This window comes from Podarcis muralis, chromosome 3, assembly GCF_964188315.1.
Source record: "Podarcis muralis chromosome 3, rPodMur119.hap1.1, whole genome shotgun sequence".
In the NCBI taxonomy this organism is placed as follows: domain Eukaryota; kingdom Metazoa; phylum Chordata; class Lepidosauria; order Squamata; family Lacertidae; genus Podarcis; species Podarcis muralis.
Window position 1 is genome coordinate 26,769,779 of NC_135657.1, and position 129,310 is coordinate 26,899,088.

The 129,310-nt window shown below is 44.4% G+C and overlaps 1 protein-coding gene across 2 annotated transcripts; it reads right to left on the reverse strand.

Moving 5' to 3' along the window:
* Positions 1 to 1,765: 1,765 nt before the first annotated feature.
* PTPN14 (protein tyrosine phosphatase non-receptor type 14) lies at positions 1,766 to 119,951 on the reverse strand. Of its 2 annotated transcripts, none has more exons than XM_028724654.2 (19): positions 119,154 to 119,951; positions 74,322 to 74,621; positions 70,955 to 71,124; positions 48,946 to 49,043; positions 45,118 to 45,185; positions 41,179 to 41,249; positions 39,450 to 39,537; positions 38,388 to 38,476; positions 37,241 to 37,328; positions 34,958 to 35,040; positions 32,701 to 32,758; positions 32,053 to 32,131; positions 28,698 to 30,178; positions 25,848 to 25,991; positions 24,052 to 24,270; positions 19,704 to 19,832; positions 16,887 to 17,118; positions 14,322 to 14,485; positions 1,766 to 9,542 (listed from the first exon to the last, which is right to left on the reverse strand). In XM_028724654.2, the coding sequence occupies exons 2-19, from the start codon at positions 74,493 to 74,495 to the stop codon at positions 9,414 to 9,416; spliced, it is 3,564 nt and encodes a 1,187-aa protein (XP_028580487.2). In that variant the 5' UTR covers positions 74,496 to 74,621; positions 119,154 to 119,951; the 3' UTR covers positions 1,766 to 9,413. The 2 variants fall into 2 exon arrangements, with proteins under 2 accessions (XP_028580487.2, XP_028580486.2); XM_028724653.2 differs by having other exon boundaries at positions 74,322 to 74,624.
* Positions 119,952 to 129,310: the final 9,359 nt, after the last annotated feature.

Below are 129,310 nucleotides of genomic sequence, written 5' to 3' on the forward strand. Positions count from 1 at the left end.
CATATGCCCAGGTGCATGTGCTTAGGATTTCAGCTTTGTTGTTTATGTCTGTTGTATACACACGGCCATGTGTAGTGGTTTTGGATAGGCATGAGGCTCTGTATTTCCCCCTCCTCCCTTAAGAAGGTGTTCCTCTTCTGCAGAAAGCAAGCATTATGATGACGTGCAACAAGATACACCCTAAGGTGCACATGTTTGTCCAGGGCCCTCCACTGAGCAGCTGAAGCTCCACATACAGGATGTGTGTGGAACGGGTCCATGTGGAAGTTAAATGGTTAGATCTGCCCTATTTGTGCTCCTGAGTAGCAGTATTTAGTGCACAGAGGCAGCACCGACCAACTGCATGCTGTGGACAGAAGTACTGCCCAGGCTTTCCCTCCTCTCTGAAGGTAGTGCCATAAACTCTCACACTTCAAAATATAAGGACCAACAGTTGGAAGCTAACACTTAACAAGTCCATAGAAGGCCCTGAAGCACATGTTTTTACAGGAAATGAAATTAGTCAGTGAAACATAATTTCCAAGCAGATGGGCCATGTCTTGATACTTTCAGATAGCAGAGTTTTAATCAAATTCTTGCTATGGCTGGGATGCAGCAGTTGATGAAAATCTTTCTGTGAATCGGATTGCTGCTAGCGGATGGGACAGTGTTGCCAAACTCCAAACAAAGGGTGCTAACAGTGCAGTTCTAAAATGGAAGGCAATTGGAACTAACTCGAGTAATGGCTGTACCTTAGGCACACATGCAAAGGAAAAGCAATAGGATCATCTATTTACTTGCTACCCTTTGCTATCTCATCACATCAAGATGTCTGCTAGATAAGAGAGTAGAATTGCTATCAGGGATCAATATACACACTGCTGGATGGCACAGTTAGAGGAGGGTGTCTTTTTATTTTGGACTTATTTTACAGCCTTGTGATGCTCCTGGGATGCCTTGAGACTAGTCACTACTACCATTGTGTGTGAACTGGGAAATAGCATGTGAGCTAAGGACTTTGTGTGCAGGTCACACAGAATGAAGTTGCAAAGGCACTTTGCGTCTTTTAATATTCTAGTAGATAAGCTTAGCAGCCATGGGCTCTTCCCCCACCCATCCTCTGAACATACATCCTACAAACATACAAGCATCACTTACCTCCCAGCATGCAAATTTATTGTTCAAAATTCACTGCACTCATTTATCATCCTGCAAGCACTGTGGCATTGCGGTGTAACCTGGGTAATATTGCCTAATCCAGGGGTCAGCAAAGTTTTTCAGCAGGGGGCCGGTCCACTGTCCCTCAGACCTTGTGGGGGCCGGACTATATTTTGGAAAAAAATAATAATGAATGAATTCCTATGCCCCACAAATAACCCAGAGATGCATTTTAAATAAAAGGACACATTCTACTCATGTAAAAACATGCTGATTCCCAGACCGTCCGCGGGCTGGATTGAGAAGGTGATTGGGCCCGATCCGGCCCCCAGGCCTTAGTTTGCCTACCCATGGCCTATTCCATCAAGAATGTTGGGAGATACATGGCCTTGCTTTGCACCAAAGTATCAGACCAGGCATTTAAATGGACATCATTCCCCGTCACTGAGAAAATGCTGTAACACATCCCTTCTTTCACAGGTGCATGGCAACCCTCCCATATTTTGCAGTCATATATTATGCTGGCTGGTGGAGATGGACACAGATCTACTCTATAATGAGGGAAGTTACAATGTTCAATAAATATATCCCATCCGTTGTCTTCAAATCAATAATATGACCACTAGAATTTTGAGGGCAGAAAGTTTTATTGCATAATATGAAGGCTAAGCATAGTCTCTTACAAAACAAAAGCTTGAGGCAAAACTTTCTTTCGCTGCAAAAGGCAGGTATTTACACAAAGGTAGTGTAAGGAGTAAAAAAAAATATTGCAATTATTAATGCTGAAGAAAACTTTATAAAAACAGGAAGGAAAAGGAAAAAAAGTGCAAAAATACTGTCAAAAGTCAATCGGTTCCATACAAAACAAAACCGACAAGCATAAGCTTATGTTCTGATATGAATATACATTAGGGTACAAAATAGCATGCATGCATAGATTTCTTTTATTTAAAAACAGACTTTCAATAGTACAAAAAGGTGTCTGGCAGTCATACCGGATTAATGGAGATAAAAATAGTTGAACTCAATTGTTTACAAAATTTATACATACAGAAGAACGTAAGTCTTTCTCATAATGGCTCCGGACTCAACAAAGAAAATCCCTGGTGATACACAAAAATACTGCAGTAAAACCAGACTAACAACAATCCAGTGATGTAAAATTGATTTAGTGTGTTAGTCTGTATAACACAAGTCAGATATGATTATACAGGTGCAATACAGAAATAATGCACATGCAACCGTTCTGTAAAACAGATACTCCTGTTTACACAAAGAGAGAGAACGTTCCCATCAGAGGTGATCCCAACAGGCTAATTTTAGTTCCTTGCAGCTTCTATTTCTTTTTTTATTAATGCCTTTAAAGGCAGCAGCAGATAGCAGCAGAAAAACAAGAGTTTTAGAAGAACAGGGGCTGCGATGAATTAATTTCCAGGTGTTATGTTTTGAGGGAAGGAGGGAATTTAGATTCTGAAACTGTTAATGGAACCAGGGTTCATAAAAAGTGTTTCTTATTTTATCTTCTGTGCGTGCCCTACCATGGCATTTAAGCCACTTTGCAAAAATCTGCAGCATACAACTATAAAAACATCTGTAAGGCAGGCAACAAAAGCGGTTAAATACAGATAGGTAAGCCACGACCAGTCTAAAAAATTCAACCAACTGCCATTGGTCCTCTTCAGATGTTATTGCCCTCAGATGCAACATAGGTAGAGAGGAGTTGCAGAGACATGGCCTAAGCCAGGGGTCAGCAAACTTTTCAGCTGGGGGCCAGTCCACTGTCCCTCAGACCTTGTGGGGGGCCAGACTATATTTGGGGGGGATATGAACAAACTCCTATGCCCCACAAATAACCCAGAGATGCATTTTAAATAAAAGGACACATTCTACTCATGTAAAAACATGCTGATTCCTGGACCGTCCACGGGCTGGACTGAGAAGGCGATTGGGCCAGATCCGGCCCCTGGGCCTTAGTTTGCCTACCCATGGCCTTCTCCTGGGGCAGTGAAACACCTCCCAGCACCTTGTGTGATCTTCCAAGGTTCTCAAATGCTCTGGGAGCCTCTGCAGATACACAAGGCTCCATGATGCAGAAGTTCACATAAAGCTAGGATGTACAAGGGAGATTTCACCTGGTACCGGAAGATAGCAATGATGATGCCTGGAATATGTCCCTGAGCAGTGCTTCCGTAATCTGGGGACAACCAGATAAAAAGGCCCCCATCTACAATAGCTACCCATTCAACATTAGAAAGCAGGAATGTTCATAAAATAGGAACCAAATATCTATGTTTCTGAGAAGGTTCATATGGAAGAAGAATGTTCTTACAGTGCACCTAGTGGAGGAAGCCAGAGGAGGCCTTTTCAGGAAGATTTTAAACTGTGAGGAGATCCATATAAAAGAAAGCAATGCTTCAATAATTTAGGGCTTAAGAGGCCGTCACCAGCACTTTGCTTTGGGCCAGGAAAACAACATAGGTGTTTCAGCATCAGCATCATAAGCTCACTATGGTTTTGCTCGACGTCTGGACTAGCTGTAATCCCCAATAATAATATGACAGGTGTGACAGTTGTGACCTAGATATCACTAAAGCAAGAATCATCATGGCCAGTTTGGATTTGCCCAGGGAAGGGCATAAAACTACTGCTGCCATCTTACACACGCTTAAACTGTCAACAAGTGTCAGGGGCTCAGGAGCAGAGGCGCAGGGGAGAGAGGAAATGGAGAGCGAAGGGGAAGAATCTGAGGGCAGCGGAGGGCAGAATGACAGTGACCCGAGAGATTCCATGAGCCTCTCCAGTGAATCAGAAGATTCCCAGAAGGGAGCGCCGATGGCCAGGGCAAGGGGGTCCCAGGGAGGACACACCAGAAGCAGGGGGCCAGCGGAGACTCCCAGAGCAGTAGCTGGAAATCAGGGCCAGCTTCCCCACCGGAGCGTAGTGGGGGGGAAGAGTCTCATAGGTCAGAGTCAGCCTCTCCTCCGGCAAGCAGCGACAGAAGCAGTATAACGGTCAGAAGGAAGGTGGCAGGCTGGGCGCGCGCGCCAAGTTCAAATGTACAGGCGTGCGGGACAGCAGAAAGCCCGGATTGGGAACCAGGTCCTAAAGCCCGCCAGAGGGAGGGGGAAGACTCGGGGGAGTCAGCGTCAGAAGAGTCCAGAAAGGGGAAAACCCCAGCGGACAGGCGGACCCAGAGGAAAAGGGAACAGAGGAAGAGGTGGAGCAAGGCTAGGGTCTTAAACTGGTGTCTGGGGGGAGGAGACTCAGATGGAGCTTCGACGGTCTAGAGTTTCAGACGTAGGGCTGCGCGCCACGGCTGTAAAACCAATAATGAACTTCAATAAAGACTTTTGTATATAAAGTATATATACTTTGTATATTTGTATATACTTTGTATACTTTGTATATACTTTGTATATACTTTGTATATTTGTATATATACTGGCGTTGGTCCTCTGTGAGCTAGGACCTGAGGCAGCTCTGACAACAAGATTCTCTTAAATCTTTAATAAAAATACATTTTAAAAAACCCAAGACTCTCCTAAAAGTTAACGAAGTACTGGTCATCCAACAAAGCCAGAAAGGTCATGGAGTTTGGGTGCACAGGTCAAATGTCAGGCAGGGCGATTTAGTAAAGCATTAATTTTCTGCAGAGATGGGGTTCCTATAAACATCACTTTTCTTTGTATGCAGATACCTGGTTAATAACAGTTTATATTAATCTCCCAAGTTAAATGAACCCTTGGGACACAACCCAGCTTCCTCAACAAATCTTGCTTCTTTCAGCAAATGGGTCCCTCACAGGACCCATTCTTGAATAGGCATGTGGTTTTTCAGCTAACTTTATCTGGATTACGGACTACTGAGCAGAGACTTGTGTTAATAAAAGAAAAAAAGCCAAAGGGCTGCATAATAAAACTATGGCAAAGTCATGGAAAGCAACTCTCTTAAAAGTCCTGCTCTCATTTATTCTGGGGCAAATTCATTCCCAAACTTGAATGCGATCTGAGAAGGAACTTGGGTTTTGAGAAAGCACTTCATTGAAATCACAACCTTAAGTTTTACTTTGGTCAAGTGACCCTACTAAAACCGGGGGGGGGGGGGGGAGAGAACGGACGACACCAGTATTGATATACTGGGGAGTGTTATAATTAAGGGTAGAGAGGAATAACTGAAGTTATGCAAGGATCTCTTGTTTTGAGTAAGATGTTAAGAAAGTTGTCAAGGTCAAATGTACTGTGAAAAATCACACTAAATTTAACAGGCGTTTTAATTTAAAAAGAAGGAAAGTCACTTTCAACACCATCAGCCATTTTAGGAATAGCATGAAAATTGTTGCTTATTATGTTAGCAACTATTTGGCTCGCTGGTGAGCATAGTTCGCTCATTGCAGGAGGCTTTCCCTTGTAATTTTGTGTGCAAGATGTGTGCACTGTGACAAAAAGCCTTGGCGGCTTTGCATCGACTTCTCCCTTTTAGCATCCATTATGCCTGCTTATTAAATATGGCTCTTTTTTTGTTTGCGCACTTCCAGAAAAGCCAAGAATATACCCATTCCAACCCAGATCTCGTCGTAATCAGACCTCAGAGTGGTTGATTTCCCCCATCTTACTCCCTACCTGTCAGGCCAAATGGAGCAATGGGACTTGACAGCTCTGGGTTCAAACTTAATTCATCATTAGGAAATTATTCAAAAAGCTATAATGAGATAACTAATTTAATACACTTTGCTTCAAGGTTTATTCCTTGGCCGGCTTCCCAGATACAAAGCGTCTCTGTGCAATTATCATGCAGATGCCACTAAAAGACTTTAAATGGTTGCAGCTAATTTAACAAGAGATATGTTGGCATCGGCAAGGAGATGCTGGACTGAAAATTGAAGTTAACTAAGGAAGCAGCAGAATTTCTAAAGGTGCATCAGCAAGAGGCTTTCCCTGTGCTTTCTTCACTTAATCATTTTGGGGGCAACTTGAAGTATCTCAATGTGGTCTACCATTTCATTAGGAGGTATAAAGTCTGATTGATTCGTCAATTAAAAACATCACTTTCAGGGAGAAATCCTAAGCTCCCAAGAAGGGCAGTTGGGAGTCCCACTGGAAACTGTGCCTCTCTGCAATCTGAAATGGAAGTCTGTGGCTACAGGCCTCCTGTCACTGAATGAATGTCATGGGTGGCACTGAAATGTCATTGGTGTCTCAAGGGTGAAAGGGTTAAAAAGTAGGTCACATCAGTGGCAGATCCGGATCTAGTAGATTCAAAGCCCCGTCATTGCCGAAATTGGCCCCCAGAATTGGAGCATGGGGGAAGGGAGAGAGACTACACGAACGGAGTTATTTTCCCTCCCACTGGATTTCCATGGGATTAAAATAACAAAAACCTTTCATTTCTTCCAATGGAAGAGGAAAAGCCTAACAAATAAAAAGTGGGTGGGGGAGAACAATGGAACTCCCTCCATGATGTATTCCTCCACCTCCCTCCATAGATTTGCTCTAAAGGTCAAAGTGTGCAGCTTGATTATGTACCAGTACTTATAAAAGGGTACAGATAGGAAGCCATCACCATCTTAAAATACCCATTTCTCCTTTTCTCTTACACAGAAGAGAATGCCTGTTCTAAGATGAGCTCTGCTATGATGTTTGTGTCCATTACCTAAACATAAAGGGAACTCCTTTCTAATGCTCTTTGCTTTAGAAATTGAGGGCTGGCTTCAGCTAATCAGCGGTTCTCAACCTGTGGATCCCCAGATGTTGTTGGAGTACAACTCCCATCTTCCCTGACCACTGGTCATGCTGGCTAGGAATGATGGGAGTTGTAGTCCAACAACATCTGGGTACCCACAGGTTGAGAAACACTGAGCTAAGTAGAACCCAGCACAATGAGTTCTGTAGTGCAATTGGACTCCCCGCCCCGCCCCCCATTCTTTGTCCTCCCCACACAACACCCCTCATGCCTTCCCACATCTGCTTGGGAAGACTGGGAGAACCCCCAGTGATGGCAGAGGAGAAGGGAGATTTAATACAGTAATGTCTGAACTGGCGGAACTGTCACCTTTGCGCAACATCGAGTTCCACCCAGTGTTTTTTATTCACACTCAACAAATGAAATTAAAATGCATACGACTGGTTAAATGAATAAAAACTGGGATTTGTCCCTGCTTTCTTTTGTTACATCCAATGTTGCTCTTGGGGAAGAAGGGTACCAGCTGCCTGCCAACCTCAGCAATAGCTGCTTAAGCACTATTGCCTGAAATTGACGGCATGCAAAGAAACAAACAAACAGAAGGCCAAAGAACAACTGACAGAACATCATCATTGAAGGAGGGGCCATGCACAGCTTAGAAGTGGAAAGCACCTTCTTCCTGCAAACAATTCCATGGCCAATCATCAGGTTTCCCAGTTGAATGGCCATCGGACAGCCACTGCCAGTCTAGACTAGGAGGGCACAGGTCTGACTCAAAATACAAGGCAGCTTCTGATGTTCGAAAGTATTTCTTTACCATAAAAATGTACTCCAGGAATCAGAGAGTGGATATTTATGGTACCCACGAGGTCTGTTGAAATGAGTGGGAGCTGTGAAATCTCTTGGGCCTGCACAGAAGAACTTCCCAGTGGCTGGTTCCCTGAACAAGGCCTGAGCAGGCTTCCAACTTTCTTTTGTACTAGAACTCTGATGTCCACTAAGGGGAGAAAAAAGTGGGAAGACAAAGACTAAGAATTAAAGAGAAGGGAGCCTCTGAGCATGTGCTCAGCCAAGGAATTTGTGATCATTACCAGAATTAAATCCACATACTGTTTTCACACAAAATCAGTTCTGGTTTCAATCCCAAATGTTCCATAAACTCACTGATAGGGCTGGGTGGGGGTGGATTTTGCCCTGTCTGCATTTTTTTAAGCAAACAAACCCCATTCTCATTTTCCGGGGACAAAGGCGTGGAATGGAAAATCATCACTCTTCAGGTTTTGCACTTTCCCAAATTTTGCTGCACGCTAAAGTACCAAAAATGTGTCTGTTTAAAAAAGAGAAATCTGCATTTTACAGTAAAATATATTTAGAAACCCGTACATTTCTTCTGCGATAAGATATGCAGTTAAATACACATTTAGAATACGTATTTAGATTTGTATTTAAATACGAGTTTTCGTACAGAGTTTTACTTTTCTTAAAAAAAAAAAAAAATCAGATTTAATGTGAAAACAAGGCGGAATGTGACTGATAGCCAAAACATGTGTGCAAACTGACACACAACCAGAAACAGGACCAGGTGATCCATTTCTACTCACAAGATCCTTTGCTCGGTCAAGTGAAATCGTTTTCCTGAGCCAGGATTCAATTCCATTTATGGGAGAAAAAGGAAGTGAAGTGCGTCTGGGGTGTTAGAGGATAATGTCAATGACAGATTCTATTTAAACCATTTGAGCTTTTTTTTGTGGCTACACATACAGAAGTATTGCTTTCAACCATCACCAAGACATTATGAGCATTCCTGCCCAATGCTGCTCACCTGGATGTTAAGAGTTGACTGGAAAACCAGGCTGTTTCCCTGTAAAAAGCTGCATGCATCATCACACAGAGCAACATCTGTTTTAGGCGCATCTGATATGTGTGCGACTGCACACACACGCATCCCACTGAACGCAGAAGAGACTCGAAAACATCACAATAATGTCACAAAAGAGGGCAGAATCAGGTGGGGGCTGAATGGGGTGTTTGCAGCCTTTTCAATGGTGTTTCAAAATACATGATTTCATTTATATGTGCGGTGCGTTGGAACGTAACCCCTGCGTAAATTGGGAGTTGCCTGTATAGAAAAAGATACTTGCTTTTCGATTCGGACAAAATCCATTATTTTTTAATGTGAGTCACCTCTTCTATGCCCTGAAAATAGGTTGCATCCCTCCAAATTGAAGAATAAAAACAGCCTCCCAGGTCGTACGGAAACGCAAAAGTCGAGAGAACGCTGTCAGATAGGAACTGTCAGGTTGTAAAAAGAAGGTCAGCCATATGAAATGTGTTTCCATAATTCCAAAGTCATAACGTGTTTCACAAATTAAGAACATTCACACATCATTGCGAGGAAAAATAATAATAATAAATTATCTCGTATAAAATAATTTGTAGGAAGAACAAGGTCTCCCTACTGTCAATTTTGCGTATTCGTCACAAAATACTGCCAAAAGAACACGCCCCGCCCCCCACAACAACATGGAGGGAGAGATTCTCAGCAAGATCCAGAAGGCTGCATGTATGGGGAAACAGCTGGGTCTCTTCTGAGGCTGTTAAATGAGTCTAGAGTTTTGAAGGAAGAGGATGAGGACTTGATAGACAAATTTATACTGAGCGATGGTTTGGATCATGAACATCCTTTGCTCCCTCAGGTGTTGCAGCATCACTGGAACATCCACTCTCTGCAAAATCGAAGGAATATAAATATGTAAAAATATGTACATGTACAAATATAAATATGTTTAAAAAAAAAGTGACGTGGGAGAAACCGTGAAGCCGGCCATCGCTTCCCTCATGATTCCTGCCGCCCCTGTTGCTCCGTACATTAAAATAGCAAATGTTAATAACATGTTAAAGGTAAGTAAAAGATGTATCCGTTTTAGAACCCTAAAGCAGCAGAGGTTGCCAGGACATCACCCCGTTTGCTTCTACATAGTTCCATCCTTATTTCAGACATCGTGATATATCAGTATAGAGCTATGTTTAGCTGGTGATAGATCACGATGTTGAAAACCAGACATCGCCCAGCCCTTCTCAGTAGCTATCAAAACTGGTACGGTGAATGAAATTGCAGAAAACAGAGTGGAGATAGATAAGATGGCAAAATTAGAGCAAACTGCAGATGGAGCGGCCATTAAAAGCATTTATTATCGTCTTCATATGAGAAAAAGAGAACAGTAATGACTTCCTAGAAAAGAGGTTGGGAAATCAAAGGACATCTGTCACTGAGCAACAGCCAGCTCTTTCTTCCAGGCCGCAAGCTCCTCACCTGAGAGAATTGCTCGCTCTGCATCAATGGCTCAACAGTCTCCCCTCACTCACCTAGTCACTACAGTCATTAGGGGACTGGGGAATCTCTCGACCCACCAGCCAGGCTTTTCCCGCCTTTGTAGAATTAGTACACTTCTCACCTCATCACTTTATCTCACCAATGGCCTTCTTCAACTCTGCCATTACCTTTTTGACTGGAAGAGTCACCCTGTTAGAATTTCACTCCTCTGTTGCTGGATGTGATTGTTACATCACATGTCAGTGTTTACTTTCTAGGCTTGGAAAGTGTGAGAACGGAAGTCAGTCTTATCTCTCTTCCGCTGTACTGTACTATTGTAGTTTTCTTTCTCTCTCTCTCTCTCTCTTGGAGAAGAAGTGAGAGAACGCCATGATTGCTTTGTCTTGTATATAAGGTAAAGGTAAAGGGACCCCTGACCATTAGGTCCAGTTGTGGCCAACTCTGGGGTTGTGGCGCTCATCTCGCTTTACTGGCCAAGGGAGCCGGCGTACAGCTTCCGGGTCATGTGGCCAGCATGACTAAGCCGCTTCTGGCGAACCAGAGCAGCACAGGGAAATGCCGTTTACCTTCCTGCCAGAGCGGTACCTATTTATCTACTTGCACTTTGACACATTTTCAAACTGCTAGGTTGGCAGGAGCAGGGACTGAGCAATGGGAGCTCACTCCGTCATGGGGATTCGAACTGCCGACCTTCTGATCCGCAAGTCCTAGGCAACCTACAGTGCCCCCCGCGTCCCTTGTCCTGTATATTTTGCTTAATAAATCACTTAGAATGCTACACTCATGCTCCACGGTTGTTTCTGCTAATTGAGTGTGCACATGTCTTCAGACATGTGTAGCTGGTGCGCACTGGGACTGATTTGTGATCGTCCCGGGCTGCGCTTCATAAGGAAGACGCCCAGAGAGGTCTGTCTCATTCCGGGGGCTGCGTGTGCCCCCCAGGCGTGTTCCGACAACCCTGAGAACAAATGCCTTCTGTCCTTTCCCTCTAAACTAACCTCAGATTTCACACCAGTTTCATTCACCAAACCACATTCCTTTCCAGTGTACAGACAACCTCATTTCTGAAACTTCCCTTTCCACACAAAAAGCGGCTTTCCTAAGCTGGTTCCCTACAGATGTTTGTGGACTGCAGACTCCCATCAGCCCCAGCCGGCTTGGAGTTTGTGATCCAAAACATCTGGAGGAAACCAGGTTGGGGAAGACTGGCACAGACCATGCCAATGTGGCAAGAGCCTCTTTAGCTCCCTTGCCACGGAAATAAGAGGACTTTCTTTTGATTTCATGCAGGCCGCTCTGGGAGCCTTTCTGGCTGAAGAGCGAGGTACAAATGCTCTAAATAAATAATTGCATCATGCATCACAGGGCTTGTTCAAAAGATGCACTTTGGGAAGTTCTCAAGCTGGTAGTAATCTCCGCTCCTCATGCATTCCTCTCCCTCGCCGTGAGGAGAAAGACCATACAGAGAGCCCTTCTCGATTAGGCCAAAGGCCCATCAAGACCAGCAGTGACCAACCAGATGCCTATGGAAATCTGCAAGTAGGATTCTGAGGCAACAGCACTCTCCCCGTCTGTGATTCCTAGCAACCAATATTCAGAGGCATAGTGCCTCTACAATGGAAGGGGAACACAACCATCGTGGCCAGTAGCCACTCAGCCTTATCTTCCATGAATTAATCATCTGGCCTGTACTAGATTTTGGGGGGTCAGCAGTTCCCCAGCTACCCAAAGAAGCTGATGAAACTAGCATTATACTGAGGCAGACAGCTGGCTAGAACTGTCTGTTGCTCTCCAAAGGCCTCAGGCAGAGATCGTGCCCAGCACTGCCACCATGACCTGGTGTTTCAGCTACAGTGAAATCACAACAGTCTAGGACAAGAAAGAGCGTATCCTTAGCGGCTGCACCCAGATTATGGAACACCTTGCCCTGTGAAGGTTGCTAGCTCCTTCCCTCACTCATTTTTGCCAGTAATATTGATTTATACAGCTTTTATATAAGTTTGCAATCTGCTCATGTATCGTTCATGAGCTATATATTTACAATAAAGCAAAAGCATTGTACGGTTTAATAATAATAATAATAATAATAATAATAATAATAATAATAATAATAATAAATTTTATTTATATCCCGCCCTCCCCAGCCTTAGCCGGGCTCAGGGCGGCTAACAACAATAAAACAGTACAAAAGTACAACATAAACAACACTCTAAAATCATTCATTCTAAAATTAATTAATTAAAGCCACTGGCAGCCATTGGGCCAGAGCTCCGCGAAGATTGCCGAAGGAGGGAGTCAGGCTGTGCCCTTGCCAAAGGCCTGGTGGAACAGCTCTGTCTTGCAGGCCCTGCGGAAAGATGTCAAGTCCCGCAGGGCCCTGGTCTCTTGTGACAGAGTGTTCCACCAGATCGGAGCCACAGCCGAAAAGGCCCTGGCTCTCGTTGAGGCCAGCCTAACTTCTCTGTGGCCTGGGACCTTCAAGATGTTTTTATTTGAAGACCGTAAGTTTCTCTGTGGGGCATACCAGGAGAGGCGGTCCCATAGGTACGAGGGTCCTAAGCCGTATTAATATTGTTCTGGTATTTATCATTCCAAGGCATTGCAAACAAGAGACCCTCTTTCTATAAACTTACTTGGTTCTTCTGTAACATGTTTGGTCATTATTACGATGGTTTGTATTTTAATCAAGCTAATCTGCCAATCCTGGGGTGCCATTCTATTTCCAGTTCTTTGCAATACTTATTTTTGCAGCTGTCAATAACTGAAAGCCTTTTTATTCTAGCAGGCATTTATTTTATGAGATAGACAATGTTCAATCAATCAATCAATGTTTATTATGGCGAATGGTCAGCAATAGAGGCAGACAATGTTCTTAGGGTGTTTGGTTTAAACCGCCACCTGGTCTTTCGGTTTCTCTGGAATTGTTTTGTATTGTTTTCAGGAATGGCAATTTTTCATGTAGTTAGCTGCCCTGAGTAGTGTCTTTTAGGTTAGGAGGCTGGGATATAAAAAATTAAATAAAGGAAAATTTAAATAAAGGAGATCTTGTTACATGGACTAATGTACTAATGAGGGCAATTATTATTATTTCTTTTTAAAATAGTACAGTCCAGTTCATGTATTACTTTCTCCCTGAAAAGAATGAGAGTGGGGTACACATACCCAAGTCTAGAACCAGGTAGACAGCACCAACCAGAATGCAAAGCCCGAATAGGACCACATTGACCAGGTTTCCTGATGGAGCAATCCATTTGAGGCACCTCATTCAGGCAGATGCAGGTTAAGAATGCCAGCTCTCTATTCTGAAATTTGCTATACTTGCACACTCTTACTAAAGAATGCTGCTGTGCAGAATCTGATAAACAGCTCATGATCTAATTGCTTTGCTAAGCCAGTTAGAACTTAGCTTTGCCTAGGCATGGGAGCAGGGAATGCAGACCAGTTGGGACTTGCACAGCCCAACCCAATAACTGAGCATCTGCCATATTTCTCTTTCCCCTGCTACCTGATGCAAAAACAAATCAGTTGCTACATCCTTGTTTTCCAAGTCAAGATCACTTAACGTTTAGCGATCTGGGAGAAATATTTCATACGTCATGGCATACTTATTGCAACTCTCTAAATGAAAACATTTTCTTTTTTGCACTCAGTATTGCAAAAATGTGTTTTTCATTTTGCCAGCCCATATCCGATTACCTTGGTTGGCCATTTTGTTCCTGAAAAAAGTACCTTAAAGGGAGGGGGTGGGTGGGTGTGTAGAGGAAGCAGCACTAAGAGCGCAGTTCTTACTTGAAAGAAAGGAATGAACCTTGCTTACCAGTCTTAGGGTCAGGTTATAAAACCTATCTAAAGGGAATCCCATAATAGTTTGGAAAGGTGTTGTGAACGGACGTTTTGCTTACCTTAAGCTTTGCAAAGAACTGTCAACAGACTACTTCTTGCACCGCTCCATTTTTTCACAACACCTGACAACCACTTTGGGCATCTGCTGAAGCAATTTGCAAAAGCTTCCGCCAGGCTTTTGGGTGTTTGTTGAGACTTAACCTGGTTAACCCTCTGGAATTTGTGGACCTCCTCCCCACATACTTTCACGTTTTGCAGCAGGGCTTGCAGGAACACACCTGTATTTAAGCAAGAAGAGGCCCGCCTTCCGAAAGACACGTTTGCTCACCTCGTTGTGCTCCAAGCAGCCAATCATGAGCTCCGTCAAAATGACGACCCCCGTCCTCCCCACGCCGGCGCTGCAGTGAACTACAATTGGGGGGTTGCAGTTGTTGCTGCTGTCCAGGACACTGTTGGTGTGGCGTCGCACAGATTGGATCTCTTCCAAGTAGGCTGCGTGGCAAGAATAAAACAGAAATCGAATTCCTGAAATGCTACCCAGCTTCACATGGAGGAGCAAGCTTCCTTTTAAATTATGATCATTTACCATTCTTAGAAGACACTAATTATTTGGCCTCTGGACAGCAAACAGCACTGAGTTAAGCAAGAAGCAGCAGGGTGTCAATTACTACTTGGGACTTCGGTCCTTTAAATTAAACAGGTCTTTTTTAAAAAAGAAAAAATAACACACACACTCTCTTTCCCCCTCTGCAAATCCCCAAGTCCCTTAAGCAGATGACTGTAGACATTACTTACAGCAGTTCCTGCTATTAACAGGCTGGGATCAGAACAGCAGCAAGGTCCCCTTGAAACAAATGCCTGTCAGAGCCAGTATCTAATGGGCAGGGAGCATCCATCTGGCCCTCTCCTTACCTTGCAGAATGTCTCTGAATTTCAAACATGCCTGCTGACTCTCTCTCTCTCTCAAGCAGGCCTGTTTCATGCACAAATTTCCCTACACAGAGAAAGCCCCGTGTAGGGTAACAAAGAAGGAAAGAAAACAGTTGCCTTGTGTGGTAACAGATAGTCCTCTTAACACGGGTTATATGTCACTGAAAGTCACCCAAAAAAACCCCCCTTAGTTAAGTAGACATAGGAAAGGTGTGTGGTGAGCTTACCAGCTTCATGGCTAATACTATCACCCTCCACAAGTGGCAGCCTGAAGATGGAATCTGCATTACAAGAGGCTCCCTGCTGCAGTCATCCTTCAATTTGTGGAAGCCAACCAGGGTGTGAGTGTGTGTGACAGAGCTAGCATGCTCAGCCCCATTAATCCCACCACTAACTCACATGCTTACTAAACACAGACGTATTTAGGAGTGAAGAGGGCTACTGTCTTTAACCAAACCTAAAGGCTCTGTGGTCTACATGAACCCAACCTTTAAAGAAGAGACATGTTGCGTCCAAGGTTCATCAGCTAAGAGCAGGGCCTCTATAGTGGTGGCACCTGCCCCTTGGAACGCACTCCCAACGAACATCAGGCGGGTACCTACAGTATTAGCATTCATGGGCCTGCTCATTTATCTGCCACCCATGTTTTCCCTGATGGGGGCTCTGCCTATGTTTATGTATTAATATGATCTACTCATTTGTGATGCATTGTGTGCTTGTTTCACGAACGTAATTTTGCTGTCGTTTTCATGCTGTTCATCGTCACTATCGTTTCCCCCCAAATTCTGATGATTTTCAAAGTTTGCAAATAAATGCAGGGGTGCCATCAGAGTCTTTGTTGTAACGGCATAAGGAAAAGACATTTGTGCAACCATCACACATTTTTAATTTTATTTTAGGGATTTAGGCAAAGTCTGAGTGCTGGCACAATCTAGTTTCTTTTCTTCTTAAAATGAGCAACAGCTCTTGGGCATGATGATTCCCATCTATGTTAGCTGGTAATCCTGGAGATGCCAGGGAATCAATCTGGGGTCTTCTGCATGCAAAGCACATCCTCTTCAACTGAGCAATGGCCTCCTCCTCTGCTCAATAAACACTTTACTCGCAAGGCCACCTTAAGCATGGGCCAATGGGCCATCATCTCAATCCCCATTCCATGGAGTGATCTGCAAGCAGCTTCTGCTGCCATAAACTCCAGGAATTTCACACAGCCTCTAGGCTGGCACATGGGGATATGCAACCCCCAGATTAGACTCAGCCGACTCCAGCTGCTGATCCCTAGCATTCATGCTTTTCTCCTGCCCTAGTAGTGTCAAGGGAAACGAGGCAAAACCCTGGCAAAGTGGAACTCCTACACAAGGCCTAGACACAATTCCACAACAAAGCTATTGACACAGTTGAGAAAATATTTCCCTCCCTTTTTGTTATTAATAGTTTTTCACATATTCTTTTTAACATACAGTTCCACTTTCGGTCCCTCTCCTCAGCCAGCACATATCCAAATATAATAATAACCAGGCAGAGGGCCTTCTCAGTAGTGGCGCCCGCCCTGTGGAACGCCCTCCCATCAGATGTTGAGGAAATAAACAACTATCTGACTTTCAGAAGATATCTGAAGACAGCCCTGCTTAGGGAAGTTTTAAATGTTTGATATTTTATCATATTATTATTATTATTATTCTGTTGGGTGGGATATAAATAAATAATTATATTATTAATCTTCCCTACAACTAAAGCTCAACAAATAAATGTCAGTATCATTATGTGGCATATATATAAATACACACACACACACACCATATATATGTATATATATGTGTGCACATATGTGTGTGTGCATCAGCAAATAGTTCTAAGGACCCACTCCAGTATTTAATTCAACTTCACTGATGTCCTCACTCAAAACAAAAAGAAAGCACCCACATTTCAAACACACACACACACACACACACACACAACTTACAGAGAAAGCCTTGTTCTTCTGGGCAACCGTGATCCGGCCAGTCGGTGTACTGCAAATGCCACACCGTTTTCTCCTGCCCTAGCAGAAGGTGCTTGACCTTGAGACCCGTCGTGGCATAGCAACCCGAATCGGTGCGGAATTTGGTGGTCACCTTGAACTTCCCGTAAGTGGCTGAGCTGTGCTTGGAGCCGAGTTTCGGCCAGTAGCGATGGCTCTTGGCTCTTCCTCTTTCCTGTCCCACAGCAAAAGGAAGGAGAAGCAAAAAAAAATCAGCACGGTCCTGTTCTTACAGCCACAAACCACAGTGAACAATGGGTACGCCTAAAAATCAAGTACAGTGCCAGTGTCGTTTAAAGCAAGGGTGGGAAAACTTCAGGAACGCAGGCCAGCTGTGGTCCTCCAGGCCTCAAAACTCTACCTAGGCCTCACCCATCTCTAGCCTTTCATCACCCCCCAGGTGTTTTGCCTGGCTGGAATGTGTCCTTGAAAGTTTTGGCTCAGCAGTCTCCAGTTGCTGATCCCTAGCATAAATGCTTTCCTCCTACCCCAGAAGCTGCTGTAGGGTCAAGGGAAACTGGGCAAAACCCTGGCAAAGTGTAACTTCTACGCAAACTGACCCCTTCTCCCTCAGGGAGCCATGATAAAGCTGGCGCCACCAACCAGTGAAGACTTCACAGCTACAGAACAAGTGAAGTCAGTATTACATACCCTTAGGCACACCTGTATGGACTGTACATGCCGCAAGCAAAATCTGAAGACCCATGTAAAGGAATTAAGAGAATGGCTCGAAATAATTGTTCACAGTCCCAAAATGTGCGTTGAGACTAATAACGGCACAACAACATGCAGCCTCAAACGATGCTGTGTGCTCCAGACAAAGCATTTCTAGTGTGTGTTTACAGCACTGCACAGAAAATATCACAGATGCGCTTCGTTGTGGGGGATAACAACAAACCCAAAGTTCAAGCAACCACCTCAGGGCATCATGTTATAGTTTCCCAGAAAATAGCCGAGTGAGGACATCAGAGGAAAATGGGGAGCGGGCAAGGGACTGATCCTATTTGACTGTTTCCCCATGAACATCTCCCTTGCCTCCGTGCATCCTGGGGTTCCAGGAGTGCCCTCTTATCACGGAGTGTGCATTCATACTGCAATTACTGTCTGCAAATTTCCAGCGTCTCAGGACAGTGGAGATTCCTCGTTGTTTCCAAGCTTCATAAAAGCCATAATATGAATGCATGCATATAATCAGAGTTCAGGTCATAAGACAACCCCGTTGCCTGCCGCCGCTTAGAAAGAGGCTTTCTCTGTGGTCAGATTACTCTGTAACTGTGCATTTAATGGACTCTTGCTCCCCCTTCTGAACAGCTGATAGTGCTAAATGTTTAAAATGGGGGAAATCGGGCCACACTATTTAAACAGAACAGCTGTTCCTGTGTCCCTGTAAAGGCAGCAGAGTTCTGAACAGGATGCAGGGCTGGTTACTTGTGTGTGCCAGGTTTATAGCACAACATACAGTTGTGGGATTACAACAGAAATAACTGTTTTGCTTGGCATGGGAATAAAGGCGACTTTTTTTCTCTCTTTTTACTGGATGCTTTGACTGGAACAACAACTTCTGATGTATTCGCAGCTGATAAGGATGCGAGTAATGCAGAGGTGGCCTTGGATGGGTTGAGAATATCATTCTTCTCAAATAAGGGCAGCTTTGTGTTCTCAGAATCCACTGCTTTGTTTGGCATGCAGCAATCTTCTAATGGAGCTAAACTTCCATCATTACACTGTGCGGCCCGCTAGACTGATACAAACAAAGTTGTAAGGGGTTGAGTCATCCCAGGCAAAGGTTCAAAGGAAGTTTGAAAAACAAAACAGCAAACAGGAGAGCAAAAGGACCGGCAGAGAGAAGCAGATTGTCATGGAGAGCACTTCCTAAATCTTCAAAACATGCACGCAACTATTTGAACCTCCCCTAGCGTACACAAGATAAAACATGGTCCAATCTCAAGAGTGGCTCTCGCTCTTATCCTCTAGCACAGGACAAGCTGATCAAAGGGTAGAGAGCAAGCCCACAGAGGCCCAAGGAATGCATGCTCTCAGGTCTGAACTAGGACTGGGTGGGGAAGAGAAAATGCAAGCAAACAAAACATCTCTGAATGTACTGCCTATATCTGCAGTGTTGGTCGACTTGAGGTCGGTGGCAGGCCTACTTGGATGAATGCCATTCCAAGAGGTTTTCTGAGGGGACAGCACCAGGACTTTGTGGCCGTGATGGTGCAGTGAGCAACTCCCCACCCCCCAGTGGTGGACTTTGGGGCCTCAAATTTCAGTGGCACCCTGTGCAACGTCAAATTCTCCCCCAACTTCCAATCTACACCACACTTGTGGTGCCCCTGCAGCACCCCAAGGCTTCACTCCCAGTGCCACCAAACCGGTCATGCTCCCCTAAATCCACCTCTGCCCCTCTTCTCCCCCACTTCCAGGCCCGAAGATGGGCCACCAAATTGTGCTGTTCCATCCAAGTATCAGATGCTAGTAACTAAAATGGGGAATGTGTATCACCATCATATTGTGAACCTCACCACACCTTCTGATTGGACACATTTTATAAAAGATATAACGCTGGGACAGACGGAAATCTGCCTTCGTCCACATTCATGCCATATATGTAAACTGCTACGACAGCAACAGTCATGGCTTCCCCCAAAGTTTGTTAAGGTTGTTAGGAGGCCCCTATACACCTTACAGAGGTACAATTTGCAGAGTTCCCTGTGAAGAGGACTCTGGAGATTTGTTAGCATGCAACCACATATTACATACCTCCTCCGCTGTCACCATGGCTATCACATTCACCCCTTCTTCCCACACCATTTGCCAGAAATCATGGCATGTTTGTGGCAAAGGTCCTTGTGTGGCTATGTAGTGCCATTCTTCTCCGCCCACTGTAACCTGAGGTAGAGAGAGAGAAAGAAAGAACAATAGATTACTATAAAATTCATGCCACAGTTGAGCATCTTCACCTCTCTCTCTCTGCATAGCAACTGTGCATAGTTAGAGAAGGGCCTTAGCTCACTGGTAGAGCTTCTGCTTTGCACGCATGAAGTCCAAGGTTCAGTCCTTGAATCCCTGACATCCTCAGGTTGGACTGGTTCAAGACCCTGGAAAATAGCTGCCAGGACACTGGTAAACCTTACTGATGGACCAACGGTCTGACTCAGTACCAGACACCTTCCTATGCTCTTCGTCATGAGCTCATAAAGGTCCGTGCTTAACAGCCACCTTAACCCACTCATCTATCCTTGCTGCTGTTACAGCAACATGGAATTTTCTTACATGCACAAAACATGACCCTCTATTTATATTTTGGCTTTAGGACCTGGTTGGCTTAGCTTCAGAAGGCAATGTTGGAAACAAGGAAGCAACAGAAAATGACCAGGGCTATGGAGGAAAAACAACAGTCAATGCAGCGTTCAGAATCCCTTTCCATCCCTCCTTTTTCCAGATGAAATACCCACAAAACACCCATTCTACAAATTTGCAGGGTGGCGGGGTAGAGGGGAGGAACCTGAATCAGAAGAAGCAGGTCTGCCTCTGGCACATGACGACGACGACGACGATGATAACAACAACAACAATTTATATGCCGCTCACCCAACTGAGTTGCCCCAGACACTCCGGGGCACTCTGGAAGGCTTCCAACAAATTGAAACATTAAATACAGTAAAACATCCCACATTAACAACTTCCCTATACAGGGCTGTCTTCTAAAAGTCAGATAGTTGTTTATTGCCTTGACATCTGATGGGAGGGAGTTCCACAGGGTGGGCAACGAGAGAGCTGCCAGAAGGTGATTGGAACTGGACCTTAGTGTCTGGGATGAATGATGGGGGTAGAGACGCTCCTTCAGGTATACAGGGCCAAAGCCATTTAGCGCCACCCCAAGATTCAAGGCCTACATAAACATGCTCCTAAGGTGAGCACATCATTATATGGTGTTTGTGTGTGAGAGAGATAGACATGTTTATTTCATCTGAGGTGAGAAACACCAAAGGCTGTTGAAAAACTAGTTAAGAATGATCCCAACAATTTCAGTGAGATTCAGAATCTGGACATAGGAACGTAAGTAGAGCCCTCCATGACCAGGCCAAAGGCCCATCTAGACTAACATCCTGTTCTCATTGTGGACAACCAGATGCCTATGGGAAGCCCACATGCAGGAACTGAGTTCAATGACACTTTCTCCACTTGCAATTTCCAGCAACTGGTATCCAGAAGCATAGCGTGTCTATATTCCAGCAGCTCAAAAGTAAAGAGAAAGTTGTTTGCTGATGTGGAGATATGAGCGCACCCACTGAAAACAGATTTCTTCTTTTTTTAGCATACACAGACTGAAGGCATGTTCATCTTGACAGCCAGGATCAAAGCAAAAAGGGAAAGGCAGACAACCCTACGGAAGATTGCAAGCTTGGGTCTAGCAGTGTAGGAGTCTGGGGCAAGATCTTATCGCAATGTTACGGGAGTTTTGCTCTGCCTGCTCCGCCGTGGTCCAACCGCCCAGCCTGCTGGCACAAGGCATGGAGAAAAAACCCATAAATAGTCCAGAGGGAGTGCACAGCCTGGAACATGGCAGCACTCTGCGGATATTAAAAATTGATAACTGGGTGAAAAACACTCGCTGCGTGGCAGAGGTAAAAATCTGCAGATGCAATTTCACCTTTTGAGCAAAAGAACATCTGCTTGGCTTCTGCAACAGGCCCTTGGAAGAGGGGGAGGGGGGAAGTGCTGGCAGCACACAGGGTTGTATACTACTAAGCATCAGCACATGTCGCTACATGCGCTACAGAACAATGTGGGTACGTCCGAGGCTGACACACAAGATGAAATATGAACTCTTAAAGCTGGCTGGGGAGAATTCTTTCTGGGCCCCTGCCACCTGATGGAGCAAAATTATGCTCTCAGAAATGATTTGTCCTCCCCCCCACCTCAAATGGATGGGGGGGGGGGCGGGAATTCAGATTCCGTAATCAGTCATCCAAGCTGAGGTAGGTTGTGCCAAAAACACACAGTATCTGCTACCCACCAGATCTTTTGGCAGAAATCTGACAGGGTTCTGGTTTTAGAGAGGTGTTTTGACTCAACAAGGGCTTAGCGTTGTAAATTTATGACCAAACCAAGCTTGGAACTTGGTACGGATGACTTGCAGCCAAGATATGCTCATAATTTAATACTGTTTTGACCAACGCAGAAAATGTTCATAAAAGCAGATCCGTTTCAAGTTTTGTCAAATCACCCTTGACCATTCGGCCTGCTGGCCGAGGCTGGTGAGAGTTAAGAGTCCCAACAGCATCTGCAGGGCCACAGATTCCTCACTCCTGATGCAAAGAGGTTTGCTTCCAGAGCCACTCTCCTATAGGCCGTACAATTAAAGCGTATTTAAAGCACATTTCCGTCTCCCCTAAGAATTCTAGGAAGTGGAGTTTATCCCTCTCAGTGCTACAACTCACAGCAAATTAACCAACTGTAGTTCTCAGGTTTCTTTGATAAATGTACGGTGTGTACGGTAAAAGTAAAGGAAGCGGGTGGCACTGTGGTCTAAACCACTGAGTCTCTTGGGCTTGCCGATCAGAAGGCTGGCGGTTCGAATCCGTGTGATGGGGTGGGCTCCCGTTGCTCTGTCCCAGCTTCTGCCAACCTAGCAGTTTGAAAGCATACCAGTGCAAGTAGATGGTGTGTACACAGGCACAGTGGTTAAGAGTCCTGGATGTGGACAGGAGAGACCCAGATGCAAATCCCCACGCAGCCATCAAGCTTACTGTATAACCCTGGGCCAGACACTCCCTCTCTACGTAACCTACCTTGCAGGGTAATTAGGATAAAACAGAAGGGAGAAGGGTCACGAATGCCACCCAAATCTACCTTCCTTTCACAGATTGTTCAGCTTTTCCAAATTCAGGGTACAGAACGTAGGGGCGGCATAGGGCCAGGGTCTGAGAAGCAGCAGAGTTCAAAGCAAGGTTCAGCAATGGACTGAGGATGGCACAGATTTTCCTTTGCAGACAGCACCTAGGCTAGAACCCAGGGTGCCTTACTGGGCTCAAGGCAAAAGTCTTTACAGAACCTGCAGCACTCGCACAGCTTTCCAGCCTGTTTTTAACTTTTGTTCCAAGACACTCAGAGTAGCAGGAATGAATAACTGATAATACCTGCACTGGTGGAATCTGGGCAACACACAAATCTATTTGTACCAGGCATTTTTGTGCATGCTCTGAGTGAATTGTGAAAACCACAATCCACACTGAGGTTTTTTTCCCACCCTTACCAGACTCACAAAGTGTCCTCAAGGAAGCCTGCTGTCTTCGCTTACAAAAGAGGGACATAACAATGTGATCCTACTTATGTTTGCTCAGGGCCACTGGGAGGCTGCCATTCAGAAGAACATTATGGCAAGCTGGAGATCAACCTGGCCCTATTCCCTGGTCACGGAGGGAGAAGCTGCACTTGGCTTCAGCTGACAGTTGCCCCAGGACTGCACAGCTGAAGGGCAGCACACCCTCGCCCCTGGCTTTGACCTTGGGACTGAAGGATCCTGGATCCAGGAAGAACAGTATGGCAATGGGAGACTAACGTGGCCGCATTCATCAGCCAAAGAACAGAGCTTGCTTCCCCCTACCTTCCCTGCCAGAAATAACACTGGTGAACTGGTGCTCCGAGTTTGCTTTTTTCCTCCTCCCTCCCAAGTCCCTTTTCCCTTTGTGCTGTTGCCTCTACATTGTAAGCCTGAGGGAAGGGACTGCCTTATTAATGATTGCTTTCAGTTGCTTTGTGTGGCTGAAGAGAAGGGTAAAAAGGAAAGAAAAAAGGAAAAAAGCCTTGTGTCAGCCCAAGCTGAGTCACGGAATAAGGTTATTCTGAGGACAAAGAAAGGTTAAGGCGGGGGAGGCACTATTCATGTTAAAAAAAATGTTTAACAAATTATAATTATTACAATCCCGTGACGACAGGCATGGATTGTATATAGGTTAATTGAGGCTGAGAAGAGTGTCTGGGGACTGGCCAGCCCGGTAAGTTCACATCCCAGCACAGTTCACATCTGAACTCTGGCCTCCCAAGTTCAAGCCCAGCTTTCCTACCCACAAAGGCAGTTTCTTTCCGTCCCCCCAGTCTTTACCTTTATGTGTGAGGCGTTGATGTAGCCCGTGTTGTTTTCTTTGGTTGGGACGAGCTCCACACGGTTCTCCTCATACGGAATAACTTCTCGGACACGGTTACGCTCGGAGTTCTCTGGAAGCGTCGCTGTGGTAAAGACCCCGTCTGCCTTCCTCTTTGGAATCTGCTCATACTCAGTGAACACCATCCCCTCTTCTAGTTTCCTCCTCAGGATTTTGCACTATTTTCAATTTAAAACAAAAACACCAAAGAGGACATTCTATTCAAAAGTGATTCCTCATATAAAATAAAGCGCAAACAGATGCTTCAGGTTGCGCACCGTGCCAAACCCGGAAATACCAGAACAGGTTACTTCCGGGTTTTGGCGCTTGCGCATGTGCAAAAGCGCTAAATCGCACTTTGAGCATGCGTAGAAGCACCGAATTGTGACCCGCACGTGCGCAGACGCGGTGCTGCGGGTTGCAAACGCTGCGGGTTGCAAACATGCCTCCCGCACAGATCACATTCGCAACCCAAGCACCCACTGTACTGCAGTTGCTTGCCTTTCAATGATGAGATAAATCATCCGAGGAGCCCCCCCAAAGAATGCTAAGGGTCATCTATTTCCTCCATCTTGCCTGCATTAAACTCTCTACCAGAGTTACGTTCTCTACAGGGTGGGGTGGGGAGGTATTTTACAGATGACATCATAATCCAAAACTCCTGATAATCTATCCCACCTGTTTCACATAGAAGACAGTTGGGAAGAAGTAGACACTTGAGGCCAAAGGACCATTCAAAGAACGAAGAGGTGAAATCAATAATCACCCCATCCCCAATTACTTTCTCTGACTGTAACATGGGGGAGGAGTGGAACCATTTAAAAAACCCTTTCATTTCCCTGGGGATGAAAAAAAAAATTTGCATGGTCCACCAGATCAAAATATGGTGAGAGGTCTTGGAAGACCAGCAGGGCCTAACTGGCTGTGTTGATCTTTAGATGGAAATAGTCTGCAAAGGCTAGAGTCTCAGTCTTACAATGTAAGGACCTTTGGTCATGGAAACAGCCTCGATGAACACCACTATACATTTCAAGCACGTCCGATATCAGCGTGATCACACACAAATGTGCCACACCTGGAAGTGACTCAAAAATGTCACAGAAAAGAGGGGAACAGGGCGGAGCAGGGTGTTTTCAGGTTTTTCCAATTGTGTTTCAAATACACGCAATTTCACTTGAACACGCGGTGCCTTGGAACGTAACCCCTGCATAAATTGGGAGTTGCCTGTTTAAATTTCAAGGGAAATGATAGCGCTGAGTGAAAGTCTGTGAAGCCATGGTGCACATTTGCACACATGGGTGCGTCCATACTGTGTAAGTGAGAAAACAAAACCACTAACCCACTAACAAGCACTGTGGGTGTGCTGATAACAGCTGCCTAAGTCAGTCTGCATTTATTTTACTTTTATCCTACAGAAACATGCTTATGGGACAACAAATGTCTACAGGTGTGTACATTTCATTTATTCCAATACCCTTCGGTGCTTATGGAGACTTCTGTGGGCAAAATACTCTTCTGTTGTGAGGCAGAGGTTTTGTACAAGGGCTCATGGCTGAGGCAAAATTTGCATGAGCCAGATCTGGCCCCAATTACATGCATCCTCATGTTACACCAGCAGTCTTATGCACAGTCGTGATTTCTGCAGCCGTGTGCTAACCGGGGCATTGCAATACATCACCTGGTTTTTAATACTTCAGAAGCCGTTGCCGACAGAAACCAAAATGGCGGCCCTTTGTTTTGCTAGTCCTATTCTTACCCGCTCATCCATTGGCACCTTGACTGCTTCATCCTGGCTGTCCTCAGGCACTGGAACTCGAGCGACTGAGAGACCGTTGAGCGCTGCCAACATCAAGGGCCTCTTCTGGGCCTCCAGGCCTGCCATCTTCTGTTTCTCTAGATACTTTTGGCAAGAAAAGGCATGCTTTCATCTCGGGGTGATTAGAAATAATGCCAGCAGAATGTTGGAATGCCTTTTTAATCTCCCACAAAATCTACAACTCCGGCCGAGGAGTGCAGATGACGGCCATTAGCAGAGCAAATCCAAATGCGTCTCCTAAACTTCCTATTATTTCCCCGGGGGGCCTGTTCCTACATGAGTGCAGAGCTTTAATTTCAAAGGAACAGTCCCACGATACAGGGGACCTGCTATCAAAAACAGGCGTCTCTCTCTCCCTCCCTCCCGCCCCCCTTGCGTGCTGTGCGTGTCTGTGTAAATGTTAGGCACAGAGTGAGCCGCATCAAGCAAGCCAAACAAACCACAAAGATGATACATAAGCCCAGACTGGTGGCGGATTTTTAAACAGCATTGTTACATTGAAATTAGTACAATGGGCTCTGTTGAGCATAAAGTGAATAAATACGGATCCAACGCCCACCCCACCTCCAATTCAAGAAAAGGCCAATTGGAAATGCTCCGTTGCCACCAGGTAGAGGTGTTGTGGAAGGGAGCAAAATTGTGACATGTAAAACGAGAACGTTTCAAAGCTCTAAAATGAGTTAAATTATTCTTTTGTGTGTGCGTTTTCCCCTGCCTCTAAATTTACTTCCAAATGTGGGTTCAACATTCAGAAGCACCATCAATTCTCCTAAAACTATGGGCAAACAAAGCACTTTCTCGACCTACATTTTAATTGTTGTGTTTTAAACAGGACTGTTTTACTGCATATTTTAATTATGTTTTTTTGTAATAAAAAAAAACCAACACGCTTGTGCAACTGGTTTTTATACTTGTAAACCACTTAGAAGCTGGTTTCAGCATTTAGCAGCTTATTAATTTATTATTCTTAAGAAAAATAACAAATTGTTAATTTTCACTGCCTTCCCTCTGAATGGACTCTTCTGTGACCTTTTGAATGGCAAGGGTCACTGCCAATTGGGGAGCACCCAGTGGTGGCTCCACCCATAGTGTGTCCTCTGCCAATCACAGCCCCTTAGATGGTTGATATTGGGGGAAGGCGCTCTTCTCGGCTCTGCAATCGCTCAGTGGGGCTAAGGAATAGCTGCAAGCCAAATCCAGGTGTTTCCAGGAAAGCTGCTCTTACGGCACTCCCCAAGCCTTATCGCCTCATCATCCTCTGTAGTTGGCAGGAGCATATAACTTGGGTGTTTCCAGAACTGTAAGAGGCAATGCATTTCTGTCTAGTTGCTTCTGGCTGACCTGGAAACTGCATAAACTAAGGAATTATGCTCTTGGGAGTGGCTGTGGAAGAAAACCTTGCCCTAAAATGAATTAATATTCTTCAGTGTGGGTAGCTTTTGATTGTGAGGGGGAAGAGAGAGAGATTGGAAGTGAGATAATGGCTTCAGCTATTTTGTATTTTTGCCTGTACTTGATGAAAGAGTCCAGGTCTCCCTTCTGCTCCAGCCTCTCATTCAGGACAATGGAGTGTGTTAGGTTGAAATAAAGAGGAGTTAAAAAGTTCTTCAGGGTGGTTGAATCTTTGTTTGCAAAGCCTCCTTACAAAATTACTTGTTCTGCCTTTAACTGTATTTGACAGAGGCTGAGTTCAGCTGTAAACTGAGCCCATGGTTTGTTTTAATAGCTAGTTTAATACTTCTTTCAATGAACCATCATTTAAACTAACTATAGTTTGTCCTTGTTTGATACAATGGTAAGTTCTGGTCAGTGAAAAACTGTAAAGGTGCTTCTATTTCCTCCTTGCAGTTGTGTATAGAGAAGAGAGGAGAGGAGGAACATGCAAGCCCAAGGTCCACGTCTGCTCATTCACATAATACTGAACTATAGTTTAGCATCACTCCAGAAACAGGACCAGTGGCTTGGAGCCGACAAACCTGGATCAAGAACCACAGTTTGAAGCTGGTTTGCAAACAAATAATTTGTGCTAATTCTGGTTTGTTGTTGAATTCACAGACTACTGACAAACCACAGCTAGGACCTCAAGAGGTTTCTGCACCATGGAGCTGGGAGTTAACTGATGAAACTGAGTTCTGGGTGGGTGGGAAATGAAAAGCATGCAGGCTCCATGGTGAAAAGCAACCAAGCAGCTCCAAACCATGGCTGCCTATTGTATATTTGGAACCTCAAACTATGGTGTAGCTTAATTATGGCTGGCACGCTGGCACAGTGCCTGAATCTGAGTCATTACATGTGAAGCTCTTATACCTTAGAGGCATGATTAGGAGCATTGAACCCAACAAGAAAAAGGTATGCAACAGAGTCAAATGCCGTGAACAGCACTTTGAGAATCTCAGCACCATTCTTTAAATTAAGTTTCTAGCCAGTATGATTACAATCTCAACTTTTACGAAAGCTACATTCTTGATCTGACTTCTTGACAGCCAACACGATTAAAGAACGGCATTGACTTTACCTCTCCTTTTAAGACTGTCTAGTTCAGTGTTTCCCAAACTTGGGTCCCCAGCTGTTTTTGGACTACAATTCCCATCATCCCTGACCACTGGTCCTGCTAGCTAGGGATGATGGGAGTTGTAGTCCAAAACCAGCTGGAGACCCAACTTTGGGAAACACTGGTCTAGTTTTTCAATGGCTCTGCAAAAAAATTTTTTTGCAAAAAAATCTATTGTAGCAGTTCAATTCAGAGATTCCACCCCACCCCACCTGTGTGCTAATTGAAAATATGCTTACCCTCATCTCTCTTTCTATGATACTGTCTTCAATCGAAAACATTTCCGACACAGGCCTCTCCTTCACTGGCTCTTTCTTGACTCTTTCCTTTACACTTGTGAGGTCCGGTTCGGAGATGGATGGGCCGAGCGAGGACCCATTGACTGACGCCTGATCAGTCCGAGATATGCTGATGGCTTTCGCAGGACCGGACCTGACAGCCCTGGCTCGAGAGGCAGCCAGCAAAACGTTCGCCTGCTCATTGCTCAGGGCCCCGTTGCTGACGCTTTTCCTGGGGCCCGGATACTCAGGGGGAGGTTTGTTTGGTATCCTAGCCAAGGCGGCCTGCAGCTGAGCGCTGTACTCCACGTTTTCATGGAGCGCCGCCATGGAAGGCACCGATTCCGAAGCTTCTTCGTCCTCTTCGCTTTCGCTGCTGTGTATCAGCATTGTGGCGTCTGAGAAGGTCTTCTTGTGGTGGTAGTGAGGGAGCTGCTGGACCTCGTGAGCCCTGGGCCCCACTTCCTCCTGCTGCACCTGCTCGCGCAACGTGTTCCTGCGTGGCAGGGGGGCGTTGAGGCTCTTCAAAGCCATCGCTTCTATGCCGCGCACCATGTTGCTGATCACTTCCAGGCTGTGGCGCTTGTTGACGGCCGCGTGGTGCTTGACCGCCATAAGGGGCTCACTAACTTCCTGGAGAGACTGGTGAACCACCGGAGAGCTGTCCTCTTGGAAAGTCTTTACCAGGAGCTGCACCTTGCGAGTGACCAGATCGGGGCTGCTGCCGCTGACATACTTGTGGCGGTGACTCGCGAGGTCGGGTGTGCTGGTGGCAGGACGGGGGCGCGGATACGGCGGCGGGGGCCTGAAAAGGTAGTTCTTTAATATGTGCGCTGTGCCGCACCTCTGGTTGTTGGGGACTTGCATGTTGGCCAGTTCCGGGGTGCTGACGGTGTGGGAAATGGAACTGGCCGCTGCTTTCGTCTGCGCAGCGTTGATGGGGTTCACTTGCTCAGATGGCGTGGCGTGTTTTTTGTAAGTGCCCTGAGGCCCGTACGTAATGGCGTAAGGAGGCCTCTCCCGGATCTCCGGTTGACTGTACACAAGGTCTTTGGGTTGGTTGTACGCATGGGTGTTCCCAATGTTGAGGTTCCTCAAGGACTGGCTCTGGCTGTCCGGGTGGACAACCCCCCTCTTCATCTGCCTCATGACCGTCTCGTAGTCTGGCGTCGGCCTATAGGAAGGCACGATAATCGCGCTGTGCCTATGGCTGGGGATGTAGTCCGCTCTCATTATGTCGCTCCCAGGGATGCTGAGGTTGGAGGACACCGGAGAAGCCTGGATGAAGTTCTGCGAGTGGTTGAGAGAGTTCATGCTCTGGGCGCTGCACACGCTGCCGTTGGGAACGTTGCCGTTCAAGTAGCTGAAGTCCATCGCGCACCTGTCCAAGCTGCTCTGAGATCTACAGTAAAACATATCTTCGTTTCCGTGAAAAATGCTGTCTGTGGGCAGGAGAAAGCGAGAAACGAACAAGAAACATCATGAGCAAACAGGCTAAGGACAGTGGAGTAAGAGATGAGAATGTAAGGCGGGTTTTTTGGTAGCCTGCAAACAGGAATGCAATTCCCAGCAAGTGGTATTCAGAGGCATATTGGGTCTGACAGTGGAGGCAGAACATTGCCATCATGGCACGTAGGAGAGGTAAAGGTAAAGGGACCCCTGACCATTAGGTCCAGTCGTGACCGACTCTGGGGTTGCGGTGCTCATCTCGCTTTATTGGCCAAGGGAGCCAGCGTACAGCTTCCGGGTCATGTGGCCAGCATGACTAAGCCGCTTCTGGCGAACCAGAGCAGCGCACGGAAACGCCGTTTACCTTCCCGCTGGAGCAATACCTATTTATCTACTTGCAATTTGTGCTTTCAAACTGCTAGGTTGGCAGGAGCTGGGACCGAACAACGGGAGCTCACCCCGTGGTGGGGATTCGAAACGCCGACCTTCTGATCAGCAAGTCCTAGGCTCTGTGGTTTAACCCACAGCGCCACCTGCGTCCCTTAAGTAGGAGAGAGGGCCTTCCAAAACTCTGATGACGACATCGCCGTCATGCCTGCACAAACCGGGTCTCCCCACTGCTAGCTATGGAAGGGGAAAGGAGCCCAAGGCACTCGTGGAGCCGGCCATAGTCAGGAAGAATGTGACCAGCAGGGATAGAGCTACGAATCACTTCCTCTTCCATTAAGAAAATGCCAGTGCTGTCACAAGCCAGCACACTCTTGCAGGCAAATGATTCCTAATGTGCACACGGATTGCCCATCCCTGCAAAACACAGGGAGACATCCCTCCCAACACAGGAGACTTTCTATAGGCACATCTCCCTAGATGTGTGAAGCAAACTGTCTCACCTCCACCACCACCACCACCTTGTTCATGTAAACAGGAAGCCTGCTTGCTTATCTTAACGCACATGGCGCTGGTACTTAGCCATATTACTGTAAGACTGAGTGTAGTGAAATTTGTTGGTGGGGAGAGGATGCAAAACAGAACAAACACTCTTTTCCGAAATCAGCAAAACAGTGGGGTAGAATTAGAAGCTCTCGGCCTCTAGAGCAAGCAAAAATGACAGGGCAGAAATAGTAATGATCAGGGATGGTCTCTCCTCTAATCCACCCTCTCCCGCCAGACCCCTGCCATTTAAAAATACACTCCTGTTTGAAAGGTGTGGTATTTTCCCCCCTGACCATTAAGCCAAAGCTTGGTGGGATAGCACATACTGCTTAAACAGGGGGCCATTTCAGCACAGTAGCCAAGAGATTCAACTACTAACCAGGAGGTCTCTGGTTTCAATCTCACACCTGCCACAAGCCAAGTTGTTGGCCTTAGAACAGACATGGGGAACTTTTGGCCCTCCAGATGTTGCTGAACTACAACTCCCAGCAGCCCCTGGGAGCATGGCTGATGGCCAGGGATGGCAGGGGATGTAGTTTGGAGCAATATTTGGAGAGCCAAGGGTTCTCCACACCAGCCTTATGGCAAGGCACTGTCTCTTGTCCTCATCTCTTTCTTGCAGATGTGTAACCATATTGTCCTGCCCTGTGGTTTTATTACGCAGGTAAGTGAGATCAAGTTTGTGAAGTGCTTTGAAAAATCTAGGCAGGCTATACGTGAACAAGTGGGATCTGTAACAAAATGTTGCAGCGTGGAATGCTTCTGTTTAAGGTTCCAGACACTCTTCCCCCCCCTTCCACGTTCCATTCCTTCTTCTCTCTACTCCCAGAAGCAGCCTGTCAGCATGACCAGCGCTTGACGACTTAATAGCCCTACCAATGTATTATTTACTATTGCTGTTGTTGTTTTTAGTCATAATATTTGTGATAAATACCTTGTGAATTGTGAGTTTCCGTGTAGTGCTCTCCACACTGGAGGTGCATAGGTGGCATAATAAATGGGTGTTGCCTTGGCTAAAATGCAAAAAGAAAAGAAAATTGCAATTTGACACAGAGTTATAGGAAACAGTCTTCTCATGAATCAGAATTCTTGGTCCAGCTAGGTCAATATTGTCTACCCTGACTGGTTTCAGGTTTCAGGTTTCAGGCAGGGATACTCTCCAAGCCATACCTGGAGCTGCCAGTGTCTGTACCTGGGGCATAGCTCAACCACTGAGCTATGGCCCTTCCCCAAATATTCACATTCCCCCCCCCCCAAAGAAAACATTTAATGACAGGAGTCTTGTACTGACTTTTCAAGTACTTTTTCCACAAAACACTGCTATGCTATAACTATACTATAGATCAGGCGCAGGCAAACTCGGCCCCCCAGATGTTTTGGGACTACAACTCCCATCATCCCTGACCACTGGTCCTGTTAGCTAGGGATGATGGGAGTTGTAGTCCCAAAACATCTGGAGGGCCGAGTTTGCCTATGCCTGCTATAGATTTCTGTAGTTATAAAAAGAGCTCTAGATTTCTCTTCCCACCCCCCCTTCCTTGGTGCTTGTTGTTTAGCTTGTCACTTATCCCAATATATTTACCAAGGATGATCGACTCCAGGTGGGCCGCCGCCTAATAGGAGGAGGGGAATTTGATTGTCTGTGGGAGGGAAAAAAATGAAGGGGGGATGTTTTAAATAAACGTCATTTTGAATAAGAATGTACACATCATACTGTTATCGTCTGGTGTTTTGTATGCGTGGTATTGGGGAGAATCTCGAAAGAGGGACCCCAGAAATATGTCCTATGACAGGAATTCTGAATAAATGATATTGGCAAAATACCAGCTAGGTGAAAGGCCTAAATGAGAGCCAGTGGTAAGCCAGTGGTAAGCTTAGGATATGTAAAAAAAAAAATTGTCCTCAAAATGCAAGGAGTGGAGGAGTGAAAGGGAAAGAACTAAAGCAATTTGAGACTGGGAACACAAGACAGATCAACGTGGTTTAGGCAAGGAAGAAAACAAGAATCTGGGAGCAAGCAAGTCACTCAAGAGGCAATGCACACACACAAGCCAAGAGAGGAAATATTAAATAAGTGCTGGGCATGATGCTAGCATAGCAGGATGCATGGCGGGAAAACTTAAGGAGAAATCATGATAGAATGGAGGAAGAGAGCAAATGAAAGAAAAAAGCATTCACAAGACAGAGCAGGAGTAAAGTGCTTACGTGTAGAGAAGAAAGGCGGAATTTCTCCTCTTACAGTTTCTGATCTGGTGAACGACGTTATGTGCAATTAGAAAATAAGACAGACAAGAAGAAATGCGAACAACAGAGCCATTTTCAAAAAAGCACAGACTAGAGGGGGGAAAGGTTTTCGGCTAGGAATCACAGGCCTCAAATAGTCTTCTAAGAGAATGATTAAACCCGTGTCTTATTTTATTGATTTTTGAAGGCATCGCCCATGCCTTAGGCAAGGCTGCAAAGGCAGTCAACCACAACCAAAATGGAAATACAGCATAAAACACAACAAAACTAGAAAAAGATGAGAGATACAAAATAATATAACCTGGCAACCGAAGCAGAAGCAGGGCAAAGCCATCTTGCAGCCACCATGAACATTTATAAATGGGAATAGAAGGGGCATGGAACGGCAGCCCAGAGAACATTCTCTGTGGCAACTCCTAAATTGTGGCCCACAGAGGCCCATCTAGCAACATCGTTATATGGAGTCCATTGACTGGCACCTTCTTTGCCTATTTTAGGCACGAGGCAAACATTTTCCTTTTCGCTTGGGCTTTTCGGTCCTTAGCATGAAGGCTTTTAAAGTATTTGTGCCCTCTTTTGGTGATGCATGATCTGCCAGACCTGTCTTTTAGGTTTTCATTTATAGGGTTTATTGCAAAAGGTGTTACTATTTCTGCTGAGTTTGCACATTGCTCTGAGTTATTTTTATAAGTACAGTGGTACCTCGAGTTAAGAACTTAATTCGTTCTGGAGGTCTGTTCTTAATCTGAAACTGTTCTTAACCTGAAGCACCACTTTAGCTAATGAGGCCTCCCATTGTCACCACTGCACGATTTCTGTTCTCATCCTGAAGCAAAGTTCTTAACCCGAGGTAATATTTCTGGGTTAGCGTATGTAACCTGAAGCGAGGTACCACTGTAACTAAATAATAATAGCAATAATAATAGCTTAGCTTGGTTTTATAAACTGTTTTCCTTCCTTTAATTGTATGATTGTATGGCTACAAACAACCCTGGGTGACACTTGGAGATCTGCACATTGTCACAATGCATTCCTAATTATAAGATTATAATTATATTTTCTTTCTTATATTATAATTATAAGATTATTGTATAATCTTAGAAGGTTGGATAATCTTAGTAGGGCCATGGCTGTGACAACCACAAAGGGGTCCCTGCACTTCTGAGTATGGCACTAGACCACTGGCAGCCTGTGCTACTGCCCACTTCTGGCCGGACGTTCATCTATCAGAGGTGATGTAGCTGCATCTGATATGGCAGATCCTGCACCTAGGAGAGAGTTGGTCTTCACAGCTTCCCAAGGTCCTTTTTAATTCTCCCATTGCAACCAGTGTGTTTCGGATTGCAGCTACCCTTTCATCCTAAATTGAGCCTCTAAGTTTACAATCGAGAAAGCAAGCATCGTTTATGCAGGCCTTATCTTGGATTTCTGAACTAGAGGAATGTTTCCCTTTGCTGTGTTTCTGCAGGTGAGGGTGAGGGAGAAGGCAGGTGGGGAACAAATAATAAAAATGGCCTCCAAAAGCCTAAACCGAAATGAGGTCGCTTCACATTTCACGAGCAGAAGCCAGAACTGGAAAAGGGGAAAGTACTCACTCTGTGCAGATGTTGTTTTGCTTGTAAAACTTGTGCTTTGCAGCAAACAGCCGTGAAATATACTTGGCATTTTCAAGGTCGTCCTTTAAAAAGTTGAAAGGGTGGAGGGGGCAGGGAGGCAAGGGAATGCAGGAAAAACACTTAATTACACTGTGACTAGCGTAGCAAAGGGTTATGTAACGGTGAACGCGCTCCTCTGAAATATTCAGTAGGAATAATACTTTGCTCAGAAACACACATGCAGAAATGCCAGCATCCAAGTCCCCATATCATAGGGATGCTGGTGCTAATTCAATAGAGATGCTAATACAAACTAGTCACACCATTGGGGACCAGAGGAGAGAAGTCCAATGGTGAAATGGTGCTATGACAAGTGTCAAACCTAAGGCTTCAAGCCCTGTTTACTGGAAGCATCTGGCTTGACATGGTGCAAAGCAAGAGGCTGAGCTACAGCCACCAATGGTTTGATCCAGCAAGGCTTTTCTCGTAAGAAATCAAATGGAGTTTCTTTTAAAAGACCAATATCTGATTTAAAAGGTAAAGGTACCCCTGACCATTAGGTCCAGTTGCGGATGACTCTGGGGTTGCACGCTCAACTCGCTCTATAGGCCGAGGGAGCCGGCATTTGTGGCCAGCATGACTAAGCCGCTTCTGGCGAACCAGAGCAGCGCAGGGAAACTCTGTTTACCTTCCTGCCGGAGTGGTACCTATTTATCTACTTGCACTTGACGTGGTTTTGAACTGCTAGGTGGGCAGGAGCTGGGACCAAACAACAGGAGCTCACCCCATTGAGGGGATTCGAACCGCCGACCTTCTGATCGGCAAGCCCTAGGCTCTGTGGTTTAGACCACAGTGCCATCCGCGTCCTTAATATCTGATTTACAGGAGGTTAAAGAAAAGCATCAGGGTACAGCAATGAAGCCCATCCTATGACGTTCCCAAGGCATTTGGCTGCCCACTGGTAAAAATAAAATTAAAAAAATGGACTAGATGGATTCTGGACTCAGCCTGCAAGGCAGTTCTTTTGTTGCGACAAAACTGGGTAATACTGGTGGCTAACAATTAGGGCTGTGTACAGCTCCCCTGACCCAATCCAGAACCCTAGATTATTATTATAATTTATTAAATTTGTTTACCGTCCTTCATCTGACAATCACAAGGCAGTTTCCAATATGAAAACACAAAAATACAAACCATAATCACAAATAAAAACAACCTCCCTTGCCCCCCAGTTTAAAAGGCCATAGATCAAGTTGAACTACCTTGGTTTGGCCCCAAATCAATCCATGGCTGGAGCTTATGTTTAATTATGGTTGGGAGGAGGGGTGGAGGAAGAAGAAGCAGAGACTCCCTCTGAACAGAGAGCAGGAAGGTTCAAGCCTGCTGGGTGCTTCTTTGCAATCACCTTCCGTATGGGAAAGATACTTGCAAAAGTAGCACAGCCCGCAGGATCAAATCCTCTACTCATCAGCTGGTGAGCGGAGGATTCAATCTGTTTTGCCGACACGTTCCCTTTTGAGAACACACCAGTGAAGCAGACCCCTGCAGTTTTGCCATCTGATGTTCTGCTTCCTGACAGCCTCGGATCCCTCTGGGTAGCCTGACTTGATCCAAGGCTGTCTCAACCTAACTTTGCCCAAGCCCTGTGCCGGCCAGGCTTGAGCCTAATCCAGTGCACAGCCCTACTAACAACCTCAGTTATCATTCACTGCAATCCCTTTCCAAGCTCCCGGAGTGGGGTTGATCTCACGGAAGTTAAAATAGCACCCTGGGAAATCATCTGTAAGAATCCATCACACTTAAAATGCATTGCAACTCATTACCAAACTTAAAACCATGGAGAGACCTGGTCTGAACAAAGACATTGGATTTTTATCTCATTATACATGACAAAGCCATTTTTCACCTTCTCACCCCTTGCTTTTTCCTGTAAGACCTATTGCAGTCGTTAAGAGTCGTCAACAGGCTCATCACAGGTATCTGCCAATCACCCATTCCCACTACCCATCTGAGTAATACCCCTCCCCACCTTCTCACTATATAGAAGGATCTGGCAACTTCTGTTTCAGTGTATCTGAAGAAGTGTGCATGCACACGAAAGCTCATACCAAGAACTAACTTAGTTGGTCTTTAAGGTGCTACTGGAAGGATTTTTTTTTCGTTTTGATTATGGCAGACCAACACGGCTACCTATCTGTAACTTAAAATGTATACAATGAAGATCCTGTGGTTGGAAGGGGAAAAAAATAACCCTTAAGGCTGATCTTTTAATGCTTTGCTTACGGTATGAAAGAGCACAGTTTCTTCTTTGTTGAGCAGTTCCACAGCAATGGAAGACTTGTTGTGTGTTATATTCCCGATATCATTCCACCTGCGGAGAAGCAAGTTTGCTGAAACAGACATGCCACTGCCAAACAGCCAGAGTTGTCATGATTCTTTCAGTACAAGGAGAATGTTCAGTAACTGTTTGGCTCAATCAAGCCTCTCCCTGCTTTTAGCCTGTGAAAATTATTATCAATGACCTGGCTGCATGTACAGAGTAATCACCTAAGAAGCAAATGTAAATGTGTCTTTGCCTCCAACCAAATCATGTTAATGGTTCTGCAGATGCTATGCAGCCAGTGTGGTAAAGTGTTTAGTATGTGGGATGAGGACCTTAGGAGACCAGGGTTCAAGTCCTCATCAGCCACGAAGCTTCCCTTGTAACCCTGACCTGACTACCTCATAGGAGAGCGAGAATCACCTGTACTCCCTTGAACTCTTTGGAGGAAACATAGTATATAAATGCAACAATGAATAAATAGATAAAATAAAACACCTTGTTTTAGGAGGGGAAACAGCTGAAACACAAACGGATGTGTTGCGTTTATCACTTTGGAAAAAAATAATAACCTCCTTTTTTTGTGCAAACTCATGGCCTATAACGAAATACAAACAGGGCTGTATCCAACCCTGCTGTTCTGCTAGAGCAGCGAATTAGTCCCACTTAGAGCAAAAAAGAAATATGAGCAGCTCTCAGCCATCACCAAAGGTTTCCCCATATATATTTCAAGGTAACAAAAAAGAACATATAGAAGGAGCTAGTTGGTGTCATCAAAGGAGGACATTCCATAATATCTGTGCCACAACTGAAATGGCCCTATGCAGGACCTCAGTTTATGAAGGCTCCAGAACAGAACCTCAAACTAGGTTTGAGAGCCTCTGGAACAGTGTGGGAGGTAGTACTGGGAACAGGAGCCAGGCAGAGGAACTGGCAAAAGAAATCCTCCCTCTCCATTTCAGTGGAATCTCTTTTGTCAGTGGGATCCCATCATTGGATTAAACTGAATAAAACTGGGTTGGATCCGGTTTTCACCCATCCAGCCAAGTTGATGGAAATCAAGCTAGCTTTGGATCAGTCAGACACAAAGTTTCCTGATCATGTTTTTACCTGTAGATCACTGTGGGCCTTCCCATTCTGTTCTTGACAAAAATCCCCATGCAGTAGATTCCAAGCTGCATGTCATTTCCTTGATTGTCCTACATGAATGATAATAAAAAAAATGTAAATGTTCAAATTTTAATTATACCAAACCTTGAAATCAGCAGCAATCACAATATAAAGAAAAAAAGGAGAGGAAAACCCAACCCCCAACAAAATCTTATTTCTTATCTAGATGCCTTTTGCATCAGATATTTCGGGCTGAACAAACCTCCCATGAGAAGATCTGCCCTGCTGACGGAATGGACATATATCGCGTATCAAGATTGAATCCACAAGGCCGCTTGCTCCTTTCATATAAAATATTCCAAAGGAATATCACCAGAGGTACAATGGAGCAATATCAGAAGCAAGGACCTCACTGTGCCTCAGGACAAAGCACAATTTGAATAACTTCTAATTGCGTTTTTCTCTGGATCCACCAAAGAAGTGTGGAGTTAGCTCTTACAGCAATGCTTACTGCGCCCTCTCCAATTTGTGTTTATCTCACTTTGGTGCTTACCAAACACTACAAAAGAGAATGGATTAGAGAATTGATTTGCCGCAGCGCAGAACTTTAAACCTTTGATTTCTGTCAGTTGTCCAAAAGGCTCGACATGGAATGCTGCATCAATTTCTGGTTTCCGGTGCAAAAATCAGTAACTTTGATGCAGGCTGTCACAAGATTCAGAACACAAGAGAGGAGCCAAATTGTTTATTTCCTTCTGTCCCTTCGGGCGAAACAGACAGTTGTCCAGATTCTTCAAATCAGCTGAAGCTGAGACAAGGGCAGATCTTAAGCTGAGATGTGCCTTAGGGTAGAAATCAGATTGCCCCTGGCAGATAAAGCTACAGAATACCTCCACAAACAATGAATGGGTGGGGGGTGGAGCGGGTGGAGGCTGACTTTGAAAGCTAAAAACTCCAATGTTTTGACTTATTCTGCAAGCTGGTTGCAAGCTGTTCAGGACGTTTCATATTTTCCTAATACAATAAAAGGCCTCAGTTGGAAATTAAGTCGGAGTTCCTTACCTTCACAGGGAAGCTTTCCTGCCCAAACCCATCTAGGCGTTCTACTTCACTGATGTATAGGAATTCCGCATCCGCTGCAGAGATGCCACTGTAAATCGAGTTAAGAGAAAGACGGGTCAGGATTGCCCAGAGGACCAAAGATTCTAGGTTGAACCCTTGGAATTTGCTAACTTAGAATTATATAGAGGTATTCAACACGTAGAAGGCTAGTTTTGTGTCCTCCATATGCTCTTGAACTACATTGCCCATCATCCCTGACCATTTGCCATGCTGGGCGGGGTGGGATCCTATGAGAGTTGGAGTCCAGCGACATCAGGAGAATGAAGAAGAAGTTTGGATTTGATATCCTGCTTTATCACTACCCGAAGGAGTCTCTAAGCGGCTAACAATCTCCTTTTCCCTTACTCCCCCACAACAAACACTCTGTGAGGTGAGTGGGGCTGAGAGACTTCAGAGAAGTGTGACTGGCCCAAGGTCACCCAGCAGCTGCAAGTGGAAGAGCAGAGACGCGAACCCGGTTCACCAGATTACGAGTCCACTGCTCTTAACCACTACACCACACTGACTCTCACGCTGAATGGTACATTGGGTGCCCTTGATCTAGGACAATGATAACATTCAAAGGCCAAAATAGTTTGGGCAACCCTCCTGTCCCCCAAGCTTAAACCTAGGCTATCCAGATCTCATCAAAAACAGTCTGAAGCTGAAAATGAGCAAAGCCAAAGGAAATTTTATAGTCATGCAAAAATGTATACCACCTAGTCATTATCTGTTGCTAGTATTGGCTTTTGACTGGAATTAAGCTATTCTCTCTCAACCTTAGCGCCCGCTGTCAATAATAATAATAATAATAATAATAATAATAATAATAATAATAATAATACATTTTTTATTTATACCCCACGCTTCCCGGTTCAGAAAACCGGGCTCAGGGCGGCTAACAACAAATTTAAAACACTTAATTGATGCAACAAAAAACAGCAGAAAATACGGTATAAAACGTGAATATCAATAAATTCAGAATTCAAAAATCAATTTAGGGGCGAAATCCATCCAATAAACATTAGATGATCAGCAGGGCTAGCTGGCTAAATTAGTCCTATTTGGGCCAGCGAGGAGATCAGGGGAGAATTAGCTGTGGGATCCCAGAGTGGGTAATCTTCATAAAAAGAGGAGGGGGAGGGAAGGAAGGGGAATAAAAGATCAGGCTAAGTTCAAATTGAAAGCCAAGCGGAATAGCTCTGTCTTACAGGCCCTGTGGAAGGAAGTTAAATCCTTCCCCAGCCTTCACTACAGGCACAAGTGCATTCCGATGCATGTGCAGCTTCACGGTGCTCAAAAATAATTAGCAAGCACGATTTCCTGTATGTAATCATCAAATCATGCTTCCCCACCCACCTGACAGTGGCCACCCAAATGCTTCTGGGAAACTTACAAGGCAGGCTTGAAAGCAACAGCGTTTCCTCTGTTGATTATCCCCAGCATCTCCTCATCAGAAGTCCACGGCCTTTGAACTTGCCAGCGCCATTTTGTTACAATGGTCGATAGGCAAGGAGCCACCCTTTCCCTAAGAGATGTCATTCCAGGCCATATCAAAGCCATTGGCCAAAGCAGAAACACAGGTTGCAGGAAATAGCACAGCAGGCTAAACCTACTCCAGAAACAAGTTGATGAAGAAGAAAGGCATGCTGCCTTCTCTGAGCAACACACTGGCATTTTGGGGTCTCACCTGTGTTTTGTGTGCACCTTGGCTACTTTGTCAGTCAGCTCCTTCAGGGAGGCTTCGTCTTGGATCCAGTCCTAGAGAGATGTAAACAAAACAATGATCAAGGAGTTGGAGCAACTTCCCTAGAGGCAAAGGTTGCCATATTCAGTGCTTTATTCATTTAGAAAAAAGTTGAGTAAGTGGTAACATGACACAGGTGTGTACAGTTATGCATTGTGTAAAGAAAGTGGGCAAAGGCATTGTCTTCCCTCTCGTATAGCAATATAATGTTATAGATTTGGGTGAACCACCACCATCCCGAACCCTAGAAACCCTGCATTCTGAGGTGGTAGAGTCCTTGCAGGACTACGACATCATTCTCTTGTAGATGAAAGCTCAACTTGGAAGCTGCCCAGCACGCAGCCTACAAACCATCTGGTATAACAGAAACTAATGAGCAAAAGAAAGAAAGAAAAAGTGCTTACAGAGCAAACACTTTCATAGAACCCATCCAAGCAAACCATTCGTTTTGCAAGAAAGGGTACAGGTAATTAAACTGGCCCATTAAGAACACAGGAAGCTGCACACAATTCCATGCTCTCCCAGGTTTCAGATATTCTTCTTTCCTAGTTCTATTTGGAAACACTGGAAATGGAACATGGGACTTAAGAGCATAACAAGAGCCCTGCTGGATCAGGCCAAAGACCCCTCTAGTCTAACGTCCTGTTCTCACAGTGGCCAACCAGGAAGCTATGGGAAGCCCAAGCTCAGGACATGAGCACAGCAGTAATATTTCCACTTGGGATTCCCAGCATACTGCCTCTGACAGAGGAGGGAGAACACAACCATTGTGGCTAGTAGCCAATGACAGACTTATCCTTCTTTTGCATGCAAACCTATCTTTACCACTGAGCCTCAGATCTTCATCAGAGAGGGGGATTCCTCTCCAATATAGACACAATCTCCCTTTCAAATGAAATATACCCTAGGGGTATTCTATTGCACAGAAAAACATAAAATAATACTGAGGAAAAAACAGCTTATTAGCTCCAAAAGGGAATCGCTAAGAAACTCTAAGGAAAATAATGCAGGAAAGAAGAGCTATGTTTATTTCTGCGACGTACTTAGGGTTTTGAGATCAAAAGCTTTGCTGCCGGTTCTGTTTTTAAAAAATATGCAATCCAATACATTTGTGATCTCAACAGTTAGGGGGAGAAAGATGTCTACATTGTAAACACAGTTTGCGTGTGGCACGGGTTATCTTTTAAAATCATCCGGTGCAATAGTACAAAATGGAATCTGCTCATAATTTCAAAGTTGAAAAGAAAAAGAAAAAAAGAAAAAAAGCCATCAAACTCTGAGTGATTATTTTGGAATGCCTCAAGGCTGTGTGTATGTATACTTAAGCAAACTGCCTTAGTCCTTGCTCACTGGGGGCCTCCCCGTAATATTTGTTCCTGACACTGAAAAATGTGAAAGCGGTAGCGTGCTAATGAAAAATGGCATGCTACGTGCCTGTACACAGCTGCACACCTGCAAGGCGTTCTGTGTACATAACTTTGTTCTTTTCACCGCTGAAGAAATGCCATTTGACACATATTGTAGCTGCACAAGATCAAACACAGTCCGAAGGCAGCAACCTTTCACCGGTTCTCAAGTTTGCTATTCCCCCTCCCCCTCCCCACTCGCAAAAAACACCTCACCCGCCAGCAAAGTCTTTGGTCCATTGACTATGCCGTTAATAAGGGCTTACTATTAGCCAATTAAGTAAACTATCCCATGCGGACACCTAACTCTTTCCAGTGGGTGGACACCGTTAAAAAGCCAGGCAGGATGAAGGTACCAATTACAGCGTCGAGTTTGGATGTGGGAAACCTTCCTTCAAATATCCAGTTAGCTATTACATTGAACGACAGATTACACGTGCTCATAGCACTATTTTAGCTTCCCAGTACTCCCGCAAAGTAGACTTATGTATGCGTAACTCAGAGTAATGAGATGAAGCTGCCTGCCAAGTGTGTGAACAAAAGAAGGGCCCTGCAGGATCAGGCCAAAGGCCCATCTAGTACACAATGCTGTTTCCACAGTGGTCAGTCAGGTGCATATGGGAGGCTGACAAGCAGGACATGAGCACAACATCGTTCTCCTGATCGTGAGCCCCAGCAACTGTTACCTATGAGGCATACTGCGTCTGATACTGGAGGTAATAGGACCATTAGCAGCTACTGACAACCTTATCCTTCATGAATTTGTCTAATCCCCCTTTAAAGTTGGCCATTGGTACATCCCGGGGAAGCAGATTTCTGGATCCATTTCAATTGGGGTTTAGGCCCAGTTTTGGCACAGAAACTGCTTTGGTTGCCCTATATGATGACCTCTGTTGAGCGAGAGACAAGGGAAACATGTCCCTGTTAATTCTTCTTGGCCTCTCAGCGGCTTTCAATACCATCAACCATGGTATCCTTCTGGAGCGACTGTCCAAACTAGGGGTGGGTGACGCTGCTTTGAGGTGGTTCCAGTCTTACTTGGATGGTCGTTCCCAGAGGGTTTTGCTTGGGGAATGCTTTTCAGCCTCATGGCACTGTCAATTTGGGGTTCTGCAGGGCTCAATCCTATCCCCCATGTTGTTTAATATCTACATGAAACTGCTGGGTGGGGTTATTCGGAGGTTCGGGGTACGTTGTCAGCAGCATGCTGATGGCACTCTGCTTTACTCTACTATTTCTACTTTACATCTGCAGGTGAGGCAGTGGAAGTACTGGACCAGTGTCTTGTCTCAGTAATGGACTGGATGAGAGCCAACAAACTGAAACTCAATCCAGATAAGACTGAAGCACTAGGGTGGTTCCCTAGACTGGATGGGGTTACACTTCCTCTGAAGGAGCAGGTTTGTAGCTTGCGGGTACTCCTAGATCAGGGGTCAGCAAACTTACCGCGCCTTGGGCCAGTGTCTCCAGCGCTGAGCGCGCAGTAGGCCGGAGGCTGGGGGAGCGTGTGCCCATACGCGTGCGCACACGCTATTTCCGCCACACTTCTGGGTCGAAGGAACACCGGAAATAGCTTGTGCGCATGTGCACGGGCCTCCTCCGACCTGGATGTACAATGGAAATAACGCTTGTGCATGTGCACAAGCTATTTCCAGCACCCCTCCGACCCGGAAGTGGGCAGCCACGCAGCGCAGCGCTGGTAAGAGCAGGCGGCGGGGGTCGCCAAAGGCCAGATAAATGAGTCCCTCAGGCCTTATCTGGCCTGCGGGCCTTAGTTTGAGGACCCCTGTCCTAGATCCTTTGCTGTCACTCCAGTATATGAAGTGAAAGGTCAGTTTTTGCTCCTTCTCAGTTGTGTCCCGGGAAGGCCCACTTGACCAGGGAGGAGGCAGTGACTGGTGTACGTGTGCGGGCATGGCTTGGGAGGTAGGGTTTCTGGAAGGGATGGGGTTTTTAGGCTTTTGTGGGAAGTGGCCATCAATATATAGCAAGCCCTCAACTTAGATGGATCTAAGTTGGATGGATCTTAGATGGATCCAGGGATCACACCTAAAGACAAAATTGTATATAGTCAAAAAAAAAATGGGTGCAACAGTGGGTGGGATTGCCAAAGTCTTTCCCTCCAGATGCCAGCCCCATTTCCATTTTTATTTAATTTGCCAAGTGTGTAAAGTTGAATGCGCACAAATTAAACGTGCATCAATTGCGAGCTTACTATATTCCAAGGTAGAAAGAGACAACAAGCACTTTACTCCACTGACTTCTTGAAATTTGCTGAAGGTCACGGCGGATCACTTAACGAGCAGAGCTTAGGTGGCCATTTGTCATGTCAGCTTTAGTTGAGATCCCTGCCTCGCTGGTGGTTGCATTAGATAGCCGTCAGGTTCCCTTCCAACTTTACAATTCTATTATTCTATGAAGCAGGAAAAGCCTACATGCAAAAGGTGAAATGAAAGATCCAGGTTTATGAACTCACCATAGGAAACAATACATATTCCCGGAGAAAATCATGAGATGCAAATTGATGGAAGTCTCCAAAATCAGCTGGAGAGGAAAGAGGGAGAGAAAATTAACCCACAAACCACATTAGCTCAGCGCTCCCTGCACATGAAACTCTCAATCTTGAACAGATACAAAAATGTTTAACATGCAGCGAACTGGGATGTCCAATGCAAATATGAGAGCATGGTGTCAAATCTGTGACTTAGAGGGAAAAATCCAATACTCGCTACCAAAGGAAAGACCTTTTCTCACCAAAGGATATTTTATTCTTTTAGTAAAAAACCACCCTTATTTAACTTAAACACAAATTGCTTGATTCCTCCCAATTAAACCCTGCCATGGAATCCATTTGGATGAAAAAGAGTTTAAAACTATTTTAAACAAACTAAAACAAAACATGCATACATGCACACAGGACCAAAAATGTTCTGATTTCATCACTTATATTTCTAAAATGTTGCAAAAAGGAACAGCTTGGGTGTGTTTCCCAATTAGGATGATGTCATCCTCTTGATCTCAGATCAACAGATCACAGATTTGAGGTAAGGTTTATGGATTATTTTATACCTGGCTTCCATCTTCATGAGTGTACCCCCCTCACCTCTCTTTCTCTTACCGTCACACATACACACAGAGAGACACCCCCATATTTGTGACCCACCAAGCCAAACACAGTTAATCAGGAGCTTGATAATCTTCCAGATCATTATATCTTAGAACACATACTATAAATGGGGCTTGCTAAACCACTTGCAGGTTGATGAGACAAATATGATGGTCTGTGTTCAGCTTATGGCAAATCTCTTCAGGTCACTATGATAGTATGCAAGCCGTCTCTTGCCCTACTCTGAAAAATGGGACGCGGGTGGTGCTGTGGTCTAAATCACTGAGCCTCTTGGGCTTGCCAATCAGAAGGCCAGTGGTTCAAATCCATGTGATGGGATGAGCTCCAAATGCTCTGTCCCAGCTTCTGCCAACCTGGCAGTTTGAAAGCATAACAGTGCAAGTAGATAAATAGGTACTGCTGTGGTGGGAAGGTAAATGGCGTTTCTGTGCGCTCTGGCACTTGTTACGGTGTTCCGTTGCGCCAGAAGCAGTTTAGTCATGCTGGGCCCATGACCTGGAAAGCTGTCTGTGGACAAGCACTAGCTCCCTCTGCCTGAAAGTGAGATGAGCGCCGCAACCCCATGGTTGCCTTTGACTGGACTTAACTGTCCAGGGGTCATTTACCTTTACCCTTTACCTACTCTGAAAAACAATTAAGTTTTCTGAGCATTTCTGTTGAGAAGCTGGCAATGGAAGATTCAATGCCTATCCTTTTCTAAGGAGGAGATATTTAGTTGTTGGTCTTAATAAGTTCCTTCGCAAAATGGGGACAGACAATTCAAGTGGCTGTGGAAAAGAGAACATGCATTTTTAGACTTCCTTTTTTGAAGTCTCCAGCCCTTCTAGGCAAGATGGATGAAAATCCTGCCCGTAAGTCAAAGTTGCCAGGTGAACTCTAGCAGAAATGTTTTTTCTGTAACATCTCGAAGGTTGCAGAATTCTTTTTCTCATTATTTCTAGCAGTTTCGATATCTTTTTAGGAACTTGTGCACAAACTTTTCTTCCAGTCATGAGGCACTGTAGGGCACTGGATTTTAAATTCTGGTTGTGGGTTGCTCTACATATGTGCTTACTCCGTTAGGGATGGGAGTGACTGACGGCTTTTTATGTATTCAGCACATAACATCATGCAAATAACTGTATTCATTTTTCAGATGTTTTGGAATCGGGAGAATGAGGGTAGAAGTATTTCCTGAAGGCTATAATACTGTCTGTAAAAGACTCTCCCACCTACACCGCTTCATTTTAACAGAGAGAAATATTGCCCAAGAGCTCTTGCTTTCTTTTATTTGAATCAGATCAAACACTGCTGAAAAGGTTCTCAAGATGCTGGAAATTCCCCTCGTAAATTACACTAGTCAAATATTCTTGCAAAGCCTTCAAGACAATTTCATATGATTACTGGGTGCCAAAAATGCTGTTTCATTTCATTTCACATTATAAATGTGTGTTTACTTCTAAACTAGAGAACACAAGCAGATAAGAAACTGTGCATGTAACTCTTTTTATTTTTTTAAAAATCTGCACACAAACTTTTTAAAACACACACACACACACACACACACACACACACACCCCTAAATGAAGCAGGGGGGAAACCTGTAGGGATTCCCTATGTCACTTTTCAATCAAGGACAATGGTGGGGACAGGGGAAAACTGTAACTGATTGTATGTTTGTTCCTATATTTTAATTTTTTTAAAAAAAGGTTATGCAGAAAATGAACAATGTGAGCACATAAGGCTTTCTGAATGCCTACAACACTGGAACAATAAAATACATTCTATCTCAGTCCACAGTAAAGCTTTTGGAGCTATGCCCTGAGAAAAAACTGGCTTAGTTTGGCTGTAATGAGAAACAATGATTTTCTATTATGAGAATGAGCTGTGGTGAACCTTGGTGTCATGCAGTCATCCTCGCATCTCCTCCCTTCCATTTCTGATTTTTAAACTAACCACAGTTTCCAATTATGTCCTAACTGTGGCTTGTTCAGACTATGATTAATGAGAACAAGTCAGAATCTGGAACCACTTTGATCCTGGTTGGCTATCATTAAAATCACAGATTAAACAAACCAGTTTCCCGAGTCAGACATCTTGGGGAACTCTGGTTAGTTTAAAACAGGGGTGCCTAACCTGTGGTCCTCCAGATGTTGCTGGACTCTAACACCCATCAGCCTCAGCCAACAGGGTCAATAGCCAGGAATGATGGGGTTTCTAATCTAACAACATCTGGAGGGCCACAACTTGGCCAATCATCGTGTAAAACTACTACTCTCCATCCCTGGGTTATGAAACAGAAAAGGGGAAAGAGGAAGCAGTACCATGGTTTACCCACTAAAAGAACTAAACTACTGTTAGCTAGTCACAATCTACAACAGTAGCTGCAGGGTAGAGGGGGTGGATAAGGCCCAAGGGACTTGTTTATCCGACCCCTGCCACCGCCCGCTCTTACCGGCACGGCACAGCGCAGGGACCCACTTCTGGGTCAGAGGAGCACCAGAAATAGCTTGTGTGCATGCGCATGGGCCTCCTCCGACCCGGATGTGCACAGGAAATAGCGTTTGCATGTGCGTATGGGCGCGTGCTCCCCTGCCCTCCAGCCCACCGTGCGATCATCGCTCAAGACAGTGGCCCGAGGCAAGGAAAGCTTTAGAACCCTGGCCTAAGAGCATCAGATGAGGAAGCAAGAGTTAAGGGTTCAAGGCCTGTTCCTAACATGATTTCCCCCTCTGTTTCAACATTTGTTCACTCTCGATATTTCCAGTGTAACTTCCAGCTAATCGGGATGGGCAGCTACATAATGAGAAAGAGACAGACAGACAGACAGACAGACAGAGAAATACAGTGGCTAGAACGTTAAACTGCTCTTCCTAATTTAAATTATGTGTTTCCATCTCATGCAATAGTCCTGGGAATCTCCACCATAGGAAATGTAGCGAAATAAATTTCTAACACTTACAGTTATGCCAGGAATTATTTCTTGGGGGCTGAATTCCATACATATACTATTTCCAAATTATAAAGTGGCACTTTTAAAAATGTCAGTCAGTGGCTGTCATCTGAAATATTTTGAATCAAGCCAGCTACCACGACGAGCAGGTGGCCACATCTAGTCTACAGTAACTGGAACTTATTCCTGTTGCAGTCAAATAAACAGATAATAAGAGAAAGAGTGAGCAGGTGAGTTTGCCGTACCTTGAACCGCCAAGGCAGCTAACTTGATCCCATGTTCCCGTGAAGATCGCAATCGTCCATCAAGAACATCTTTTTTTACCTGCAGGTAATACTGATACCTGTAAACAAGAGATACAGCAAAATGAAACCAACAGTATCTACACTTGGGATTCCCCTCACCCCACCCCGAAAGAACATAGAGATTGCTGGGCAATTACATTTATACCCAGATGGTTATACCTACATGGTTTGTTGTGCATTTGAACCAGAGGGCGAGTGCTTCAGCATGGAAGAGAAATGCCTATTCTAAATTCCAGGATTCTCAACTGCATGCAGAGCCTACATAGCAGACTCCATGTTTCTGCAAGCTCCCTTGTGGTCAATGGGACTTACTCTTGCCTTTTCCTGCTGTGATATATCAAAATCCAACCAACACAGTGCTCCTCCAGATAAAGTCATACCTCGGGTTAAAGTAGCTTCGGGTTGAGCATTTTCAGATTGCGCTTCATGGCGACCCGGAATTTACAGAACGCGTTCCTTCCGGGTTTCGCCACTCACGCATGCACAGATGCTCAAAATGATGTCATGTGCATGCGCGGAAGTGGCGAATTGCGACCCGCGCATGCACAGACGCGGGTTGCGTTCTGCTCTGGATGCAAACGGGGCTGCGGAACGGATCCCGTTCGCATCCAGAGGTATCACTGTAGTCTGCTTAATAAGCATTCATCCTGATTTGCTTTCACAAAGGCTTGTGTGGAGGTTGTGCCCACTGTTCACTGAGCATTCATTCTAATACATGTGCATGGGAGTTATATAACAATGAGCATTCATCATTCTCCTCCCTGCTCTGTGTTTACAGTGGTACCTTGGTTCTCAAACTTAATCCGTTCCGGAAGTCGGCAAACCTAAAATTTCCAGTATGTGCTTGAATCCGTCCCTGAAAATACTGACAGTCTGGAGGCTGCTAATAATAATGATCTATAAAGATGTATTGTAAGAAATCAATGGAACTCTCTAATACGTTTTCAAAACAGTTCCTGTAGCATTTTTGCAAGATGTTAGCTATGAGTCTGGAGCATCTGAAAAATGCCTGCTGAAAAACATTTGTTTATTGATAGGCAAAGCTCTTCTTCTCATTCTCCAGGGCCACTGAAAGATAGAGATGCAGGAGCTGGCCGCTAGACAGCACCAAAGTTCCGACCAAGCCTGAATTCTCCAGCTTGCTGCACAGTTGTGACATTATAATTAAGAATGCACTTCAGAGCCTGGCTGAGCACTGGAAAAGGCCAGGGAGTTTCGCTAGATGCTAAATTTCTGAAGGCCTGTGGGGTTTGTCTAAATTAGGTTGCCTGGAAAGAAAAATAAGCCTGGAGTATGTGAACAGAAGACCTTCCGTTAGCAATGGGAGCAGAGTTTTCCCTGTTTTGACTGTACATATAATCGCTGCAAGGCTGCCAATCTCATTTCAACGGGTATGCATGGGAGTGGAAAACAAGTCCAGGCAAAGATGGAACTACAAGATGGTTGTTTCCCTTCAGCAGAAAACGTGAGTTGTAACCTTACGCACCATCAGATGCATATCACGGCATTTACAATAACAGACTAGAGTTGCACTTGGGGAGTAGAACAGGGCAAAAGTTTTAGCCCAACCAAGTGAGAGCAGCAAAGCGGAACCACCTCTTTCTGTCTGAAGCCCTGTCACATTTTTTTAACCTCATTACTGTACCATGGAACACATATTTAAACAGCAGCAGCATCCATTAAGCAGTGACGCTTGAAATGTTGTTCAGTTATTTTTAAGCAAACCGACCAGCGTAACTCTGTTGCCCTGTTCTGTTCATAGACCATGTCCATGTGACTAAAACATGAAAGGGGTTAGAGCAGGCTTCCTTAACCTCGGCCCTCTAGATGTTTTTGGCCTACAACTCCCATGATCCCTAGCTAGCAGGACCAGCGGTCAGGGATGATGGGAATTGTAGTCTCAAAACATCTGGAGGGCTGAGGTTGAGGAAGCCTAGGTTAGAGTCAACCTAGAACAGCCTTTCTCACCTCTGGATGTTGGACTACAACTCCCATCATAACTAGCTAGCAGGACCAGCGGTCAGGGATGATGGGAATTGTAGTCTCAAAACATCTGGAGGGCCTAGGCTGAGGAAGCCTAGGTTATTCTAGAACAGCCTTTCTCACCCCTGGATGTTGGACTACAACACCAACACCATCTGGGGAGCCAAGGTTGAGAAAGGCTGCTCTAGAATGCCATGATTGTGGGGTTGTTGGTTTTTTTAAAAAAAAGAAGCTCAGGCATCAGAGATGGGCCTTGCTGGGCCTCTTCAATTCCACTTTTTAGCTATTCTCAAAGAAGTATGAAGTAAAAAAGCTGAAAGCATCTGCAGAGACATACACCATACAGAAACACCCAGTGGAATATCTTAGTTTGTTGACATAAGATGGGTGAAACAAAATGGCCTGCACTAATTTCTGTCTCATACCATGGGCTGCATGCTGTTTTTTCACCTGTAAGAACTATAACCGCCAACTGATCGATTGAGCAAGTACAAATTGGGTCAAGTGCAAACGCAGATCAATGCGATCAAGTATCAGGTGCTCACACCATTCTATCAGGAGGTGTGTACCACACAATGTGGGAAATTGGGCCTTTAGTGTGGTGGTACCTGCCCTCTAGAACTCCCTTCCATCAGTATATGGTCTTTTCAGTGCCTGCTGAAGATGTTCCTCTTTCAAAAGGTCTTCCGAAAATCTTTATCTATGTGGTGTTGCAAACTTCTTTTTCATAATGGTTTATAACTGTTTTTATATATGCAATTGTTTTAACCGTTTGCAACTGTTATATATATGCTTCAGGATGTCTCATGGGAAGTGATTCATAAGTAAGAAGTTTCTAGTGTTTAAACTGATTAAGTTTAGGTACATCTTCATAACATCAAAGTCTCACCAAAAATGTATTTTTATGAAGTATATTTTATTTAGATCATTGATATATCAACAATTATTCCAACTAATAGCCTTAAATTAATAACATTACAATAAACTAAAAATAGCATAGGGTTTACCCTGCTACTGAACTTATTATTCCAGAACATCTAAACAAAAACAAAACAAAAAAAACCACACCCCACAATCGCTCTATAAATTTATTGGGTTGATTTACACATATTCTGTTATAGTAGGAATTGTCACTATGGCCCAGATCTTTTTGATTCATTCAAACTCTGTAGCAGGTATGTTCTTATTCCAGTTCTTTACAATCACTACGTTTGCAGCAGTGGTAAGGTTAGTTTCCACTTCTTGATCATTTCTGAGGAAACGTATTTTACTGTAAATAAATATATTTTTAAGATACTAAAAGAAGTGTGTGGAGTAAAGAAACCAATATGTCTGAGGGGAAAGGCCATTATCTTGCTATAGTAATACGCAAGGATGGAAACAGTTGTCGTCGTCCCTCACAAATAATAATAATAATAATAATAATAATAATAATAATAATAATAATCAACACCTGTATGCTTTTAACTTTTAGCTCAATCCATTAAAATTAGCCTCTGCTGAATAATCAATGGAAGCTTTTGTTGATCAAACAACCATTCCAGCTGTCTAAACCTTGCAGCCTTACTGTGACTGTAGGGTGTTTCATCAGCGCAATCAATTCCACTTGCAAAATGGACCTTTCCTCCCCTCTCCCTGTGTGCACCCCCTGCCTCCCCCAAATCTGCTCTGGAAGGTTGGGGAAAACCCCAGAAAAGATTTAGGGTTTAGGGTGGGAGTAGGAGGGGGTGGGGATTTCTGTTGCACTTGTGCAAATCCTTGCACTGATGGAGCTTGTTTCTTTGCCCTACACTGGATGCAACCCACTGTCTAGATACTGGATGTCTCCAAGCTATACTTTCAATTGGGTGTATTTGAAAAAATTAAAGGAACGTGCTTAATAGCAGCTTCTAATATGAAACACGCACCTTGGTTGCCAGCAAGGTACAACTCCTTTTAAATTCCTCTCTATTACGTAATTACTGGATGGACCGGTAGCCTGTTAATTAAACAGCCCAGACCTGTTCCCATCTTCCTGGTAATTTCTCAGGGATTTGAATGGTTTTTATTTTATTTTTTAAAATGAAAACGATGCCGAAGAAATATTGATTCGGCGAATCATAGAACTAATGAACATTTTCTTAAAATGTAGCAACTTTGGGATGACAGGCATCCCAGTCCCTAGCAGCTTAAAGAGAGCAGTGAATTGCGAAACAGGAACTGGAGTAGGCTGATATGTGTGTTATAAGAGAGGCAGCGTGCTGCAGCAGCGAGAGTGATGGGCTAATACCAGTCCAGAGAGACCCAGGTTCAAATCTCCAGGAAGCCACAAAGCCTGCTGGCTAATCTTGGGTTGCGGACTTGCCCTCTGGGTGGAGAACCATATACGCTGCCCTGAAGCTGTTAAGGCAATTAGATCCAGTCGTGGCCGACTCTGGGGGTGTGGCGCTCATCTCACTTTATTGGCCGAGGGAGCCGGCGTACAGCTTCCAGGTCGTGTGGCCAGCATGACTAAGCCGCTTCTGGTGAACCAGAGCAGCACACGGAAATGCCGTTTACCTTCCCGCCGAAGCAGTACCTATTTATCTACTTGCACTTAGACGTGCTTTCGAACTTCTAGGTTGGCAAGAGCAGGGACCGAGCAACGGGACCTCCCCCCGTCACGGGGATTCGAACCGCCGACCTTCTGATCGGCAAGTCCTAGGCTCTGTGGTTTAACCCACAATGCCACACCCACATCCCTAAGAGATGCAGATCCCTAAGGGATTCTCTTAGGGATCCCTAAGAGATCCCTAAGAGATGTTAAGAGATAGGCAGGATAAAACAATAATTGATAAACGGATCAGGTTTAAGGCAGTGCCATGGGGGCCTTGGAAAGTGAAACTGATGGATGTGCTCTCGCTTCTACCTGTTTGGCCTACTTCTCACCAAGATAGTAATCCTGAGTCTGCATACCAGTTCAAAGGACTGTCCATCATGCCAACTGGCAGCAGGGTTTCAGACAGAGATCATCCACTACACATCTTATGGTGTGAAATGGTTGGGGCAATATGTTTTTCGCACCATACCTTTGAGATTTCCTCTCTTCTTTGATTCCAGGCTCGTTTTCTCCTTTCCCGTTTTGGGGGAGGGCGCAGGGTAAGGGTTGGGGACCTGCCATCACCAACTGGGAATTAATGTTCTCCCACAAATCTTACTCATTTTTGTCCTCAACAGATTTCAGGTTTTGGATGTACTAAAATAACCATTTTTTATTAATATTTTTTGAATTGGTTAGTCGCTTGACTTGCCTGGGGCAACCTGAAGTGCCTTGCAAACAAACAAAGAGAAAGACAAGAAAGCCCCCATATAGATACATTAAAACCAAGGCAAAAAAGACACTTAAAATAAATGTATTAAGATTAAACCTTTTGGGTGTTTTTTTAAAGGGGGCAGTAATATAGCCTGTGCTTTTGCAACAAAATGGAAGGCATGTCTCAACCCAGTCCTTAGTGCCTGCCCTTGAACTCTTGAATTAATTAAAGCAAATTACAGGGAGACAAAGTACAATGCATAAGCACACCAAACTCCCTTCACAACCACCTATTAATCAGGGTTAATCCAAAATACCAGGAGATTCAAGACAGTACCAGAAATATGCAGGTTTTGGGTTGTTCGGATTTTTCCCCTCAAACATCACACACACATTTCTGGAATAGCCTCCAATTCTTTACTCCCTTTTCAAAGACATTCTTGAGCATACCTCAGCTGAACTAGGACCATAAATTGTAGCAAATCCGAAACAAGGTGACAGCAATTTTAAAAAAAAGCACAGAGGCCCAATGGGATTAACCCAATTTGTCAAGCTTGGAAAGGAACAAGGAAAAGACAATTTAAAAAGAGAAAAGGCAGCTGAAATGAGCAGGGCAGGAAGCAAGAGGGTGGGGGGAAAGAGCATACTTTCCTTTCCTTTTTTTTTAAAAAAAGGCCCAGCTGAACACCATGTGCTTCTTATAATTAGAGTGCTGAACAGTTTGCACTGGGCATTGGCTAAGTCAGTGCCTGCCACTCGAAATAATGGGCTGGAATTCTCAGCACCCCGCTTTCCCCTGCTGTGAACACTCTCTTCCCAGGGTTTTGACTCTTGATCTTTTATTTGTGTTATTATTATTTTTTATTAAGAATTTAAACAAAACATATTGTCTTAATACATATCATCCTTGATTCCCCCCCCATTTCCCCCCTCCCCCCATAAAATAACCCACCCTCCCCCCAGACTTCCCTCAGCTCCAATCTCTGGTTTCTCTACAGATGCTATTCTCTGCATGTTACATAATTGTATAAATCCTTAATTTGTCTGACTGATTATTGTCAATAAAAAAATTGTGAGTGTTTATTCAAAACCTGCCAAGGAGTCCAGTTCACTTTGTTGTTTCTTTAAGTACTTTGCAAAGGGTTCCCATTCATCTTTAAAGTCACAGTTATCCTTGTCCCATAGTTTATGAGTCAATTTTGCCAATTCTGCATAGTCCATCAGTTTCTCTTGCCATAGGTCTTTAGTCGGGGTTTCCTCATTCTTCCATATTTCTGTTATTTTTAATACAGGAAGAGCCCTGCTGGATCCAGCATGCTGTTCTCAAGGTGGCCAACCAGCTGTCTACAAAAAGCCAAGAACAGCACCCTCCCCACTTCAGATCCCCAGCAGCAACTGGTATAAACAGGCATAGCTGTGCAGTGAACATAATTACCGGTATATCTCTCTCACAACTAGTTGCCATTGACAGCTTTATCATTCATAAAGGTAAAGGTACCCCTGCCCGTACGGGCCAGTCTTGACAGACTCTAGGGTTGTGCGCCCATCTCACTCAAGAGGCCGGGGGCTAGCGCTGTCCGGAGACTCTTCCGGGTCACGTGGCCAGCGTGACAAAGCTGCATGTGGCGAGCCAGCGCAGCACATGGAATGCCGTTTACCTTCCCGCTGGTAAGCGGTCCCTATTTATCTACTTGCACCCGGGGGTGCTTTCGAACTGCTAGGTTGGCAGGCGCTGGGACCGAGCAACGGGAGCGCACCCCGCCGCGGGGATTCGAACCGCCGACCTTTCGATCGGCAAGCCCTAGGCGCTGAGGCTTTTACCCACAGCGCCACCCGTATCATTCATACATAGCAGCTAAAGGGGGCCCAAGAATTATTTAAGAAAGAAAGGTCAATTTAGCACTACAAGGCAATGTTTTATATGGGGAACTTGAATTGAAAAGTTTTGGATAACTGGGATTCACATGATGGGGGTCAGACTATCCCACAGACAACTTCCACGCATGCTAAGGAACACAGCTCACCATAATAGAGTTTAATTGTGCCAAGCGACACCAACTGAATCATCCCCAAATATGCTTCTGCTTGCTCTGAAAGGGACATGCCACTAACATTACAATGTGAGGGAAAGAAGCTTGGGTTACACACTGAAGCAATGTGAGTCAACAGTTTGAAGATTCCTCTGGTATTCAGCCAGGTTAATAGCCAAGTCAGATGATGAGATTCATGCTAAAAGAATCTTAAGGATATGGCGAAGCCAAATGTTAAAAATGAGATGCACTGCAAAGTCTTGTAAAAATGCTTTCAGTACGTGGAGCATGTGGAACCATCCTTGGTGGATCATTCCTTTACATTTATAATTTACTTGTTACCCATGGAGTAACTTACTGCAATCCTTTTGCTCTTTTCCACATTTCAAATATGTGGTCCAGAACAAGTGTGATGCTGAAAACCATGGCATGCCTGATTATTATTCCCATTTTACAGGTCAGGATTTGTTTCAAATATTTCTAAGCTGTCTTTCACGGCTATGTAGCCTTCCCAAGACAACTTGCGTTAATAGCAAATGCACAATTTTAACCGTAACACTGGAACATATGATTCAATTTATTTTTTTTAAAAAGAGTCAGCTTAAATAAGCCCAAATGCAATAAAATTCAATAGCTACCAATAAAAACCCCAGGAGGAGAATGTGCAGTAAAACCTTCAAGTAAAAACCGGGGGGGGGGGGGATGAGTTTTTAAAACTTTCCTAAAAGACCTGAGCTGAGGCAGCCCATCATATATATCTTGGAAGGGAACTCCACCACTGAAAAGGCCCAATCTCCAATGTATTCCTCATCTCTCATGATGTGATTCCCTGCCTCCTTTCAAAGTTTGGACCAAACCTCTGTTGGCTGTTTTGCATGCACTGGGAAACTATGAGATGCACGATCCTTGCAAAAGTGAAGTGGAATAGCTTTGATTCTGCTTTGGTTCCTTGTATGTAAGGGGAAACCCACCTTCATTTTGAAAGTTCACATAAAACAGCAAACGATGGTTTGCCTTGAATGAAGAAAATAGACAGAAGAGAGAAGAGAGGGTGAAAGGAGGAGAAAATGTGAGCCTGAGAGAGATTCTCACAGTGAAGTGACACATTATCTTCCAGGTTATAAGCAGTTTGTATAGAAATTGGCATGGTGATAAGTCTCTTTTAAAGTCACTCTTACTTGGAGGCAAGTCTCACTGTACTGAACATGACTAAGTAGGTACAGTGGTACCTCGGGTTACAGACACTTCAGGTTACAGACTCTTCTAACCCAGAAATAGTACCTCGGCTTCAGGATGAGAACAGAAATCGTGCTCCGGCGGCGTGGCAGCAGCAGGAGGCCCCATTAGCTAAAGTGGTGCTTCAGGTTAAGAACAGTTTCAGGTTAAGAATGGACCTCCAGAACGAATTAAGTTCTTAACCTGAGGTACCACTGTATGCATGGGCTTCAGCTGTATTTATGTAGAGATGCCCTTTGCAATCCCAAGCCAATGTGGGTCACCTCTCAAGAAGGGTTATGTAAAAGTGACATCCTTGTACCCAGTAGCTCGCGCCCAGGTATGTGTTTACAGCTCACTACAGCGCTAAGCTCTGCAGAAACGCCACAGGTCTGGGCAAGCAAATGGAATTCTTTTGTGACTTGTAGGGTCAACGGTGTTGTTAACTAAATCCCAACCTCAGAATCACCTGTGCAACAGGATTGTTTTCAAATTATACATTCGGCTACCCTCCGTCGACCCAATTGCCTTTGGGGTTGGGTACACTGGCAATGGAGTCTGCAGGCACTGGGGTGTGATGTGTCATGACCCCGCTAGCACTGTGGGAACTGTAGTTCTGGGAGGGGAACCGGAGCCTCCTAAGAATTCTTGATGGCCTTAACAAACTACAGTTCCCAGGGTTCTTTTGGGAAGACGTGACTGTTCAAGTGATGTCACAGTGCTTTCAAGGTACAGTGCGGACGTAGCTTAAAAGTAAACTTGGAAGAAATTCTCCTTCCTTCCACGTGCAACAGGGCAGGGGGGAGAGCATGTGAATGCAATGCTTTGCCTGGGTGTGCATGTAGCACCTGTTGCTTAAGGTTCTGTGCAAACCAGCGACATTGTTATCCGACCTGGGCAAAGACTGAGCAACTCCTTTTACTATCAGAGTCAAATGTACACTGGCATTGGGTCTGCTCACTGGTGTAGCTTGATGGTCACACTGAAATGCTGCTGTGCCGATAGAGGCTGTGGAGAGATTGAACATCTCATGAAATTTTGAGGATATATTTATATTTCCCTTCAAATTATTCATCAGCCACTCTCCAGTGAATTATTTGAACGCCCTAGTAGAACAAAGCTGCATTCATTTACATTAGTTACCCATTCACTGACCTCTCACAGTGCATAAATTCCTCACTGTTAACTACATGGGGGGTGGGAGAAAGAGGGGGGGAAGTTAATCATATTCGGATAATTATCTTTCCCCTCCTTGTATAAGTGGGAACTATCATTTATTTTTCTGCGCAGAAGCATCTGCAGAGATGCTTTTCCTATTTTCATTTGAGGAAAAATTACATCCTCATTACAGAGAAATCTACAGATTGTAAAACCCAAAAGGTCAGGGCCACTTTAGTTATTTCAAACAAGTCGTGCTGAAAATGCCTCGTACAATTAGTCAGTAAGTTGTCTCGTTTTAATTATTGCTTTCATTTTTTTTCGTAACAAAGAGGGTTAATTGAACTCCGCAAGCATTAAGATGCAAGAAAGGCGCAAAGGAAATTGTGTCACACTTTTCAACTCCCATCTTCTTTCAGGCTCGTTTGCATATGACAATGGTTATGCAAATGCAGCTAATTACATTAAGCTCTCCCTCAACACTTTATACAAGGGATGGCCAGTTCTTGAGTTCATGGGAACGACTCTGCAGCCCTGACGGAAAACTGGAGTCCATACTTTGCTGCAGAACACAATTCTCTAATGAATCATCAACCTCTAAATTCAAACTGATGCTGTCTAAACAGTAATGGATTCACAATTCTGGGGCTTCGACAGCATAGGAGTCATCACTGGGATGGAATGGTGGCGGAGGAATGCAATATGTGGTTCCAATTTAAATATAACGCAGCCGAGAGGGTGTAGTTCTCAGATACAAGAGTGAACTTCAAGATGCAAAGGGTGCTAAGAGGGGTATGAATGCAAATAATAAGGTCCCCACATACAATGGGACTCCCCACCCCATCTCACCCCTGTGTGCCCCCTAAACCTGTTCTGGGTTTTCTCCCCAACCCTCCAGAGGCAATTTCGAGGGCATATGGGCAGAGGAGTGGGGGAGAAAGTCCTATTGCACAAGTGGACCTCGTTCACGCACACGACAACTTAGTTAAGAAGATATGAAAAGCCTGCTGGATCAGGCCATCTAGGCCAGCAAGCATCCTGTTCTCACAGTGGCCAACCAGTAGCCCAAACAGCCTGACCAAATAAAGCAAGCGTGATTTTTTTCTCCAGCAGGGGAAGGGTTAAGTGGCCTATAAATTATTAAATGAAATTAATAAAACATATAAATAAGTATTACCCTATCTTTACATACCACTACCACCTGATACAGGGAAGGGCTATAGCTCAGTGCTGGAACACCAGCCTTGCATCCAAGGCCAACCCAAGACATTTGCGCACCCGAGGCGAACAACAAAATGGCGTCACCACCCCACCAGGGAAGAAAAGGCGAGTGAAAGATGTACACCAGAAACAAGGGGTGGGGAGAAATCAAATCAACCTTACATGACTGTTGAAGGCTGCTGTGGGGTGAAAGAGGCCTGCTCTGGAACTTTTATTATGTATGCAACAACAGCAGCAAGAATACTCATTGCGAAGTATTGGAAGACACAAGATTTACCCACCAGGGAAGAATGGCAGATGAAGTTGATGGACTATATGGAACTGGCGGAAATGACTGGCAGAATCCAAGACCAGGGAGAGGAGTCGGTGGAAGAAGACTGGAAAAAGTTTAAAGATTATTTACAGAAATATTGTAAAATTAATGAATGTTAGAAGAACGTTGGAATGAAGTGATATGGCTTCAGTAGAAAGGTTATAAGGAATTAAGTACAAATAGATTAATAGAGTATTAAAGGAAAAATAAGGTTAAAATGTGTTAAGATAATTATAGGACAGAAAACAGGGGAAGATGGAAAGGAATTGCTGAAATAATTAATAGAAGTGGAATACAAAAAGGGAGGTGTGAGGAGGTCATGGAAATATGTGAAAGAAAGATAAGATATTGAAATTTCTTTTTCTTTTTTTTTCTTTGATGTGTTTTTAAATTGTTTTTGTTTTGTTTTGTTAGTTTAGTCTTTGTATTGTAATGTATTGTTTTTTCTTTGTTTTTTCTTTTTTTTCCTTTTTTGTAAGTGTTTAAACTCTTGTAAAAGTAATAAACATCATTAAAAAAAAAAAAAGAGGCCTGCTCTGAATCAAGCCGGGTGGGTGCAGACTCCAGAGAGCAGGCCCCACCATTTTCTCCCTGAGGATGGGTCAACACTGCCACCGAGAGACTGCTGCAGAGGTGGCATTGTGGGGGCTGTCGAGGAGGTGGCAGATCCAGCTTCGAAAGAGCATGCTGCATTATTGTCTTGGAAGATGTAAGGCCAATTCAGGGGTGATTTCTAATACTTGCTTGGTTATTTTACTTATTTCTTGTATGGTTGTTGTCCAGAATAGTTGGATTTTGGGGCACTCCCAACACATGTGGAAGTATGTGCCTGTGGAGGTGCACCCTCTCCAGCATTTTGGTGAGGTTCCTGGGTGTATTAGCGCTAGCTTTCTTGGTGTTACGTACCACTTGTAGGTGAGTTTCAGAGTGAGTTCTCTTATTTTCGTTGATATGGATTTAAAGGGGGGTTTAGACCATATTTTGGTCCATTGAGTGGGATTAATCTCATACCCTATGTCATCCTCCCATTGTTTTTTGACTGTGTCTAGGGAGTTCGTAGGGAAAAAATATGAGCGAGAAACAATGCACATACTTTTGTAAATCAAGAAAATCTTTAATAAAAAAAAATTAGAGAGCATGCTGCAGCTGCTGCCACAACAGCAGCGGGCAATGCATTCCTTGGAGGCTGGGTCTGCTGCCTCTCTGGATGCTGCTGTCAGAGGTGGTTGCCTCACCTTGCCACATGGGTTGGCCGGCCCTGATGCTTGGCATCTCCAGGTAGGGCTGGGAGAGACCCCTGTCTCAAATCCTGGAGAGCCATTACCTATCATAGTAGACAACACTGAACTTGATGGACCAAAGGTCTGACTCAGTATAAGGTAGCTTCCAGCGGAACTATGAATACTATTAACCAACACCTAGTCTGGTTACATTTTGGCAGGGCCACCTGGTGGAGCCGTGATTCAACCCATAATCTGGCACGTAAAAAGGTCAAAAAGCCTGCTTGCTTCTCATGAGCAACAAGGTGTTTTTGAACGTTTGCAAGCAGAAACCTTCCCCAGCAGGAACCGGGACAGCGAGCAAGGGCAAAGAATTGCTTGTGCTGAGATTGCAAGCGGGTAGCAAGGAAATTGATTTAAGCAGTCCCACCCCACCAGCAGCATGAGATGCTTAGGTGATGTCACTGTTTGGGCAGGAACACTATGAATCATCTTTGTTGCTATATTTATAAAAAGATGCAAAGGGGCATCCTCCTTCTGCACTGCCAACACTCTTCGGCACATCATGGTCTCAACATGCCCAGGACCAAACCCTTCCCAGTGGATTAGCAGATTTCCCCTCCTCCTTGTTGGTGGTTCCTGGTGGTTTCTGCCAGGCAGAGAAGGAGGGATGACCTATCTGCTACCAAGTGATAAGCTACTACTAGCAGTGATAAACTACTAAGCTGTACTAAGGCCTTCAAGACTGCTGCTTAGGGTTTAAAAAGGTAAAGGTATCCCTGCCCGTTCGGGCCAGTCTTGCCAGACTCTAGGGTTGTGCGCTCATCTCACTCTATAGGCCGGAAGCCAGCGCTGTCCACAGACACTTCTGGGTCACATGGCCAGCGTGGCAAGCTGCATCTGGCAAGCCAGCGCAGCACACGGAACGCCGTTTACCTTCCCGCTGGTAAGCGGTCCCTATTTATCTACTTGCACCCGGAGGTGCTTTCAAACTGCTAGGTTGGCAGGCGCTGGGACCGAACGACGGGAGCGCACCCCGCCGCGGGGATTCGAACCGCCGACCATGCGATCAGCAAGTCCTAGGCGCTGAGGTTTTACCCACAGCGCCACCCGCATCCCCTTAAACCTTAGGGTTTATGTGAACACAAAATGTGGTGGTTGATTTGGGGAAATGCCCAAGGCTTACTTACCTAGGAGTAAATCCCAACCAATTCAACAGGACTTACTTCCAAGTAGCCATGGGTAGGACTGCACTGTGAATGATCAATTTGTGGTGTGAATTCAGGATCTTTGTTCTTGCAGGCAAATTTCAGCAACTTCCCCATTGTCAGATATTTCCATGGTCTGATTCAGATGCAAAGCTAAAATGGAGCTTGGTGCTACATGAGTGAACCTGCTTAAACTTCAGGCTCACGTTTTCCCCTTTCCTTTTTCAGTGCATGCCAGAGGAGGAGATGGGGAAAATCTGCTTCAAGTGCAAACTGTGGTTAATTTAAACCATGTTGTACTGAATCAAACCATAGTTTCTGATGCTGGATTTTTCCAATAAACCAAAGGTTAAAGTAATTACTGTTCCTGGTTTGGATATAATAACAAACCTCAGCTGCTTTAAACCCAATACAGTGGTACCTCGGGTTAAGTACTTAATTCGTTCCGGAGGTCTGTTCTTAACCTGAAACTGTTCTTAACCTGTTCTTAAGCACCACTTTAGCTAATGGGGCCTCCTGCTGCTGCCGCGCCACTGGAGCACGATTTCTGTTCTCATCCTGAAGCAAAGTTCTTAACCCGAGGTACTATTTCTGGGTTAGCGGAATCTGTAACCTGAAGCATATGTAACCCGAGGTACCACTATAGTGGATACGGTATTTCCAATTTCTTCTTATGGTGCACACCTGAAGAAGAGACAGGTAAAGTGCTTGCTCTTAAGACACCAGCAGGCTCATTCATTTTAGCTGCCCAATGTACAGGTGCTTCTACTGAACAGAGTTGTCAACTTTACTAAAACCATGTTTAAAGTTACAATATGCATTTTAATTGGAAACTCACAACCATCTTATAGAAGAGTGTGCTTTGAGGTACAACTCAAATAATTAGGTATCAAACTCTGCCAGGCAGAGAAAGAGGGATGACCTATTTGTTCCTGTTCCTGGGCAATCCCACCCCCTCCTCCCGTAAAATGTACAAATAGAAATACATTTTTTAAAGCAAGAAAAAATATACCTAAATCTGAGCTTCTTCTTGATACTACCACACCTAATTTTAGATCATGCCAAAGCACCGTAATGTTTTTTTCCCTTTCCAGTTCACATTGTAATCCTTTTTTTTTTTTTTTTTAAAGGGACTGGGAAAGCAGCAGCAGTTCTGTAGCTGAGAGCCAAAGGAAAAACAGCTCTGTCATTTCCAATATAAATACAGCACATTGCTGAAAGGGCTCAAATGATAAGCAGCTTTCCGGTCTTCCTTGCGTCCTCAAACGAGGTTTGCTCTGGTCACTGACTCAGTTGTGTTCCCATGAAGTGCAAAGGAAGGAAACCAGAATACCATGAATTCAGGAAGCTTCTTTTTTTTCTACTCTTGTTCAACCAACCAACTAACTAGCCACGTTGGGTATGGCTCACATCTCCTGGTGGCAATGAGAGCGAACAGATTTCAGCAAGTTAGATTACAGCGAACTGGGGCATTTAATACAGTAAAAGGCGCTTGCGGTATGCCCACATTCTACACCTCCCAAGCCTTGCCCCACTCCCCGTTCATCCTAAAATTAACCGTTAAGTTTGGGAGTGCTGGGTGCCCATCTTAACACCCAAGAGGGACTGTAGGGAAGGAGATGATCTTTCAGATATGTGAAGCCTATGCTAGAGAACTGAATGAGCCTCCACACTTCTTCACGAAAGCTTATACAGTGGTACCTCTGGTTAAGTACTTAATTCGTTCCGGAGGTCTGTTCTTAACCTGAAACTGTTCTTAACCTGAAGCACCACTTTAGCTAATGGGGCCTCCTGCTGCCGCAGCACGATTTCTGTTCTCATCATAAAGCAAAGTTCTTAACCCGAGGTACTATTTCTGGGTTAGCGGACTCTGTAACCTGAAGCGTATGTAACCCGAGGTACTACTGTACCTAGAACAAACTTAGTTGGTCTCTAAGGTGCTACTGGACTATTTTTTAATTTTTTATTTCTACTGCGCCAGACCAACATGACTACCTACCTGAATCTAGCATTAAATAATGTCAGTTTTGCCTATGGGTTCAGGCTGCATCAGTGTAGAAATCAATCAAAGGTTCTCAGACTGCCCATTCCATGGACTCCCCAAGTATTACAAAGAACGAGTTCACACATGTATATTTGTGCCGTTCTGACTTTGCAACGCCATTGCGCAGGTGAAACGGGCAATTGTTTCATGCCATAAACTGTCAACGAACCTATATGTACAACCACAAGTCACCGAGAGATATGTCAATGCATATTATACGGGCGCCTGCTGCCTCAATGATATACAGCTGCCATCAGAATAATCTGAACACCCCCCGGACCCGCCCAGGAGAAAAGCATTATTCCACAGCAGAAAAGCACATTGTACAATCCTATACACGTCGATTTAGAAGTAAGGCCTGTTGCGTCCAATGGGGCTTAATCCCTAGCTGTAAAACTGTTTAGAATTGTGGTCTTTAAGAAGGAAGTTCTAAGCAAACCATCTTGCTTCAAGCGTTTTGATCTTACCACAAAATGTTTTGTTTGCCTCTAAGGTTTTAGTTTCATTTGGCAGAGCCATGCCATATCACTTGCTCCACGTGCCAATAGAAGCCACGAGCCTTTTACACACCCCTTGGCTACACTTTTCAAAGTTCATTCATTTACGAGTCCACTTTATTCTCAAGACGTTTGAAGTACAGTACTAAAGTACTGCTGTTTCCCATGTCGTTCTGAGTGTGTTTGTTGGGGGAAAGAACCCTCAACCTTTCTAAAAATAATTTTAAATTTTTTTCTTCTTTAGACATGTTTTTTAACAGTTAACGTTTAAAGCGCCAAGATGTGTATATTATTTTTAAAGTTGTTCCCCCCCCCCCCCCCCGAGCAGCCCAGTCTCAATCAAATGTAAAGCAATCACACAAAGCAAGCCGCTCATTCAGGCCATACATACAGACTTGATCTGGAAGGTTTCTGACATAAATGACATTAACAAAAAAACTGTCAATGTAAGCGGTGAAGAAACTGCATTTATTTAACCCAAAATCTAGGAGGAGTGGGGGATAGGCCCAATTAAACCACAGTTATGAGCTAACCTGAATCTACACAATCCAGAATCCTCATTCTGACATTAGCCAAATAAGGAAATGTAGATTGGGGAGATAGGTAATTGAAAGTGACTCAGTTGCAGCATCATGTATAATGTTCAGCTGGGACCTAGACAAAGGAACTTTAAGTTAAATAATAAAATACCGAACTCTCCTAACCTTGCACCAGAGTTTGGAGAATCCACCTGCCCAGCCCTTTGTTTCAAATTAACTGTAGCCAAGCTTAACCTCAGTTTGTTCCCACCAACAGTCTCCCCCAAACAGTACCCTTGTTGTGGGTGGACCAGGTGTAGTCCATTCAGCCCCTTGAATGGGTAACCACTGGAAGCCCTGCTAGAGAGTAGGACATGACTCAAGTAAAATAAAGAAATAAATACAGTGGTACCTCAGGTTAAGAACTTAATTTGTTCTGGAGGTCTGTTCTTAACCTGAAGCTGTTCTTAACCTGAAGCACCACTTTAGCTAATGGGGCCTCCTGCTGCCGCCGCGCGGCTGCTGCACGATTTCTGTTCTCATCCTGAAGCAAAGTTCTTAACCCGAGGTACTATTTCTGGGTTAGCGGAGTCTTTAACCTGAAGTGTCTGTAACCTGAAGCGTCTGTAACCCGAGGTACCACTGTACTAATTACCAACATGAAATTGCTCTAATATCTACAGACAGTAAGTTGCAGCTAGATATGTCCGACTTTTCCAAGTTAGGAAATACACATTTCAAATGTTTTCAAATACTGGATGAATATTCTGCCTTCATCTCCCTGACCTACACAGTCTCCCCCCCCCCCCCAAATTTCAAGGCTGAGAGCCTAGCAAAGCCTCAATATGGTCTTAAGATATTTGCCGCAAAGAGTTCAGGCTTCAATACTCAACACAATGGGAACAAGCTCTCCATTCACTGGTGGGAGTCAGCAGGGAGAAGGGTTTGCCATCCTCAGCAAATTATTTTTATAAACGGCAAATTAAAACCATGAAGGCGCTCTCATTCCAAAGCCCACAAGAGAAAGTTCTGACCCCTCTAGAAGAATCCCGTGGAATGAAAACAAAGAATCCAAGAACATTAAATCCAACACATGACCATACAAAAACACCCACGATGAAAAAGTCACATAACTTTCAAAAGGTGCCTGGCCTAATCTATTCTGTTCCAGGTTTCACAACAGGTCTGCAACATTAATGTTGAAGGAAAGCACGGCTATTAAAAGTGTGCCAAAATCTGGCCCCCTTTGCAAGATACCTGCAGCCATGCAGGACCTATTTTCCTATGGTGTGCATTGTGAGCATGAATTCTGCAGCCATGTGCATGAGACCAGTGTGGGTACTTGGGGTGGGAAAAAAATGGGGGGGGGGGTCCACATCCTGGAGCAAAATAATCTGATCAGCAGCCCCCAGTTCAAAGGCAGACTGGCGCAGTAGGATACCCAAACTAATCAAGATAACGAAAAGTGCACTGTTTAGAAACAATAGTTACCTGACCAAAGGATTAATATTGCAAAATGGAGGGAAGGCACTTGAAAACAATGTTCTCACACTGCCAACAGTTTTAAACATGCAAAAAGAGTATATTGCAAAGACAGACTGAAATGTTTGAGGAAACTATGAGTGCCTTTTTCCTTGCTGGGAAACAATGGGCGCAGGGAGAGATGGAGGCACAACTGTTTTTTTCTTCTTGATTTATAATTCCCCTTGCCATCACAAAACAGATTTTCATCCTGCATCATTTTCCAGGAAAGTTAGAATCACAGGATGAGAAGAACAGGCTGGTAGATAAACAATGACAGAACACTGCTCACAATTACGAGTTCCTCACTTTATCTTACTTTGCTTTGGATGCCGAGTCAGAGAAAAAAAGATGTATCTGGGAAAATTGATCCTGGTTAGAATCACGAACTATGAGCCTGGCATGGAAAAGGCAGACAAAATGGAATCCACAAAGACGGATGAGTGAAATTAGTGCAACTCAGTTGGACTTCAAAATACCGCATGATAAGCCAACTTGCTGTCCTCTGAATAAACATCTTGTTGCCACTGTGTTTTTGATGTGGGGTCCTTTTGTAAATGTGACCTTCAATATTTCATACAGATAATTATTTATGGTGTTCTTCTTTCCTCTCAAGCCCTGGAAAATGTCACACCGGTTAGGGAATGGACCTGGTATAAGGAGCCGAGTTCCTGTGGCATTGGACATCTTAAAGGCCCACAGCAGGCTTAAGGATGATTCACATAACCAACCCATGTGCGAAAGGATGTGTGAGGGGGCTCAGCCATGCTACAGCCACACTACCTGTTTTAACGTTACTCCTGATTTGTTTCTGTGCAGATGTAACACTGCTGCAAAGTTAAAGCAACCCGTAAACGGTGGGGGGAATTCACACCGGAAAACACATGGAATGTCTGCAGCAGGCCTTAAAATTTACTGAAAATGTAAAAAACAAACAACACCGTACTTCTTGAGCTCTGTAGCCTGCTTTCATATTACACTAATTTCAACGCATGTGAATAGGCCTCAGCACATTACAGTTCAATGAGCCTGAGGAGATTCAAATGCCACTCATGTCCTTTCAGGAAGAAGTACAAAACCTGTGTCTATCTAGAAACACTAAAATGGCACCTCGGGATTTCTGCTGGAATCGTCCACAGTGACCTAGACTGGAGAAAATCTAGAGCCACTGCTGAACTCAACGAGGCATGTTTCTGAGACGACACGAATAGGATTGTAGCGTAAGTCAGGTAACACGGCCATATGGTGGATTTTGTCTGTGCAACTAGAGAGCCGTGTAAACATGGCCGTTTGATCTGCAAGTATTATAAACAGGGATCTATATCAGCATCAAGGGATGCATTACACTTGAAGAGCCGACTTAAATTAGCAATCCATGCAAATATCTGTCCTTCAGAGGGCCATAAAGACTGCTTTATACCAGGTAACTATTCAAATTGCAGGTGCTTCAGCTACACCAGACAAGTACTGTACTTCCACCTGCAGATGGCTGGCAATACAGAGAACAGCTGGATGGCCACAAATTTGCTGTTTAACGGGTCTGTAATTAAAGTACCGACTTTTGGGGAGAGGGGAGAGGAACTGCTCACATTCCTGCCTGATGTTGCTTAAGCCTCATTTATTTATTTACCGTATTTTTCTCTCTATTACACGCAGATTTTTTCTCCTAAAAAGGAAGGGGAAATGTCTGTGCGTGTTATGGAGCGAATGTGGGGGGGGGGGTCCCTGGAGCCGATTAGGGGAGCGCAGGAACAAAAATCAGCAAAAATCAACCGTGCGTTGTGTCGGAGAGGGAAACCTGAAAAGAGGAAGTGGTTGCTTTCCTGCATTCTGCCTCAGGGTCTTACTGCCCACCCTCCTCTGTTTCGTTGCTGTGTTTGCTCAAACGGAACAAAGAGCAGGCAAATCCCCTCCCCTCCAGGCAAGCAGAGGGGAAAGCAGAGGTCTTTCCTTCTAATTCCTCTCCGTGCTCCTCGCAGGCAGCCAGAAAACATGCAGGAGGAGAGAGAAAGCTGGCTTCGGTTTGTGGAAACTTTTGCCTTTCTTTCCTCCCTCCCGTAAAATCTCTCTCCTGCTTTCTTAGCCAGCTGCTTCTCTGCACACCGCTCTCTTGTCCCTTCTGTGTTTTTCCTTCACTCCCCACTTAAAATGTAGTTACAAAGCATGGATCCACATGGATCCTCAGGATCTTTGCATTGGGCCACCCCAAATTCACCATCAGATCACATAGCAGCCTGCCCCCCAAAAATCACACACCCACTGTTGCCTGGGGCTGCAATGGTGCAAAAACGTGGTTAAAAAGCATGGATCCACATGGATCCTCAGGATCTTTGCATTGGGCCACCCCAAATTCACCATCAGATCACATAGCAGCCTGCCCCCCAAAAATCACACACCCACTGTTGCCTGGGGCTGCAATGGTGCAAAAACGTGGTTAAAAAGCATGGATCCACATGGATCCTCAGGATCTTTGCATTGGGCCACCCCAAATTCACCATCAGATCACATAGCAGCCTGCCCCCCAAAAATCACATACCCACTGTTGCCTGGGGCTGCAATGGTGCAAAAATGTGGTTAAAAAGCATGGATCCACATGGATCCTCAGGATCTTTGCATTGAGCTACCCCAAATTCACCATCAGATCACATGTCTGTGGCCACAGCATGAAGCACAAAAATGATACATCCACTGTTTCATTCAGAATTTTTTCCCTTGTTTTCCTCCTCTAAAAACGATGTGCGTGTTATGGTCAGGTGCGTGTTATAGAGCGAAAAATACGGTAATTTCATTTGTGAATTGCCACGTATGAAGCACTTCAAAGCAATCTTAAAATACAATAAAACCACATATAAAACAACCACATGCATAAAAACAGTCAAAACAATTTTGAATCCAATGCAGACACAGGGCTCAGCTACATTGGCAAAGAAAACGAGCCTTATGTGCGTTGTTTATGTGTTCTAACACTGTGGCACCAGATGGCACTGTGGAGTTCTGATTTTGCTTACCCCCTTCCCCTCTGAAAGTCAGCTTAAAATTGCCTCCATATGTAAATCTTATGCAAATTTATGCTACGGACAGGTCCCCAGAGTTTTTTCAGTACAGCGGTACCTCTGGATGCGAATGGGATCCGTTCCGGAGCCCCGTTCGCATCATGAGCAGAACGCAACCTGCGTCTGCACGGGTCGCGATTCGCTGCGTCTGCACGTGACGTCATTCTGAGCGTCTGCACATGCGCAAGCGGCGAAACCCGGAAGTAAATTTTAATGTTCTGTTGGAAGCCGCCCAGAGTGGCTGGGGTATAAACAATAAATTATTATTATTATTATTATTACCCGTTCCGTTACTTCCGGGGCGCTGCAGGATGCAACCTGAAAAGATTCAACCTGAAGCAAACATAACAAGAGGTATGACTGTACCTAGCAACTCTTCCTGAGATACCCTCCCTGCAAACCATGGTCTCAAAATCGGGAGCAAATGTTACATTCAGCAGCGGTCAACAGTGCTTACATCACCTTGTGGTAGGTGAGCCATTGCTGCTGGGTGAGCAGCATAGTACCATTGCACCAGCGCAGTCAACCTGGCATCACCCCGTTTGGCACCTCACCCCACCTGGTAAGCAGCAGCGACTCAGCTGCCAGGAGGTCAGGTAAGCCCCTCCACCCCACCGAGCAGTCTGCCATTGGTGACACCTGCAGCAAGGCAACGGTCTTAACTACGAAAAGTATAATGAAACAGAGGTTTAGGTACCTTGTGACTTCTTGCTGTAGTCTGGCAACGCTGGGCACGTAGAACATGACCCCAAAGAACAGCAAAGGCTCGCTGGCAAACTTGTCCAGCTGCTTTTTCAGTGGTTTCTCCAATTCCACCCATCGCACTTGCTGGCTCTTGCTGTGAAACCAAAGGCCAAAATAGTGTGTCTGGAGAGGGGAAGGAAGAGTTTGAAAGCAGGTTTATTCGCTGGGCAAGTTTACAAAGAGCAAAACCCCTCTCCTGTTTCCTTCCTCCCATAAATTAAAATCTATGTGTATTAACAGTTACCAAATAATAATAGGTTTCATTTTTAGGAACCTAAGAAGTTGTCTCAGACCAAGTCAGAGCTACAGAACTATCCAGAGCCGCTAGTACAATGTCTGGCATTGAAACCCCAGGGGGACAATTCTCAGCCCTACCTTAAGATGCCAAGGATTGAACCAGAGGCCTTCCACATGCAAGGTAAATGCTCTACTGCTAACCTACTGCTTCATTCTTCCATCCTATACTAAATGGCAAACTAGTTAGTTCTCCAACTCTGGCCATCCAAGCTTGGGGAATAATTCATGTGACTTTTCACAGTAGCTTAGTGGTGGAATTTCACATGGCATCTGGGCTTGTGAATGGGTTCAAGACATTCTGGGATTCTGGCACCAACATACACCTTGCACTTACGATTTATGATCAAACAAAGAGTAGGAAACAACTGAATTTTTGCCAGTCCTGAGATCAGAATAAATATAACACTTCCTCATCCTTTGATTAGCCCTAAGGGATCAGGAATAAGCAATTCAAAGTGCTGGTCTGACTTTTAAAGCCCTAAATGGCCTCGGTCCTGTATACCTGAAGGAGCATCTCCACCCCCATTATCCAGCACGGACACTGAGGTCCAGTGCTGAGGGCCTTCTGGTGGTTCTCTCGCTGCGAGAAGTGAGGTTACAGGGAACCAGGCCTTCTCGGTAGTGGCACCTGCCCTGACTCCCAGCAGATGTCAAGGCAATAAACAACTATTTCACTTTTAAAAGACAACTGAAGGCGGCCCTGTTTAGGGAAGTTTTTAATGTCTGATGCTGTATTGTTTTTAATATTTGGTTGGAAGCCGCCCATAATGGCTGGGGAAACCCAGCCAGATGGGTGGAGTATAAATAATAAATTGTTATTGTTGTTGTTATATCCCACCTCCCTCAAACGCAAGTTTCCTCACTCCCCACAACCTTCCCAAATGGCTTGATGTTATAACTGAACTATAACTATAACAGATGGGGGAGAACTCTACTGGAGACCCTGTAGGGATAGATGAACAAATAGTCTGACTTCATATAAAGACAGCTCCCTGCATCACCACGGACATCAACCATGGTTAGCTCTAATCAGAGTGAGCTCATGAACCAAGGTTTGAAGCCAATTTCAGATCCTAGGTTAGGAACAAAATAACCGTGTGGTTTGTTCTGTTCCTTTGTGTTGTCAGTGCAAGCATCCGTTTGTCATATTTCAGTGTGGATTAAAGTGCAGGCTGGTTCAAGTGACTTGCAGTCTGCCAAGACATTTTATGGGCTCCACATGCAGAAGTGGACTGGCCTGGACGATTACTCTTACTTCAACACTGGCCATGGAATAGGATAGCATCCATCAGTATATACTTGATGGCAGCAGGCTAGTCGACCAGCCTGTGACACACACAGCTTTGCTCTTCAGTGGGCAGGCAATGGTGTGGAAGCTCAGGAGGAAGGGCTGTAGGGGTTGTCATCACTACCCCACCCCACAACTCCTGCTGCCTGAGGCCTAATATTTGGGCCAGCCCTGCTGTTTGCTGGTCCTGCCATGAGCTTTGGAAGCCACAAGGCAGGTAGAGGCAGAAGGCGGATTCACTGCACTGTCTGAACAAGCAAGTCAACCTCTTTCACTGCCTCTTCTCCAGGTATGGGAAGGACATTTTACAGTCTTGTAACTCCAGTACAGACATACAGAAAATAAAGCTAAGTGTCTGTGGAGCAGAGGTATCAATGTTACTGTCTATGACATCCCGGTTGCTTTAAATATCCTTTCATGACCCTTGAAATCAACCAAAGGCACGCTTCATTCTCAAAACCAAACACCAGCGATCTCGGTGAAAATATGACACTGAACGCAAAGCAAGAAAAAGCAACAACGGAATCAGAGTGATGACCATTATTTCACGTATCAGCGTGAATTTGGGTTTCCAGTACTGGTTGTGTTAAAATGAGTGTCCCATGAGTCCAAGCAGTGGGTGTGGTTTAAACTTACATCATTTTGAGGCAATACAGTAGAACAGTACAGTAATTAAAAGCAGCTTCTAACAGAAGCAGTTTCCAGTGGGATTTAAAAATAAATAAATAGATGTACTACAGTCAGGAAAAGAGGAATAATTCTTCAGAAGAGATTCCAGAAACAATGTTATTTATTTATTTATTTTTAAAGGATTATCTGAAGCTCGTCCAACATTCCAAGCAAAAAAAAAATGAGCGAGTGCAAATTTCTCTCCTTGGTGCCTGGCAAGCAAGTGCCGGTTTGCACAGAAAGCTGCCCACTGCGTACAGCTCAAGACATTTATGTGATGACTGGACCAGAGTGAGTGGGGGAGGAACTGGCCTCGATGGAATGCAGCAGGAGCAGGAATGACTTATCCTGCATTAAAAGCACATTGCTTCACTAGCCGAACAATCAGGTTGCATTCGCGAGTTGTGAATTTTGTCAGTAAAATATGGGGGTGGGAAGGGTGCCTTGTAACTATTTTCCAGTGAAATATAGTGGTACCTTGGTTCTAAAACTTAATCCATTCCAGAAGTCTGTTCAACTCCCGAAATCGTTTGAAAACCAAGGCATGGCTTCTGATTGGCTGCAGGAGCTTCCTGCACGCAAGTGGAAGCCACATCGGAGGTTCGGCTTCCGAAAAACATTGGCAAACCGGAACACATAATTCCAGGTTTGTAGTGTTCGGGAGCCGATTTATTCAGCGACTAAGCTGTTCAAGAACCAAGGTACCACTGTACAGAAATATTCACGGGAGTGGAACTCTGAACATGTTTGATGCCCTGCCTCAACATGGAAACATTAACACGAAAAGGAGCCTTTTCGCTTATGGAGAAACAGAATGAAGTTCTCTTTCAGACCACTTAAGAGAGTTAGGACCTGACAGGAAATATCACTGAATCACCATCCAAACCGTAGGTAATGGACTTTTATGTAAGCAGGGTACGTTTGCCAAAGTTCCACTCAGTGATAAGATCGGGCCAGTTCCAAGAATAACATGACTCTAATAAACAGATTCCAAATGACAAACAGCTCGAGCTAAAAATATGCCAAATTGCAGGCGGCAGATGGTCTTTTCCTGGGTTACCCTCACCTCTCGCAATTCCAGCCTCTGAGCCACGGCCTCCAGACATTCCTGCCCGGTGCTCTCCACAGAGAGCGTGCACTCAATTACGTTGTTGTCCAACAAGCGGATCCGTGTCATAAAGCAGTTCTTGCTCCGGACATTGTAGCGCCTGGTCCTTCGCAATTTCAACCCAAACGGCATGGCTGCTGGGGCTTCGCCTTCTCACGCTTTAGATCTTCTTAGCAAGAGAGACTTGAATATCGCTGCTCCAGTGGCTGCTCTTCTCCTCCAGGTTTGGGAAAGGTTGCCCATGCCAAAGGCAGATCCCTGCTGGGGGGAAACACACACACATAAATGGAGAAATGAGGTTTATTTGCTTAAGGTTAAGTGGGGCAGAACATTTGCCTTTATGCAAGTAACGGCCATCGCCTTGCAAGAACAGTTAAAACCAGCTTCCTCCCACCCAGACAGAATTATCTTCATGGCCATCGCTGATTTATTATTCACCTTCCAAGCCACCATCTCAAGGCAATTTACATATAATTAAGAACAATTAAACTTGACACAAGCCAGAAATGACAACTTGCTTTGAAGGAGCATGCTCTGTCCCACATGCGCAAACACAACATTCTCCGCAGTAATGGCATTGCAAAGATACACTGTCTTATTTTAACTCTCTGACCGCATCCACACATCATGTTAAGCCGCAAACCAGGGGTCACCAAACTTCTTAGGCTCATGGGCACTTGGGGATTTTGGAACAAGGGCCATGGGCATCACACTCTGTTGTTTTTCTCCCACTTCTCCAAATTAGCCTCCATCCCCAATAGAAAGTGTACACACACACACTTTGCATTGCCAAGCAATGCGGTTCAATGTCAGATCCAGTAGACTTAATCTGAGTCTTGCAAAGCAGGCAGAGAGCTGAAGTAGTAAACAAGAGAAGGAGTAAACGAGAGGAGTAAATGAGACATAACACTTCCTTCTTCTGTTCTATGAATAAAATTGTCACCACCCTCACCGCCTCATGAGTAAGGGGGCAATGGGGGCAGGGGTATTCAGAGCCCTCATGGATGCCAGGGGAAGACCACATGGACATTATTCGACCCACAGGCACCTTGTTGGTGACTCCTGCCATAGACCATGGCCTACTGGGAACAAGCAACACGGTAGTACATGTTGCTGAATTGCTCCCATGTCATCCTGCCCTTCCATGAGCCAGAAGAAACAAAACACTTTTTCCCTAGAAACTGTGCTGTGCGGATAGAGAGCCACTTTGGACACACAGGTTCCCCACTCCCCTTCTCCTGAGTGCCTCCTCTACTGCCTTTTTAGCACATACTAAAGATGTTCCTCTTTCAACAAGCCTTCTAAAAGTATTTATCCCGGTTGGCCTCTGTGCTGGATCTGAATTGATTTTATGTGTGTGTTGCTTTTTTAAAACAGATTTTAAATTTAGGGGGTTATGGTTATACAGCGGACGCTTGGGTTGCGGAAGTGATCCGTGCAGGATGCAAGTTCGCAACCTGCAGCATTCGCAACTCACGCCTGCGCATGGGCGGGTTGCGATTTAGCGCTTCTGCGCATGCACGACTGCCAAAACCTGGAAGTAACCTGTTCTGTTACTTCCGGGTTTTGGCGGTCCATAACCCAAAATGTGGGTGGCGCTGTGGGTAAAAGCCTCAGCGCCTAGGGCTTGCCGATCGAAAGGTCGGCGGTTCGAATCCCTGCGGCGGGGTGCGCTACCGTTGCTCGGTCCCAGCGTCTGCCAACCTAGCAGTTCGAAAGCACCTCCGGGTGCAAGTAGATAAATAGGGACCGCTTACTGGCGGGAAGGTAAACGGCGTTTCCGTGTGCTGCGCTGGCTCGCCAGATGCGGCTTTGTCACGCTGGCCACGTGACCCGGAAGTGTCTCCGGACAGCGCTGGCCCCCGGCCTCTTAAGTGAGATGGGCGCACAACCCTAGAGTCTGTCAAGACTGGCCCGTACAGGCAGGGGTACCTTTACCTTTACCTTAACCCCCCAAAAAAACGCAACCTGAAGCGGCTGTAACTGTATATGTGTATGTGCGCAATTTTTTTTAACTGTTCTATATATGTAATTTTTATATATGTCACTGTATTGTAAATCACTTCAAGATGCCTCAAGGGAAGTGATTCATAAATGAAATTATTATTAATACTAATGGTTATAATAATAATTCTCTCCTTCTTTCCCCCATGACTGTAAACCATGGGTGAGGAACCTGTGGCTCTCTGGCTCTGGTTGAATTCCAACTCCCATCAGTCCCATTGGTCAGGGGTTATTTATTTATTCCCTGCCCTTCATCCCAAGGTCCCTAAGAATGATGGCAGCTGGAGTCTAACAACACCTGAAAGGACACAGGTTTCCCATCCCTAGTACAAACCATGGTTTAGAGCTACATGTACAGTGGTACCTCGGGTTACATACGCTTCAGGTTACATACGCTTCAGGTTACAGACTCCGCTAACCCAGAAATAGTACCTCAGGTTAAGAACATTGCTTCAGGATGAGAACAGAAATCGTGCTCCGGCGGCGTGGCAGCAGTGGGAGGCTAAAATGGTGCTTCAGGTTAAGAACAGTTTCAGGTTAAGAACGGACCTCCGGAACGAATTAAGTATGTAACCAGAGGTACCACTGTACAGCAAATGCTAACCCTGTTCCCTCGTAAACCTGAACTGGAAAACATGGCTCCAAGACTAGCAGCAGCCATGGTTTGCATCTAACTCTAAACCATGATTAACTCTGACATGAAAGGAATTCACTCTGAAGCAGAGAGCAAAAATTGTATTTGCTCCCAAGGACAACTCGTAATTTGCAACCATGGCTTATGAAAAGCCAAGATGTTGTGTTGGATTAAAAGGCATTCCAAGTATTAAATAAGAATTAAGTTTCTTGGAGGAATAAAACCTCAAGTTTTATATGCCTATAGCTAACGAACATTCTGCACTATGCCCAAGACAATAGCTTGATATGAAGTAGTGGGAAGAATGAAAGGAAACTCAACAAAGGTCACAGAGGATAAGGCTATGTTGTGCCTGAGCTCTGCTTTTGTGGACTTTATCTAAACTTATTGTTTAATTAAAATACATTTCCATTCACTAGAACAGTCACACCCTTAGACTAAATTAACTATTTGATACTTTTCTATTAAGATAAATAAATATAACTTCCATTCTTTTCGGCATTCAGAACTCGGCTGGAAGAGAAAGAAGGAAAACGCAAACTGCAAACACTCTATACAAAATGTGGAAAGAAAATGGATAAATGAAGGCTGCAATCCTATATATCCATATACCTGGGAGTAAGACTCATTGAACTCAATGGGGCTTACCTTCAAGTAGACATGTATAAAATTGCATGGTCAACACTGAGCAAGGAGGAGTCAAGATATCATTTTGCTCCTATTCGGAACTACAAATTCTTAAAAATAAAGAACGGGGCACTTTTCCTCCTTTGTTCTCTTATGGAATTAAACTCATGTAGCTTATTTATCAGAGAAACCATGAGACATAGTAAACTAGTATTCCAAGAACTTGTTTGATTTCTTGCCATGGAATGTGCTTTACAACTTGTAACACAAAGCAAGTACAATTCGATATAAAGGTTTCTTTTCAAAAAACAAAAACAAAAAAGTACATAAATTTATCTTAAACAGGCCTGCCCAAATGCTTTGTGCATCTGTTCACAGTGAAGGCACAAGATGCTATTTAAAAAATGCCGTGAGAAACATTCCCGTGAAACAAGCTGTGCTTGTACAGGATGGAATGTAATACTGATTTTGGTCACCTCCATCAAATAAAACACCCTTCAGATGGTGCCAATCTGTACCTTTAGATCCTGCAAGGGGGAGTGATTTAAAGGGAAAGTGTTGTAAGCATTTTAGACATGCCTTGACTCAGTTACCGTATTTCCCGCTCTATAAGACGCACCAGACCACAAGACGCACCTAGTTTTTGGAAGAGGAAAACAAGAAAAAAAATCTTCTGAATCCCAGAAGCCAGAACAGCAAGAGGGATCAATCCGCTGCACAGTGAAAGCAGCAATCCCTCTTGCTGTTCTGGCTTCTGGGATAGCTGCGCAGCCTGCATTCGCTCCATAAGACGCACACACATTTCCCCTTACTTTTTAGGAGGGAAAAAGTGAGTCTTATAGAGCAAAAAATACGGTACTTTCCCACTCCTAGATCAGGGGTGGGAAGGTTGATCAAGATCCACAGGAGCTAGGAAAGCAGGTAGATCTGTGGGTGCTTTGCAGTGGTCGGGAGAGTAAGTATCTGACTCGCAATTCCTCCGCAAAATATCTCTCTCTCTCCTGTAAACAAAGCTGATGAAAAGAAAGAAAACTTAGCAGGAAACCTGGAATGATCTTTTCGTGTGAAAGGACTGCAAGCTCAGTTCTGTTGAGGACAGAGAAATCCCTGAGCTGAATGTGTGCTCATACGCTCCCTACACCTAAAATCTATGTGGACGCCTGCTCTCTTCAGCCACTATCATGCAGCTGACTTTGACTGGTGGACCCTGAGGTTCTACTAAAACAGGGCTGGGGAACATGTGGTCCTCCAAATGTTGATATACAGTCGTACCTTGGATCCCGAATGCCTTGTGACTCGAACATTTTGGCTCCCGAACGCCGCAAACCCAGAAGTGAGTGTTCCAGTTTGCGAATGTTCTTTGGAACCTGAACGTCCGACGCAGCCTCCAATTGTGTGCAGGAAGCTCCCGCAGCCAATCGGAAGCCGTACCTTGGTTGTTGAATGTTTTTGGAAGTCGAATGGACTTCTGGAATGTATTCTGTTCAACAACCAAGGTACGACCGTACTACAAGCCTCCCATCATTCCTGGCTGGGGCTGATAAGAGTTGGGAATCCAAAACTGGAGGGCAAAAGTTTTCCGACTCCTGTACTGAAAGAACAAAGTAGATCTTACAGGCCTAAAAAGTTGAGAGTAAAGTCTCCTTAGGAGAATTTTAAAAAAACCTTTCTGGGAACAGTTCCTGAAAGGCAAGTCAGAACCACAAAGCATGCAAAGCTGAAAACTTTCCTTGCTTTAAATTTGAATAGCGTACGAACTCCTTGGTACATAGTGGCATCTGTTAAAGTTTCATTACCAAACGGTTCCCATGGTGTCTGTCTTGCTGCTATCTCAGACCCACATTCTGGATGTAGCAGCTACTAAAATAGTAAGGGATAGCCAGGATTTGGAAGCTGCCCCGAATAAACTTAAAGTAGCTAACATGCACCAGGTAGTTTGCCTGTATTGATTCTCCAGGTTATTCCCTGGCATGCTCTGCCTGCATAATTTTTGTTTGATCTTATCTTGCACTATCTGAAGGAAATGTTAATATAAGACTGACTGACTAGAACAGTAAACCACTCCACGCTGCAATGTTATCTTGCAATTGTATCATAACTTAGCTGGCATGCCAGTCTTGGAGAAGGCTGGCTTATGAATTCCTTGATGTGCAACCTGTTTAAAGTTTCTTTTGCATAGCACAGAATAACAGCAAACAAGTCTCACTAAACTCAGCAAGGTGTATTCCCCTATAAATCTGCACTAGGAGGGCAGCTTTGGTAATGCCTTCCATTGTTTCCAGCAGGACTTTGGGTGATTAATTTTCCGTCGTTCAGGTCAACATGTTAAATGTAAGAATAGCCGGCCCAAAAATGGAAGCAAGAAGAATTACCAACGGTGGAAGAATGGAGGATGAAATTAATGGACTACGCAGAACTTGACAAACTAACAGGAAGGATCCGAAACCGGCGGGACCAGAAGTTCACCGAAGACTGGAGTAAATTTACGGACTATTTGAAGAGTATTTGTGATGACCAGACGACGTTTGTAGGTTTGCAAGAAGTTCTGTGAGGAGTATTAATGGAAATATTGTTAAAACGGAAAAGGAGAGAAGACAGGATATGAGATATAAAGACAGTATTAAGTTAGGAAATGCATAAGAAGTGATGTAAGACAGAGGATTATCAGAGGTGCTGATGGAAGTCCAGTAAGATTGTATTTGTGATAATTTTGTGTGGTACGTTTTATAATTTTGTATGTTAAAAATTAATTTAAAAAATAAAAAAATAAAAAAAATAAATGAATGGAAGAATAGCCTACGACTATTCCCATCAACCTCCTTTACGTCACAGGCTTATGGCAGCATAGCGTGCCAGGCTGCAAAACACACACGCAAGTTCATCTTAGATACATGCATACATGTTAATATATACTCTTTCCCTTTTTAAAAACAAAATATTACTAACAGCCTCTGGAATTCTTCCAGCATTCCGTATATTACAGAACTACAGCACACCTATCTGAACTATGCAGTTCTGGGCATGGCATGGATAAGGGGATAATTAGCACAACTTGCTTGATGAGGTGCAAGCCTGCACTTTTAAGAGAGGGCATTAAAGAAGTGCCAAATTCCAGAGACAGGTCTCATCTGGAAAGATTTGCTTACTTACCTGCTGTTGAATATGTAGCTCCAAGAATAAAAGCAGGTTTTTAAGAGGAACAGTTTTTCAGCTAGCTAGCAGCTTCTAGAGCTCCCCATTTCAAGTTACGGTCGATTTAGCCAGTATTTTTTACCACATACACAAGGCTATGTCCAGCTGTCTGGTCTCAAGTGCTCCAGCAGGGTCCACTGTGGGGGAAATTATAATGGCAGGTAGCTTCCCAGATCCAGCTGCCGCCACCAGATAAGCCCACAGCTAGGGAAGGGACCAGCCAGGCAACAGGATCCCTGGCTACTAGCCATAATGGCTACGCTTTGCCTCCACGGCTGGAAGCAGTAATGCTTTTCTGAATCCCAGTTGTTGGAAACCACTATCCCAATTCAATTCAGGACTTCCCACAGTTTGGTTAGGGGAATGTTAGGAGTTTCAAACTCAGATCTTGTTCAGTTACACATACTTTGGTCCTACCTAAGCCTTTCTTTCTAGTGGAAAGCAGGAAAGATGCTCTCAAATTGCCACAGCTGGCTGTGACATTCCTTTTTAATGTTGTTGTTTTTTCCTGGCACTTCTCGCTTGTGCTGCTGCAAAAAAGGCTTCCCTCTTGGAAATATCCCTAGTATATTCATTCATTTCAGGAATGCTTTGTTCCTCGTGGTTCCAGCCCCAGGGCTGTGGGGAGACAGAGATTATGGAACTCTTAATCAGTACTGAACAGTTAACCATTAAGTCAGCACCCTGGGCTACATGGGCTGCCCAGCAAAAGTGAAGGAACCTCCTTGTCTGAGAGCTGCTCCACATTTTATTCAGCATTTGGGTTTGCAGTGGGAACACTGTTGACAACACACCTGTTTCCTTTGGCATGGAAAGGGATGTGTGCCATTAAACATCCATTCATCTGGCTGCCATAATCAGAAAAAGAAATCTTCACGGTCAGAGTACACAGGGATGAAAGATACGTTACCTGTCACAACAGCCACATAAAATGTGGGCTGGAGCTGTTTTGCAATGAAACAGTCTCTGTTTCTTTGTTTTTTTATAAGATTTCTTGATACCCACCCTTCACCATAAGGTCCCAGGTCAGGTTACAGCAGTATACTCATACAATTTAAAAGAATTGACGCAGTAAAGGAGTTTATACGCAGCTGTTAAAAACAAGTAAAACAATTTCAAATGGATAGATGTAGAAAGCAAAGTTCCCCCAAGGATCAGTACTGGGACCTGCACTTTTTAATTTGTTCAGAAATGACCAGGAGTCAGGGGTGAGCAGTTCGGTGGCCAATTTCCTGACGACACTAAATCATTCAAGTTCGCTGAAACACAAAGGGATTGTGCTGCAAACAGACATCCCCAAACTGAGTTGTGAAATGGCAAATGCAGTTAAATACAAACAAATGTAAAAATGATGCCTATCAGGTCAAAAAATCTTAACTTCACATATACACTCATGGGGTCTGAATTGGCAGTGACTGAGCAGGAGTGAGACTTGGGGGTAGATGGTAGACAGCTCAATGAAGATGTTGAGCCTGTCTGTGCAGCCGCTGTGAAAAAGGCTGGTTTTATGCGAGGGATCATTAGGAAACGAATTGAAAATAAAGCTACTGATATCATAATGCCATTCTAGAATTTTGTGGCACAATTTCATTTGGAATACTGTGTACAGTTTCCATAGGCTCACCTCAAAAAAGGATATTGTAGAGTTGGAAACGGTTCAGAAAAGCACAACCAAAATGATCAAGGGGAAGAAGGACTTCCCTATGAGGAAAGACTGCAGTATTTGGGACTTTATTGTTTTGGGGAAAGGAGAGTTAAGAGGTAACATGATAGAAGTTCATGCAATTATGCAAGGCATGAAGCAAGTGCATAGAGAAAAGCTTTTTCTCCCCTTGTCATCACACTAGACCTCGTGGATGTCCAGTGAAGCTAAATGTTGGAACATTAAGGACAGATAGAAGATTCTTAGTCACAGAGCACATTGTTAAACTATGGAACTCACTCCAACAGGAGGCAGTGTTGGCAAACCGACTTGGGTACAAATTTGTGGAGGATAACACTATCAATAGCTACTACCCACAATGGCTATGCTCTGCCTCCACCAGTCGGAGGCAACAATGCTTCTTAATACAAGTCTCTATAACCACAGGAGAGAAGAGTGCTCTTGAGCTTGCGGGATTCCCACAGGTTTAGGCACTGTGATAACACAGTGCTGGAATAGATGGGACACCGGCTTGATCCAACAGACTCTTATGTTCTTTTGAGTTTCATAATTTAGGGGCTGGCACAAAGCCCTCTCCCAGACCATCATACCCCACACTTCTGAGGGCGATGGAACTACCAAGAGATCAATACAAGTAGATTAAACTGTTCTACTTTAACTAGTGTGTACGGATGCATAACAGGGTCATGTCTCAGGGCATAGTTTTAGCAGAAACTTAAACCTAGTTTACAAGGAATTCCCACACCGTAGGGAACTATCATTCTGCAAAGGACTGTCGAACAGCTCTTACTGTCAGGAAGTTCTTCCTAATGTTTAGGTGGAATCTTCTATCCAAACTACAAGAAAGAAGATTCCACCTAAACATTAGGAAGAACTTCCTGACAGTAAGAGCTGTTCAGCAGTGGAATTTGCTGCCAAGGAGTGTGGTGGAGTCTCCTTCTTTGGAGGTCTTTAAGCAGAGGCTTGACAACCATATGTCAGGAATGCTCTGATGGTGTTTCCTGCTTGGCAGGGGGTTGGACTCGATGGCCCTTGTGGTCTATTCCAACTCTATGATTCTAAAGGATTTCTAACGAAGAATTCTTATTCCTTCACAAAACAATTGCCAGGGTCATTAGGTAGAAGGATATAGCTGTTAAAGTTCTATGAAGCTAATATAATTTTGCAGTACAGTGGTACCCCGCAAGACGAACGCCTCGCAAGACGGAAAACCCGCTAGACGAAAGGGTTTTCCGTTTTGGAGGCGCTTCGCAAAACGAATTTCCCTATGGGCTTGCTTCGCAAGACGAAAGCCCATAGGGAAATCTCCGGGACAGCGGGGGAGCGCAGCGCGTCTTCCCCACTGTCCTCGGACCTCCTCCCGCCGCCCGGCATCGGAACCAAGCTCCGATGCCGGGCGGGGGGGGGGCGGGAACGCCTCCTCCCGCCGCCCGGCATCGGAACCAAGCTCCGATGCCGGGCGGGGGGGCGGGAACGCCTCCTCCCGCCGCCCGGCATCGGAACCAAGCTCCGATGCCGGGCAGCGGGGCCGCGAAGCCTGGGCGTGCTGATCTCAGCGCGCGCAGGCTTCGGCATGCTGGCAACTCTCCGCAAGCAGCGGGAGCGCTCCCGCTGCTTGCGGAGAGGTCCGCAAGCCTGTCCAGGACAGCTTTTGAAGGGGGGGGGATAAGCAAAGACTTTCGCCCCCCGCCCGCCTTCAGAAGAGGTCCAGGACCTCTTCTGAAGGCGGGCGGGGGGCGAAAGTCTTTGCTCCCCCCTGCCTGCCTTCAAAAGCCATCCGGGACAGCGGAGAAACGTGCTGCCTTTCTCCGCACTCCCGGGAAGGCAGGCAGGGGGGAGCAAAGACTTTCGCCCCCGCCCGCCTTCAGAAGAGGTCCAGGACCTCTTCTGAAGGCGGGCGGGGGGCGAAAATCTTTGTCCCCCCTGCCTGCCTTCCCAGGGGCTTTTAAATCGCCCCGGACAGCGGAGAAGTCCTCCGCTGTCCCGGGCGATTTTAAAATGCCGCCCGCCAGCATTTTAAGATCGCCCCAGACAGCGGAGAAGCCCTCCGCTGTCCCGGGGTTTTTTAAAATGCTGGGGGTGGGAAGAAAAGCCCTTGTTTCCCCCCCAGCCTTCAGAAGAGGTCGGGGGACAGACTGTCCCCGGACCTGGTCTGAAGGCGGTTTCCCATGGAACGCATTAATTGATTTTCAATGCATTCCTATGGGAAACCGTGCATCGCAAGACGAAAAACTCGCAAGACAAAGAGACTTGCGGAACGAATTAATTTCGTCTTGCGAGGCACCACTGTATAGATCTGCCCCTAAGCTAATGTAGATCACTAGAGTGGCACCATCAAGATTTTCCTTGCTGCTTTTTCCTCCCAGAAAGGGAAATGGGTGGGGGCAGAATTAAAAGTAGGTCAGAGAGAGAAGTTGAAAACTACAGAAGGAAGTAGAGGGGTGTACGGAAAGAGAAAAGATATACAGTACAGAAATTAAAGGTTGGTCTCCTCTTGCAAATTGGAATTAATAAGTCCTGGGTCTGAAAAAGATTGACTGGAAAAGTATGCCATATATCTTATCAGTCCTAAAGTTCAAACATCAATTTAAAACTCATCATTTTGACTACGGTAAGCAACTCTGTTGTGAACCAAGCCTTAGACATCTTTGTGGGATAACTTCCCAGTGCATCTGATATATGCACAGTGAAATCCTTGGCTACTCAGAAGGAATCCCAATTGACTCCAGTAGGACTTACAGCCAGCTAAATGTACGTACAGTGTAGGGTTGCAACCTTACCAACAGGAGAGGAACACCTGAATTCTTTCTTTGCCAAGAAAGTTGGAAGCATATTAAAGGTAAAGGTACCCCTGCCCGTACGGGCCAGTCTTGACAGACTCTGGGGTTGTGCGCCCATCTCACTCAAGAGGCCGGGGGCTAGCGCTGTCCAAAGACACTTCCGGGTCACGTGGCCAGCGTGACAAAGCTGCATCTGGCGAGCCAGCGCAGCACACGGAAACGCCGTTTACCTTCCCGCTAGTAAGCGGTCCCTATTTATCTACTTGCACCTGGGGGTGCTTTCGAACTGCTAGGTTGGCAGGCGCTGGGACCGAGCAACGGGAGCGCACCCTGCCGCGGGGATTCGAACCGCCGACCTTTCGATCGGCAAGCCCTAGGGGCTGAGGCTTTTACCCACAGCATATTATCTCCAGTTAAAATTACAGTGTGAGTGAAGTAATGATAACAGTACAGGGTGGCGAACCTTTGGCCCTCCAGATACACTTGGGACTACAACTCCTATCATCCCATGCTGGCTGCGGCTGATAGGAGTTGTGAGTCCAGCAACATATGCAGGACTGCAGCGCAGCCACCCCCTGATTTCTAGAATATTCCCCAGCCTATACACTTACACTGAGGCCTAGCTTGGTTTCAGGCCTCAGAACTACTGTGTAATTTGCAGGTAACTTCTGCCCCTTTCAGAGCACTGAATAAGGGCAACACTGAATAGAGAATTTTTGTGTGTGTTTAAATTGCTTTAATTGCTTCAAAAGCTGGGACAGGAGAAGCTGATTTCTACTTGCTTCTCTGTCTCTTGAAGGGCAGAAGTCCATTCCCTTTTCAGAACATGCCTCTCTCCTCCGCTCCCCTAGTTTGTAATTAAATCCTGACCAGTATAAATCTCATAGAAAGCAATCACTAAAACCTTTTCCAAATAACTTCGCTTGCATGCCTACATGGAATGGCATTCTTAGCATTAATTCACAGTAAGCCTTGATATAAATCACACAGAGCTAACAGCTTATGAATAAGTGTGCTTGTTTCAAAGGCAAACCACACTGCCACCTCCTTTGAAAAGCAAAAGCAACAGTTCAGAAGTGAGCTAATGGCCTTCTCTCCCCGCCTTGGCCCCCCAAAAGTATTATAGCATTTTTTTCCCAATGCATAATGTGTGGGCTTAACTAGCCTGATACAACTAGTATCCTTACAACGAAGATTTATTGCTGGAATAAGAAGGGCAGGGGGCAATCCTTATTTGAAATTACTGCCTGCTACCAGCGAACTGGAATGCCTTAGAAAGGGACCCCTTAGTGTTAACACTTCACCCCAATTTGTTGCATGCTTTTTCTCTGAGGAGCTCAAGATGGGGTACATAGCTTTCCCCCCTCCTTCATTTACCACAACTACCCTGTGAGGTAAGGTTAGGCTGAGAGGCAGTGACTGGCCAAAGTCACCCACTGAGTTGTATGGCTGAGTGGGGATTTGAACCCGGGTCTCCTATGTCCCAGCCTGACACTGTAACCCAGGGTAGTCCATGCGGTCCTCAAGGCCATTTTTGGTGGCCCTTGGCTACATTTGAAAACACAACCGTTGCATCCCTCACACTGCCTTCCCAAAACCAGCTAAGTGAACCCCAAAGCCCAGTTAGCTCTTTCCCAGCTTTGGGAAGGAGTGAAGAGGGCTCTAGGACCTGCCAGAGCCTTGCACATCCTTCCCAAAGCCCAATGCCTCACTTAGGTAGGTAGCATGAGGACTGGGGGGGGGGGGGCGCACATCAAATTTTGGCCTTGCTCCCTCCCTCTGCATGACAAGGCAGTGCATGGCCCACAGTTTCTGTGTCGAAGTACTCTTGCGGCCCACTTGGCGTGAGAAGTTGGACCACCCTGCTCTAACCACTACACCGCACTGCATTTGGATGCCGTGATAATCATATTTGAAAACAAGATGGGAATTTATGAATACACCAGCTATAAAAATAGAAATTAACAACTGCTAGTGAAGAGGGCAGAAAACTACATAAAAGAACAGCAAGGGTTCTTTCAGGGAGACGGTCACAATTTATATAAAATTATATAAAGGCTTTTTTTGGGGGTGGCAGGTTTAATATTTGTAAGTCTCAGTGCTGAAAATGCTTCCAGGGAAAGCGATGCTATTCAGTGAACACATGCGACTCCATGAGGCAACGGAAAACTGCATGGAAACAGCATCCCACACATATGTATTGGGAGGCATGAGGCAAGGGGGATGAATGGGGAAACCCCAGCTTCAGAAACTAGCCCACACACTTGGCACAGCTGCCCAAGGAGGAGGAGGAGGAATAGTTGTCTTGGTTGAGGAACCCTTTCATCAAACAGCAAATTAAATCTGCCAAGTGCTTACAAGAGCACAGTGTCTGTATTTCTGGCACTCTCTTTGCGAATTCCGAAGAAGTGGCTGAAATTTAAAAGCTCCTTTCAGTCACTTACATGGGCCAAATGTAATTGATCGGTAGTCCAGATTTATTTACCTATATCCCTCGAAGAACTCAATGTAGCATAACACAGTTATCCCCTCCAATTCTGTCCTCATGACACTCCTGTGAGGTAGGTTAGCCTGAGAGACGGTGACTGGCCCAGGATCACTCAGTGAGCTTCATGGCTGAGTGAGAATTTGAACCTGGGTCCCCCTGGTCGTAGCATCTGACACCTTAAAACATACTTCCCCAGCATGGTGCCCTCCAGCCAGCATGTCCAGTGGTCAGGGATGAAGGGAATTGTAATCCAAAAGGTCTAGATGGCACCAGACTGGGAAAGGCTCCTGTAACCACTGCACAACACTGTCCCTTGGTTGCGGCCAATAGATGTAAAGCACTATAAAGATAAATAACAAGAGCAGTTTGTATGGCACTAGGAAAAGTAATTGTCATCTGTGCTAGAGATTCATGTCCTGATAAGAGGGACAGCTGCAATGCGATGGGCTGTCTCTTTCCCTGGCCAATGTTGTGACAAAAGACCTGAAGTTATAAAATCTAAGGATCTATGAGGATTGATCACACAGCACTAAACCAATTAAATTATCGCTTGTCTTTTAACTTACGCTAGGTTAGCCATTTGACAACAATGAAACAGAGCTTCCCATACAAATGTTTTATTTTAATTCGCTTGACAGTTTATTGGCAGTGGGAACTACTCAAGTGTAATAGGACGGCGTTCAAGAAGCATAACTGGAAGAATATCAAATTACCACAAGCAATTCCACTGATGGGTTTCTTTTGGTAACCACAGTTGTTTTGCGTTCTGACATAACATTAAACTGAGGAGGAAAGAGAGAGGGGGAAAGTATGAGCCCAAGACTTACCAAAGCTGATTCACATAATGCTAAATCGTAATTTGGCTTTATCTTCAAACGAGACGTACATGCAACATGCTCCTTTGTTAGGGCCAAATGGCAGGGTAAAGATGTTTTAAATTCAAAAACTGTTTCATTGCCCTCCCCACATTTACAAACAGCCAACTCACTCAAATTATTTTCATTTTAGTGTAATAATTTGCAGTCTGTCAACAAACCTCCTTGATAACTTTCCAAGGAAGGTGGTGCCCACATCTAAACATACTCTTTCTCTTCCAGATATTTAAATAATGTTGTCCCAGTTCATTATACATACACCACTTCCACTTTACGGTTGCTGCCAGCTTGCTGACCTATGATGCCTTATTTTAGCCATCCAACACAAGTGGCATTTTTAAAATAAAAATAAATGGTTGTTTATTACTACAGTGCTGCATATTTGCCTACAATTTATCCTTTCTAAAAAACGAAAACAAAAAAACCCCTCATCTTCTCCACCTACACCGAAGTATCTCACAAGCGGTTGTTTCTTACCATCGCTTTCTCTCTCTAAATCTGCAACAGGAGGAAGAATTGTTTGCCTTTCTAAATTTAGATATCCATGGATACATACAATATTTTTCTCTGTTTAAGCTTGGCAGCTCAAACTGATATGGAAAACAAAAGTGCATTTCATTACAGGAAGTCTGTGCTCTTGATTTACAGAAGAACAAAACAGTACATGCTATTGCATCAAATCAATATAGGGAGGAAATATTCTCAAAAGAGATTTGCATGGCTTACAAGGGACCAGTATAATTTCATCTTCCTGGCCTCGTGTTTTCTGAAAAGCTACACTATTTAAGGGAGGAACCCATACTTGGGGTTTTCTTGTCATGTATCCATCCTCCCCGGTGCCAAACACTCCAGCTCCAACATCTGAGAGCCCAATTGAGGTTTGGGATCTTTTCAAGATAAGTACTGGTTAAACCCTATGGAAATGATGGAGAACAAAACCCACAGATTCTCATTGAAAGGCTCAGCAAATGAGATCGAGAGCATCTAGCTTACACATCATTTACACAGGGATAAATGACTGTAGTATGAACACTTTTCTTTTTACAAAGCATGGCAAGTCAAAACTGCACAAGAGTTGTCAGATATAATACGCAGTTAACACACACAGACACAGCTATTCCAGTGTCCCATTTTCAATTTAGGTTCCTGTTCTAGAACTCAGGCTTATTTTATGGGGTAAACTTCACAACCTGAGTTTCAGCTGTTGGGTATAAAAAATGTACCCCTTTCAGATAAACAGGGTGTCTGGAATATAAGTGCATTTTTTAAAAAAAACTTTCTAACTAGTGCTGAGGTAGCTTAAACTCTTCTGTGCTATACTGTATGTCACCCATTTTGAGGAAGATATGTTGGATAGTCTCATTTTAGACTTTAATAACAATCTTGTGTTGTGTGCATTTATTTTGTGAGGACTGGCCTTGGTGGTCACAGGAAAAGCCATCTTTCATCACCTTGCTATCCTTTCCCTATGATTCCTACTTCCAATCTAAGACCAACCATTGGTTACAACCCAATCACCACCATCAGAATTTCAGTCAGAGAGTAAGTATAACTGCAAGTCACATTTTTTCTAAGTGTGGCATTTTAGCACAGAATGCTAGTTTAAGAAAAAATAATTTAGCTCTCTTCTTTTACCCCCATTATCCCATCTTCATCCCTCACATTTCTCAGTGCTAACACTGAGACAGACACACAGAAAGAAATCCCATAAAAATGTATGAATTTGCCAAAATGGTTAGCAACATATGATCATGATTCGACCTCAGAAAACCCTATTATGTGGTGATCCTCCAAAACTAAGATCAAATTATTCTCTCTGGAGTGAAGATAATTACAGGCTCACAAATGTATGAGACCATACAGTTCTGACACAAAAATTTTCAAATTAGCAAACCACTTATTTGTCTTGGATCTCAGAAATGAATCTAGTACAATCCTACCAGACCATGGCAACGCTATGGAACCTCCACCCTCTGTACATGAAAAGGAGAAAAGTCTGTGATGTGAACAATCCCTCTGTACAGAATTTGCATTCCCTTAACTCAGATTGGAATGCTCAAGTGAACCCAAACTTTTGACTACTCATTTTTAACCAGGGTTAGGCGGTGTAAGGCCCAGAAACAGTATCTACTGTACACCACTAAAAGTAGAAGCCAATGAGTATACAGTGATACCTCAGGTTAAGAACTTAATTCGTTCCGGAGGTCCATTCTTAACCTGAAACTGTTCTTAACCTGAGGCACCACTTTAGCTAATGGGGCCTCCTGCTGCTGCCGGAACATGATTTCTATTCTCATCCTGAAACAAAGTTCTTAATCCGAGGTACTATTTCTGGAGTAGCGGAGTCTGTAACCTGAAGCCAAGGACCTACACAGGGGAAAGATGTGGTGTACTGGTTATGCCAAACAGGCATTGCATTGCATACCAAAGATTTGAATACCTTTCAAATTACTTCCCAGGTGAAATAATTCCCTCTAATTACAAGTTTAACCTGTCAGTCGCAACAGAGCTCTTCTTCCATGCCCTCTCCCCATTCTGATGTTGGCTCTCCCTTCTCCCCACCCTGGCATTATAGTAAGATTAGAGACGTTATGTTTTTCTTCAGAAGACCCCTGTCTTCAGCAGGATTTTAAAACAATGTGTCTAGAGTACCAAGGCAGCATTAAGTGCTTCGGGGTTCCCAGTTTCATGCCATCCTGCAGTCAACCTGTTTTGCTCCTGACAGGCCAAAAAAGTCCCTCCAAAACACCTCACTTTGGGATTAATCCAAATCTAGAACGCACAGCGGGATGGCTTATTAGCTTCTCATTTTGCACATGGCATGAAACCATGAGAGAAGTTGGTTGCTTTTGTGCCCCAACTCTTCCAAGTTGCAACCCCCCTCCACCTTTATTCTTTCTATGTTGACAAAACAGATGACCAAAGTTAGTTTTGCCATTTGGCTGGGGTCTGTGCCAATGCCAGAAAACCTCATATGATTGCTCAGTTCAGAACTCGTTCTCAAGAATATGGGGTTATCCAAGTCATTCTTACTTTTGGAAAGATAATTTATTTATTGCAATTATACCTCACGGTTTTTTCCAAGATGCTGATCTATAAAAGTTAAAAATAATACATTGTTATGACTATTATTAATTACCTGTCCTTCATCCTAAGGTCCCACAGCATTAATATTAAAACACAACATTTAAAACAGTTTAAAACAACTTAAAATCCCTAGCTGGAAATTTATTTTGGAAAATGACTTCATCTTGTATCTGAAAATGCTCTTTAGTTTAAATTTGTTTCTGTTGCTTACTATGTCAGTATGTCCTGTATTTACCTGAATATCAATAAAATTAAAATCACAGACACACGCAGACTGTCAGGCATTCTGTTCAGAGGTTTGAGACTGTAATTCATTCCCCCTCCTATCACTGTAGAGTTCTGTTTTGATGACTTACTTTTGCCTCAGGCAATTAAAAAAAAAAAAGGTCGCTGAAAAAGCCACAATAGTTGACAAATCCCAGAGAACCCAATCAGATATATTGCTTCATACTGCGTAAAAGGTACAAGTATTCTTTTCATGCAACATCTCCACTCATGCAAGAGATCTCTTCATCCTCTGATCTCATTTCTAACTCTTAGCTATTAACCTGAAAACTTGGTAAGGAGTATATAAAAAGGTAAAAGTAAAGGACCCCTGACAGTTAAGTCAAGTCGCAAAAGACTCTGGGGTTGCGGTGCTCATCTCGCTTTAGTGGCCAAGGGAGCCGAGGTTTGTCCGCAGACAGTTTTTCCAGGTCATGTGGCCAGCACGACTAAGCCGCTTCTGGCGAAACCAGAGCAGTGCACGGAAACGCCGTTTGCCTTCCCGCCCAAGCAGTACCTATTTATCTACTTGCACTTTGACGTGCTTTCGAACTGCGAGGTTGGCAGGAGCAGGGACCGAGCAACGGGTGCTCACCCCGGCAACCTTAAATTATGCCCCTTCTTCTTTAGTATCCCTTATGCCTGCAACTGCTCCTCTCTTTCCTTCAAATCCCTCATCAAATTTCACTTTTTACATGGTGCTCTTGGTTTACTCCTCAATCCTCATCCCTAACCACAGCTTCTCACATTCTTCTTTTGCTACTCTTGTCTCCCCATCCTTCCTTCCTTCCCCACTGTCAACATATGGATTCTAAATTCCTTGAGAGCAAAGACCCATCTTTTTCTTCCTTTTTCTATATTTTTTTGTACAAATCTCTATAAAGCATTGTGAACATTGAGGGCATAGTTTAAGTTGGGGGGGGATTCAAGATGATGACGTGAGCTGCGACCTATACTTTTCACTCTGCTATTTTAAATTTTTTAACTTTTGATGAGCCACTTTATCTGTTTTAGGGTTTGGGGCTTTTGAAAAATAAATTACAGTGGTACCTCAGGTTAAGTACTTAATTCATTCCGGAGGTCCGTACTTAACCTGAAACTGTTCTTAACCTGAAGCACCACTTTAGCTAATGGGGCCTCCTGCTGCTGCCGCGCCGCAGGTACACGATTTCTGTTCTCATCCAAAGTTCTTAACCTGAAGCACTATTTCTGGGTTAGTGGAGTCTGTAACCTGAAGCATATGTAACCTGAAGCATATGTAACCTGAGGTACCACTGTAATTAATAATCTGGTATGGAGTCAAGAGGAGATGCAAGAAGCTATTCACAACAGGGAAACTCCGCTGTAGAATAACAAACTTTCCGTGCACCACCAACTTATCAGAGGTTTCAGGTGTAGGTGGTCAGATCAAGATGACAGGATACCTGCATTTTTTATAACTGTCTGGAAGAGGGAACGCCAACACGTGTTGGTTGCATGACAAGCGACACTTGCTGAAATGCCGTCTTCTACAACAGTTAATACCTGCTGAACTTCCCTTGGCCAAGAGGGCAAGGCTCGTGTGCCTTTAATAGTTGTGCTCCTGTTCAACTACTCTTGTCCTCTTTTTTGCCTGGCTATCCTAATACAATCCAACATGAAGCTTTACAGTAAAAGCAAGAGGAATTTTGGGGCAACCACTAAAAGACATGCTCAGCTGTGCCTTATTTTGGGTATCTTGTCGTGGACTCCTTGAATTCAGCCAGAACTCTCAGGTGGGCTTCCAAACATGATAAAAACAATAAATTACACATTGCTACGTAAAAATGGTTGGGGAGGAGTAAGTAGTAGCAGTTTTAATAGGCTTGGGAAGAATGAAAAGGTTACTTTCTGGAACCAAAAGCTTCAATGGTATTGTGTCAGGCATGCCTCTCTGTGGGCAGAATTCCATAACTGGGGCACCACCACCACCGAGAAGTCTCCCAGTCACCAGCTGTTTTGTGTAAGAAGAAAAGGTACACAGAAAAGATCTTTGACAAGGACTTCAGCACTGAGGTCGGCTTCCATAGGGCTAGGTCTGTTTCTCCTTGCAGTTTTGTCAAGGAGAAAAAGCACTTTAGAAAACATAGCCCGCCACAGTTTTGATACTATTATGCCTAAAACTGAGCATTCCTACACTGAGATTAAGAGATTATAGGTCAAGCAGCTCATTCTTCTGCAGGCATGCTTCTCTTTCTCAGTCGATTTGAAAAGCAAGGAGTGGGCAGCGCTGTTCCTGAATTCACAGGTCTCCACAATTCCCCTCGCCAGATTGTCAGGGGCAACAGTTCATCACTCCCTGCTGAGGGCCATGTTCAAAGTTACCTATGAAGCCTGCCCCCCATGCCACCAGTGCTCAAATTACACGTGAGTCAGAGGCATGAGGTATAATTTGTCTAAAACTGGAGCAAATCAAGGGATGGGGAGTCAATTGTGCATTTCAAGAGAGACCACCTACTTTACCACTGGAATTCAAACTCTATCCCCTGCCTTCCCCAATTCTGGAAAGCTGAGGCAGGGCCTCCCAAATTACCGTATTTTTCACCCTATAGGACACACTTTTCCCCCTCCAAAAATGAAGGGGAAATCTGTGTGCGTCCTATGGGGTGAATACAGGCTTTCGCTGAAGCTTGGAGAGCAAGAGGGGTCGGTGCGCACCGACCCCTCTCGCTCTCCAGGCTTCAGGAAGCTGTCAGCAAGCCTGGGGAGCCCGCGGGAGTTCCCGCAGGGCTCCCTAGGCTGCGGATAGCAGCCTGCCGCCCGGCGCGTGAAGCACCCTGAAGCAGAGCGCCCCTCGTGCCAGGCAGACATCCACAGCGTGGGGAGCCCTGCAAGAACTCCCGCAGGGCTCCCCACGCTGCGGATAGCAGCCTGCCGCCCCGCGCTTCGGACAGACATCGGCCAGCCCCACAAGCTCGGGGGACAGCGGGGAGGCGCAGCGCCGCCTTCCCGCTGTTCCCCGACCTGGTTTTGGGGGGAAAATAAAGGGGGGAAATTCCTTTATTCCCCCCCCCAAAAAAACTAGGTGCGTCCTATGGAACGGAGCATCCTATGGGACGAAAAATACGGTAAATTTCTTCTCCCTTCTGTTTATTCCAACTCTGGAGAGACAAAGTGAGGTATTTCATTGTACTGACTGAGCTCTGAAGTAGGGAGAACCAAGGGCAATACAAGAGACCTCACTTCCACCCAGTTCTGGAGCGAGGAGGAGGGTTTTCTCATGTGACACTGAATTTTGGAGAGGTTCATGCTGCTTCTGCCTGATTCCAGAATAACCCTCCCTCCCTGAAATTCTCTGACATGTGCAGAGGATTTGAGAGGAGAACATAACCACAAATTATGGCGAGCTAGTAAACGAAACCGAAACACGTAGACCCTCCAGTAATTCTTTAGAAAAAGTTGTATCTAAACCACATGTGACTTTTATTAGTTACAAGAATTCATTTCTATATGTTTCCCTCCCTCGTGTTCAATATGAGAGAAGTGCCATTACATGAGGACTACATGTGCTCTCTATCACTGGTGATACACCCTACTGAGAAGTAAACATGTTCCTAGCTGCATAGTTCCATCTCTTCATCTGCATAACCCCCTCCTGGGTCATGTTTTTTGCTAGAGTGTGGCGAAAAGATGGGAGCTGTTTTTCACAGGCCTCTCTCTCTCTCTCTCTCTCTCTCTCTCTCTCTCTCTCCATCCACACATGCAAGGCAAGCATTTTGTTCCAAACTGCACAGCTATACATTGGAATGCACAGCTGCACAGCTATACATGGGAGCCATCCACTTCTGTCACAGAGAGAAAAGGGCTGCACAGTCATTAAGAATCAACTCCCACTTCTATCTGTGTACTTGTTGTGACCCCTGAATGCAGGAGCAATCTAGGTACAGGGTCAATAGCTGCAGAGGAGCTAGCTAAGGAGCCAGACCAGGTGAAGGGCTCTGAGCTCACTGCTGGGAATCAGGGGACCACTGTGCCTGAGGCTGTTGGAGAAGATCCCCAGAAGAACCTCCCGTAACAGGCCAAAGGGTTGGCCACCTAAGGTTCTGGAAGTTCTCCACGATGGGGTGGAGCCTAGAAGAGGCTTTAGAACAGTGTTTCCCAACCTTGTGCCTCCAGATGTTTTTGGCCTACAACTCCCATCATCCCTGACTAGCAAGACCAGTGGCAAGGGATGATGGGAATTGTAGGCCAAAAACAGCTGGAGGCACAAGGTTGGGAAACACTGCTTTAGAAGACCTAAATCTGCTCTCAACCTCTGTTGGAGTTAAGTGGCTCGCTCGGAACTATCCGTGGTCCTGCAACACCTGAGCTGCTTCGAGGTCTTCTCCGTAAGCCTGGACATCCATCCAGAACGCGACAATATTCCTACCATCAGTTCTGCTTCTTGGTCCCCCTACGGGGATTAAAAAGCTGTAATCGCATTGGAGGCATGGGGCTATGCACACCCAGCCCTGCCCCTTCTTCCTCACCCAACCCTACCACATTCAGCAGAATCCTGAACAGAAGCACTTCTCACTGCAGCACCCACCTATTATTTAGCAAGAGTTACACACCACCACATAAAATAAAAAGTATATGTTGACAGGACAGAGTATACCGCATTTTTTTGCACCATAACACTCACTTTTTTCCTCCTAGAAAGTAAGGGGAAATGTCTGTGCGTGTTATGGAGGGAATGCCTATGGGTGGCGGGGGGGATCTGCTGCAGTCGTGAGCAGAGGATCCATGGTTCCCCTTCCTTCCCTCCTCCGTGGCTCGCTTTGAAACAGCAAAGCGGGAGAAGAGCTGCTGAGTGGGGAAGAGAGAGGGACAGAGACCCTGCTTCTTTAAAGGAGCAAAGAGGGAGAGGAGAGGAGCTGCTTACACGAGTGTAAGCGGCTCCTGTCCGGTTGGTTCCTTTAAAGCAAGCAGGCTCTCTGTCCCTCTCTCCTCCCCACTCAGCTCGCTAAATAGCAGCAAAGTTTTTCAGCTCGCTAAGCCGGGGATGAGCGGGCAGGAGGGAGAAAAGCAGAGCCTGCTTGCTTTAAAGGAGCAAAGCGGGAGAGGAGAGGAGCCTTCTCCCCTTATACCCCTCTTCTTCATTATTAGCAGCATCCTTCTCCACCCACCCCACACGTGCTCCTTCTCCCCTTAAACCCCTCTCCTGCATTATTAGCAGCATCCTTCTCCACCCACCCCACGCGTGTTCCTTCTCCCCTTAAACCCCTCTTCTGCATTATTAGCAGCATCCTTCTCCACACACCCCACGCGTGCTCCTTGTCCCTTGAGTGCTTTTCCTTCCCTCCCCACTTAAAACGTGGTTACAAAGCATGGATCCACATGGATCCTCAGGATTTTTGCATTGGGCTACTCTAAACTCACTGTCAGATCACATGTCTGTGGCCACAGCATGAACCACAAAAATCATACATCCACTGTTTCATTTGGAATATTTTTTTTCTTGTTTTCCTCCTCTAAAAACTACATGCGTGTTATGGTCGGGTGCGTGTTATAGAGCGAAAAATACGGTAAATCAAATAAATAAATACATAATAGTATTAAATTGTCACTAAAAATAGCAAAAAAAGTAGTATACATCACAAAATATAGAGATAAAAACAAGTGTTTTAAAACCAAATATACATTTTTTTAAGTACAAGTCTGAGTATAGTTTTCTAAACAAAAATATTTTTCTCAGCTGTCAAAAACAGTACCAAAAAAGCACCTGCCTAATATTATAGGCAAAGAGTAGCAGAGAATATGTTCCACCACACCAAACAATCAATTTCTCACAAGTTAAATGTATAGGTAGATACCGGAGGGGAACACTAAACACACCTTGGGGATCAGTTTTTCAAGCACTGCAATCCCATCTCACACTCCACATTTCTCGTGCTTTCTTAAAACCTGAAACCTTTTCGGTTCTTTTTGCTGATATCTATATCACAACTTTATTCCCTTTATCTACCTAAACCTGTTACCTTATAAGGGGTGGGGGATTAGACTGTGCAGGTTGACCAATAGGAATTTCCCATGGGAATCTCTCTACATGGGAACAGTAAATATATAAAAGTAAATATTTTGTAGGAAGGAAAACTTTTGTTATTCTAAAATACAGTAACTGGTAACCAAAACAGCAACTCCGCATTACTGGAACAAAACAGAGTTTCTGCATGGCTGCTAACACTTTCTTTAATTTTCTAGCCAGATTCCACCCTGAAAAAATTAAGTCACCTACAACAGTATATAGCTGAATTAAAGCTAGTTAACAGCCTTTCATCTGGGGACTGAAGCTCTTTCAGGGGATGGATTTATTTATCTCTTTTACAATTAACCCGGTCATTAACAATCTCTCAGATTAGATAAGGGGCTAATTAGCAACCAAGAGCAGAGGGAGATGGCTTCTTTTCCTACCGTTGGATAAATCTTTTCACTTTGCCTTTGGGAGGAATGTTACAGTTCACCACTTAAAAAACCTCAACAACACACACTGCTAATCTATATGCATTAATTCTCTGAAGTGTGTGAAGATTTGCAACTACCCTCTAGGACTGAGCTAAGAGCTAAAGAGGCAAGGAAGACTGGGCAGTGATAAACTGGGCAGTTGGAAACTTTTCTGTCAACATTTATTTATTATGTAGCATTTAAGGAAGGGCCAGTGTTTACATGTGGAATAGTGGTGGCTGTCTGGGAATAACAGGAGTTGGTAGTCTGAAACACCTGGAGGGCTCCAGGTTGGGAAAGGCGGAGTTAGTCTAACATAAGGACTAAGAGATTAAGAACAGAAGAGGAAAGGTCTATTGAGTCCAGCATCCTGTTGTCAGAGGCCAACCAGATGCCTGTGGGAAGCCCCCAAAAGTACCTGAACACAACAGTACTCTCCCCACTTGTGATTCCCAGCAAACAGAATTCAAGGGCATCCTGGCAATAATTTTACCTTCCAGGAATTTGTCCTGTGCTTTTTTCCCCTGGGGAGACACATACCCCTAAACAATTTATGGATCTACATTTGGCAGCATTTCAATATGAGTAGGACATCACCTTGCCACCAAAGGTCCGTATAGTTAAAGCTATGGTTTTCCCAATAGTGATGTATGGAAGTGAGAGCTGGACCATCAAGAAGGCTGATTGCCAAAGAATTGATGCTTTTGAATTATGGTGCTGGAGGAGACTCTTGAGTCTGCATTATGGTGCTGGAGGAGACTCTTTTCAGTCTGCAGCAAATATAAAATGCTTGCAGGTCAATTCTCACACGCATCCAAAGTGCAATGAGGGCTTCTCTAACAATGTTTCAAACCACTTCTAGGAAAGTGAACTATTCCTATAACTCAGAGGTTTTCAACCTTTCTGAGTCCACGGCATTCTTTCTGTGGCACCGCTGTGGGGCTCAGGAGCCGTTATATCACCCCCTTGCTTGCAGAACTGGCAGCTTCTCACCCTTTTTCAAGCACCCTCCCTTGTGGAGTATTCCCTCAGCCTCCCCTCCTCTACCATCGCCTTGGGAGTCCTCTGGGTAGCTGCTGCTGCTGCCCCTGGTCTCTGAGCTGCCCCCCCCCTGCCCCATAGAGAGGTGCCTCCTCACACTGCTCCACAGGGGCCTAGGACTTGTTTGTCCATTCCTAACAGCAGGGGCTGGTGGACCGGCTGGCTGGACTCCCTGGCCTGCTTGCTTGCTTACTCTAAGGCCACCTCAGCACCTGGTAACCAGTACCCCCTGACCAGTCCCAGAGGCACCATTCTCCTGGGGAGTTTGTAGCCAGGGCTGCTGCAACAAACAGCTGTGCAAGTCACTGGGAGACAGAGACACTAGAGGGCATCAAAGGAGAAAGTGAAGGAAAGGGGGACAGAGATCAGTGTTGCCCGTGGCACCCCTGACCTTCATTCAAGGCCCCCTGGGGTGCCATGGCACACTGGTTGAAAACCACTGATATAACGGAGTTAAGCCAAAGAAAGCCCTTAATATGCAGACCTGCTATTACATGCTTTTCTTGTGTTAGACCATCTGCTTCTGGGTATTAGAACTGGAAAAGAAAGCTGATGGGACTGACCTTGGTAGGGCTTTTTCTTAAGTTGCTTGCGATGATGAAGTGGTGCCATTATTAACTTATTTGCAAAGAGCCTCTTGATTTATAAACTGTGGCCACAGTCCCCATTCCTTATCATTTACTCCCTGTATGGCAATGGCAACATCTGTCTCCACAGATGTGAACCCATGCAAATGAGACATATGGGCTTAGGCTGGCACTGGTTTGATCGCAGGAAGAGCTCCTGGCAGGGGAGCACAATATAAACTGTTCAGCAGTCTGCCCCTCTTAACCTACCGTTGGTTGGAGCCTGGGCACTGTTGGAAACCAGAAGGCTACTTTCTTGGTGGGCCCAGATCCAGCCTAACAGATGGCCAGCCAGGAAGGCATGCCAGAGAAACCAGAATGTGCATCTAATTTGATAATTAAGGGCTGCATTCCCCTCCAGACACAATGAAATGGAAGGCCACACATGACTTCTGGCTTATAGTGAGGACAACAGGCCTCTAGTTCAAAACTGAGCTACTTTTCAACTTGGGGGAGGGGGAGGGATAAGCAGTTCACTGGTCCCCAAGGAAGAATTATGAAGATTACAGCACTTCAAGAAAGGAATGATGAGTTGGGGTGGAGAGCATTAAAACATATACTTTATCCAAAAGCCCATTTTCCATCTGAGGTACCAGTGGATCTTTGCCAAGACAGTACTGTACGGCGTCTTCACTTAAATTTCATGTTGAATAAAAACATTGGCAAGAACCTAATAAACCTTTTACAGAGATCTAAATTCGGGCTTTCTGTCCAAAAAGTCATAATGCTGTTGGGTTAGAGAGAGAGAGAGCAAGGAAGCTTTAATATCAGGGGAAATTGCACATCAAATATAGTTTTATAAATGTTTAAAAATAAATGTGTGTCTTTGACTTATGGTTGCAATGGCTAAAAAACCAAGTACTATGCCTTGGCTTAAATAGGTTTTGAGAGAAGATTTCCAGTGTCATATGTGTAGTGCAAATGTGTCATTCCATGGTTAATAAACCTGGGCTCATGCAGTCCCTTTCCCCCTAACCATGGTGCTATGTTGCATCTTCACTAGGGTCAGTGCTAACCACGGTTAGTTTCAAAACAGAATTTGAAGTAGGCACACTGCATGTTCTAGTAACCTAACCACATTAAACAGTGCAGATATAACACTGTAACACAGTTAGCCTTAAAAAGGAGAGGAAGAAAATCAGAAGGAAGAGGAACATGTTAAAGATTAAGAAATTTGGAGTCATTAAGTCTTTATCAGGCCAAAGAGCTTTCCTGCAGCTTAGACTACTTTCCCAGAAGTATGTTTTCAATGTGGGGAAAAACTCTGAGAAATTAAAGATCTTATGTATTCCTGCCAAACGGAAAGTGATTAAAGCAGCCACCTTAGGTTACAGCTTTTGCTCTCTGCAGCCAATATACAGTTTCTTTCCTCTCAAATGAGCTATATGTTACAGTTTTATAGCTCATTGTTCTGAGGACCTCGTTGTAAAATGGCAACTCATCACTTGCTATTTCTTGGCTATGAAAATATTTACACCATGGAACTCTACAGGCCGCAACAGAATTGCAGCAGGACAGATTCTCATGTTACTTTCAGATATCGTGCAAATCCACGGCAACTACTTTTATCGCATCAGTTTTGGGTAGAATTTCATTTGAATGCGTTCTCCCATGATGACAGCGATTAGGATCACACAATGGCAAACCATTTAAAGCCCGTGTTTGTCCTAAGTGTGGTAAATACCAGTTTTTGTCATCGGAGGGTGCTCACAGGTGTGAGCTAGCTACTAAGAAGTGGCATGCTGAAAAAAAATTAATGTGGTAACTTAATAATAATAATAATAATAATAATAATAATAATAATAATAATTTTTATTTATACCCCGCCCTCCCCATTTGACCATTTGACCATTTCAAAAGCTAATGTAAGAATGAATTTAAAATAAGAAGCAAAACGAGTCATCTCTGAACTCGCCTGAAAGAAATCCATAGCATCTAAGAATTTCTGCTGCTATTCTAATAAAATCCCTGTTTTGTTTAAAAAGTAACAGGTTTGTACATTCTGAAGCAACAAAGGGGGGAGAAATTAATGAAATATATAATAAATCAGGGGCAACATCATTTAGAAGATATAGATTATGGGAGGAATTTGGCATCACACTAAAACAAACGTTCTGTCAGCGCAAGCATTTCTGCTTGGCCAATGGAACAACCTAACCTCTCCTCTCCCCGAACAGTGTTCTGTGGGTTCTCCTGACCCCCGCCAGAGCCAAGTGGGTTGGGGGACATGGAAGGAAGGGGGGAGCCCCTAAACTACTTACTTGAATCCTGCCCCATTTTTTCTATATAAAAGAGAGCGAGTGTTCAAACGCTGCAGACTAGTACATTTAGATTCTCTCTCTCTCTCTCTTGTTGGCATGAAGTGTGCCTCTGGGGGTGAAGTCAAATCGCTGGCACCAAGTTGACCTTACTGTGGTGAAATACTGGGCAGTGTGTATGGAGGCCCTGGGCTGCCCAGGCGACAGGACCTCCCTCTTGGCCTCATTGATGTGCCCTCTTGGCCTCATTGATGTGGTCCAAAGGAAAGCAGAGCAATACGTTTGGCACCAGCTTGGCTGCAGGAGTTGCCAGAAGGAGGCATACAAGACACCATCCAACCATTTTAGGGACTCCACTTTGGATTTGTGTAGGGTTTAGTCCTTAGCCTTTTCTTCTCCCAGAGATATCCTGCAAGGCAGCAGACGTATAACAATAACAAAACAAGCAGCCTTTGAAGTTCGTGTTTTCTGTTTATTCCATCCTGATATTCTAGTGACTGGATGTCTTCAGGCGTGTATCTTTGAGGGCGCTTTTGATTGAAAAACGACTCATAAATTTTAATATTATTAGCATACAACAGCAGGCATAGGTGTCACTACCATTTCCATTTCGAAGTCATTACAGAATCTGAATCCAGAAAACCCTGACCTCGTTAGCACCGGGACACAAAATTTCAAAGATCCATTTCAAAGATGAATAGAGAGTCATTTGTTTCCCCCCACAGAGGTTTTTTAAATGGAAAAAGCCATGGTAAATTTCAACCAGGTTGTTTCCCCAACGTAGGTCTTTGTGAAACTGGCTCTCTCTGATAACCTGCCAGGTTTGGATGATCTTGTGGGCATAACATAAGGCTTTCTTTTATTGAAAAAGCTAGCTTTGGAGGACTACAGTCACAGCAAGCATGCTCAGGTGCACAACTGACACTGGCCGTGTTTCACCAAGCTGTCCATTAGGAAAATCAAATGGCTTGTTTGTTTTTAAATGAGCCCTTTCAAACGGATCGTTTATAAGACAAAGAGAGAGAAATCATTAGAGGCTTCAGATAGTCACAAACTAAAACATTTTCTCCTTTCTGGTTTATTTTTTTCTGAGTGGAGGGCTGAATGTGCCTATAGGGAGAATGAATGCTACCTTAACTCAGGAAGCAACAGAAAAGCCTGAGGAGAAATCAACATTCTGCAACAAGTAATTTCGTCATCTTAAAATTGTGCATGTGAGGTTGCAGGCACATTAAATCCTACTGAAGTCTGGGAAATGAAGGCTACGATCCACACTCTTCCAGCCTTAAAAATGTCCTTATCTATAGGTCAGGGAACAATGAGATTCTAGCTTAGTACATTCAAAAGTAGTGGCAATCCTAATGTTGCTATATATGGAAATGTACCAAGTTGTAAAGGCAGGCATGCATTGAAGCTAGTTAGTCTGAAAAGTTCTTAAGCAATACAACTTCTCATCAAGGGTATCATAGAGCTTGGAAAAGTACAGAACTAGGACAACCAAACCAAAAAGAGAGAGGCTGGACGGACTATTTTATGAGGAAAGATTGCCCCTTGCCCCCCCCCCAAATATGGGCATACTCAACATATAGGATTCACTGCCACAGGAAGTAGTGAAGGCCACTTGTTTAGATGGCTTTAAAGGGGATTGGACAAACCCATGTAGGATTAGGCTATCAATGGCTACCTGTCCTGATGTCTATAGACGACCTCCTTGATTGGGTTACAATTCCCAACATCCCAACCACTGGTTACACTGGCTGGAGTGGAAGCATCTGAAGGGCATCATGTTGGAGAATGCTGACCAATCAGTGTATCTCACTTGAATCCTGGTCGGTATAGGAAACATTTGAAAGCTTGGTTGGGGTTTTTCATTTCTTGTAATAATTGTCTTTCAGTTGTCAACAACTTTATATGAACAACTTAAGTTAAACATTCCACTGGGCAAGCAAAAGTCCACGACTATTCCTGAAGAAGCTCTTTAGAACCTGGCCCTAATTGCCAAGCAATTTAAACTATCAGGCCCAGAATGATGTTTGCTGAAGTGTTTTTGATTTCATTCTTATATTTTGGGTTGCCTTGCCACAGAATGCTAAAAGCAAATACTTTGGGATATTCTACCTCTGAACACATTAATGTATACACTGATGAATTAAGAGTGCTTGTAGATATGAATAACCATGATTGCCTTTCTCTGATAGGATGCCCACCAGAAACTTTCAATAGAAACTTGCCATTTTGGAACATAAAACATTTCTTCTGATAATGTTTCCCCTCCATCCCTCCATTTCTTTTTCCCTTGCCCATCCAGTCTGCTAACAGCTTTGCTCTTTATGCCAGCAAAAAACATAATAATGCTTTAAACATATTTGAGATGTACAATTAATATTTTGACACAAGAAAATGCTTTCGTGTTTGTTGACCGTGCAGAACTATGATTATTCTTAATAGTTTTCCATGAATATTCTTCTCACATCGCACCCAAATTTTCAAAGCAGCTTATCCATGCTTGTTCTCAGAAGGCGGTTATGCATTAGTTTGCCTTTTGCATCAGAAATGAACCTCAGAGTTGTCACCAAGCTGATCATTATTCCGTTGTTGTAACTGACAAGGGGTGGAGGTAATTTGCACTGCCTTGTTGGCTTCCGTCATTAATGTTGACCTCTGTTATTGTGAATATATGCAGGATTTCCCTGGCAGACTTGCAAATGGCAATTTTGGATTTTCAGGCTATGGTGTAATTGGCGGCCATGAGTTAACAACTAGCCATGTCACCTGGTGATCCTTGAAGGTTAAGACCTCTTGACAGCTGCTATTAGCTCTGTGAAATTTGCCATTCAGTTGCTTTCACTTGAAGTTTTGAAGGGCCATGGCCAAGGGGTGGGGCACATGCTCTTGGGTGCAGAAGGTTCAATCCCTGGCATCTCCAGGTAGAACCCTGGGGAGTTGCTGCTAAGCCAGTGTGGACAATGCTGAGCCAATGGTCTGTTCTGACATATGTTTAATGTGATGTGTCAGGTCGCATGGTTGTGCTCAACAGAGCAAGAGATGCTACCTGATGCCACAAGACTGTTGAAGGTGTGGCTAACCAGAGGAAAGTGGGAACCCCAATTTAAAACCAAGATTTAAATGGGGAAAGAAGAAAAATCACACTGAAGACTAAAATCACCTGGGAAATATTATTTACCGAACAGCAATGACAGATGGGAAGAAGCTAAAAGGTGGAGAACTCAACAAGAGTCATTATACAGGCATGAGAAACAGCCAAGTTTGTTTGACTGTGTTAGACTAACATGGTCCTCTGGTTTTGCTTGGGCCTGTCCAGACCTTTAGTTGAAAATAATCATAATCACTTCAAATTCTGGGCAATTTTCCCCCCACCACAACTCTTGTCTCCATGAAAAGGGGAGTTCTATGATAAGACCTAATCTAAGAAACTTGAAGAATGTCAAGTATTTTCCTTGGCCAAAAACACACACAGACAAGCACACAGTTTAACTGATTGCAGCTGACCTTGCTTTTTTGTGCTGGAGATAGGGTCATCACAGGTTAGAGCCCACAGCTCAATGGATAAGCCTAGGAATTCCGAAGAGGAGACAGAACTAAATGAAAACAAAATGCCTTTCATGTTTTTACAGATACCTGCATCCCCACCCAAATTCTGAAGAATAAGCGAACAACAGCCAGAAACTAAGGGCCCAGGTAAATCCCAAGCTATCTTTTCTTTTTGCAAGAAAAGATTAAACTTGTATTCCAAAAAGAAGCAGAATAAGGAAATCCTGAAAAAGGAAAAGTCAAGATCAGGTCACACCTTATTTTCTCCCCAAATCTAAAGTGCTTCCTTAAAACATTACCACATGTAAAGCGAGGAGCAAACATATTAGTTGAATAGTTTTGGGACTAGATATGTGAATCTCAGAGTACCATCAAAAGACATGCATGTGCCAGGATCTTCTCAAAGCCAGTTCATTCAAATCTGATGCATCTGTACAGTTCTGCTGATCCCCAGAGAGAACACATGGGGTAGTATTCAACACTGCTGTGGTGAGCTGTCGGGAGACCCTCCAGATTAGAGGTGGGGGCATATGAGGACTGCAGAGGAGGAGAGGAAGAGGAAGTCCTGTTTCTCAGGTGAAACTCAATGGACAACCACTGGGTCATGTGGACCCAATATCCACAAGAGCTCCTCATTTGTTTTATTCTGCATATGTGAGCTATATGTGTGCTATATTCATGTAAGGTAAAAGGTAAAGGACGCCTGGACGGTTAAGTGCAGTCAAAGCCAGCATTTGTCCAGCTTTGCGGGTCACATGGCCAGCATGGCTAAACTGCTTCTGGCGCAACGGAACACCATGACAGAAACCAGAGCGCATGGAAACACTGTTTACCTTTCTGCCACAGCGGTACCTATTTATCTACTTGCACTGGCATGCTTTCAAACCACTAGGTTGGCAGGAGCTGCCACAGAGCAACAGGAGCTCACCCCATCGCAGGGATTCGAACCACCAACCTTCTGATCAGCAAGTCCAAGAGGCTCAGTGGTTTAGACCACAGTGCCACCCGCGTCCCACACAGAGCAGCCCTCTCTGTTGAAAAGCCTTATGTTATTAGGGGAAGCTCAGGAATGCCTTTGAAGCAGACTATAAAGAGTAGGCGTATTCATATAAAGGCCTTCAGTACCCGAGTCCCAATCCATTTAGGGCTTTAATGGAAGTGATCAAATTACACATAATACAGTAGTTGTTTTTATACTGGAATCTGAAGATTAATTATATAGGATTTGGTCCCAAAAGAGTGAAATTTAAATTAATTTATGCCATGCTCCAATTCCAATTTGGGCAATTCATCCCTTCCCCAACAACTTCCCGTATCTTATCCCACAGGGTTAATGGAGGCCCACCAACCATCCAGAGAGTTTTTTCTGGAGTGCAGGAAGGAAGAAGCAGCAGGAAACTTAAGCCATATTAAAAATAATTTTTAAAAATACCCTTTAGGACTATAGGTTCCATATTACAAAAGGCAGGGAGGGGTGGTCCACCCATTTAGATCAGTAATTTAAGGCGTTCTCAAATGTATAGGAAAGAATTAAGCAAAGTTATGGTTCCTTCCCATATGACAATAATTTTCCCAGTGACGGGTCAGATTCCAAAATTAGTCATAATTGTTTGTGGATGGTCACTTGGCTGCCAAGCATTGCCATAGTGGGCAAAGGCGGAACAAGGAGCTATAGGAAGGCATGTTGCGTGGTGAGTCAATGTAATTCTATCTAGAAGCAAACCCTCTCAACTTCAAATTTGAGGGCTGCTATGCAAGTTGAAGGCCACAATCCTATGCATTCTTTATTTGGCAGGAAACCGAAGTTTCTTCCATGTTTGATCTGCTCTTAATGGTCAAGAAGTTTGGGTTTGGTGACTTGCTAGGCTCTGTTTTCCTGAGGCTTACATTCATTACTTTTCATCCTTTGAGGATGCTTATGGCTAGAGCTTAGCAAATTGTGGGCTACCTCTCTTCTTTCCATTGCTGCCCTGAACGTTTTGGAAAGATGGTGGGATTTTTAAAAAATGTAGCAAATTTAAAGAATAGTAATCCCAGCAGCTCAAAGCAAAATGCTTTTCTCCAACCATATTCAATCCCATTGCAACTGCCCACAACAGCCCAAGCCTGCTCCTATTTTAAATAAAACCAACAGAGCTCTACAAATAGTAAGCAGGGGAGAATAAAATAAAAGGGGGGCTTTGGGATCTTTCAAATGGGAACCTGTCAACGCTTAACTGATTTTGTAATGCAAAAAAAAAAAAATACTATGTAACAAAACCTGACACATCTCTCCCCCAGCATTCATCACATTTTTAGATCATTTGTGCTATCCTTTTATTATTTACTACCTACTCTAAAAAAAGAGAGGTCTCTTGCATTTCTCTTTATATCAGAGCTGTTCCAAGTGTTCTCACCATTTTCACTGCCAATCTCTTACAGAGACTTTGCCTTCCCCTCTTCGGCCACTTTGACAAGAGGATCCATTACCATAGAGGTTTTGTTTGTTTGCTTATACCAATCAGTTCATTGCTTGGAGTGCAAATGGCCAGCCTGAGTGATTTCCAGGCATTTCCTGAGTTCTTTTCCTGTGCAGAAACTGCACAATTTGATGCAACAAGCCTGGCAGGAATGTGTCATGTAAGGAAGTGCTCCTGGCTACTCAGCCTTGTAAACAGCCGCTTGCCTACTCACTTAAAGAGCTGGTGTTCTTGCAGAAGGGCAACTGCAGTGAAATTAATTGTGGAAATACTAAAGTCCTAGTTTTTTTGGGGGGGGTGAAGAGGGCAGGATTGTGGGCAGGTTGTTGAAGCCAAACACCCCCTTTTACCCTCCCAAGACCCTGCAAGGCCTTAAGGTGGCTCTGCTCCTTCGCTCAAGCGTACGGATGATGCACATTTAAAGAGTGCATTCTCGCAAATTAACAGGCAGGGACTTGTAGTTTCTGCAATTCTGTAATCATAGGCATTTTCTCAGTCTTTAGCAGCTGTTGCAGAAGATGCCTTGAGCTCTCAAGTTTCAAGCACCAAGACCCTGCAGGCCAAGCAGTTAGAGATTAATTCATTCCCCTGTTGACAGCAAGCCAGCAGAAGTAACAGCAATCATAATAAAGTCACTTTCTCCAGCCTTCCTCAATTACAAATCCTTTCACCAACGACCTCAATCTAAACCCGGGTGTTTCAAGCCTGACGACACTTCCAAAGTTCACAAACAAAAGCAGTTACAGAACTGATGGCCTTAATCTGTATGGCATGCAAATCTGCATCACAGAGATCAATTTGAATATTATAGTCAGAGCACAGGGTTAGACCTTCCCTACTGCACAATTCTGGAATTCTTCATTGCAGAACTCACCAAGCAAAAATCCCTGGTGTGATCAGCCTGGGATCACCTCTCCGAATTATGTTGTTGTTTAGTCCTTTAGTCGTGTTCAACTCTTTGTGACTCCATGGACCAGAGCACACCAGGCACTCCTGTCTTCCACTGCCTCCCACAGTTTGGTCAAACTCATGCCGGTAGCATCAAGAACACTATCCAACCATCTCGTCCTCTGTCGTCCCCTTCTCCTTGTGCCCTCCATCTTTCCCAACATCAGGGTCTTTTCCAGGGAGTCTTCTCTTCTCATCAGGTGGCCAAAGTATTGGAGCCTCAGCTTCAGGATCTGTCCTTCCAGTGAGCACTCAGGGCTGATTTCCTTCAGAATGGATAGGTTTGATCTTCTTGCAGTCCATGGGACTCTCAAGAGTCTCCTCCAGCACCATAATTCAAAAGCACTTCGAATTATATACTATACAACTTTAAATAAATTCAAGACAGGAGCAGAGGAAATGCGTTATCTAGGGCAGACCATTCCCATTTGTGTTAAATATAAATTGCCCTACATAAAACGAAGGACTTCCAATAAGCACTAAGTTGCTTAGGGCAAGGATGCAAACTTTACCTATGGATCTCAAATGAGCTCTGTATACAGCAGAGAGAAATGAGAAGGTTACCCTGAATTTATGAAAACATGCTCTTTGAGGAAGGGCCATAGCTCCATGGTAGAACAACTGCTTTGCATGCAGAAGGTCCCAGGTGCCATCTCTGGCATCTCCAGATAGGCCTGGGAGAGAAATCATGGAGAACCATTGCTGAATGGTCCAGTAGGGTGGTCCTCCTCGTTTTTATGCACATCCTGAAAAGGAGTAAAGGAAGAAAAAGCTAGGAACTCTATCTAACCATTACTTCTTAGCTGGAGATATCATAACACAAGTGTAAATGTAAAATAACCATGTCCACCGTCTCAGGCTAAAAATGCCCAAGCCATAGAATTATAGAGTTGGACAGGACCATGAAAGTAATCTAGTCCAACCCATTCAATGCAAGAATCTTTTTGCCCAACGTTGGGCTCGAACTCACATCCCTGAGATTGAATCTCATGCTCTATCAACTGTGCTATGAAAGAAACAAGAGGTCCTTAATGCCAATAGCATTGTTGCATTCATATTGCTTACTTAATCCTGCTACTTCAGATGCACTACTAAATGCAAGTTTGTCACACAATACAATGATATTGTATTCTTACTGCTTGTCAACATCTGCTGTAACTCAAAAGGGGCTAGATGCTCCGGCCATTTCCATCAACGAACTGTCCCCTTGTATTTGGAAAAGTACTAAAGAAAGTGTGTCTGTGTTGTAGCACAAATGACAGGATCAAATGGGAAGGAAATGGTGTTGCAATTCGAAATGGAAACTTACCCAGCTGCACTGTTTTAAACAAATAATTTAAGTTGCTCCAGGCTGCGCCAATACAGTTCCAGACACGTTCGACTGCAAAAACCAAAGGACATTCTTGGGGAAGAGGAGCCAGAGTTCAGTTGCAGAACACATGCTATAAATGCAGAGTCTTGAGTTCCAATCCTCAGCATCTCCAAGCAGAGCTGAGAAAGACCCCAGTATGAAACCCTGGAAAGCTGCTGCAGTCAATCTAGACAATGATGAGGCAGGTGGACCAACCATTTGATTCAGTAGTAGTGTTTGGATGTCATGCTAAACCAGGCATCCCCAAATACGGTCCTCCAGATGTTTTTGGGACTACAATTCCCATCATCCCTGACCACTGGTCCTGTTAGCTAGGGATGATGGGAGTTGTAGTCCCAAAACATCTGAAGGGCCGAGTTTGGGGATGCCTGTGCTAAACTATAGTTTTTTGTTGTTTAGTCATTTAGTCGTGTCCGACTCTTCGTGACCCCATGGACCAGAGCACGCCAGGTCTCCTGTCTTTCACTGCCTCCCGCAGTTTGGTCAAACTCATGCTGGTAGCTTCGAGAACACTATCCAACCATCTCATCCTCTGTCATCCCCTTCTCCTTGTGCCCTCCATCTTTCCCAACATCAGGGTCTTTTCCAGGGAATCTTCTCTTCTCATGAGGTGGCCAAAGTATTGGAGCCTCAGCTTCAGGATCTGTCCTTCCAGTGAGCACTCAGGGCTGATTTTCTTAAGAATAGAAATCTTCTTGCAGTCCATGGGACTCTCAAGAGTTCTCCTCCAGCACCATAATTCAAAAGCATATGTAAATGAGCCGACCCTTTCCCCAGCTTTGTGTACCCTGCCCCTCTGGCGCAGTCAGGTGAAGGAGTTTGGACGCTTTCCCTTCCACTTTTGATTAACCACGGTTTGCTGCATCATCCAGACCAACAAACTATGACTAACATGATGTTTAGTGAGTTTCAAACAAAGCTGACTTCAAATAATGGTTGTTGCAGCTGCCTTGATTAAACTGTCACAGTTGCCAATAAGGAACTATAGGATACAGCTATGCGGTTAACCAAGTGAATAATAAAACATACCAGGAGGAAAAGGATGTGTGGTTTATGATTACAAAAGGTTCCATGATAGCAACATGAGTATTAATACTTGACAAGGTAGGCTCTTTGATGCTGGGCCATAGTGAGCCAAAAAGGTAAAAGTACCTTTTAAACAATTCGCTCTAATTTTAGTTGTTGTGCAAGGATATCTTTCTTCTACCAGCCCAAAAACAGATCTCATTTAATTCCTAAGGCCTTAAAAGGAAGACAGCTAGTCAATCATTTTGAAAAATGTGAAAGCAGCACACAGACTGGTGCCTTCATTAGGAAATGAATCTGGGCCGCACATTGTCTCTCAGGTGGTTCAGTGTGCAGAAAAGTTTGGCAAGAATTTTAAAAATGTAGCGGTTTGAGTAACACTATACCAAGAGACGACCCCAGTTAGTTTCACAGACTGCAGGAGGGACAAAGTGCCCCCTAAAGTATGCAGGCCCAACCCAATTATGAGAAAAATGTGGCCTCCAAACCAGCGTCTGCCATGGGATCAACTTCATGGGCTCGGGTGTATTTCAAACAAGAAAAACACAACTCTGTGGATCACATTTGTGCCACATTATACCAGCCATTCCTGAGTGATGTCAGCTTAGCCAGACTGCACCAGAAAGTACTTGCCAGCCAACTATCAGAGCCAAGTGTCTTTCACAATCTGACTAACCCTACAAAGCCACTGAATCATATTACAACGTAGCACACTGCACAAGTTAAGTTGATTTAATTAACTCTAATCCAACACCAGAGCAAAAGTGTGACAAAACTGGCTTGGGTAAACAAATATACACTCCAAACATGCACTAGCTTCCTAGAAACCATGGTCTGCAGAACAAAACCCAGCATGGTGGACATTTCCCTTTCCCTAACTTCATCCCTTCCAGAGCACCTTCTCATCTGCTCCCTCAGTCCAGAGTTAGGGTTAAACCAGACATAGGCAAACTCGGCCCTCCAGATGTTTTGGGAATACAATTCCCATCATGCCTGACCACTGGTCCTGTTAGCTAGGGATCATGGGAGACATAGTCCCAAAATATCTGGAGCACTGAGTTTGCCTATGCCTGGGTTGAACCCATGCTCGCAGGTTCACACATAATAGCAAGTTGAGATTAGGCTCACTCAGGCTCATTTTCACTCAAGCACACTGTGTTAAACCATAGTTTAGCATGATGTGCAAATGCGGCCATTATGTCTGCGATAGGCCAGGGTTTCTCCCACCTGTCATTGGTGCTATTTATTGGTGCCACTGTTTCTCAGAAGCTGCCACACCCTGCTCCACCACCACAACCATTTTTTAAATAAAATAAAAAACCCACAGTCCATTCCAATCCAAGCTGGTAATTATAAGAACCTTGCAACGTCAAGAATTTGAGGGCCAAGTTTGTTTTCCTCTTTTGCTTCTGAGCGATGACTTTTTAGGTTCTGTATCTGAGGGCAGGGACTGTCCTGCATTATTTTACTGACTCGTAAGCCACTCTAGCTTTTCCAGCATGAACGCTTTGTACAAACAAACAAAATCCATGCACATAGTTCCTTTCTGTTTCGGATTTGTCTATGCCTCTTAGTTCTGCCCGGTTTAGACACTTGTGGCTTATGCAACACTGTATATGACCAGATCTGTTTCACAGGAGCCTGTCCCACATTTAAGCAACAACAGTAGAAGAAGTGCATAGCATCTGCTGCCAATTAATGGCCAGCTGAGAAGAGCATTGAGACACATCAACACCAGCTGCCTATTAATTGCTCCCATGAACAATGTTGCACCTAGGCCATCACTGCTACTATACATGATCAATGAAAGATGGCAGAAACAACAGTTTCCTCATTTTAGAATACTTTTTTTAATAAAATGAAACCTCATCACAATCATTACTAAGGCTGTCCTCATTTTTCTGGCATGCTTTAATTCCGCAATCAGGCATTTACTGCAGAATCCAATACTGTACATGTTTAAACTTGGAAATAAGTCACACTGTGTTCAATGGAGCTTGCTTCCCGGTAAGTTTACAAAGGATTAAAGCTTTAGCACTGAAGCTCCCACAAGTCTACACAATCTTAAGGATCAGCTCAAATAATAAGATGTCCAGTTAATTAATTTATTAAATTTATATCCTACCCTTTCTCCCCAAGGAGCTCAGGGTAGCAAACAGAAAGTAATGAAACAATAAGGCTGCTTGGACGAGTGAAACCGACCACCTGATTCCTTGATCCTTGCCCATCCTGCTTAAAGAAGCAGTTATTGAACTGCTTCTTTAAAAACCATTTTGGGACCTGGCCAATATGGCCAACTATTGCCCAGTCTCAAATCTTCCATTCTTGGGCAAGGTGATTGAGCGGGTGAACAACTCCAGGCATGCCTGGAGGATACGGACCATTTGGATCCCTTCCAATTGGGATTCAGGCCTCATCATGGGGCTGAAACTGCCTTGGTTGTCCTGGTCGATGATCTCCGGCAGACCAGGGACCACGGTGAAAGATGTTCCCTGGTCCTGCTGGATCTCTCAGCGGCCTTTGATACCATCGACAATGACATCCTTCTGGACTGCAGGGCACTGTTATATAGTGATTCTGCTCCTTCCTCCTGGGCTCTGTGCAGAAAGTGGTGTTGGGGGATGAGTGTTCAGACCCCTGGGCTCTCACTTGTGGGGTGCCTCAGGGCTCTGTTTTCTCCCCGATGCTTTTTAACATCTATATGAAGCCGCCAGCAGAGATCATCAGGGAGTTTGGGCTGGGAATTCACCAGTATGTGGATGATACCCAGCTCTACCTCTCTTTCAAATGTGAAGCAGTGAAGGCAGTAAAGGTCCTGTGTGAGTGTCTGGAGGCAGTTGGATAATGGATAGCAGGACAGACGTACTGTTTTGGGGGGACAGGGTGCGGACAAGTGTGAGGGATTTCCTGGTCCTGAACTGTGCCCCTGAACTGTGATGCCCTCCCTGCGGAACACCCTCCCTTCAGATGTCAAGGAAATAAACTGACTTTTAGAATACATCTGAAGGTAGCCCTGTATCAGGAAGTTTTTCATGTTTGATGTTTTAGTACGTCCTGATATATGCTGTGAGCCACCCAGAGTGGCTGGGGAAACCCAGCCAGATGAGCGGGGTATAAATAAAAATATATTATTATTATTATTATTATTATTATTATTATTATTATTATTATTATTATTATACAACAGCTTGCAATGCCAACACAGCTGCAGACTGGGAAAGATCTAAAATTAAAAGGCTTGGTGGAAGAGGAAGGTCCGAAAAGTAAGGCACCATAAAGACAACAGAGGCTGCCTCTGACTAATATTCAAGGGGAGGGAATTGCAAAAGGTAGGTGCCACAATACCAAAGCTGCTATTTGGTGATTAGATTATATATCTGGGTTTCTATCATTGCCATCATCCCATGGGTATAAATTTATGTTTAACGACTGCTCTGAAATAGGAGACATGGGCCATAATAGACAAGTCGGAAGAAAATCCTCTTTTATTAGAGCCATCCAGGTTGGCTGCCCTCATCACTGCCTCCGGTGAGAGCAAGTTACACAGTTTAACTATATATGCAATGCACAAAGAAGTACCGGTACTTTATTTTGTCTTCCAACATTCAGCTTCACTGGATGTCCATAAATTTTAGTGCCTTGATATAGAGAAACTTCCCTCTTTCTACTTTCTCCAAACCATACATAATTTGATAAAAACTCGCCTCTCACTCACCTTTTTGCTAAACTGAAAAGTCCCAAACACTGCAAGCTTTCTTCATAGGGAAGGCGTTCCATCCCCTTGATTGTTTTGGCTGCCCTTTTCTGAACCTTCTCCAACTCCGTAATATTCTTGTGGATGTGAGATGATGGAACTGTACACAGTTTTCCAAATACAGTCGCACCTTTGCACTTTTGCGGGGGGGAGTGGGGGCTTGGATTGGGCGGAAATGTCCTACCACCCAGCCCTGCCCATCTCCATTAGCTGCCCCTCCCAGTTAGGTGTCATCTGCAAATCTGATGAGCATTCCCTCAATTTGTAACAGAATTTGATGGGAAATTGTGGGAAGAGGGGGTAAATAAACATAAGAGCCAATATGAAGTGAATGGTGTGTGCAAAGTAACTGAAGAAAGAGTCTAAGCTGATTTGGATGGAAAAATTGTTGGCTTACTCCCCAGCTGTTGTGGGACTACAACTCCCATCATAGAATCTTAACAGTTGGAAGGAACCCAAGGGTCATCTAGTCCAACCCACTGCTATGCAGAAATCTCAGCTAAAGCATCCATGACAGATGGCCATCCGATCTTCTTAAAAACCGCCAAGGGAAGAGAGTCCACAACCTCTCGCGGGAGTCTGTTGTTGGACCACAACTCCCATCATCCCCAACCATTGATCCTGCTAGCTAGGGATGATGGGAGTTGTAGTCCAACAACAGCTGGAGACCGAAGTCTGAGAAACAGTGTTCTAAATTTTATTTAAACACACAGATAAGCATGCACATTAATGCCTATGGACCCATTCCCCCAAATCCTTTAAGAGCCAAGCAACTGCTACCCACTAAGTTCAATGGGATTTACTTTTGCATATGTGAGCATCAGATTATTGCCTAATATTTATTGAATCCTGTTGATAGGCCTACTTAAAGCCTAATCAAGTATTGCAACTTAATTGGATTGTGAATTGCACTGCCCTCTCTTCTAACACCACTAATTAGCATCCTCATTCAAGTGCTTACTACACAGTGATATCTTGAGATGTTTTGGTCAGGCACTGTATGCTCATTCATGCTCCTCTTGGTATGAAAAGCGCTTCCTCTGCCAGCCACAACACAGAAGTACGTGGATTTTCCAGCCTCTTCAGAAAATATTTAATTATGTCCATAAAACATGCCTAACCCCGGCCATTTGTTTGTAAGGCCACCAAACCCTGACTTTTCATTTGACCCAAAATTGTATTAACATCACTATCATCATCAACAAAATACTTTTATGCGTCTTGCAAAGTAAATAACGCAATCCATGTTGCCAGAGTTCAGAAAGATTCACAAACTAGAGTGCAATCCTAACTCCATTTCCTAGGGAGTAAGTCCCAATGAATAGAACTTACCTCCGAGTAGCATTGCACTATTAAGACTCCCAAAATACACTCGTGGATTAACTGACTTAAATTCAACAGTCTTGCTTGTTTTAAGATGGTTTAGCATTCACTCAGAAGCAAGTCCACCTGAGATCAGTGAGACAAATATTACTTATTAATCATTATGACAAGGATGCCTCTGAGTACCGGTTGCTGAGAAGCACAAGTGAGAGAGTGAAATTTGCACTTGTGCCATGTTTGTGAGTTTTCCATACGTGTCTGGCTAACAGAAGAACAGAAGAAGAGCCTTCTGGATCAGGCCAGTGGGTGGCCCATTCTGTCCAACATCCTGTTATCACAGTGACCAACCAGATGCTTGTGAAAAGCCTGCAAGGAGGGTATTAGCGCAAAAGCACTTTTCCCATGTATGACTCCCAGCAGCTGGTATGCAGGGCCATACAGTACTGCTTCTGACAATGGAGGTAGAATATAGCCATCAGGGTTAGTAGCCTTGGCTGGCCACTGTTGGAAGAGAATGCTGGACTAGATGGACCATTGGTCTCATATGGCAGAGCTCTTCTTATGTTCTTAAAGCACACTGGAAAACAACGCTATAAATGGGAGCTGGGAGAAGAAGCTTACAAAGGCACCCAGGCCCTCAACCACCATGCCCACAAGCCAGATCCAAAAATCAGTAATGATGGGCAATATGCTGGGCTTAGTTGCCAGAGATCCCAAAGTTGAGTGATCTGCTTCGGGTAAGTCACCACCCCCTTGCCCAAGTTACCTCACCACGCAGCTTGTCTGGTTCACACATCCCTGGCTATCATAGGATGACTACAATACCAAGTGGCGCCTGTATGTATGAGCCATCACTATCATATTAGCCCAGACACATTGCTTTTCACTTAAACCGGTTCACACATTCCGCAGTCAGGCACCTCTTGCACAATTACCAGTCTCAGCAATCCAGTGATCCGCATTTATGTGCAAACCAAAAAAAAAAAGTCCAGATCTAGACATTCTTTGCAAGGCTACTGCTAAGCATGGCCTGAATACAGTAGATCCACCTCTCATATCCACTGGGAAATCCAGATGGTGGAGACCACATTATATACATTAGCAACGCAAGTTGTGGACAAAACATTCCAGCATGCAAATATATGAACTGCCAGCATCAAGCAGCAAGGGAAGCCTGCCTCCATGCCATACATGTTTCCCTGATGCATCTAGGTGGCCACAATTGAACTAGGTGGACTCTAGATTTGATCCACCATGGCTTTCCTTGCATTCCTAATGGCTAGTGAGCATCTAAGCACACCAGCTTAGAGCTTGTAAAAGTCCACGCAAGACTAGGATCTACAGTGCAAGAAACCACTTGTGTGTGCTTTATTTCTAAAATAAACATTGCATATATAAAACAAGTCTTCCTATTACATAAACTTGTCAGCATGCACATTTCACAGGGATAAAGACATCACAGGGGGAAATATTTAAAGCAAGACATTCCGTATCTGACACCTTCCCTTCATTATCCGCACCTTTCATTATCCACATTCCAAGAGACTACAAAGAAAGAAACTTGTAATCAAAAGGGCCCTTTTGCCCACAGAGTTCAAAACTAGCAAACCTCATCCCATTTACAATGTTTAAGTGCACACACACACAGAGAGAGACCTTATTCTGTGTATATACTGGACTGCCAGTGACTCATCCCTTAAAATATAGCTTTTAGAAACTTTTTTTATTTAGATTAATAGATTTTGTCAGACAAGGAACACAAGCAGACGCCACCACATTCCTTGCTTCTTGACACCGCAGTTTGCCAGCGCTGGATGACCAGTATAGACTTGACTGGTAACTAACAAAGAGCAAGAAGGTAAATTCACCCAGCAGAGAGTGGGAGGGGAGCTGGCTGAAAGTTGAGCAAAAGATCCACGGAGCAGAAAAGTTCGTTCATCTGTTTACCGGCTTTAAAACAAACAACAGAAAGAACAGAAGGGGCGCGATCCCAGACCTGCTTACCTGGGAGCAAGTTCCACTGAACCTAATGAGACTTACTTTCGAGTAGGCATGCACAAGATCGCACTGTAGATTACAAAAGTGGTGTTTTGTCTAAAAGGCCCTTTGAGTTTCAGGACTCCCTCTAAAAGCAAAGCGTGCACATTAGCCAACCCTATTTAAAATCGGGGCGGGGTGGAGGGGGGAGAGTAAAAGTAGAAGCTTGTCTCAGAAACTGCATGCCAACTGCTCCCACATTTTATAGGCAGACTTTTTTCCCCTAACACAAAACACACAGCATCGTCTTATCACAAGATTCCAGCTTCCTGTTTAACGCTATAAACTGCGTCCACACTCTTCAATTTCGCCCCCCCCCGCTCCGATCCCTGCATTTACCTGTTTCTTGGGTCACCCAAAAGCAGCTTCTTCTCCCCAACGCGCCTCGTCCGCTGGGATCCCTTCCTTTCTCCGCCCCCAAGAGAAAAAGTAAAGCTTTTATGCAAAGCACACACGCACGCATACAAAACTCCGTGAGGAAGATCCAGCGATGGATGCGCAAAGTTTCCTTCTTCACCAAAAAATCATAAAAATCCAAGCAGCAAGGGGAAGAAAGTTTTAAGTTGATCGCTGCAATAATACTAATAATAATAACTGGAGACGCGCGGGGGGGGGGGCAGTGCTGTGAGAAAAGGGAGAATCTGGATGGTGGCGAAGTTTTGTTGGGGAGCAGCAAACAGGGAGAGAAAGAGAAGGAAAACCGACTCCGCCTTCTCCTCCCCCTTCGCTAAGAAACACACTCGTGCGTCCCAGCGGCGCTGGGGAAAGTTTGGAGAAGTTTGAGAGAGGAGGCATAAAATTCGGGAAGGAGGGCAGGACGGGCGCTGGGACAGGGGGCGGCTAGGGAGCCAGGAGGGTGGGGAAAGGACGTGAGGGAGGGGATTGGAGTCTGGATTATAAAGCGAGGAGGAGCCGGAGTGGCGGTCGGGAAGCGCGCGCGCGCACGGCGCTCTTTCTCTGGCGCGTAATGCGGAGCTGCTTGGAGGAGCAGCCGCCGACCTCGGAGTCACGGCCCAGGAATGCCAAGAATGCGGAGCGGCCGCTGCCACGGCAGGGCAGGAGACGTCGGCGGGGACTTGGCTTTCTTTCTTTCTTTCTTTCTTTCTTTCTTTCTTTCTTTCTTTCTTTCTTTCTTTCTTTCTCACCTCTTTTCCCTCCCCCCCTTTTTTTTTACACTGCTCACACTATACATTAATGTATATAGCAAATGAATGGAAGAGAGGAGTGTGGAAAGGGGAAATTAAAAAAAAATAAATGGGCTGCTCGTCCAGCCCAAGCCAAGGATGATGCCTTCCAAGTGCGACTCTCTCCCTCGGAGGGCAGAGCAGATGCCAAGGGAGGGAGGAGGAGAAGGGAGGCGCCGAGGTGGATCTCAGCGCGGGTGGGGATTGCTCTGCAGGAAGGCGCGCTGCAACCGCTTCGTTTCGCCCATGGCGGGCACCGTGGGGGAGAGGGCAGGAAAGGCCCGATCGCTGCCTGGGGTGGACACACTTCGTATCTGCAAGGGTCCTCCTGCCGCAAAGCAAAAGAACCGGGAAAGTCGCGCTGTTGTGTTTTGTGTGTGTCGCAGACATGGGGAGGGAGGCGCTTCCCTGACTCTGAAGGAAGTTTGGCCTTGGAGAAGAGGCGGCCTGGGGAAAAAGAAGCCGAAAGGGAAGGTGGCGGCTTTTCCCCTCCGCGGGTTGGAGCGGAGTTTGAGAGCCAGGCTTCGTCTCGTCCCTTTTATGAAAGAGTTCCTTTGAAAACCGCCTCGCAGGCCTGCTTGCAGGGAAAGGCCTTCCCAGTTCTTAGCCCGCGTTTTAAAAAGAATAGCTTCCAACTCCTGGGAAGGAATTTAAGGCTGCATCTGCACTATGCATTTAAAGCAGGGTCAGTCATGGGTCTTTGTTAAGGGTGCTGGGAGGTGTTAGGAGACTTCCCAATCCCCCCACAGAGCTGCGGGCGTGGATCCTTCTTCCCAAGAAACTCGGGGATATTGCCACGTGCCACAAGCTTTTCACAGAAGACATTGGGATATACTTGAAACGCATCAAGTCACATCAAGTGCCACTCCGGCCTTTACCATGTTGTCAAGGTCTGCTCTGCTTCCTATACACCACGTGGTGGACCATCAAAACCACAGGCCTGATCCTGCCCTAGTGGTCTGCTAGCCAGCCTGATCCAATTTGGTGGCAGCCGCCACGGGTTAAAAAAAAGTCCTGCCATTTGGACTCTTTAATTTCTTCAACTTTAGATAGCCTCAAAAGCTCTTCAGTTGCTTGTTCTTCAGAGGGTTGCAGAGGAAGTTGCATGTTCATTGTTGTTTCCTCGTGAAAATAAAAAAAAATTAAAAAAGGTTTTGTTTTGGAGCGCAAAATGCTAGCAGGGATGGAATATTTTTTCATCATCATATTGGATTTTCAACCTCTCTGCCAAGTCCAATGCCGCAATAGGGATTTGAATTGACCATCCCACATGGATGGTGCTATGTTTATTTGCTTTACATGAGCTTGCCCTCAATTCACTTCAAAGTCAAACACAATGGTATATGTTGCTAGAGAGAAAAACAATTGTATTACAATATGTTAACAGCTCAAAATATACCCCTGCCTGGCTGTGCATGGTGCTTTAGTGTAGAGTTCACATGTTGATATGCACTTACATCATAGCTGCCAACCTTCCCTTTTTTTGGCGGGAAATTCCCTTATTCCAGAGCTGTTTCCCGCTGCTATCCCGGATTGTTAGATATCCTGTAGACTGTCCCCAGGACGGGTGAGGCTGCTGATCCCTTATTTTCAAATCTGAAAGTTGACAGCTATGACTTACATACATTTCTACGTATGTGCACTGTGGACAAGATGCATCATACAGTCAGAGAGGTGACTTCTAGAAATTCTGGGGAAGGAGATGAACCTTGAATATTGTTTGTGGTCACAGTTTTCAGATGCAATTGTAGGCATACACACATGAAAGAAAGTCCTGCTGGAAGTATCACTACCAAGGGAATATGGTTAGAACAAGAAGTTAGAATCGATAATAGTAGTGCTTTATAGTTACATTAAAGCTATGATGCAGGGATGAGGAACCACTGGCCCTCCAGATGTTCGGCCACAACTCTGAAATGGTAATGGGGAATGCCTTGGTATTGTGAGAAGCTTGAGGTGTACATGCAGTAATGGCGCCTCATACCCAGACCATTCTTTTGAAGGGGGTCTGGGACCCTTTAGTTAGCCAGCTGCATCTCTTATCGTGGGTTTGGACACCTGCTGATAAGGTGGTTAATTTCTTGCCTATCACTTAGTCATGGGCAGCAGGGCCTCAAGATCAGCCACCAGTTAAAGGAACGCTGGTGGCTAGTCACTTGGTCCCAGAGAATGTTTAAGTTTGCAAAAAATATAAAAGGGATTTGGAAACTCCATGAATCTTAGCATAGATCAAGACTATGGAAGATGACTATTTCAGGAACCTGCCCATTGTTGTTTTGTTATTTCCCAGTGACTAAAGTGATGTACCGTATTTTTCGCTCTATAAGACGCACTTTTCCCCTCCTAAAAAGGGGAAATGTGTGTGCGTCTTATGGAGCGAATGCAGGTGGGAGGCTCTTGCTGTCCTGGCTTCTGTCTTAGCCACATGCAGCCTCTTCTGGGCAGGGGGAGACTTCATCCCGCTGCCTGGGAGAGGCTGCGCACGGCTATCCCATAAGCCAGAACAGCAAGAGGCTATCCCAGAAGCCAGATCCCTCTTGCTGTTCTGGCTTCTGGGATTCAGAATTTTTTCTTTCTTGTTTTCCTCCTCCAAAAACTAGGTGCGTCTTATGGTCTGGTGCGTCTTATAGAGCGAAAAATATGGTGAATTATTAGTTTTTTGCTTTTCCCTTTGTTCCTTGTTTTCACATCCTACCTGTAAATAAAATATTATCAAGGAACAAACCTGGCATGCTTGTTGCCTTGCCCAAATCCAAAAACAATATCTGTTCTTGGCAGAACAAACCCCCATTGACCACTGGCTGGAGCAAATAGGAGCTGGATTCCAACAATTACCAGAGAACCACAGGTTCACCACACCTGCCATAATTCATGAAAGTGGTAGTAAATTGGCCTTTCCAGATGTTGCACCAACCATGTTCTTAGAAAACTCATCCTGTACAGTAGATGGAGAGTAAATGAGAGCCACCATCGAGAAAAAATCACAACTGTACTTTATTATTTTTTTTAATAATTTTCATTTCTCAAAACAAATATCCAATATCATTGTTAAACATACGTTTTCCAATTTCCCCCCTCCCTGTTGACTTCCCTCAACTACCATTTCTGGTTTATTACATCAGATGATACATTCTGCTGTTTATATACAATTTTACATTATCACATTGTTATACTTCTTGTTCTCTGTAAATAAAATGGTAAATGTTTATTTAAATCCTGCCAGCGAGACCATTTCTTTCTGTTGTTTCTGCAAATATATTGTAAAGAGTTCCCATTCTTTTTCAAAGTCACTATTGTTCTTTTCACGCAGTTTGTCCGTTAACTTTGCTAACTTTGCATAGTTCATCAACTTGTCTTGCCATTGTGTTTTTGATGGTACTTCTCCAGTCTTCCAACTGTACTTTAAAACATACAAAAATTAAAATACCAAGACAAGATTAAAATTAACTCAACTGTCTAAGTATCTGGGTAGGCCACATGTAATAAAATATTTGGCTGTTAACTTATACCCCCTATGGTCACATCCACACTACATTTAAAGCACTTGTATACCACTTTTAACAGTCATGGATCCCCCAAAAGAATCCTGGGAGCTGTAGTTTGTTAAGGGTGCTAGTATTTGTAGCTCTGTGAGGGAGCTACATTGTATGGTGTGGATGTACGTTCCTTACCTTACAAAAACAAATGAATGCTGCTAAAAGCTACAGCAGCTCTGCAGTAATTGTTAGTTGCGTACCTGGTGTTATGTACTGAGCTGCATCCTAGAACAATAGGATCCAGAATGCAGCAGTCTGATTGGTCTGCAGGAGCCACCCAATCCAGCTCCAGGTGGAAGTGAAACAGCGACCTGATTAGCCTGCTGGAGCAGCCAATCAGGCTCCTGGATGAAGTGACTCAGCAACCTGATTGGCCTACAGGAGCAGCCCGCAATTAGCCAATCATGCGGGGCCCATTGTGTAAATAATGTATATATAGCTAGACGTTTTGGGGAAAGCTTCATTCATTGCTACTATGAGCTGAATAAAGAGCATGAAATTCACACTCCACTCTGAGTATATTTCACCTGGAATGTACTGAAATCTAGAATGGCCACATGCTCTACTCTTTGTAGAGATTGCCTCCATGGCATTAAATTCTGGATGACCTTCAGTATACGTATTGAAATCTCTCCATACAGACTGAAACTTTTGAAAAAGGTTCCAAGGTAATATTAACCTGGTTATGCTGTTTGTTGTGCTGCATAGCACAATGCCCTGGGGAATTTTGCATGTCACACCCTGAGTTGGTAAAAGGAAGGAAGGAAAAGAAGAAACATTCCAGATTTGGGCTGGAACTCCTGCAAGGAACACAGATAAGAAGATAAGACCTGGATGAGCAGGTCTAAATGTGTGTGAAGCCATCTATCTCTATCTATCTATCTATCTATCTATCTATCTATCTATCTATCTATTATCATCTATTCCTGATCTTTTTTTAATTCAAAAGCAAAAAAATACTAAATAAAACATAGGAAAAGGAAAACAAAAAAACCCACACAATATAGAAGGCACAGCAAAGAATAAACAGTCCCAGAGTTCAATTTATATACACTGAATGGAATACACAGGATGGGACAGTTAAATCTGCCATGATAAAATGGGCACAGGATATTGGACACAACATTATGTTTGAAGACTGGGAAAGGTTATGGAACACCGGTATGAAGTTTACGGCATGTAATGCCTTGAAAGAAAACATTATGAAAATGACATACCGGTGGTACATGACCCCAGTCAAGTTAGCTAAGATATACCACTTGTCTGATAATAAATGCTGGAAATGTAAGGAGGCAGAAGGGACATTCTTCCATCTTTGGTGGACCTGCCCAAAAGTGAAGGCCTTCTGGGAAATGATTTATAACGAGTTAAAAAAGGTATTTAGGTATACCTTTCCCAAGAAACCAGAGGCCTTCCTATTGGGCATGGTGGACCAGAAGGTGTTAAAGAAGGACAGAACTTTGTTTATGTACGCTACTACAGCAGCAAGAATTCTTATTGCAAAGCACTGGAAGACTCAAGATTTACCCACGCTGGAGGAGTGGCAGACGCAGTTGATGGACTACATGGAATTGGCTGAAATGACTGGCAGAATCCGAGATTTGGGCGAGGAAACAATGGAAGAGGACTGGAAAAAATTCAAGGACTATTTGCAAAAATACTATAAGTTGTATGAATGTTAAGAAATACGCACGATTAGGAAATTTTTTGCTTTAGCAACTTGATTAGGTAAACTGAAAATTAAGACAAGAAAAAAGAGGTGGTAATATGAAACAACTTTATTATGTTAACTTTAAATGTACAAAGTTGGGATATAATATGGTGAATTTAGAAACATAATAACTGAAAGATACAGTAACTTAAGAAACAAGGTAACAAATTGCTGAAACTTTTATTGCAAAGAACGCAGAATCTGGAGGATGCGGGGAAGTCCATTTGGAATATTGGAAAAATCATTGAAAGTTGGATTGTAATGATCTTTTTATCATTTTTATTTTGTTTTTGTTTCTTGTATTCTTTTACTCCAACCTTGTGTCTATGACCCTAAGAAAAGAAACTCAATAAAAAATATTTAAAAAAAAAAATTATATACACTGAAGTTGCCAAAAGTCCATAACTGCCGGTGTGTGTGTTTTTTGTAGGTCTTTGCTGGATGCACATGTAATAAAGTCATGCCAGGTGACATAAAATTATAGTGGCTTTTCTTTTCCTTATGAAGCTCAGATATTATGTGTAATTTTCTCCACTATTGCTAAAGTCTAAATCGTTCTGTACTTTGTTGGTAAGTTATGGCTGTCCAGAGTTTTTGCACTGCCAAGTTTTTGCACAACTTGAAAGTGTAAAATTAAGTCCTTAGACTTGATATCCTTATTATGTCCCATAAGCATAGCAAGCAAAAATAATTATAGAGTAAATTCACTATTATCATCTGTAATACTAATCAGCTCATTTTGTACATAAGACGAAGCCCTCATATCAGAGTGCATTCACACCAGAGGTGATGATATGTACCTTTAATCCCACATCCCCTCTAAAACACAACTGATCGTGGAGGTAATGAGAGCCCATTCCATGTGTGCCCTTTACCAATGATGTAATATTTTTTGAGTGGCCTCTTTAATATTAGCAGAAACCATCTTCTCAGGGTTGCTTGACCTCAATTTGTCCCAATCTTTGTCTTCAATTACACTTCCCAGATCTTTCCCCCGTACTTTTTTTAACCACCATTTTGAATATTTAACAAGATTTTATATAAATCAAAAGCATAATTTGCTCAAGGCTCACCAGTGTTCAAGTGTTCATGTTTTTGTATTGGTATCCTTCAGAATATGGGAGAGTTGGTGCATTTTTCAAAAGGTAATCTTTTTATAGCTGCACAACAATATGCTCTAGAGAGGTAACTGTGTTATTCTGTTGCAGTGAAAATAACAGTTTTGCAGAACCTTAAAGACCAGCCCATTTCTTTATTTATGATATCATTTACAGTGCTACAAGTATCTTTTTTTTTGTTTTTTTCATCAATATGTGGCATTTCAAATGCCTACGTATCAAACAAAAAGCATAACAATTTGCTTCCGATTTTGTTTTTTTACTTGATACGCCGGAGTTTCAAATGTCGCATGTTGATGCAAAAACAAACAAAATTGGTTTGTAGCACTTTAAATTATGGCATGAGCCACAAAACTGGAGGCGGGTGCCTAAATTTCTATTTTATTTCAGAGTCTTTTCACTCTGAAATAAAATCTACCTAATATATATATATATATATTCTTTCATCTAGCTTTGATTTCCTTGGTAATGGATTGAGAAATGCTAGGATGGGATTTTGAACCAAAACTGACTATTGAATTGTTAAATGAACAGAGCTTGAGAAAGTAAGGGCTACTTAATAACACAATTCCCTTGGCATCTTCTGAAGATACACACACTTTTATGAGTTTAGAGTATGCATCTAAAATTGCAAATTGGAAGTGTGTTTCCAATGATGGCTGCAAAACCTATGGGGATATTGGGCATAAATTTCACATCGAGAGAAATCCTGCATATTTATGTTATAGATATGGCTTTTAAAAGTGGTTATTTAATCCTGGTGATGTGTGGAATATATAGTGTTTGAAGTAAACATATTAATTGTATAAATGTACAAGGCCTTTAATAATTAACTTGATTAATAAATAACAGGATCAGGCTTGGGTACTCTGCATCTCGACTTTGGGTGCAGCAAAAGGTCTTAGACCCGAATAATTTACTAAGGTCTAGTCCACATAGAGTTGCCAGACCCCCCGGTTGAGTAGAAGTTTTCAGGTTTGCCCAGGTGGCAAGGGGAGGGCTTGAATCTCTAGGTGGGTGAGAGCAGCTTCAGTCCCAGCCTCATCCAATGAACTCTTAAATGTCTTTGGGGGTTGAAATATACTCGGAGTCGAGAGTGGATTTCATGCTCTTTATTCAGCTCATAGTGGTGAGGAGGAATGGAAGTTCCCCCAGAATGTCTGCTTTATGTACATTATTTACACAATGGGCCCCACGTGATTGGCTAATTCTGGGATTCACCTGTAGGCCAATCGGGTTGCGGATTCACTTCCACCTGGAGCTCGATTGGGTGGCTCCTGTGGACCGATCAGACTGCTGCATTCTGGACCCTATTGTTCTAGGACCAATCAGATTGCTGCATTCTGAATCCTATTGTTCTAGGACCAATCAGACTGCTGCCTTTTGGATCCTATTCAACTCAGTACATAACAGGGGTTTTTCTGAACAAGCAGTAATGTATTGTGGCACCTTAAAAAGTACCAAATTGCATAATGGCATACGAGCTGGTGAAGAGGAATACAGTGGTACCTCGGGTTACATACACTTCAGGTTACAGATGCTTCAGGTTACAGACTCCGCTAACCCAGAAATAGTACCTCGGGTTAAGAACTTTGCTTCAGGATGAGAACAGAAATCGTGCTCTGGCATCACGGCAGCAGCAGGAGGCCCCATTAGCTAAAGTGGTGCTTCAGGTTAAGAACAGTTTCAGGTTAAGAACGGACCTCCAGAATGAATTAAGTTCTAAACCTGAGGGACCACTGTATATGTGTGGGAAGACATAGAATCTCAAGGCTCACTTCTCATGTACAACCATCTTGGGACCAATGTCATGTGTACAAATTCTGGGTGTTGCACAGGCACCAAATATCCTTTCAGAACTCTTAACACACAACATGTACCTTAGCAGAAGCTACAGCTGATGGCATTCATGCTGCGCAAGACAGTACTTTTTAAATTTCGCGATGTGCACCATAATTAATAAGTAAGAGTTTATTTTTCCAGTGTCTGGTGTGCCAACTAATAGTTACATTTAGTAATTGCTCTTTTCTTTTTTTTCCCCTTTTGGAAAAGGAATTTGGATTACACAATGCTGGAAAACAAACCTGTTGTCATGAAGCATGAGCTAACATGTTTTAATACTTTATGGCTTACAGTTGCTAAAGCAGCACACTGAGCCAAATAGTTTTCACTAGGTTATCAACCATAAAAATAAAAAAGACATCGAGCAAGATAACAGACTCAAGTTGTAGACTAAAAACACCATTGTTTTTTCTCAACATTTTTGAATTTTCTCTCTTTTATCCCTGGAGACTGAGATGCTATGTTCTTATTTATAGAGCCATGTTTCCTAATTTTGATTATAATTTCCCCAATAATTCAAGAAAAGTGCTCCAGGCGAGAATTCTCAGACTCCATAGCAGCAGGGCAGGGCCAGTGTGTGTGTGTGTGTGTGTGTGTGTGTGTGTGTGTGTTATTTAAATCAAAGTTACTTGGACTGGAATTCTACACATGCATAATCAGAAGGAAGAACCATTGAGTTCCATGGGCTTTATTCTCAGGTAAGTGGGTATAGAGCAGAGATGGAAAATCTCAGGTCCAAGGGGCTAAATGCAGCCTGCAAGCCTCTTTATCTGGTTCTCAAAACTCTGAGCCATGTCCCTTAGGCCACATCTCTCATTGGCCCTGCTCTGTGCAGTGGTGGGCTTTGGGCTCTCAGATTTCAGCAGCGCCCTGTGTGACGCTAGAATCTGGCGCACCCCACCTCTCTCACTCCATTCCACAGCACTGTTGTGGCGCCCCCTGCAGCACAGCACCCAGTGTGGCTGCACCGGTCGCACTACCCTAAAACCGCCTCTGCTCCATGGCCTCCTCTAGTGATTTTACCCAGCTAGAATGTGCCCTTGAACTGTGATAACATACATTCCTTGCTTGGATGGAGGTTGGAGAGTGGTGCATGTCTGGCCAC

Bases quoted from the DNA above. Each gene is read 5' to 3' on its own strand.
- PTPN14 (XM_028724654.2), bottom strand. From the start codon at position 74,495: ATGCCGTTTGGGTTGAAATTGCGAAGGACCAGGCGCTACAATGTCCGG. The intron at 49,044-70,954 runs GTACCTAAACCT...TCTTGTTTACAG, and splicing joins CTACAGCAAGAAGTCACAAG to GTATCAGTATTACCTGCAGG. The intron at 32,132-32,700 runs GTAAATATATTG...TTTGCATTTTAG, and splicing joins CCTGGAGTCGATCATCCTTG to CCAAGGCAACACCCATTTAT.